Source organism: Macrotis lagotis, chromosome 1 (assembly GCF_037893015.1).
Source record: "Macrotis lagotis isolate mMagLag1 chromosome 1, bilby.v1.9.chrom.fasta, whole genome shotgun sequence".
NCBI lineage: Eukaryota > Metazoa > Chordata > Mammalia > Peramelemorphia > Peramelidae > Macrotis > Macrotis lagotis.
The window spans coordinates 536,353,074-536,497,252 of record NC_133658.1 but is presented as its reverse complement, the minus strand read 5'-3'; the positions used below and the strand labels follow the sequence as shown (position 1 = coordinate 536,497,252).

General features: G+C 34.8%; 1 protein-coding gene across 7 annotated transcripts; it reads left to right on the top strand.

Annotated features, from left to right (window-relative positions):
* Nucleotides 1-68,235: 68,235 nt before the first annotated feature.
* On the top strand, nucleotides 68,236-137,015 carry ZFX (zinc finger protein X-linked). 7 transcript variants are annotated; one of them, XM_074214234.1, is made up of 10 exons: nucleotides 68,849-68,954; nucleotides 76,090-76,237; nucleotides 78,176-78,258; nucleotides 86,456-86,544; nucleotides 97,342-97,911; nucleotides 127,852-128,001; nucleotides 128,192-128,335; nucleotides 129,146-129,280; nucleotides 129,848-129,988; nucleotides 130,924-137,015. In XM_074214234.1, exons 4-10 carry the CDS (start codon nucleotides 86,484-86,486, stop codon nucleotides 132,105-132,107), a joined length of 2,385 nt encoding a protein of 794 aa, XP_074070335.1. In that variant the 5' UTR covers nucleotides 68,849-68,954; nucleotides 76,090-76,237; nucleotides 78,176-78,258; nucleotides 86,456-86,483; the 3' UTR covers nucleotides 132,108-137,015. The 7 variants fall into 7 exon arrangements, with proteins under 7 accessions (XP_074070334.1, XP_074070335.1, XP_074070331.1 ...); XM_074214232.1 differs by lacking the exon at nucleotides 78,176-78,258 and adding an exon at nucleotides 71,762-71,829 and having other exon boundaries at nucleotides 68,862-68,954; XM_074214233.1 differs by lacking the exons at nucleotides 68,849-68,954; nucleotides 78,176-78,258 and adding an exon at nucleotides 68,236-68,310.
* Nucleotides 137,016-144,179: the final 7,164 nt, after the last annotated feature.

Genomic DNA, 144,179 nt, shown 5'->3' with positions numbered 1-144,179 from the left:
TATAGTATTTGTATTATTGTTATAGTTCTCTTTCATATGTTATTCATCAATTCTGATTTTCTATGAATAATTCTACATAGGTTATACAGGGCAAGGAACCTGACTAACAAATCTAATATATTGCTCTCACCATGATTTTGATCATAACCTCCTGAACTTTCATTTCCTTAACCTTGAACCTTGAATAGCTATTCTGAGGACTCCCATCTCTGGAAAAATTCCCAAGTATTAGGACAGGGATTATATTAAAGAACACAGTGCATACCCTTTGACCCAGCAATACCACTACTGGGTCTATATCCTGAAGAGATGAAGAAAAAGGGTAAAAACATTACTTGTACAAAAATATTTATAGCAGCCCTGTTTGTGGTGGCAAAGAACTGGAAATCAAGTAAATGTCCTTCAATTGGGGAATGGCTTAGCAAACTGTGGCATATGTATGTGATGGAACACTATTATTCTATTAGAAACCAGGAGGGACGGGATTTCAGGGAAGCCTGGAGGGATTTGCATGAACTGATGCCGAATGAGATGAGCAGAACCAGAATAAACACTTTATACCCTAACAGCAACATGGGAGTGATGATCCACCTTGAAGGACTCACTCATTCCATCAGTGCAACAAATGGAAACAATTTGGGGCTGTCTGCAAAGGAGAGTGCCATCTGTATCCAGATAAGCAGCTGTGGAGTTTGAACAAAGTTCAAGGACTATTCCCTTTAATTTAGGAAAAAAACAGATATCTTATTGTCTGATCTTGTTACCTCTTGGAATTCTTGTCTCTTCTCTGAAGATATGATTTCTCTCTCATCACACCCAATTTGGATCAAGGTACAACATGGAAACAGAGTAAAGACTGACAGATTGCTTTCCGTGGGGAGGTGGGGGTGGGGGAGGGAAGTAAGATTGGGGGGAAATTGTAAAACTCAAATAATATCTTTAATAAAAATTAATTTAAAAAAGAACACAAATGTTGGGGAAATTTGTTTAATAACGAGGGAGGTTAGTAGATAAGTGAATGTAAGTGAATAAATGAATGAATGATGTAATTACTATGTGTGAACACTAAGCTAGGTATTGGAGGTACAAATACAAAAATGACAATCTCTACCCTCACAGAGTTGAAATTCTGATAGAGGGATTCAATACATATAGATGAGTGCAGGCAAAGGAAAGTTATTTTGGTCTAGAAAGTGATAGATATAGGAGAACAAGGAAGAGGTAGAGAACAGTACAAGGAAAAGGAGGTCATGTGAGTGGTTTCACAGAATAGTTGAAAATGACTGTGTGAAGAAATATGTTCTAAGAAGCTAGAACTAAATAGAGTAGATGACAATACAAATGTGAACTGCTCCTGGCCTAATTTCTCAGGGGAATGAAAAAAGAGAGCAACCAGAACATCAGAAGCTTTATCAATGATGCTAAACTGTTCTGGAGAGCCAGGTTTCCATGAAGTCAAGTAGATGGAAAGAATATGAAATGAAGACATCAATAATGCAAGCAAATTTGTTAATAATTGATCAGGTTATGATAGGGAGGGCAGCTAGGTGGAGCAGTAGTTAGAGTACTGGAGTCAGGAGGAACTGAGTTCAAATCCAACCTCAGACACTTAATGATTACCTAGCTGTGTGACCTTGGGCAAATCACTTAATCATATTGCCTTGCAAAAGAAAACAAAACTAAAAACTAAGAAGTAGTGGGAATGAATTAGATGGAGATGAGAGTATGGGGGGATGAAGCAGGAGAAGAAAACTAACTCTATGAATCACTGGAATTAGTGAAGCAGGAGATACAAATTTTGCAGTCACATGCTCCTTCTTATATGGATATTCTATTTCCTGAATGGGGTAGAAAAAAAAAGAATATTTGTGTAAAAAAAAGAAATAAATCAGTTTTTAGAAACATAAATATGTCTGAGAGAAGCTGAGTGAAAACAGGTCCTCTTTGATGTAAAAAGAACTCATTGATAGCTGCAATGAGTACATTGTTTTTCAGTAACCAATTTACATGTTAGTTTTTTAGGACTTGGAAGTGTATCCCTAAGAAAATCTATATCAAAACTCTTAGTGTTCCATGGGAGAATTGTATATTTACTGTGTCATAACTTATACAAATGTGAATTTTAGGTATCTAAGGGATGGTTCATTACCTATGAGGAGGCTGATTTCTGGCAATGAGACATTGAGAAGCCAGGGAATTAGAAAGTAGAAGCCAACAAGAGAAGCTATTCACAGAAGATAAGACATCCAAAGTCAGAACACAGAACACAGCAGCTGACAAAGCTGGGCAGCCAGCAGAAGCTTAGGTCAGATGAGACCAGATCACTAGGAACAGACAGGTTGATGTGAGTATCTGCTCTGATTTGAGGAAAGGTTTGATACTGGAAGGTGAAAGGAGAAAGTATAATCTTCTACTGTTTGAGGAACTTATTGGGGTAAGGCACTATTTTTTGTTCTTCAATCATTTCAGTTGTGTGTGATTTTTTTATGACCCTTTTTTGGGGTTTCTTGGTAAAGATACTGGAGTAGTTTTCCATTTCCTTTTCCAACTCATTTTACAGATGAGAAAACTGAGACAAAGGAGTTTAAGAGTCTTGCCCAGGGTACTGTCTGAGTAGTAAGTCTTCCTAACTCCAGACCCCAACATTCTGTCCACCTAGTTGTCCCAAAGCTCATGTGGATGCTCTAAAGCTGTAACATTTCTAGCAACATTTATATTTTGAGAGAGGGAAAACCCCTTAAAATTTTATCAAGTTGTTCTCTAAGGCTTAAGAGATAGAAAACTTCAGAATCTTGCCTAATCAAGATGGGAAAACTACTCATAGCCCAACAAAATTAAATAGCTATGCAGAGCCTAGGATTAAGGTAACTGATGGTATTCACTAAAAGAGTGAACCTTCAACACCCAGTCAAGGGAACAAACTTGAGAAACCCTGCAGATCCTAAACTCAAGACTGATTAGAAAGAAAAAAAAAGTAAGTTTAGGACCGAGAGAAATGATTTGAGGAGATACATATTTTATTTTTTTTCTTTTATGCTCATTTCAAGATCTCAGTCTCTGAAGATTGATGTAATCTTCTCTTCTATCTAGACTCCACTATTGTGCCCTACTCAGGTCTGGGTTGGAATAAATTCTTTGAATAGATTACTCAAAGTAATCTAAGAGATAACTTAGAACAAAATGACATAAAGTTTATTTGAAGAGGTTCAGCTCATCACTGTAATATTCATTCTCTCATTAATTGTTAACCAGTCAGAGTTGATTACCACCCTCAGGAATACCCCTCTTCAAATGGGCATATAAGTAAGCCATGAACCTATAACCATGATTGTCTTTGATCTAAGAACGAGACAGACAAATTACCATCATTTTATTAAAATGCTGGCATTATTAATAAAATGTTTAAAGTACCCAGAAATTATGTCTCTTGAAACTTTAAAATGTCACAATACTGATTTAATATCCTGAGAGTATCTAGGAAGTGATTTCACCTAGCCAGAAAGTAGAGAAACCCAGAAAAGAAATAATCCTTCCTAGAAAGTGATGCGTGGTGCAGACTGTTCTAAGGAAACATAGGACATCAAGTTGTTCAGTCAGCAGCTGTGAGTTGCTTCAGACAAAAAAATCATATGCCTCACTGCTCAGTTCCTGGAGATTTATGACCATTCTGCCTATGAATATTGGGCGCATTGGTGGGAGAATGTGATTTTGGTTTATGGATGGACTATTGTGTTATGATTATTATCACTTTGCCTTCTGTTAGTAAATGTTTCATGTTTAAAGAGTAGTCATAAATTAAAGAATAGTCATCAGTGGAGGCTTAGGAGTATGACTGGGTGCCACAGTTGATTGATCACTCTAGTCCAAGAAGAGAGCCTAGAAATAGAAGAAATTCCTGGTGATAGTTGCACTAGATGTACATACCAGTTGGTTGATGTGTCTACCTTTTAGGGTCCTGTGATGATGGAAGTGGTAGTGGTACAGCATTACCCCTTTAGAAACTGGGGAACTTATGTGAGTAGTGGCAGACACTCAGGGACTATACCGGACTAGACTAGGAACTCCCTCAGGACATCTGCTGAATAGTTCTTTTCAAGATGGGAGGAAGGAGAGTGATAGGTTGGGGAGAGGAGAGTTGTAGCATGTCCAAATGATATCTTATATAGAAGTCATGCACGTGGATCTTTGGGAGGCTTAGTATTCAAAACTCCCACTCTTTTGGCATTCAGGCTAGGGTATAAAGCCTCAAGTAGAATGGAACTTGGCCTTTCCCAGTCTTTCTGGCTCCAAGAAGAGTAAAAATGGAATTAACTGCTTTATGAAGAATTTATTTCTTCATTAGTGGACAATTTAAAGCAAAGGATGGATTATCATTTGCCAGGAGTGTTGACTTCTGGTGTAAGTTAGGCTAAATTGAGTGTGGGACATTGTATAAAATATCAATTTTTAAAATATAAAATATAATAAGCATGAATTAAGTTATCTAATTTTATTTAAATTAAGCTAATAAAGACAATCTTACTAACATGCTGTAGGATGCTTATCTTTCCTTCTTATTATGAATTTAATATTTGTTCTTCTCCCAAAGTGCAGAGGGCATTGGACTTTGAGTCAGGAAGATCTGTGTTAACATCTTACCTCAAACATTTAATAGTTATGCAATCCTAGAAAAAAAAATCACTTAACTTCTCTGTGCCTTAGTTTCTTCTCTAAGATCCCTTTCAGCTCAAAAACTGTGATCTTATGAAGGACCTTTGAAGTCATTTCAAAAGTATTTTATTACACCTACAACCCAAAAAGACTTGAACTCCTTTGTCTTCATCCAAACTGGCAATCCCCCAGATTCACATTCTTTTGATACTACAACTTTTACTCGATATTCTTTCTATAATCTATGTCTTATTCATTTTGTGAGACCCAGGATTAAGATTTTCAAACTTTGTGAAATTTCTGCGATGACACCAAAGTATTATTAATCTTTTTCTTCTCTAATGCTTTGCTTTTGCCAATTACTTTTGTTTTGTTCTAAACAATTGGCATCTTTTTTTGTAATGTTGTAGTCTCTAATGAACTTCCTGAGTTCAAGTCTTGCTTCAGACACTTACTAGTTGTGTAAGCCTAGGCAAGTCACTTAAGTCTGCTTGCCTCAGTTTCCTTATCTATAAAAATGAGCTGAAGAAGGAAATGACAAACCACTTCAGTATCTTTGCCAAGAAAACATCAAATGCAATCATGAAGAACCAGATGTAAATGAAAAATGACTGAACAATAACAAAGTCTCTCTCTAACAGTATATATTGTACAATTTAGTAGGGTTTTAAAAATATATATTCATATTTATGTGTATGTGCTTGCTGTCATTGGTTTTGGTCCAGACCTGTCATTTAATCTGCATACAGAATTCTTCTTCCAATAGGAATCATAAACTAACCTATTATTTTGAATCATAATGTTGCTAGCAGCAAATGAAATGTTAAATGACTTTTCTAGAATCACATAGCCACTATTATTAGACCTAGGACTTGAAACCAGATCTTTCCAATTACAAGTCCAACTACTCTTCCACATGACCATGTATGTGTTTATGCTTGATTGTATTCAGATATATATTGGGCATGTATATATCATCATATAACATATAACCCTCCTTATATATTTTCCTTTAATTCAACAATCTCATTTTAAATATGAGGAAACTGAGGCCTCAAAAAATGAAGTGACCTGATCAAAACCAATTGTATGTCTTCTCTTTGCAGTTATATTTTAAACTCTTTAGAGGTCAAGAATCTTATGTTTCTTTTGTATCTCTCATTCTCTAATACAACATTAAGCATTTGTTTCATTGGTCCTGATGTGAGTCTATCCCAAGACATTAAGCATTTGATTCAGGTCAAGTACAAATTTGGCGATATTTAATTTGGTAGCTCATTTTTCTGTATCTCTATTTCATCTAGATAAAATACTTTTTCTTACCTAGATAAGAGCATTAACTTTTTCTTGGATTTATAAAAGCTAAAAGAAAAAGAACTAAAAGCTAAGCAAAACACCTCTCAAATGCTAAAACCTTAAATTTTATGGTCCTATAACTTTTACCACCCACTTAGGACTCTGACCATTAATCTAGCTTCCCCTTTCCTGTTTTGTTAATGAATCTTTAGAGTTAAATATATATAAACTTTGGTGGTTCCCTCCCCCCCTTCCTACCCTTACCCTCTACACTTTCTTCTGCTAATGTTTGAATTCTAGTAAATCTACTTAATAGGGAAATTTAACTATTTACTTCCCCTTTTAGACTTTTTTTTTTTCTGCAAAGCAGTAGGGTTAGGTGATTTGCCCAAGGCCACACAGCTAGGTAATTATTAAGTGTGGTAGGCCAGATTTGAATTCAGGTCCTCCTAACTTCAGGGCCCTATTCTATCCACTGCCACCTAACTGCCCTTCCCTTTTAAACTTTCCAAGGACATTTCTAAATTGAGGTCCCTTCTAGTTAAATTTTGATTGTTTTTATTAATAGTTGCTGGTTTATCATTTTGGACTTTGGACTTTGGGTTCTTATTTTTTTTATCTTAATAGTATTTTTTCAATTACATAGTTTTCAATATTCATTTTTTTTGCAAGGCAATGGGGTTAGATGACTTGCCCAAGGTCACACACTTAGGTAATTTTTTTTAAGTGTCTGAGGCCAAATTTGAACTTAGGTCCTCCTGACTCCAGGGCTACTGTTCAATCCACTGAGCCACCTAAGCTGCCCCAACATTCATTTTTTGTAAAATTTTCTCCCTCCTTCTCTTCCCTCTCCTCCAAAAGAGCAAGAAATTTGATATAGGTTTTATAAATGTACAATCATGTTAAAAAATTTCCATATCAGTCATGATGTGGAAAAAATCAGGACAGAAGGGAAAAATAATCCAAAAGGGAAAAAACCCAAAAAACAAATTTTAAAAAGTGGAAATAGAATGCTTTGATCTGCATTCAGACTCCATGGTTCTTTCTCTGATTGTGGATAGTATTTTCCATCACAGGTGTTTTAGAATTGACTTTGCTGATAGATTGAATTTTGAATTATCTATTATAGATGATTATCACACAATGTTGTATAATATTCTCTTGGTTCTGTTCACTTCACTCAGCCTCAGTTCATTAAGTCTTTCCACATTTTTCTGAAATTCATTTAGGTCCTTATTCTTTTTAGGTCATTTGAAGATGATGTAACATTGTAGGTAACTTACTATGCCAAAAAAATACTTAAATAACAAATTAGAGTAGGTATATATGTATGTATGTATGTATGTATATATATATATATATATATATATATAAAATATAGATTCTTTGAAATTATCACATTTGTGACCACATTAAATACTATTAATAAGAGAAAGTGTGCCATAATGAATAAAGTACTGAATATGATGTCAGAAAGACTTGGGTTCAAATCTCACATCTGACACTTATGAGCTAGATAAGTGTTCATCTCTTGATGCCTCAGGTAATTCATCATATCTTATCTACTAAGTCTTAAAGGTTAATAACTTAAAAGTCATTAGGTTGTGATTTGGACAGATAGAGGGAGTTTGAAGTCTTAGGAAGGAAAGCATAGTTCTTTCCCTTGTTTCCATTTTAATAACTGTCATTTTCTCTCCTCAAAATATGTTTGCCAAAAAGCAGAAAATGAAAAATAAGCACTGGATTTTTTTCCTCCTTTGTTTTTTTCCTTCCTTCCACTCTTCCTGTCTTCCTTCCTTTTCTTTAAATTTTAATTGAGACATTGGAATCCCCAAACTATAGGTCTAGTTTTTACTTTTGTCCAGAACTCAGAGTCCAGGAGAAACTGTTTCATGTGTCTGGATCATGAATCCTCATAGAAAATTTTATTTCCTCTTTTACTTCTAGCCAAAGAGCAAGTGGAATTTTGAGAAGGTCTGGAATTTGCTCATGTTGGAATGTTGGAATCATGGCAGTTGAGAATGTGGGTTGTGACTTGACAGTTGAGTACAACTGTTTCAGGACAGGTCAGGTCCTTTTGGCTGATGAAAAGTTCAGGTCACAGGAACAACAAAGCAACTGATAATTTCATGAGGAGGAAAAACAAGTTTTGTGAGTTTTATTTTATTTTTCTTAAATTCTTTGGGAAATATAAGCAGGGAATAGATGAAAAAAATTTTAAAACCTCCATGAAAAATAAATGTTTCATGATTATACCTACTCACTGAAAAGGGAAAATAGTTTATTTATATAATAAGTTTAAAAAAAGAGTATGAAAATTGTAGTCAAGACCTAAGTTATTACTCTGTCCTGGCTGCTGAGTGACTGAGTAACCTTGGGGCAAAACAATTCACATCTCTGGGACTCAGTTTCTTCATCTATAAAATGAGAGGTTGGGACAAAGGTCTTTTCCATTTCTAACATTCTATGATTCTATGGTTCTATGACTTCCATTCAGGAGAACTTGTAATTGGGTTCTAGGAGGGTGGTGTTTCCTGTGACACTTTCAGACCATAGAGTGATGTGGTGATTCTTCTAAATTTTTAATGTTCATGAAGGAGATGACCAGAATTCATCATGATATAAGAAAGAAATGTTTACCTGTAAATGTGAATGAATTATGTCATGGAGAGACTTAACTGCTTTAGTTAAAAATTGAGTTGAAGAAGTGCCACCTTTAAGCACAGGAGGATTTGAGTTACAGCTTCCTGGTGCATGGTTGACTGATGTAATTAATTATTTAGAGACGGTTTTTCTGTATTAATTGAAAAATATCAGTATTTTATATAAGCACATTTAATATTATTGAAACTTGTCTAGTTTTATGTAAATGAAGATAACTTTACATATATGCCCTGGGTACTTATTTTTCCTTCTTATTATGAATTTAATATCTGTTCTGATCCTAAAGGTGAAGTTTATTTAAGTAATGTGTAGTATTCCACAATGCCTAATGCAGCTTTGTTCTTCATGAGAAAATTTGTTTACATATCTAAATTCTATTCCTTCAATAAGAATTCTTAGATCATAAAAAGAGACAAATATTCAGATAGTCTATGTTGCAGTTTAGAAAAATTTGAGTGATATCTCCCTTATCCCAAGGTTAGGAAAGTAACTTCACATCTCAGTGATCTTAATAACTCATCTTGCTCTCTCCATTCCCTGACACCCCCCCCCCCCCCAATAAACCATTATTCACAGATGAGGCAATTAGGGTTTTAAGGGTTTTTTTGCAAGGCAAATGGGGTTAAGTGGCTTGCCGAAGGCCACACAGCTAGGTAATTATTAAGTGTCTGAGACCGTATTTGAACCCAGGTACTCCTGACTCCAAGGCCGGTGCTTTATCCACTACGCCACCTAGCAGCCCCCAATTATGGGTTTTGCAGTAGAGAGAACACTGGACCTGGAATCAGGAGAACCTGAGTTGAAACATAGCCTTGGATTCTTCTTTTTTACATTTTTTCAAGGCATATGGGGTTAAGTGGCTTGTCCAAGGCCACACAGCTAAGTAATAAGTGTATGAGGCTGCGTTTGAACTCAGGTACTCCTGACTCCAGGGCCAGTGCTCTATCCACTGTGCCACCTAGCTGCCCCTAGCCTTGGATTCTTATTGGTTATGTGACCCTGGACAGATCATTTAATCTCCATAAGCCTCAGTTTCCTCAACTGTAAAAGGGAATAATATAGCACCTAATTCACATGATTGTTGTAAAAATAAAATAAGACTATTTGTAAAACACTTTGAAAATCATAAAATACCACATCAATACTAGCTCTTGTTATGGTATGGAGGTGGAAACCAATATAAGAGCCTGGGTTTGTAGAGAAGATAGAATAGAGCTATGAAAGAATGGAAGTGCCACATAAGTGATAAGAAGAGAAAAATTGGGAATAGTAGATAAATTAGAGGTTAAATGAAGGAGATGAACAAAGAATTAAGTTTTTGTATGATCAGTGAATTCTATTAAACTCAGTTCTCTCTTCTTTCCCTCCTCTCCAACTCCATCAGCATCCTAGCTTTCATCTTCCTCAAATTTTTTGGTAATAGTTGACATTGCTAATCAGCTCCTACTTCTAGACTCTCTCTTTCTCTTTTCCTAATAGATCACCATCTCCTCCTATCTGTCTTTCTGTCCACTCCTCTAGGGGTAGATATTCCCTAAGGTTTCGATTTTTTTCTCTGTAAAGATAATTTCCATATATGAATTCACAATATCTTTCCTGAATTCTAGCACCATATTTCCAAATGTGTGTATAACTTCTACATGACTGTTTTGCTGATTCTTCAAACTCAAGATGGTCAAAGTTGAAATCATCCTTCCCTCCAAACTTACTCTTCTCAGATTTTCTATTTCTCTCTTTTTTGTCTATTAATTTTGATAATACCATCATCCTCTCAATCATCCTGACTCAAAAATCTGAGTCTTTTTGATTCCCTACCCTTTACTTTCCTTAACCTTGTATTTGATCAGTTACCAAGTTCTGTCTGTTATACCTTGGTGATTTATCTATTCCCCTCTTTTTTTTTTAAGGCTTTTTGCAAGGCAAACAGGGTTAAGTGGCTTGCCCAAGGCTACACAGCTAGGTAATTATTAAGTGTCTGAAACCAAATTTGAACCCAGGTACTCCTGACTCCAGGGCTGGTGCTTTATCCACTGTGCCACCTAGCCACCCCTATCTATCCCCTCTTGCCATTCAACTGCCACCACCTTAGTTTAAAACTCCATTACTACTATTTTTAAAAATTATATTAGTCTCCTAATTGGTCTCCCTAGCTCCAAACTCTCCTCTTAAATGTGTTATTCACAAATCTCTCAAAATAATTCTCCCAGTGCATAAATCTTACCATGCAACTTTTCTAACTTTAAAAATTTTAGTGGCTTCCTATTTCCAGTAAGATAAAGCATCAACTTCCTTAGTTAGATATTTAAGATCTTTCATAAGATGTCTCTAGACTATCTTTGTTTTTCAGTCATTTCAGTTATATCTGACTCTTCATGATCCCATTTGGAGTTTTGTTGGAAAAGACACTGGAGTGGTTTGCCATTTTCTTCTCCAGTTCATACAGATAAGGAAACTGAGGCAAACAGGGTTAAGTGACTTTCCCATGTTCACACAGTTTGAAAGTATCTGAGGCCATATTTGAACTTAAATCCTCCTCACTTTGAATCTGACACTGTCCACTGTGCCTCTTAGTTACTTTTATCAGACTCCTAGAGATCTTAAATAACTATTCTCCTTCATATCCTTTGTAATATAAGGAAACTGATTTTTCAAGCTGTTTCTTAATTGTGAGCAATAGGGGACCACTAAACTTTTTGATCAGGGAGAAACATGTTTATGTTTGTGCATTTGTAAGATTATTTTGGCAATTTAATGATAGATGAGAGAAACCAGAGTCATTGAGGCTATTTAGGAGTTTAGTAAAATAACTTTGGCAAATGGTAGTGAGGGTTTATGATAGGGTAGTTAATTTTGAGTAGAAAAAAGAGGACAGGTGGGAAAGACTTTTCTAGTTAGAAAAGTTAGTTAGAAATGATAGGATGCAACAACTAATTGGTTATGGCTCAGGGTTAGGGAGTTGATGGGGTCTGAGAGGAGTGACATAATCTGACCTACACCTTAGGAAAATTACTTTAGTGGTTGTATAGAGGATGGACTAGGAGTGGGGAGAGACTTAAAGCAGGTAGACCCACCACCTTGCAATAATCAAAGCATGAGGTGATAGTATTGGAAAGATATTGCAGAGGTGAAAGTAGCAGGTCTTGGCAACCTTTTGGATATGAGATGAGAGAAAGCGAGGTATTCAGCATGATTCCTAGATTGTGAAACTGAGGGACTGAGAGGAAGGTATTAACATCCAGAGTAATAGGAAATATAGGGGGGAGAAATATAATTAGTTCTTTTTTTTTGTTTTTAGGTTTTTTTTGCAAGGCAATGGGGTTAAGTGGCTTACCCAAGGCCAACACAGCTAGGTAATTATTTAGGTTTTTTTTTTTGTTTTTTTTGTTTTTTTGTAAGGCAATGGGGTTAAGTGGTTTGCCCAAGGCCACACGGCTAGGTAATTATTAAGTGTCTGAGGCCGGATTTGAACTCAGGTACTCCTGACTCCAGGGCCGGTGCTCTATCCACTACACCACCTAGCCGCCCCATAGCTAGGTAATTATTAAGTGTCTGAGGCTGGATTTGAACTCAGGTACTCCTGACTCCAGGGCCGGTGTTCTATCCACTGCACCACCTAGCTGCCCCAAGATAATTAGTTCTGTTTTGGACACATTGAGTTTAAGATGTCTATCAGACACAGAGTTGAAGTGTCTAAAAAGCATCTCAAAGGCAAGTGGGATATCCAAGGACAACAGAAAGATTGGGATAGGTATCACCAGCACTGAGATGCTAATTAAATCCATGGGAGCTGATGTGATCACCAAGTGAAGTGATATAAAAGAGAAGAAAAGAGGACCCAGTACAGAACTTTGAGGGACACTTACAGTTAGAGAGAGTGAGGATTCAGCAGAGGAGAGAGAGAGAGAGAGAGAGAGAGAGAGAGAGAGAGAGAGCCAGAGAGAGAGCCAGAGAGAAAGACAGAAGGCCAGAGAGAGAGAGATAGAAAGCCAGAGAGAGATAGAGACAGAAAGCCAGAGAGAGAGAGAGAGAGAGAGAGAGAGAAGGAACAATCAGATAGGTAAAAGGAAAACCTAGAGAGAGCATCCTGAAAAAATCTAAAGAGTATCCAGGAGAAGAGAGTGATTAACTGTGACAAAAACTGCAGAGAAGTCAAGAAAAATGAGACCACTAGATTTGGCAACCAAGAATCAGTAACTCTAGAGAAAGCAGTTTTTGGTGGCTGTAAAAGGGTTATAAAAGGTTAAGAAACCTGTGATGAGAGAAAGTAGAGGCATCTACTTTACTTTCCAAGCAGTTTAGGTTCAAGGGACAGAAAAAGATATAGAATAATAGTTATCAGGGATGGAAGGATCAAGTGGGAGTTCTTTTCAGAATAGATTCAAATATGGGCATATTTAAGAGCAATAGAAAATGAGCAAATAGAGGGAAAGATAAAAAATTAAGTGAAAGAATGGATATAACAGAGGGTACAATCTATTGGAAGAGATGGAATGGAATATGATAATGTATACAAATTAAAAGATTAACCTTGGAAGGAGTAACGCCACATCATCACATGAAATGGTGAAAGGAAAAAGTAGAAGGCACCTGAATAATATGAGATGGGGAGAGGAGAGAAGAGAGGGTTCACTATGAATGACTAATAAGTCAAGATGGGCAGAAGAGGAGAGAGTGACTAGTGTAGGGGAGGTGGCTAGGGAGAGAATTGAGAGATCAAGGGATTGCAGGTCAAGATACAGGAGAAGAGTAGATTTACATAAAAAAAGTAGAAGGATAGGTGAAAAGTCAATAGATCATTATAAGGAGATTTCAGAATTCATAAACATGGAGGTGGTATATTTGTGGATGATGGTGAGATCAAGGGATTATCTTTGTGTATAAACATTAATGAGGTGGAAGGATAGTTCATGGGAGGTGAGTGGGTTGAAGAACTTTGTGGGTATTTGAGGAAAAATCTAGGTTGAAATTCTCTGAATATAAGGGCAGGAATAGGATAAGAGAGAAAAATTGTGAACCAGGTACCAAATTCATTTAGGAAGGAAGTGGAGTTACTTAGGGGTCTGTAGACAGTAGCTTTCAGGTTTTTGATCGGTAGTAGAGATCAATAGTATGAGCCTCAAAGGGAGAGAGTTTACAGGGTGACAGAGAAAGGCAGAATATCTAGAAATGGTAATGTGGAGCAAGGAGTATTCCAATTCCCCCACCTTGAGGAGAATGAGAGAAGATGCAACCAGAATTGAAAAGGGTGACCAGGGAGGCTTTATAATCAGGGGGTGAAATAGATTTCAGCAAGAGGTAATAGGTGGAAGGAGTGAAAGTGGAATAGATTCAAGATGAAAGAAGTCTATTGCCTATGAAAGAGAAATTCCAGAGGGCATAGTGGAAAGTAGAGTAGAATTAGGAAAAAATTTTGAGGTGGGAGAATTGAGAGGTTGGGAATGAGGAACTGGATGGAAGGAGATATGGAATGAAATTTGGACAATCATCTACAATAAATTAGAGAGATTGAAAGTAAGAGAGAACAACAGATGGGGAATGATAACATGAGAGTGTATGGGAACAAGGACACAATAGAAGATCTAGTCCCATCAAGGAGAAGAACTCTCATCTCTTTCTCAGAGTTTGGAACAATGGAGAATTATATGGCCTGTGATGTTGAGGGAGTCTGAAGAGTAATGAAGGACAAATGAGAAATTTCATGATAAATGGTGCCAATTATTTTTAGTAAAGTAGATCAGAAGATTAAAACTTCTTTTGATCAATACTGCCTTGTCTTTTTAGTATATTCATTGTAAATTTGGCCATCTAAATTGCAATTATGACAAAATGAGGATCCATTATTCAGATGTTTACCAGATAGAGATGTTCTTCTTTCAGACTTTTGTGCCCTCCATTCTCTTAATCCTCTCCCTCTCAATGAAGAATAGGATCATGCACTTATTCGTTTCTTCCCTGATTTTCTCTGGTTCCATGATTACAACTCAGCTCTGTTGTCCAGCTTTGCTCCTTATTAATTGTTCACCTGTTAAGTCTGAGTTCTGTAGGCTATACTGATTCTTGAAGTTTAGGAGGGCCAATTTCAACTTGGACAATATTGACAATGGTTTCTGGGTCTGCAAGGTTCTAATGATAACAAATGAAGGTCATATATCAAGCCCTGGAACAGTCTCCTATTTTCTTTTTTTTTGCAAGACAAATGGGGTTAAGTGGCTTGCCCAAGGTCACACAGCTAGGTAATTATTAAGTGTCTGAGGCCAGATTTGAACTCAAGTACTCCTGACTCCAGGGCCAGTGCTCTATCCACTGCGCCACCTAGCTGCCACCTAGCTGCCCCCTCAAGTCTCCTATTTTCTGTATCAGCCTCTATACCTATTGTTCCTCTAAAAAGGAACTGAATAGATTTTTCTCTTTTCATAGTAATAGAAACAAAATTGGCATAGGTCTTCTGATCTTCCCCTTCAAATACCTCAGCTAAAGCTCTTATACAACCATGTTACAAGTAGCTTTGTCTCTATGTTAACCACTGCCACTGAAGCTATTTCCCTCAAGCTATTTGTCCTTCTTATTACTTTGTCTGATTCAGTTGCCTTTCAGTGTCCCAAGTACACTCTTGTCTGCTCAACTCAAATCTTCCAAGATTCTTCTTTTGAGGAAAATGGTTCCTATCAAGAGAAAAATGGGGATTTGTGGTATTTGTCTACCACAGGGCCTGTGGCCCCATCTTTATTCATGGAGAAGTGAAATTCCAGGATTTCATGGGGACATTTATTTTTTCTATAGAAATTCTGTAGAATTATATAGAAATGCCTCCTCTGATTAGAAGGGCAATGTAAGTAATTCCTCATCCTCAGAGAAATTCCCAGGAATAATTCCTTACTAGCAATTCCTCAGTTATATTTCTGTGGTCAAAATTCTCATGCATGACTAGGAAAACTTCCTGAGTTGTCTAACCTGCCTTTTAATATCAGTGGCCTCAATTTTATACTCTCTCAATCTTTTCACTTTTTGGCCCAATATCTTTTTTTCCCAATTGATATTTTATTTTCCCAGTTACATGTTATAAATGTTTTTCAACATTCATCCACATGCATATACATATTTATAAGTTACATAATTTCCTTCTACTCTTCCTTCCCACTCCCCTCAGCTCAGCAGTGAACAGTCTGGTGAACACTGCACATATATATTTGTGTTTAATATGTTTACAGATTAGTCTTTTTTCTGTATTGAGGAATTAAGACTAAGAGAAAAGAAAGAAAAACCATGAGCTAGGAAGGAGAAACATAAGAAGAATTTTTTGAAAAGTGAATGTGGGGGCAGCGAGGTGGAGCCATGGAGTCAGGAGTACCTGAGTTCAAATCTGGTCTCAGACCTTGCCAAATCCTAAAAAAACAAACAAAAAAACCAAAAGCGAATGTGGTGCTGATTCAGATTCTGTGGGGTTTTTGTTTTGTTTTGTTTAGTTTTGTTTTTCTTCATCTGAATGTGGAGAGCATTGACCATGACAGGTCTCCAGCAGGGTTGTCCTAGCTTTCTGAACTGCTAAGAATAGCTGCATCCATCAAAACTGATCAATTTACAATACTGTTTGTTAATATGTACAATGTTCTCTTGGTTTTGCTCCCTTCACTCAGCATCAGTTCCTGTAATTTGTTCCATGCTTCTCTAGAGTATGACGATTCATTGTTTCTTATAGAACCAATAGTACTCCATTGCTCAGTTGATGGGCATCCCCTCAATTCCCAATTATTTGTCACTACAAAAAGTGCTGCTATGCACTTTGGAACATATGGGATGCTTTCTTCTGAATATAGGCCTAATATTGATATTGCTGGGTTTTATTTGCTTTTTTGGGCATAGTTCCATATTGCTTTCCAGAATAGTTGGATCAGTTCACAACTGTGCATTAATGTCCCAATCTTCCCACAACCTCTCCAACTTTGATCATTTCCCCTTTTTATCATCTTAGCCAATCTGATAATTGTGAAGTAGTACCTCATTGTAGGTATAATTTGCATTTCTCTAAACAGTAACAATTTGGAGTATTTTCTGATTATATATAGCTTTAATTTCTTTGTTTGAAACTTCCTGTTCATATCCTTGTTTATATCAATTGGGGAATGACCTTTAACCTTATAAATTTGATTCAATTCTCTATATAATTTATAAGAACCTCTAGCTGTGAAAATTGTTTCCCAGCTTTCCGGGCAGCATTGGTTTTTATTGGTGCAAAACATTTAAAATTTAATTGTCAAAATCATCCATTTTGCAATTTATAATATATTATATTTCTTGTTTGGTTATAAATTTCTCCCTTTTCCATAGATCTGACAGAGTATTTCTTGATCTATTAAGTGGTCTATGGTATATCCCTTTATTGTTTAAATTCTATATCCATTTTGACCTTATTTTAGTATAGGGTATGAGATATTCTGCCCAATATCTTAAGACATCTTTATTCTTTAGGTTAGGGTCTACTCCTATTGGCTTTTCAATTTGCAAAAACAAGAAAGTTCCCATCTTTTCTAGAGATTGCTTTACATGTACCTCTATTAATACACAACTATTAATGCAATGAATAAGTATACAATATTTTATCAATGATCTATTGGATAATATATAGTATTTAAACAAAGCAATAGTACAACAAAAGACATGAATTCAAATGATAAAAAAATTGCCAATGATTTTTTCATGAATCAACATATAGCAATTAATTATTTCCTTAATATTTTGAAAAGGTTAAGGACTAAGGGGTAGCTAGGTGGCATAGTGGATAGAGCATCAACCCTGGAGTCAGGAGTACCTGAGTTCAAATCTGACCTCAGACACTTAGCTGTGTGGTCTTGGGCAAGCCACTTAACCCCATTGCCTTGAAAAAACTAAAAAAAAAGTTAAGGACTCATCTTTTTTTTTTTGTTTAAAGTTATGAACAGATGACAAGGCCAAATCCTCATTTACATTATCATTTAGAGTATGGAATCTCAGACTGAAAAGCCACAGGAGGAGCTAAGTTATTGCAACAAGTTTCACAAAGAAGGATTTGCCCTGGTTATAGAGATTTTGCTATGCAAGGAAGAAGCAGCTTGGGACCACTATAGCAGCCTCCAGACCAAAACCCAAGGGCAAAGAACTACTAAAAAATCCTTAGTTCCAATTGGTTTCACTTGAGAATAGCGTAAGTAGCCAAGTGTATGAAGGCATACTGCTGCTAGGTTCAGAATCAAATGGGAAGATTTCTTTTATGGGAAGTTGAGTCAAGAGAGTTCAACCTTAGCCTTCCCGAGGTCATCATCTCAACCTTTTCCCCAGAGGCATATATTTACTGGCTGTAGGTCACAGACCTCAGTCCCACTGAACTGCTGGAATTTTTCCCAAAATGGTGAAATATTGACTAAGGGACACAATAAACATGAAAATGAAGCTTAAAAAGAAAATTCATAATACAAAAGGTTTCACCTCAGACAACAAAATCTCACTAATCATAGTCTTAGTTGGAACTGTGATGAATGAAATCCCCTTAAGAGAGAGTTTCTGAATAATTAATAAGCAATTTATTGATTAGGCTAGCTAATGATAAGTTGATGATCAGTGTTTTTTCTCAAAAACCTAGGGATTTTCTGAGATGCCTTAAATATCTTCTGAAAGAGAATTCCCCTGACATGTGAAAATCAATGCTTATTGGTGGACATTTAGTGAAGAGGTGGACTAAAAGTCTTTAATCCTCCTGCTGAGAACCTAACTTGATCATGTCAAGACTCAGTAGCTTCTAGTAATCAGGGCAAGGGCAGTCATTTCCATCTAGACATCTCTGGTTGAATTCCTCCTTTACCAATTGGGTCATCCTAATCTCTAATTGAGAGGACAAATGAGAGAAGTTCCTATTTCCAGAATAAGGGCTCATTTGAGACTATACTCTAAACAGAAATTAGGTCTCTTAGTTGGATGGGTTCCTACTCAAAATTGACAAGCATGTTGTTTTAAGGGCTAGGAACAATTTTATCAATCAATCATGCCTTTCAGAAAATGACTGACCCTAAAGTGTTGGGTCTTTACTTAAAGAAAAAAAGAAGGAAAAAGTATGGGTCCTGATTAATGATTAGTTATTAATATAACAGATCCATGCATTTTTAAAAACATTTTGCCTTAAAGCCATTAACTGACTTATTAAAAACATCATCTTAGAAGAGACATATTTCTTTTTCTTTTTTTTTTTTTTTTTTTTTTTTTTTTTAGATTTTTGCAAGGCAAGGGGGTTAAGTGGCTTGCCCAAGGCCACACAGCTAGGTAATTATTAAGTGTCGGAGGCCACATTTGGACTCCTGATTCCAGGGTTGGTGCTCTATCCATTGCACCACCTAGCCGCCCCAGAAGAGACATATTTCACTTGAAATGAGACCAGAAGGGGTGGCTAGGTGGTGTAGTGGATAAAGCACTGGCCCTGGAGTCAAAAGTACTTGGGTTCAAATCCAGTCTCAGACACATAATAATTACCTAGCTGTGTGGCCTTGGGCAAGCACTTAACTCCATTTGCCTAAAACTTAAAAAAAAGAAATGAGACCAGAATAAATTCAGTTATACTTGGATCCATTTTTTTCCAAATGGTATCACAAAGGTTTTGAAGTTATAATATCAATTATTATATATATGTATATATATATATATATATATATATATATATATATACATATACTGCACAAACTTTTCTCTATTTACTTTCAAATCAAGTTGCAGGGGAAGTAGGTGGCACAGTGGAGAGAGCACCAGCCTTGGAGTCAGGAGGACCTGAGTTCAAATTTGACCACAGACACTTAATAATTGCTTAGCTGTGTGATCTTGGGCAAGTCACTTAACCCCATTGCCTTGCAACCCCCCCCATAGTTATTACTGCAGTTTCCATAATTTCACATAACTTTCCCATTTAAAACCAAAATTTTTCTCAAACCTCTATTTCAATATCTTTTCTTATATATGCATCTCTCCTATGCTCTCAAAACCCACATCTTTCTTATTTATTATATTTCAGACTATAGTTTTTTCATTTTGACTATAATATTTTATTTAGTTTTTAGAAAGATTTTATTTATTTTGAGTTTTACAATTTTTTCCCCTATTCTTGCTCCCCCCCCCCCCCCCCCGCCACAGAAGGCAATCTGTGAGTCTTTACATTGTTTCCATGGTGTACACTGATCTAAGTTGAATGTGATGAGAGAGAAATCATATCCTTAAGGAAGAAAAATAAAGTATAAGAGATAGCAAAATTACATACTAAGATAACATTTTTTTTCCCTAAAATGAAGGTAGTAGTCTTTGGTCTTTGTTCAGACTCCACAGATTATTGTTCCCCAATCCTTATTGTATTCTTATATTGTTGTTTGACAAAACTAATGATTTATTAAAGACTTTTACTTTACTTAGAATTTAATCAGTTACATCAGTCATTCCTTGAGACAGAAGCACTAAAAATTCTTAAAAAAATTTTTTTTGCAAGGGAATTGTCCAAGGTCAAACAGCTTGGTAATTATTAATTGTCTGATTCTGATTTGAACTCAGGTCCTCCTGATGTCAGGGCCAGTGCTCTATCCTCTGTGGCTCCTAGCTGCCCCTGCACTAAAAATTCTTAAAGAGGTTCTTATCAATTAAAAAAAAAAGCTTTAACAGCTTACAGAAACTTGGTTTATTCAAATAACAATTTAATTCCATTATATTATTCAGAGAATAATAAAAGGCAATTATCCAATTAAAAAAATAAAGTTATATGCTCAAAGTTTTTATTTGGTCTTTCTTTAAATAAGGTAAGCATTTAGAAATGTAAAATTTCCCCTAAAATTACTTTATCTATTTCTCATATTTTCATATATATCCATATATATTTCATGTAAAAATAAAGTTTTCTTTCATTTTTCATTTCTATCTAAGGACTTTTATCAGGAGCTAACCAATCATTTCTTTCAATTTTCACTTTGTTCTCTGGTTCTAAGTATTCTGAGCAGTTTTCTTCAATAATTTCTTGAAATATGATAGGTATTTATTTTAGTCATGATTTTAGATGACTGATAAATCATAAGGATTATTTCTGTTTAATCCATTTTCTAGATCAACTTCTACATTATATTTCTTATATTTATATTTCTTCTTTTTTAATTTTGCAATTTTGGGGGGGAATTTTTCATTAGTCCATTATAATTTTCAGGAAATTCAGCTCTTGGATGAGGTTTTTCATCATCTGATCTAAGTTCTTGATTTGTGAACTTTGAAAAGTCAGGAATGGGAGTCTGGAAATCTAGGATTCCAGGATTTTGTAAGTCAAATTCATTCAGGGTTTTGTAGCTACTCCAGCATTAGAGTTCTTTAGTATTCAAGCCCAATTCCAATACAGTCTTCAACTCTACTTATTCCATGCTGAACAAATTTATGTGAGCCTATCTCAATTTACATGTATTGATGAGAGAAAGTGGTATAATATATTTATAATGGTAATACTATAAATCTAGAATTCACTTCACTACACTATATCTTATGTATACTAGAGTTTGTGTATAGGAAGAAGACAACTTATGGTGAGTGATTACCCCCCCCATCTTAAACAGAGATATTTGACTTAGAATTATATCTTTATATTACATATGAGATATTTGCAGGTAAGGCCATGATTTGGGGGGGGGGATGGAGGAGTGAAGGTTTCAGGATAAAAGTCACTTTCCTTGGAAACTGAGAGGTTGACCAGGAAGGGAAGAACAATTCTAACCCTGGAGAATAATGACTAAATTTTGATGACTTAACAACTTCTTCCTTCCTTATGTTGATCAGAGCAAGTAACAGTAATCAAGGAAACTACATAGATTAGATTAGGCAATAGATACACAAGAATAAAGGATATTCAATGACCTGGGAGTAATATTAAATCTCAGTTCAGAGATTACATTCTCACCCAAGAAGTCTACCCTTACTCCTAGAGTTCAATACTAGGAGTCATGGTTATGGTAGAATTCTAGTTCTTCCCCACAATAGCTTTCGTTTTCAGGGCCTCACCATTCAGTCTTTACATTGTCTCTTCTCAATCTATCTCACTCCTTTCTTTCTGCTTCTCTCTCAGAAGTCTTACAATCAGAATCCATATCTCTTGTATATAAACAGTGTCTTAAAACTGTCCATCAGGGGACTGTCAAACCCATCTGGGAGTAGGGCTTCATATGGTTAGAATAATTTTTACAATAATACTTCCAACTAAATGACAAAATGGATAGTTTCAGGGGATGTATGGATACAGTAATCCAATCAGTTCTAATTGAACAATTTATAGATTGGTAATAGCATTAAAAAGAAAATATCTTTAAAAGATTTTAGATCTCTGATCAATACAAATTCAAAGGACTGAAGATTAATATGCTATTCACTTCTTGCTAGAAAGGTAATGACTTAAAAATACAGGATGAGACATTTCTTTGGGGTGTGCCCATTGTCATAATTTGTTTTACTGGATTATGAATATTTGTTATTTGGTATGTCTTTTTTTTTCAATTGGGGAGGCAGTGGGAGGGAGAGATAAATGCTTATAAAAATAACTCAAACACATTACTTATCATTGTTATCATTTATTACTTAAAGTTCTTCATCAACTGTTCCAGCCTGCTTTTCCAGACATCAAATTATGCCCTTTCACAAAGATACAGTAAGGCATATGGATAAAGACTCATTTTAGAGATGAGGAAACTAAGGCCCACCTAGATTAAGTGACCTGCTAATGGTCACAGAGTTAGTCAATGTCATAGGTAGTATTTGAATCTAGCTCTTCCTTACTCTACATTGTACCATTAGTGCATAAGAGAAAATTCTTAGAAGGATAATCCTGAAATTAAGATAACTTGAAGTTAGAAATTAATTTGTAGAAAAACCTCAGGAAAATCAAAAGCTCTTAGTAGGAATATTGCATCCTGGTAGACAGCTGGATTGATTGACCTTTACTTTTAAGTCAAGAAGAAATAGGGGCAGCTAGGTAGTGCAGTGGATAGAGCACTGGCCCTGAAGTCAGGAGTACCTGAGTTCAAATCTGGACTCAGACACTTAATAATTACTTAGCTGTGTGGCCTTGGGCAAGCCACTTTAACCCCATTGCCTTGAAAATACTAAAAGAAATATATTTTTTACCATTAAGCTATATTAAGGATGGCATCATAATACAAGTTTTAAAAAGATGGCGTGGAGTCCATACTTGGGTCAAGATTTCAAAGATCTGTGACTTTTATATATTCTCTCACAACTGATGACTATGGTGTAGATGTTCCTCACGAGTGGATTATAGTCAAAAAATTCTTATCATCTGTTGATCAAACTTCTCATAATAAGTCTTTCCAAACTTGGTCTGGCATTTGGATAACATATAGGTAACTATCACTGGATTTAGACATGAAGACTTTCTAGCTCAGTGTAGGGCCTAGGAGAACCTTCAGAATCTAGGTAATTTCCCTTCTTGAGGTTTTCAAGACATGGAACAAATGTTGACATAATAAAGAATATAAATGTTATTAAGTCAATAAGTGAGTATTTATATATCTACTATGGGTCAGGCACAATATTAAGTGCTAGCTCCCTAACACAAAGAAAGGCCAAAAAAAAATTCCTGGTTTCTTTCTGTTCTTGAGGAGCTCAAAGTCTAACGAAGGAGACAACTTTCAAACAACTATATATGAACAAGATAGAGGATAAATTAGATATAGTCTCGGGGGAAGATGTAAAGATTCAAGGGACTAGAAAAAAGCTTTTTGAAGAAGCTGAAACTTGAACTGAGAGTTGAAGGAAAATAAGGAAGCAAGAAGGTGGAGATGAAAAAAAAAGAGCCTCCCAGGAATGGGGGTGAGCTAGGGAAAATGCAGTCAGAAGAAAGAGAGGTTGAATGATGAGAAGAATAGTAGGAAAGACTTTGTCACTGGAACGAAGTACTCATAGGGGAGTGACATGTAAGAAAGGTAATAAGGGACTACATGATATAGGGCCTTAAAAATGAAACAGGCTGGTGATTTTATTATTTTAAAAATAATGTATTTTTAAAAGAGTTGCTTGGGGTAGCTAGGTAGCTCAGTGAATAGAGCACTGTCCCTGTAGTCAGGAGGACCTGAGTTCAAATGTGACCTCAGACACTTAATAATTGCCTAGTTGTATGACCTTGGGCAAGTCACTTAACCCCATTGCCTTAAATAAAATTTAAAAAAAAGAGCTGCTCTTTTTTTAAACATATCATCATAGTAAAGACACATTTGTGATTTATCAAATAAAATTTGTTGGGTCACTATAGGGACCACTTGAGACTCTTTAACAATAATATTTCTCTAAAAGATGAAAGGTCCTAGGTAAAAACCTGAATTTCACCAGTTATATCATAAGATATAGATATTTCAAATAATCTTATAAAAGAAGACGTCTCAGAATAATGGATAGTTCTTAGCAGTTCAACCACCCTTTATCAATTATACTCCAGTGTTACAATAGCAGCTTCAACATTGCTAATTTTAATGTTCTTGACCATGCAAGGGATCAATGATGAATATATATTCATTCTGAGACAAGACCTAGGGCCATGCTCAACCAGTATTCCCCTTCATCCCCCCAACGTATTCATTGAAATAGCATGATGTAATACAGTGGTGTCAAATTCAAATAGAAATTGGAACTACTAAATCATATATAAGGATCATTAAGGGCTGTACATTGACTTAGAAAAACATATATGTTTATTTCTTTTAAAATTATCAACATATTACATTCAGATAGGAAATACAATTTAATCTGGTTCAGGTAGCCCTCAGACATAGTAAGAGTATTGTGAACCTGGTGCTATAGGCTATATATTACTATCTTTACATACAGCTTTCAAGCTGTATGTAAAAATGTCCATGACCATAACCAGGATTATTCCTCTCAAGGATTGTATTGTTTTTCCTTTCAACTTAAATCTCTATCATTCAAAACTGTCCAACTTGTCTGTGCTTCATTTTGGCTTTCCATCTTTTCTTTGTACTTAAAAGAAATAAAAGATGACTATAACTTTGAAAAAATTTTTTTCTCTTTTTTAAATTTGTTAATATGCCCCCCCTTCCTTTTCCACTGATCCTCCCCATTGAAAAAAATGAAGAAGAAAAATCAAGCCATTGTAACAAGTATGTGTAGACAAACAAAACAAATTCTCTATGGCTATGTCATAAAATGTCATTATTCACTTTGAATACATCAAATGTCTCTGTCAGGAGAAAGGTAGCATAATTTGATTATTAGACCTCTAGAATGCCATAATTTGCTATGGCATTAAACCATTTTCAAGTCTTTCAGAGTTGCTTGTACTAGTCTTAATGAATGTTCCTGCTCCCAATGTATACTCCTCATGAATCCATTCCTCACAGTTGCTAAAATATACTCTCCAAAAGCTATTAACCAAACTATTCCTCTCTTCAAAAACCTTAATAGATTTTCCCAATTGTTTCTAAAATAAAATACAAATTCCTCAGTTTGGAATTTAAGATACTCCATAATTTGATCCAGAACTGAAAATGAAGAAGTAAACAGGCTGGATTACATTTGCAAAATGATGTACTGTGCAATTGATGGACAGGGGTTGGTACTGGACTTCTGATGTCATTATTATCAGAAACCCCTCTACCAGTGCAAGTCAGGACCATATCTGTGACTTCTGATCTATGATGCACTGAGTAATTAAAGAGTAACATAACCAGTAGGGATCAGAAGTACGATTGGAGCCCAACCAAGCGTTTCTGATCACTACTCCATGACAACTGCTTTTAACTAACCTAAAGTTTTTCTTGAAACAATAATCATTTTTTAACAACATTTTTCTGATGGTGATTTATTATTGAGACTATTTCAAATAAAACAGTTTCTGAAAAACTAAAGTTTCAGGTCAACTGAAGGAAGGTAGAGAGACACAAAGTGGGAATAAATAAAAAGAATCATGTTATTAATGATGAAGTAGTATAAAAAAATGATGAAGTGGACCAAGGTGTGCTTATATACTCCAGTATCTGTAATGTCAGAAGAATCTTTTTTTTTAAAGAGAGATTTTATTTATTTATTTATTTTATTAATTTATTTATTTTATTCATTTTGAGTTTTACAATTTTCCTCCTATTCTTGCCAAGAAGGCACTCTGTTAGTCTTTACATTGTTTCCATGGTATGCATTGATCTAAGTTGAATGTGATGAGATAGAATTCATATCCCTAAGGAAGAAAAATAAAGTATAAGAGATAGCAAAATTACATAATAAGATAATGTTTTTTTCCCTAAATTGAAGGTAATAGTCTTTGATCTTTGTTCAAACTCCACAGTTCTTTCTCTGGCTATAGATGGTATTCTTCAATTGCAGATAGACCCAAATTGTCCCTGATTGTTGCACTGATGGAATGAGCAAGTCCATCAAGGTTGATCATCACCCCCATGTTGCTGTTAGGGTGCACAATGTTCTTCTGGTTCTGCTCATCTTGCTCAGCATCGGTTCACACAAATCCTTCCAGGCTTCCCTGAATTCCCATCCCTCCTGGTTTCTAATAGAACAATAGTGTTCCATCACATACATATATCACAGTTGGTTTAGCCATTCCCCAAATGAAGGACATTCACTTAATTTCCAATTCTTTGCCACCACAAACAGGGCTGCTACGCATATTTTTGTACAAGTGATATTTTTACCCTTTTTCATCATGGCTTCAGGGTATAGACCCAGTAGTGGCAATCCTGCAAAGAGTATGCACATTTTTGTTACCCTTTGGGCATAATTGCAAATTGCTCTCCAGAAAGGTTGGATGAGTTCACAGTTCCACCAACAAAGTAATAGTGTCCCAGATTTCCCATATCCCTTCCAACACTGATCATTGTCCTTTCTGGTCATATTGGCCAGTCTGAGAGGTATGAGGTGGTACCTCAGAGAAGCTTTAATTTGCATTTCTCTAATAAGTAATGATTTAGAGCAATTTTTCATATGACTATGGACCGCTTTGATTTCCTCATCTGTAAATTGCCTTTGCATATCCTTTGACCATTTGTTAATTGGGGAATGGCTTGTAACGGAGCCTTTTTAAAATAAAATAGGCTGCCTTTTGAGAGGGGATGATGTCTCCCTTGTCCTTTAACCAAAGGTATTCCTATTTGAATGAGTTTAGAATAGATGACTTCTGAGGTCCCTTGCAGCTCTCAAATTCTGTGATTCCTTGTTTAATAAATGTTTTTGGGGGCAGTTAGGTGGCGCAGTGAATAGAGCACTGGAATCAGGAGTACCTGAGTTCAAATTCGACCTCAGACAATAATTACCTAGCTGTATGGCCTTGGGCAAGCCACTTAACCCCATTTGCCTTGCAAAAACTAAAAAACAAAACAAAATAACCCATTAAAAAATAAATGTTTGTTAATTGATTATCATAAATTCTCCACAATAGGTTACCCAGGGTCAAATGCCTACTAGTTATAATCACTGTGCTAAGTGCTGAGGATAAAAAACAAAAGAAAAGACAATTGCTTTCCTCAAGGATATTATAATCTAATGAGAGAGATAGCGTGCAAGCAAACATATACAAAACAAGTCAAATAAAATATAAATAAGAACAATTAAAAGAAAGCACTAGAATTAAGAAGGGTTGGGAAAGGCTTACTCTAAAAAAAATAACATTTTTAGTTGGGACTTTAGAGATGAGGGAAGCCATAGGTGGAGTTGAACCTTCTAGGCAGAGAGGACCACTAAAGAACATATCCAGAGATAAGAGATGGAGCTTCTTGTTCCTGGAGCAGTCAGGAGGCCATTACCAAGTCTAAGAGACACAGGAGTAGGATATAAGGTTGGAAAGGTTGGAAGGGCCAGATAATGAAGGATTTGGAATGCCAAAAACAGCAATATGCATTTGCTCCTGGAAGCAATTGGGAGCCACTGGCATTTATTGAGTAGATGACACGATTGGACCTGAGCTTTATAGTTTTATAACTTTGATAGCTGAATGGAAGAGGAAGGATTGGAATGGGGAGAGACTTAAGGCAGGCAGACTCACCAGTAAGCTGTTGTAAAATGCTAGATGTGTTGTGATAAGGGCCTACTCTAGAGGGGTATCAATGGCAGAGAAGAGAAAATGGTGTATTGTAGAGATATTGCAGAGGTGAGATCAATAGGCTTTGACAACAAATTAGATGGGGGTGGGGAGAGATGTAGAAGAGATAGGAGTTGAGAATAATTAATTACAAATTTGCCATCCTGGAAAGACTAGGAGGGTGTTGTTGCTCTCTATAATAATAGGGAAGGGGAGGGGGGAAAGTTTAGGAGAAAAGATAATGAGTTCTATTTTAGATATGTTTGGTTTCAGGTATCTTAGACATCCAGTTTGAAATGTCTGAAAGGATCTGGAAATGTCAGTAAGAGAGATTAAGAGCAAGATAGATGGGTTGTATTTTAGCTTACATTGAAATTAGCCTTTTTAATATATCACAGATCTGTCAAAGCCTTGAAACAATTCAAACACCTGTGATTTAATTGGTGCGGACATCCCTTCCATTGTTGCAGCTTCGGTGTATAATCATTCAGTTACTGCACCTAAAAAAAGAAAATTAACATCTGGTGGCCAGACTCATGGCAATGAATTTTTTAAATTTTAGCTTAGGGTCATATTCAGACAAAAGACATATGTTTCATCCATGGGGCATCAAAGTTCTTCCAATCTGATAGAACTTGTATTCCATTGCTAGCCTTTGAGACCATAGGGTTACCTTTATGCTAAGATGAATCATCAAAGGTAGATTTTAATGAAGAATATAATATTAATAATAATTCTTTAGATACAATTATCACTATAATTTTCTAAAAGCTTTTTCTGTATAGTTTTCCTAAATGTTTTGTCTGGCTTTCTTAATTTGTAACGTCATTAACTTTACAACCACCAACAAAGAAAAAAATATTCAAATATATAAGACCAGAAAGATTTTACATTAAACAATGTGATTCTATTATTTAGTTTCCATTTCAAAAAAGTATATTAACTTTAATAAGGCAGAAACAAAATTATTCTGTTTCTTTACCATTTCATATATTTTCTAAATCTTGTTATTATTTGTACAATTACAGTCAATGTGTATATTATTCCTTCAGTTCTACTTTTTTTACTGCTTTTTTCAAGTCTTCTATGTCTTTTTTTTTTTTTTTTTTTTAGTTTTTACAAGGCAATAAGGTTAAGTGGTTTGCCCAAGGCCACACAGCTAGGTAATTATTAAGTATCTGAGGTCAGATTTGAACTCAGGTACTCCTGACTCCAGGGCTGGTGCTCTATCCACTGTACTACCTAGCCACCCATGCTATGTCATTTTTTTAATAGCACAAAAATATTTCATTATATTCATATACTTAAAGTTCATCTACCATATTTGACACCATTATTTAGTGTTTTTTTTTTGTTGTTACAAAGTTACATAGAATAATTTTGTATAGATAGATCTTGTTTCTATGTCAGTTATATTTTTAGTGAATTGTCCTGGTACTAGGGCCCTTGGGTGAGAAGGAATAAAGAGTTTTGTAGCTTTTATTTTCCAATTTTATATTTTCCAAAAATAATAATTATTATTTACGAATAGGAAGCACAGTAAAAAGACACTAAACTCTGAGTCAGGAAGACAATAGTCTTCCTGGATTCTAATTTGGTCTTAGACTTTACTGGCTGTATGATTGTGATCAAGTCATTAAACCCTATTTGGCTCCTTTTTTCTCATCTGTAAAATAAGCTGAAGAAGGGAATGATCAACCACTCCAGTATCTCCGCCAAGAAAACCCCAAATGAGGTAAAGAAGAGCTGGGCATGACAATTATTTTAATGTTTGCAAATTGTTATACATGTTTTCCCACCAGGTGGCACTAATGGCCACTAGCTGGCAGTCCCATGCTTTGTTGGAGTGGAATTACTGAGTAACACTCTTGCTTTCTAAGTGACCAGATATTCAGAGTTCTTCAATCTTCCAGCACCATCTTCATGAGTTGATGGTACTTATTGTCTAGGGATATGTGGATTGTGGATCTACCAATTGGGTCGTGCCCAATTCCTTTTGAGTGGTTTTATTTAACATAACCATAGTATGGTAGAGTTGATTCCCCATAGAAGGCAAAATATATGTTAGATTGCAGCATATATTTGGCAATGCAATTTGCCTTAAGCTCTTACTCGGTACCTACATATATATGTATGTTTATAGGAAGCACATTTCTGTACTAGCCCTGAACTCTCCCCCACCCCTCGAAAAAAAAAAAGATAAGTAAAAGAAAGAACTAGGGGAAAAAAATGCTTCAATCTGTACTTTTTTTTTTTTTTTTTGCAAGGCAAATGGGGTTAAGTAGCTTGCCCAAGGCCACACAGCTAGGCAATTATTAAATATCCGAAATCAGATTTGAACCCAGGTACTCCTGACTCCAGGGCCGGTGCTTTATCCACTGCACCACCTAGCCACCCCTTAATCTATACTCTTGAATCCATCACTTCTCCCTCTGGAGATGGGAAGCTTGTTTCATCATGAGTCCTTTGGAATTGTGATAGGTCATTATGTTTAACAGAGTTATTAAGTCTTTCAAAGTTGATTATTTTATAAAATGGAGTTAATAATTTCTCTTTTGTTTTTTAAAAATCATTTTTATACAATTACATCAAGACAATTTTTAGCATTCATTTTTACAAGATTTTGAGTTGTAAATTTCTCTTTCTCTCACTCTCTGTCTCTTTCCCTCTCTCCCTCCCTTCCTCTTCTAAAATGGTAGGCAATTTGATATAGGTTTTGCATGTGCTAACATATAAAACATATTTCAATGTCACAGTTGCAAAAGAACAAACATCAAAAGAAAAAATTACAAAAAGAATAAATTGAAAAAAGTATGCTTTGATCTGCTCTCAGAGTCCCTCACTTATTTATCTGGATATGGACATTTTGGATATTGTGTGCCTGAGAAGAAAGAGATTAAGTTATCATAGTTGATCATCACACAATGTTGCTGATACTAGAAACAATATTTTCCTGGTTCTGCTCATTTCACTTTGCATCAATTTTACAAGTCTTTCCAGGTTTCTTTGAAATCTGCTGTCCATTATTTCTTTTCTTTTCTTTTTTTTTTTGGCAAGGCAATGGGGTTAAGTGGCTTGCCCAAGGCCACACAGCTAGGTAATTATTAAGTGTCTGAGACCAGATTTGAACCCAGGTACTCCTGACTTCAGGTCTGGTGCTTTATCCACTGTGCCACCTAGCCACCCCTATGTCCATTATTTCTTATTGCAAAATAGTTTTCCCTTTACATTTATATAATACAGCTTGTTTAGATTCCTCAGTTGATGGCCATTCTCAATTGCCATTATTTTGCCACCACAAAAAAGGGCTGCTATAAATATTTTTGCACATGTATCAAAGGGTGTGCATAGTTTTATAGTCCTTTGGGCATAGTTTCAAGTTGCTCTCCAGAATGGTTGGATCAGTTCACAACTCCCCTAACATTGGTGCTCTAATATTCAAAATTTCCCACATCCTCTCCAACATTTATCATTTTTCTTTTCTGTCATATTAACCAATCTGATAGATGTGAGGTGCTACTTCAACATTGTTTTAATTTTTTCATTATTCTCATCAATAGTGATGTAGAACATTTTTAAAAAAATATATAGATAATTTAAACTTCTTTATTTGAAAAAATGCCTGTTCATATCCCTTGATCATTTATCAATTGGGGAATGACTTGTATTTTTATAAATTTGACTCAGTTTTCTATATGTTTTAGGAATGAGACCTTTATCAGAAACATTGGTTATAAAATTTATTTTCCTACTTTCTGCTTTCCTTCTAATCTTGGTTGCTTCGTTTTTTTCTCTGTAAAAACTTTTTGCTGTAATCAAGATCATCTATTTTGTATTTTATAATGTTCTCTATCTCCTGTGATCATAAGTTTTTCCCATCTGCAAAATCTCACAGATCAACTTTCCTTACTCTACTATTTGACTTATGGTATTACTTTTTGTTTTGTTTTGTTTTGCAAGGCAATGGGGTTAAATGGCTTGCCCAAGGCCACACAGCTAGGTAATTATTAAATGTCTGGGGCGGAATTTGAACTCAGGTGTTCCTGACTGCAGGGCCAGTGCTCTATCCATTGTACCACCTAGCCACCCCCCAATTCTACTTTTTAAAGAGTTGTTTTCTTTAGTGGATTTTTTGTATTTCCTTTTCCATCTGGCCAATTCTATTTGTTTTCTTTTTCCAAGATGTTGACTTTTTTATCATAATTTTCTTACTTCACTCTCATTTGTTTTCTCAGTTTTTCTTCTACTTCTTTCATATATGATTTTAAAACTCCAGATTTCCCATATCCCTTCCAACACTGATCATGGGTTCTTTCTGGTCATATTGGCCAGTCTGAGAGGTATGAGGTGGTACCTCAGAGAAGCTTTAATTTGCATTTCTCTAATAAGTAATGATTTAGAGCAATTTTTCATATGACTATGGACCGCTTTGATTTCCTCATCTGTAAATTGCCTTTGCATATCCTTTGACCATTTGTTAATTGGGGAATGGCTTGTAACGGAGCCTTTTTAAAATAAAATAGGCTGCCTTTTGAGAGGGGATGATGTCTCCCTTGTCCTTTAACCAAAGGTATTCCTATTTGAATGAGTTTAGAATAGATGACTTCTGAGGTCCCTTGCAGCTCTCAAATTCTGTGATTCCTTGTTTAATAAATGTTTTTGGGGGCAGTTAGGTGGCGCAGTGAATAGAGCACTGGAATCAGGAGTACCTGAGTTCAAATTCGACCTCAGACAATAATTACCTAGCTGTATGGCCTTGGGCAAGCCACTTAACCCCATTTGCCTTGCAAAAACTAAAAAACAAAACAAAATAACCCATTAAAAAATAAATGTTTGTTAATTGATTATCATAAATTCTCCACAATAGGTTACCCAGGGTCAAATGCCTACTAGTTATAATCACTGTGCTAAGTGCTGAGGATAAAAAACAAAAGAAAAGACAATTGCTTTCCTCAAGGATATTATAATCTAATGAGAGAGATAGCGTGCAAGCAAACATATACAAAACAAGTCAAATAAAATATAAATAAGAACAATTAAAAGAAAGCACTAGAATTAAGAAGGGTTGGGAAAGGCTTACTCTAAAAAAATAACATTTTTAGTTGGGACTTTAGAGATGAGGGAAGCCATAGGTGGAGTTGAACCTTCTAGGCAGAGAGGACCACTAAAGAACATATCCAGAGATAAGAGATGGAGCTTCTTGTTCCTGGAGCAGTCAGGAGGCCATTACCAAGTCTAAGAGACACAGGAGTAGGATATAAGGTTGGAAAGGTTGGAAGGGCCAGATAATGAAGGATTTGGAATGCCAAAAACAGCAATATGCATTTGCTCCTGGAAGCAATTGGGAGCCACTGGCATTTATTGAGTAGATGACACGATTGGACCTGAGCTTTATAGTTTTATAACTTTGATAGCTGAATGGAAGAGGAAGGATTGGAATGGGGAGAGACTTAAGGCAGGCAGACTCACCAGTAAGCTGTTGTAAAATGCTAGATGTGTTGTGATAAGGGCCTACTCTAGAGGGGTATCAATGGCAGAGAAGAGAAAATGGTGTATTGTAGAGATATTGCAGAGGTGAGATCAATAGGCTTTGACAACAAATTAGATGGGGGTGGGGAGAGATGTGGAAGAGATAGGAGTTGAGAATAATTAATTACGAATTTGCCATCCTGGAAAGACTAGGAGGGTGTTGTTGCTCTCTATAATAATAGGGAAGGGGAGGGGGGAAAGTTTAGGAGAAAAGATAATGAGTTCTATTTTAGATATGTTTGGTTTCAGGTATCTTAGACATCCAGTTTGAAATGTCTGAAAGGATCTGGAAATGTCAGTAAGAGAGATTAAGAGCAAGATAGATGGGTTGTATTTTAGCTTACATTGAAATTAGCCTTTTTAATATATCACAGATCTGTCAAAGCCTTGAAACAATTCAAACACCTGTGATTTAATTGGTGCGGACATCCCTTCCATTGTTGCAGCTTCGGTGTATAATCATTCAGTTACTGCACCTAAAAAAAGAAAATTAACATCTGGTGGCCAGACTCATGGCAATGAATTTTTTTAAATTTTATCTTAGGGTCATATTCAGACAAAAGACATATGTTTCATCCATGGGGCATCAAAGTTCTTCCAATCTGATAGAACTTGTATTCCATTGCTAGCCTTTGAGACCATAGGGTTACCTTTATGCTAAGATGAATCATCAAAGGTAGATTTTAATGAAGAATATAATATTAATAATAATTCTTTAGATACAATTATCACTATAATTTTCTAAAAGCTTTTTCTGTATAGTTTTCCTAAATGTTTTGTCTGGCTTTCTTAATTTGTAACGTCATTAACTTTACAACCACCAACAAAGAAAAAAAATATTCAAATATATAAGACCAGAAAGATTTTACATTAAACAATGTGATTCTATTATTTAGTTTCCATTTCAAAAAAGTATATTAACTTTAATAAGGCAGAAACAAAATTATTCTGTTTCTTTACCATTTCATATATTTTCTAAATCTTGTTATTATTTGTACAATTACAGTCAATGTGTATATTATTCCTTCAGTTCTACTTTTTTTACTGCTTTTTTCAAGTCTTCTATGTCTTTTTTTTTTTTTTTTTTTTAGTTTTTACAAGGCAATAAGGTTAAGTGGTTTGCCCAAGGCCACACAGCTAGGTAATTATTAAGTATCTGAGGTCAGATTTGAACTCAGGTACTCCTGACTCCAGGGCTGGTGCTCTATCCACTGTACTACCTAGCCACCCCATGCTATGTCATTTTTTTAATAGCACAAAAATATTTCATTATATTCATATACTTAAAGTTCATCTACCATATTTGACACCATTATTTAGTGTTTTTTTTTGTTGTTACAAAGTTACATAGAATAATTTTGTATAGATAGATCTTGTTTCTATGTCAGTTATATTTTTAGTGAATTGTCCTGGTACTAGGGCCCTTGGGTGAGAAGGAATAAAGAGTTTTGTAGCTTTTATTTTCCAATTTTATATTTTCCAAAAATAATAATTATTATTTACGAATAGGAAGCACAGTAAAAAGACACTAAACTCTGAGTCAGGAAGACAATAGTCTTCCTGGATTCTAATTTGGTCTTAGACTTTACTGGCTGTATGATTGTGATCAAGTCATTAAACCCTATTTGGCTCCTTTTTTCTCATCTGTAAAATAAGCTGAAGAAGGGAATGATCAACCACTCCAGTATCTCCGCCAAGAAAACCCCAAATGAGGTAAAGAAGAGCTGGGCATGACAATTATTTTAATGTTTGCAAATTGTTATACATGTTTTCCCCACCAGGTGGCACTAATGGCCACTAGCTGGCAGTCCCATGCTTTGTTGGAGTGGAATTACTGAGTAACACTCTTGCTTTCTAAGTGACCAGATATTCAGAGTTCTTCAATCTTCCAGCACCATCTTCATGAGTTGATGGTACTTATTGTCTAGGGATATGTGGATTGTGGATCTACCAATTGGGTCGTGCCCAATTCCTTTTGAGTGGTTTTATTTAACATAACCATAGTATGGTAGAGTTGATTCCCCATAGAAGGCAAAATATATGTTAGATTGCAGCATATATTTGGCAATGCAATTTGCCTTAAGCTCTTACTCGGTACCTACATATATATGTATGTTTATAGGAAGCACATTTCTGTACTAGCCCTGAACTCTCCCCCACCCCTTGAAAAAAAAAAAAGATAAGTAAAAGAAAGAACTAGGGAAAAAAATGCTTCAATCTGTACTTTTTTTTTTTTGCAAGGCAAATGGGGTTAAGTAGCTTGCCCAAGGCCACACAGCTAGGCAATTATTAAATATCCGAAATCAGATTTGAACCCAGGTACTCCTGACTCCAGGGCCGGTGCTTTATCCACTGCACCACCTAGCCACCCCTTAATCTATACTCTTGAATCCATCACTTCTCCCTCTGGAGAGGGGAAGCTTGTTTCATCATGAGTCCTTTGGAATTGTGATAGGTCATTATGTTTAACAGAGTTATTAAGTCTTTCAAAGTTGATTATTTTATAAAATGGAGTTAATAATTTCTCTTTTGTTTTTTAAAAATCATTTTTATACAATTACATCAAGACAATTTTTAGCATTCATTTTTACAAGATTTTGAGTTGTAAATTTCTCTTTCTCTCACTCTCTGTCTCTTTCCCTCTCTCCCTCCCTTCCTCTTCTAAAATGGTAGGCAATTTGATATAGGTTTTGCATGTGCTAACATATAAAACATATTTCAATGTCACAGTTGCAAAAGAACAAACATCAAAAGAAAAAATTACAAAAAGAATAAATTGAAAAAAGTATGCTTTGATCTGCTCTCAGAGTCCCTCACTTATTTATCTGGATATGGACATTTTGGATATTGTGTGCCTGAGAAGAAAGAGATTAAGTTATCATAGTTGATCATCACACAATGTTGCTGATACTAGAAACAATATTTTCCTGGTTCTGCTCATTTCACTTTGCATCAATTTTACAAGTCTTTCCAGGTTTCTTTGAAATCTGCTGTCCATTATTTCTTTTCTTTTCTTTTTTTTTTTGGCAAGGCAATGGGGTTAAGTGGCTTGCCCAAGGCCACACAGCTAGGTAATTATTAAGTGTCTGAGACCAGATTTGAACCCAGGTACTCCTGACTTCAGGTCTGGTGCTTTATCCACTGTGCCACCTAGCCACCCCTATGTCCATTATTTCTTATTGCAAAATAGTTTTCCCTTTACATTTATATAATACAGCTTGTTTAGATTCCTCAGTTGATGGCCATTCTCAATTGCCATTATTTTGCCACCACAAAAAAGGGCTGCTATAAATATTTTTGCACATGTATCAAAGGGTGTGCATAGTTTTATAGTCCTTTGGGCATAGTTTCAAGTTGCTCTCCAGAATGGTTGGATCAGTTCACAACTCCCCTAACATTGGTGCTCTAATATTCAAAATTTCCCACATCCTCTCCAACATTTATCATTTTTCTTTTCTGTCATATTAACCAATCTGATAGATGTGAGGTGCTACTTCAACATTGTTTTAATTTTTTCATTATTCTCATCAATAGTGATGTAGAACATTTTTAAAAAAATATATAGATAATTTAAACTTCTTTATTTGAAAAATGCCTGTTCATATCCCTTGATCATTTATCAATTGGGGAATGACTTGTATTTTTATAAATTTGACTCAGTTTTCTATATGTTTTAGGAATGAGACCTTTATCAGAAACATTGGTTATAAAATTTATTTTCCTACTTTCTGCTTTCTTTCTAATCTTGGTTGCTTCGTTTTTTTCTCTGTAAAAACTTTTTGCTGTAATCAAGATCATCTATTTTGTATTTTATAATGTTCTCTATCTCCTGTGATCATAAGTTTTTCCCATCTGCAAAATCTCACAGATCAACTTTCCTTACTCTACTATTTGACTTATGGTATTACTTTTTGTTTTGTTTTGTTTTGCAAGGCAATGGGGTTAAATGGCTTGCCCAAGGCCACACAGCTAGGTAATTATTAAATGTCTGGGGCGGAATTTGAACTCAGGTGTTCCTGACTCCAGGGCCAGTGCTCTATCCATTGTACCACCTAGCCACCCCCCAATTCTACTTTTTAAAGAGTTGTTTTCTTTAGTGGATTTTTTGTATTTCCTTTTCCATCTGGCCAATTCTATTTGTTTTCTTTTTCCAAGATGTTGACTTTTTTATCATAATTTTCTTACTTCACTCTCATTTGTTTTCTCAGTTTTTCTTCTACTTCTTTCATATGATTTTAAAACTCCATTTAAAACTTTCATGGGTTCTTTCTGGTCTTGAGACTGATTCCTATTTTTCTTTGAGGCTTTGCCCAAAGGTATTTCAACCTTGTTATCTTTTTCTGAGTGTGTCTTGATCTTCCCTGTCCCCATAAAAACTTTTTATGATCATACTTTTTTATTGTTGTTTTTTGTTCATATTTTTGGGGTCTTTTTCCTTTCTTTTAAATTTGAGCTCTACTCCCAGGTTGGAAGGCTTTTGTGCTAGGGGCTGTGGACCCTGGTGTTTCTCTTGGTGTTGCCCTGATGTTGTTTTAAGGTCTATGAGGATTCTTGGGTCTGGTGTTACACTGAGGGGATGTGGTGGAGGGTGGCTGGAGCTGTTGGAGGCTGGAGGAGTCAGTCAATTTAGCTGGTGCTGAGTCAGGGTTCTAGTGTTAGTGTTTGGCATGTGACCAGTGGGGAGTTTCTGTGCCCCAGGGCTACCTTGAAGCAAGAGATCAGGTCTAGGAGGCTGCCTATTTATCCAGGACTATGCTGCAGCAAAGTGGTGGTTCTCAGAGCAAGAATTTGCTCATTGCCATGGCTATGCTGAGGAGGGCTCCAGGTTGTGAGTCTGTTCACTGCTTTGGGGCATTCATTTATTCCCACTGGTTTCCTGAGGTACAGTTTCCTGGGATACTTCCTGTTCTGCTCTGTGCTCCTTTTTTACACTAGTGAGACAGAGTTTTCTTGCCAATCTTGAGTTCAAAGATTGTTTCATCCTATCTTTTTGCTGGTTCTGCTGTTCCAAGATTTATTTGGGGGCATTATTTTATGGTTCTTGAGAACCATTTGCTGCTTACTACACTGTCTTCTGGAGTTAATTTCTGAAGCACTAACCTCATAGGAAATGTTCTGAGGATCAAATAAGATGATTTGTGTAAGGTGTCTTGAAAAGCTTAAAGCATTATATAAATATCAGTTATGATTGCTATTGGTATTTTTTATCCTTATTTTATAATTACTGGTACACAGTAGCGATTTAATAAATGCTTCTTAATTTTCTTGAATAACTATGAGCAAATTGAGATTCAGAGAAGTGAATTGTTCATGATCACTGAGAGACTTCAGCTCTTTCTACTCAAGCATAATGCCTCTTCAGAGATTGCAGTAATTTGCACTTCCACCATCAGTGTACTTTTCCTTAAGTATATCAACATTGAATTTTATGATTTTTAAGAATTAAAAGATAGGGCGGCTAGGTGGCACAGTGGATAAAGCACTGGCCCTGGAGTCAGGAGTACCGGGGTTCAAATCTGATCTCAGACAATAATTACCTAGCTGTGTGGCCTTCGGCAAGCCACTTAACCCCATTTGCCTTGCAAAAACCTAAACAAAAAAAAAAAAAGAATTAATAGACATGTGGTAGTAGTATCTAAGAATTTGCCTTTTTTCCAAGTTTTTGAGATTTTAAAATACTTTTTCATATCTTTGTTGACTGTTTGGATTTCTTGTTTCTCAATAATATGAATCAGAAAGTTTTCATAGTTATTGCTTTATTATATAACTTGACCTCTCACAATAAAAGTCCTTTTCCCTCTCCCTCTTGTGTCTTTTTCTTTAAAAATAATCTTGCAAAGTATTATATGTGTGCTTTATTATTTTAATTTCATAACAACTTTATAAGGTAGTCAGGAGATTCAGATGATATTCTTAGATTATAAACTCTTTAAACCTAGGGGGACTGCTTTATTTGCTTGTATTTGTGCCCTAGCATAGTACTAGTCATATGCTAAGTGCTTAATAAATGTTACATTTATTATTACTGTTTTCTTGTTTGTCTAGCCATCTATCTCTCTAACCTATATCTATCACCCATATCTATTTAGTTCAATCTATTTCACATGACTTACAATACCAGCCAAGGTACAGATTCATTCTCATAGTCTTGAATCTCTTTTATGCTGTGCTGATACTTCCTCTTTGTATTTTCATCGAGCAATAATTCCTCATATCTCTTTTTTTAAAAATTGGTTATTTTTTGCCTTCTCATTCCTCTTTGGTCTATTTCTCAAGTACCAGGTCTTCTCCAAAGGAGTCACTCAGTAGTGCTGGCCTCATGTTTCTTTCTCTGACTCAATGGAAATGTATTTTATAGTCTTGTTCTAGTTCCTTTGTGCATATGACTGTTCTGAGGATGTAATAGTTAAGTAGGGCTCTTTCCAGGGAACCAAATCCATGTGTGTCCCCCTTCTCTAAAGTTGACCTTTCTCTTAAAAACCAAGCCCATACAGCAAAAATGTATAGGCATATAATAGAAACGTGTAAAACTTCCCATTCCCCCAATAAATACATAGTCAAATGACATAAGCAAAAAGTTCGCAAAAGATGAATTTAAAAATTAAAAATATATAAAAGAATGCCCCAAATAAGTATATTAACACTTACAAGTAAAGAAATTCAAATCAAAATAACCCTCAAGTTTCAGGTCCCATCCAGAAAACTGGCAAAAATTACAAATGATAAGAATAGTAAATGTTGAAGGAAAACTGTTAATAGCATTGGTGAAGTTGTAGTTTAGTTCAACCATTCTGGAAAGCAATTGGAAATTGTACAAATAAAGTGGCAAAAATGTCCATATCCTTTGATTGAGAGATTCCACTGCTTAGGTGTATTCTCCAAGGAGGTCATTAATAAAAAAAAGTTCCATATACACCAAAATATTTAAAGGAAATTTTGTTTGTGGTATAAAAGAACTGGAAACAAAGTAAATGCTCATTGATTTGGAAATGACTAAGTAAATTATGATACTTGAATGTAATGGAATGTTATTGTGCTATAACAAATGACAAATATAGTGAATTCTGAGGAACATGGAAAAAGTTCCATGAAATAATACAAAGTGAATTAAGCAGTCAAGAAAACAATATTAACAATGACTGTAACAATATAAATGAAAAGGACAATAACTACAAAACAATTGAAAAAGAATATGAAAAATTACAAAGAATAAGCTTGACACCCCCCTCCCCCCAAAGAGTTATACAGTCCCTTTCCTCTACTTTTTTTCAAAGATGGAAAGCCCATGGTTATGGGACACTGAGAATGAGTCTTTCTTCAGTGTACAGTATTGATTGAGTTTGCTGGTGCTTTTTTCTCTCCTTTTTTTCTATTTAATTTTTGTCATAAGGCATGACTCTCTGGGAGAAGCAAAGGTAGGGACATAGTGGAAAATTTATACAGTATAAAACATAAAATATTAATAAATTGATTTTAAAAAATCCCAAGCCCATGGAGTCTATTCATTGATGTATATTGGTGGTGTATTTATGAAACTGACAACTTGAGTCAATGCCAGAACAAATAGGCAATAAAGGTGCTATATTATGAAAAAGTTTGCATATAACTTCCACATATTAATAGCCACATTTTTCCCAATTGATATTTTAATTTATTTTTCCAATTACATGTTATGAAAAGCTTTTCAACATTCATCCACATGCATATGCATATTTATAAGTTACATAATTTCCTTCCACCTTCTGTTCCCACCCCCTACCCCTCAGCAGCAAACAGTCTGGTAAATATTGTACATATATATTTGTGTTTAACATGTTTACCGATTAGTCATTTTTCCCTATAAGGAATTAGAACTAAGGAAAAAGAAAAAAACCATGAGACATGAAAGAAAAACATAAGAGAATTTTAAAAAAGTGAATGTAGTGTTTATTCAGAATCTGTAGGGGGTTTTTTGGTTTTATTTTTCTTCCTCTGGATGTGGATAGAATTTTCCTAGCTTTCTAAACTACTGAGAATAACTGTATCCATCAAGGTTGATCAACTTATAATGTTGTTTTAGTGTGTACATTGTTCTCTTGGTTCTGCTCCCTTTATTCAGCATCATATCCTGTAATTTGATCCAATGCTTCTCTAGAATCCCGCCATTAGTGATATCTTTTTTTCCTATTAGTGATTTCTTATAGAACGATAGTACTCTATAACATTCAAATACTATAACTTGTTCAGCCATTTCCCAATTGATGGACATTCCCTCAATTTCCAGTTCTACTATAACTATTTTGATACATAGGAGACTTTTCCCATTCTTTTTATGATTTCATGTGTATGTAGACCTAGTATTGGTATTTCTGGATCAAAGGGTATGAACAGTTTTATTGTTCTTTGGGTATAATTCCATATTGCTCTCCAGAATTGTTGAATTAGTTCACAACTCTTAACAACAATGCATTAATATTCCATTCCTCCTACATCCTCCACAACATTGCTCATTTTCCCTTTTTTGTCATCTTAGTCAACTGGATAGATGTGAAGTGGTATTCATAATTGTTTTAATTTGCATTTCTCTAGACAGTAATGATTTGGAGCATTTTTTATATGATTATATATAACTTTAATTTCTTTGAAAACTGCCTGTTGGTATCCTTTGATCATTTATCAATTGGGGAATGACTTGTAACTTTACACATTTGATTCAATTCTCTAGATATTTTAGAAATGAGACCTTTATCAAAACACCTAGCCTTGAAAATCATTTCCCAGCTTTCTATTTTCCTTCTAATCTTGCCAGCATTGATTTTATCCGTGAAAAACCTTAATTTAATTTAGTCAAAATTGTCCATTTTACAATTTATAATGTACCCTATTTCTTGTTTGGTCATAAATTTCTCCCCTTTCCATAGATCTGACATTATTTCTTGATCTATTAATTGGTCTATGGTATTACCCTTTTTGTCTAAATCCTGTGCCCATTTTGACCTTATTTTGGTATAGGGTGTGAGATGTGGATCTATGTCTAGTTTTTGTCATACTAATTTCCAGTTTTTCCAACAATTTTTGTCAAATAGTGAGTTCTCTGGATTTGTCAAATCGTATTTTGAACCTATCCTAATCCACTGGTCCATTACTCTATTTCTTAAGCAGTATCAGGAAGTTTTGATGACTGCTGCTTTATAGTATAGTTTTAGATCTGGTAGAGCAAGGCACCTTCCTATACATTTTTTTCAACAGTTCTCTTAATATTTTTGACCTCTTGCTGTTCCAGATGAATTTTATTATTATTTTTTCTAGCCCAGTAAAATAGTTACTTGGTAGTTTCATTGGTATGGCACTGAGTAATTTAATTTGGGTGGAATTGTAATTTTTATTATATTAGTTTGACCTAATCACAAGCAATTGACATTTTTTCAGTTGTTTAGATCTGACTTTATTCGTGAGAAAATTTGTAATTTTGTTCATCCAGTTTCTGGGTTTGTCTTGGGATATAGATTCTCAAGTATATGGTGCTGTCAGCAGTTACTTTAAATATAATTTCTCTTCCTACCTCTTGTTCTTGGGCTTTGTTGTTCATATATAGAAATGCTGATAATTTACATGGGTTGTTTATTTTATATCCTGCTATTTTGCTGAATTTGTTAATTCTTTCAAGTAGTTTTTTTAGATGATTTTCTTGGGTTCTCTAAGTATACCATCTTTTCATCTGCAAACAGTGAAAGTTTTGCTTCATCTTTGCCAATTCTAATTCCTTCAATTTCTTTTTCTTCTTTCATTGCTAAAGTAGCATTTCTAATATTATATCGAATAATAATGGTGATAATGGCATCCTTGTTTTGCACTGATCTTATTAGAAATGTTCCTAATTTATCCCCATTAGATACAATATTTGTTGATGGTCTTAGATACTGCTTATTTTAAGGAAAACTCCATTTAGTCCTATATTCACTAGGATTTTTAATTGGAATGGATGTTGTATTTTGTCAAAGGCTTTTTTCAGCATCTATTGAGATTATATGATTTCTCTTGGTTTTGTTATTGATATGTTCAATTATGTTGAGTGTTTTCCTAATATTGATCCATTCCTGTTTACCTGGTATAAATCCTATCTGATCATGTAATAATATTATAATAATAACTTGCTGTAATATCTTAGCTAAAATTTTAATAAAGATTTTTACATCAATGTTCATTAAGAAGATTGGTCTATAATTTTCTGTCTGTTTTGGATAGTTCATTTTTTCAACCAATGAGAGATCTTAGATTTTCAGTGAACAACTTGCTCAAGGTCTGATAGTAAATGAGAAGCCTAGCTCCTTACTCCTTACTCCTTTTAGATATTATGTACTAATACTGTTTATAGATGGGAATTTGTTTGCTAAATATGTTGAATTTTTGTTTCACTTTTGAAGAAATGTTATGGGTAATAAATCTCTTACATAATTTGTCTCTTCAATATAATTTTAGCAGGTCAAATCTTTGTTTCTTTGTAATATGGGAAAAATACCCTCAAAGGGTCATAAGCCTCTAGAAAAAAATTATAGATCATAAGGTCATATTGTCTATCAATTTGCTTTCCAATTCAATTATAATATTTCAGAGATATTTTCAATTCAATTTAATTTTTAAAAAATTATTTAAATATCAAGTTAAGGATTTTCCAGATTTCTAAAATTCTGAGGTTCTCCCATTAATCTATCTATGTAAAGGAGTGCCTGAACAAAAAGGTGACTGTAAAGAGCAATAGATTGTCTTTCTTTTGGAGAGGCATTAAAGACAAATCCATTCTCTCCGTGTACCTTTTCATGCAAACGAACCATTCTACCTTTTTTTTGTTGTTTACTCCAGTCCATCATGACCCCATTTGAGCTTTTCTTGGCTAAGATACTGGAGTGGTTTGCCAGTTCCTTCTCTAACTCTCTTTATAGATGAGGAAACTGAGGCAAACAGGGTTAAATGACTCAGATTTTCTTGACTACAGGGTTTGTCATTCTCTCCAGTGCACCACCTAGCTGCCTGCCCCTCTCAACCTTTAGAGGATGTCAAATCAATCTCACCCTGAGGAGGGACTTATCTCTACAAAGTGTGCATTTGAACGGGCTCTCACATCTGATTGTCTCTGTAATTTGCCCACCACTTGTTCACTGGAAGAATTTTTAAGAGGGAGAATACTTATACACACACACACACACACACACACACACACACACACACAACAGAGAGAGAGAGAGAGAGAGAGAGAAGAGAGAGAGAGAGAGAGAGAGAGAGAGAGAGAGAGACATAGTCACACACACTCATCCACACACCACCCCACTCCCAGCAAAACCAACAAAAAATTAATACAGGCAAATATTATTCTTGTAGTGGAAGGTTTCAAGCAAAAACAGCATGATAAAAGGCAAAAATGGTAGGAATGTAACAGAAGCAGGAGAGATTGAATAGAGGTAGCTAGAATAAATAAAAGAACTATACCAAAAAATTCTTAACATCACATATAACCAGAATGGTATAGTTACTGATCTAGAGCCAGATATTGTGGAGAATGAAGTCAAATGGGCCTTAGGAAACATTACTAACAATAAAGCTAGTGGAGGTGATGGAATTCCAGCTGAGTTATTTAAAACCCTAAAAGATGATATTGTTAAAGTGATGCATTCAAGGTGCCAGCAAATTTGGAAAATATAACAATAGTTATTGGTTTGGAAAAGACTAGTTTATGTCCCAATCCTAAAGAAGGGCAATGCCAAAGAATGTTCAAGTTACCAAACAATTGTACTAATTATAATTCACTCACCAGCCTTATGCTTAAGATTATGCAAGCAAGATTTCAATGACATGTGAACTAAGAATTACCAGAAGAGCAGGCTGATTTTCAAAGAGTCAGAGGAAACTAGAGACTAGTTCCAAATTGTTCTCCAGAATGGTTGAATTAGTTCACAGCTCCACCAACAATGCATTAGTGTCTTTATTTACCCCAAATTCCCTCTAGGATTTGTCATTTTCTTTTTCTGATGTCTTAGTAAATCTGATAGGTGTGAAGGAGTACCTTAGAGATACTTTAATTTGCATTTCTCTAATTATTACCAATTTGGAACATTTTTTTCTATGAATATTGATAACTTTGATTTCTTCCTCTAAAAATTGCCTATTTTTTTATCCTTATACCAATTTTCAATTGAGGAATAACTCCTATTTTTACAAATTTGGCTCTAGTTCATATATATGTATATATATACATATATATACATATATATGTGAATGAAAACTTCATTAAAAATTGCTGCAAAAATTTCCATTTCTTCCTACTTTTGTTTTAATTTTGGCTGCATTGGTTTTATTTGTGCAAAGCCCTTTTATTTTATGTATTCAAAATTGTTCATTTTTACTTAATAGTTTTGTGTACCTCTTTTATTGTTCTTATTTGAATATTAAATGCATAAAATATTAAAGTACCTTTTGGGATATCTTTTTGTATATTTAAAATGATCATTAGGGCAGAGAACCAGTTGTTAATTTATTTGAATCCCACCACTGGAGATAGACCATTTTCCCCAGATACTGCTTTGGCTGAATCCCACAAATTTTAGTAATTATCATGCTGTGGTCATTTAATTTGATGAAATTATTGATTCTGTTTTCTTATTTTGACAAAACAGTAATTTGAAAGTATATATTTTCAAATTGTTTCCCAATTTACTATATTTCTTTTGATCTTGGTTACAGTGGTTTTGCTTGTGCAAAAGCGTTTTAATTTAATGTAATCAACATTATCTAGTTTGTTTTAAATGATGTTTTCTGTCTCTTTCTTGGTTATAAACTGCTTCCCTTTCCATAAATCTGAGAGGCAAACTATTCCTTGATTACCTACTTTGCTTACAATATTGTCTTTTATGTCTAAATCTTGTACCTATTTTGATCTTATCTTGGTATAGGGTGTGAGATGTTGGTCTAATTCAAGTTTCCCAACAGTTTTTATCAGAGAGTTTTTATCCCCAAAGCTGGAAAAAGTAATTTGACAGTAATTAAAATCATTTTGTATCTCATTATAGTCCAAATGGAAAACATTTAATACTTCTTTTCTGTTTCTTTTTGTAAGGTTTTGGTGCCCTAATATACATACTCAGTTTTTGTGAAGGTTCCATGCACAACTGAGAGATAGGTATGTCATTGCTGTTCCCATTCAATATTTTTTTTATCATATATTCATGATATCATATATTTATGATATATGGTATCATATATATCATAAAACATTTATCATATTTACTTTTACAAAATTTCATCACTTCCATAACTTCTTTTTAGTTCATTTTATGATTACATTTACTACCTATGACTGAGCATATCAAATTGATGTCACTTCCTGGTATGGTTTTACTGTCTATTTCCTCTTATAAAGCATATTTATCTTTTCCTTCAAGAATTTTGATGATTTGTCATTTGGTGCATAAATGTTCATTACTGATATTAATCCATTACTTATGGTGCCTTTAATAAAATTTAGTTTACTGATTATCTCTTTTAATTTAATTTAATTTTTAATCCCCCCCAATTACATGCAAAAGCAAGTTTTTAACATTTTCTTTCAAAAACCTTGAGTTTCAAATTCTCTCCCTCCCTTCTTCTCACCTTCTTCCTGCCAATTGAGGAAACAATTTACTTGATATAGGCTAAAAATATGTAGCCATGACAAAACAATACTTTAATAGTCATGTTGTAAAAGTAAACATAACCCCCCTCCCCACCAGGACCAAGAAAGAGACATCTCAAGAAAAATAAAGTGAGAAAAAAAAATATGTGCCAGTCTATATTCAAATACCATCAGTTCTGTCTTTGGGATGTTTAGCATTCTTTATCAAAAGTCCATGAGATAAATTGCTTCAACACCCCCCCATCCCACCTAGTTACTATTGTTAGCTGTATTTCCCTCAATTCTATTCCTCCACCCTTATTTATTCTTTTCTCTCTCTCTCCTTTTACCCTGTCCCTCAAAAGTGTGTTGCATATGACTATCCTCTCACATGATCTTTCCTCTTCTCTATCACCTATACCATACTTTTCCTCTCCTATTTTCCTCTAAGGTAAGATAGAAATCTGTACCCAATTGAGTGTGTATGTTATTCTCTCTTTGAGCCACTTTTAATGAGAGTAAGACTCATCTCTCCCCACCATCTTCCCCCTCTTCCCCTCCACTGCAAAAGCTTTTTCTTGACTCTTTTATATTAAAAAAAAACCCTATTCTACCTCTCTTTTCCCTTTCTCCCAATACATTCCTCCCCCCCATTAACTCCCATCGTTTTAATATCAAATCCAACTCCCATATGCTCCTAACTGCCCCAATAAATAAGAAGGTTCATATAAGTATCATCTTCCTATGCAGGAATACAAGGAGTTCAAAATCATTCAATCCCTCATGATTTGCCCTTCCCACCCACCCTCTCTGTGCTTCACCTGAGTTCTGTATGATATCAGGGCAGTTTTCCTGGAGAATAACTTGAAAATTTCTTGAAGTCTAGGCTTTTTTTTTTTGGTCATGATTTTCAGGTCACTTTCTATTTTCTAGATCAATTATTTTTCCAATGAGATATTTCACATTTTCTTCTAATTTTTTTCCTTTTGGTTTTGTTTTATTGTTTTCTCAATTTCTTATGAAGTTATCAGCTTCCCTTGGCTCCATTCTAAATTTTAAGGAATTATTTTCTTCAGAGAGCTTTTGTATCTCCTTTTCCATCTCACCAATTCTGCTTTTTAAGGCATTCTTCTCCTCATTGGCCTTTAGGATTCCTTTTTCCATTTGACTCAAACTGTTTTTTTTTTAGGATTTTGCAAGGCAAATGGGGTTAAGTGGCTTGCCCAAGGCCACACAGGTAATTATTAAGTGTCTGAGCCTGGATTTGAACCCAGGTACTACTGACTCCAGGGCCAGTGCTTTATCCACTATGCCACCTAGCTGCCCCTCAAACTGGTTTTTAACTTTTTTTTAACTTTTTTGTATCTCTTTCACCAAGCTGGGGACTTAGTTTTCATGATTTTCCTGTATCTCTCTCATTTTTCTTCCCAATTTTTCCTCTACCTCCCTTACTTGATTTTTCTAAATCTTTTTTTGAGCTCTTCCATGACCTCTTCCCATATTTTTCTTGGAGACTTTGAATTCAGATGCTTTGACTTTGTTATGTTCTGAGTGTGTATTTTGATCTTCCATGGACCAAAGTAATTGTTTATGATGTGATTTTTTTTCTTCTGTTGTTTGCTCATTTCCCAATTCCATAACTTGATTTTAACTCTTTGTTAAGGTGAAGTAATGCTTCCAGAGTGGAGGATGCACTGCCTGAAGTTTCTAAGAGTTTTTGCAGCTGTTTTCAGGAGTATCTACCCAGGGACCTGCAAGTTCTCAATTCCTCCAAGGAGAGTCTCTGACTGCTCTCCTGGCCTGTGCTCTGGTCTATGGATGACCACAAGCACTCTTTTCTGTCCTGAAACTGTGAGGAGGGTCAAACTCTGTGGAAAGTTTAGTTGAGCTTCTGCTCTTTTTCCTGAGACTGGGGCCCCAGATGGCACCCTGGATCTGAGTATGGCACCCTGGATCTGAGTATGGACAAAGCAACAGAGTCCTGCATCTGGGACAGCAAAGAGACCTCTGCAATCTTCCCTGACCCCCTCACTATCTGAAGGTTGGACACTCTGGAAGCAGCTGTCAAGTGGCTCCCTACTGCGTGACTTTCCAGGCCTGTACCTGGGCCCCTGGGAGTCAGGTCTGCACTGAGACCTGGGCTCTCCTCTCATCTTGGTGCAGCAGAGTTTTCCTGCTGACCTTACAAGTTGTCCTTGGCACTCACTGGGCTAAGAGGTGTGGAAATCACCCTCACTTCCATGGACCCATTTGGAGTGGGTTTGCTCCTGTATGTCTGGGCTGTGCTGTGGGGCCTTTTTAACCCTGGTGCAACAAACCCTTCCTGTGGTTCTTCCATGTTGTCTTGGACTGGAAAATTGTTTCACTTAGTCTGATTTGGGGGAGAGCTCAGGAAAGTCCCTGTCTTTACTCTGCCAATCTTGACTCTGATAGACTGATTATCTCTTTTAATTAGACATATTCCTTTTTTTCTTTTAGGTTTTTGCAAGGCAATGGGGGTTAAGTGGCTTACCCAAGGCCACACAGCTAGGTAATTATTAAGTGTCTGAGACCGGATTTGAACCCAGGTACTCCTGACTCCTGGGCTGGTGCTTTATCCACTGTGCCACCTAGCTGCCCCCCTAACTAGACCTATTCTTTGCTTAATAATTATTACTCCTGTCTTTTTTTGCTGCAGTTAAAACAGAATGGGTTCTGCTCTGGACTCAATTTAATAAGTCTGTGTGTGTCTATTTCAAGTATATTTCTACTATCAACCTATTGTTGAATTCGGGTTTCTAACATCTTCTACTTAGCTCATCAAATTTATGAGTTCACTCATCTTCATTCACTCTCACAGTTATTGTTGCTAGATTCCATCTTCTATTTATTCTTCTCTCTTTTCTTTCCCTTGTCACCTCCTCAAAGTCTGTTATTCTTCTGACCACTGTTTATCTCTCTCATATTACTCCTCCCCTTTTCTCTTTGTCCCTTTCCTTTCTATTTCCCTCTTGAGTAACATTATATATATATCTCTATCTATATATCTCTATCTCTATCTATCTATCTATCTATCTATCTATCTATCTATCTATCTATCTATCTATCTATATTTAGGATTTTGCAAGGCAAATGGGGTTAAGTGGCTTGCCCAAGGCCACACAGCTAGGTAATTATTAAGTGTCTGAGCCCGGATTTGAATGCAGGTACTCCTGACTCCAGGGCTGGTGCTTTATCCACTGCACCACCTAGCTGCCCCCAGAGTAACATATATTTTTATACACAACTGTGTATGTATTTATATTCTTCCCACTTTGAACCAGTTTGGATGAGATTGAAGTTCAAGCATCACCTACTCTCCCCCACCTCACTGTTTTCACCTCCTTTGTAAAACTCTTCCTTGCTTGCCGCTTTCATGTGAGATTATTTGTCAATCTTCTTCTCTCTTTTTCTGACTCTCAGTGCATCTTTCTCATCTTTTCATTTTTCTTCTGATAGCATCCCAATAAAATATACACATATGCCCTTTGTCTTAAGTAGACTCCTTCTACCTCACTAATGATGATTAAATATCTTTTTATAGGGGAATATATATACTATTTAACTTTATTAAGTCCCTTATAGTTGCTCAACCATGTTTACTTTTTTGTGTTTCTTCTGATGTTGATGTTTGAATGTCATATTTTCTCTTTAGCTTTGATCTTTTCAACAGGAATAACTGAAAGCCCTCTTTTTCATTAAATTTCCATTTTTTCCCTCTGTAGATTGTCCAAGTAGGTAATTCTTGTTTGTAATCCTAGCTCTTTTGTCTTCTGGAATATCATATTCAAACTCTTTGCTCTGTTCTTTTATAATGGTGACTGCTGAATCTTATGTGATCCTAACTATGATTCCAAGGTACACACACACACACACACACACACACATCTATATATACAAGCAATTTTCTTTTAAAATTTCTTAAAATATGGGGCAGCTTGGTAGTGAGTGGATAGAGCACTGGTCTTAGGGTCAGGAGGACCTGAGTTCAAATCTGACCTTAGACAAGTACTTAATAATTACCTAACTCCCCTCCAAAAACATCCAAAAAATAAAATTTCTTGATATATGATGCTTAAGTTATTTTTTATTATTATTATGGCTTTCATGTAGTCCAATAACTTAAATTATCTTTCGTTAATCTATTTTATAGTCAGTGGGTTTTCCTGTGAGATATTTCACATTTTCTTCTTTTTCAGTCTTTGACTTTTTTCTCTTGTTTAGAATGGAATCATTAGCTTCCCCTTGACCAATTCTAATTTTTAAGAAGTTATTTTCTTCAGTGAAATTTTATACCTCTTTTACCATTTGCCCAATTCTGATTTTTAAGGAGTTATTTTCCTTAGTGTTTTTTCTTTTTACTACTTTTAGCATTTGATCATTTTTAATGATTGTTAAGAAATTATTTTCTTTAGTATTTTTTGCCTCTTTTCCCAAACTGTTCTTTTTATTATTTTTGTATTGCTCCTATTTCCCTCACCCATCTATTTTTTCTTTAAACACTCAAATTTGATTTTTAAAGTTTTTTTAACTTTTATGGGAATTCTTATTAGGCTTGTATGCAATATGTATTTTGTTTTTGAAGCTTTGCTTATAGATGTTTTCAAGTCATAGTCTTCTTCCAAGTTTGTATTTTGAACTTTCTTGTCACCAATAGTAACTTTTTATATTCAGGGTTTTTTTTTTGTTTGTTTGCTTTTTTGCTAATTTTCTCAGCTTATTTCTTGACTTTGGACTTCATGTTAGAGTTGACTCTGTTTACTCCTGGAGGGATGATTAGCTTGAGGTTCAGATTTTTATGTCCTGTTATTTTCATACCTATGTCTGGAACCTTGGAAGATTTTGTTGATGCTTGCAAAGTGTTATGACTTGGGTGGGGGGGTTTAGCCATTTCCTTTCTGGCCTACCGTCCGATCCTACTTAGGCAGGGTCCCTGTTCTCTTGAGATTGCTCCTCTCCACCCTGGAACTGCTATGAGAAATTGGATACTATGTGATAGAGATATCAAATGGGATCTGATCCTTCTATCAATTAATACAATGGAATCTCTGATCAGGTTTTCTGTCTCCTTACTACCCCTAAGTATTGCATATTCCCAGTTCTTCTGTGCTACTGCCTTGCTACTTCCAAAGCCCTTAGTTGGTAGCTGTTCTGTTGGGTTGTGCTCTAGTTCCTGCCCTAGTGTCTATGAAGCATTTTTTTTTCTGTCCTCCTAAGCTGCCCTTTGTTGGAAAAATGATTCATTATGACTTTTTTGTTGGTGTTCCACTATGAATTTGATTTGATAATGCATTTTTAAAGGTAAGATTTCTTGAAGTACATTTTTTATTACTATATTGTTTTTACATCACCATATTTTCTTTTTATTTTTAAACATTTTATTTATTTTGAGTTTTACAATTTTTCTCCTCATCTTACTTCCCACCCCCACATAGAAGGCAATTTGCCAGTCATTACACTGTTTCCATGTTATACACTTGATCCAAATTGAATGTGATGAGAGAGAAATCATATCCTTAAGGAAGAAACAAACTATAAGAGATAGCAAGATCAGACAATAAGATATCAGTTTTTTTCCTAAATTAAAGGTAATAGTCCTTGGTCTTTGTTCAAACTCCACAGTTCTTTCTCTGGATACAGATGGTATTCTCCATTGCAGACAGCTCCAAATTGTCCCTTATTGTTGCACTGATGGAATGAGTGAGTCCATCAAAGTTGATCATTGCCCCCATATTGCTGTTAGGGTGTACAGTGTTTTTCTGGTTCTGCTCATCTCACTCAGCATCAGTTCATGCATTCCCTCCAGGCTTCTCTGAATTCCCATCCCTCCTTGTTTCTAATAGAACAATAGTTCCATGACATGCATATGCCATGGTTTGTTGAGTCATTCCCCAATTGAAGGACATTTACTTGATTTCCAATTCTTTGCTACCACAAACAGGGCTGCTATGAATATTTTTGTACAAGTGATGTTTTTACCCTTTTTCATCATCTCTTCAGGGTGTAGACCCAGTAGTGGTATTGCTGGATCAAAGGGTATGCACAGTTTTGTTGCACTTTGGGTATAGTTCCAAATTTCTCTCCAAAAAAGTTGGATGAGTTCACAGCTCCACCAACAATGTAATAGTGTCCCAGATTTCCCACAACCCTTCCAACAATGATCATAATCCTTTCTTATCATATTGGCCAGTCTGAGAGGTGTGAGGTGGCACCTCAGAGAATATTTAATTTGCATTTTTCTAATAAGTAATGATTTAGAGCAATTTTTTCATATGTCTATGGATTGCTTTGATCTCATCATCTGGAAATTACCTTTGCATATCCTTTGACCATTTGTCAATTGGGGAATGACTTTTTTTAAAATTTGACTCAGTTCTCTGTTTATTTTAGAAATGAGTCCTTTATCAGAAACATTAGTTGTAAAGATTGTTTCCTAGTTTACTACATTTCTCTTGATCTTAGTTACAGTGGTTTTATCTGTGCAAAAGCTTTTTAATTTAATGTAATCAAAATCATCTTGTTTGTTTTTAGTGATGTTCTCCATCTCTTCCTTAGTCATAAACTGTTTTCCTTTCCATAGATCTGACAGGTAAACTAGTCCTTGGTCTTCTAGTTTGCTTATAGTACTGTTTTTTGTGTTTAAATCCTGTATCCATTTGAATCTTATCTTGGTATATGGTATGAAGTGTTGGTCTAATCTAAGTTTCTTCCATACTAACTTCCAATTTTCTCAGCTGTTTTTATGGAATAGAGAGTTTTTATCCCAATAGCTGGATTCTTTGCTGGACTCTTTGGGTTTATCAAACAGCATATTACTATAATTGTTTCCTGCTATTGCACCTAGTCTGTTCCACTGTTCCATCACTCTATTTCTTAGCCAATATCAGACAGTTTTGATGACTGATGTTTTATAATATAATTTTAGATAAGGTAGGGCTAAGCCACCTTTTTTTGCACTTTTTTTCATTACATCCCTGGAAATGATAATGCATTTTTAAAAGTATTTAGAGATGTAGGTTGGGAGTTCAGAAAAGTTGCTGATCTCACTCTATCATCTTGACTCTTCTCCTATCAATCTGTTTCTAGTTTGTGTTTTTTTTTCCCTATAACTAAAGGTGTTGCTTTGAATATTTTGTCATCTATAGAAGTTTCCTGGTTTTGATTTCAGTAATCAATTCACTGGGTCAAAGGGTAGAAACTATTTAGTAACTTTTCTTGTCTAATTTCAAAATGAATAGTTTGAGTATTTTACATATACTGTAGTATATGATGCTGATCTTAACATATTTCATGTGATAATACATTACATTTTCCCAGTATTTTTGGTCAATCAGGCCATCTTCCTTCAGGAATTTTCTCAATTTGTCAAGTACTGGGATTTGTAGTGTTTCTTTACTTCGAAGTCTTGTTTATCTAGTCTGCTTCATTGATCTATTTTCTTTTATAATCAATAATTAATAATTTGATAGATAATTGGCAGATAATTACTGCTTTATACTAGGAATCCTATGTGCTTAATTACTACTTTTTTGTGTCAATTGGAGTTAAGTGACTTGCCCAGGGTCACTCAACTTATCTTGTGTTTAATTACTACTTTAAAAAAAACATAAATTCATTGAGATTGTAGAACCTTTGTCCTTCCAACTGAATTTTTTTTTTCATTTTTTCAATTCTGTACGTAATCTGTAAGAGCATTCCCTGTGGGGTTTTTTGTTTTGTTTTGTTTTGATTTTTGTACTTTGCAGATTTGTGTTTTCACAAATTGAAGATTTGTGGCAACTATATGTCAGAAAAGTATGTAGGCATAAATTTTCCAACAGCATATGCTCACATTTTGGTACTTCTCACAGTATTTCAAACATTTTCATTTTTTAATATCTATTATGGTAATTTGTGAACAGTGAGAGATCTTTGATGTTACAATTTTGATTATTTTTGGGAACCACTAAACTTGCCCATATAAGATGGCAATCAATAAATGTGTGTTCTGCTCCACCCCATTGAGTACTCCTGCCTCTTATCTTCTCCTCTTCCTATTCCCAGAAAATATGGTAATATTGAAGTTAGGCCAATCCTACAATGGCCTCTAAGTGTTCAACTGAAAAGAAGAGTCAATTGATGTGGAAAACTTTATCACTGTCTTATTTTAAGAAATTGACATAGCCACACTAAGCATGAATAATCACTACCCTGATCAGTCAGCATCAATCAACATCGAGGTAAGACCCTGTAGCAGCAAAAAGGTTATAATGAAATTCATCTGAAGAATCAGATAATGGTTAGCAATTTATAGCAATAAGAAATATTTTAATTAAGGTATCTATATATACATACATATATATATATATATATATATATATATATATATAGTTTTTTAAAGACATAATATTATTGCACACTTAATGGACCACTTTTATATAGTGTTAACATAAATTTTGTACACTGAAAAACCAAAAAAATTGTGTGACTCCCTTAATTGTGGCGGTCTGAAACTGAACCTGTAATATCTCTGAGGTATACCAGTACTGTAATCTATAAATTTATTTAGAATGTATTGTTATTTTCTTTATATTTTTATATCCCTAACTATATGAAGAATGACTATCTCTCCAGTGAGTTTTTTTTTTTTGGTCAAACCTTTATTGTTTTAAAGAATATTTTGTAGTTGCATGTATATAATTCCTCTGTTTATATTTCTGGGTTCACCTCCAGATTTTCCTCAGTTTATCTTGAATGTATTTTTTCTTTCTACTATTTGTTTCTGCATTTTGCTAAATTTTGCAAGTTTCTGCTTTACTGAAACTATTAATCCTATCAGTTTCTTTATTATTTCTCTGAATTAATAAAGTAAACCACATAATTTTTACAAAGATAATTTTGTCTACTCATTCCTGATATTTTATTATCCTTTGTCTTATTTCTATTGCTTTTATTTCCACAGCTAATTAAAACATTGAGAAGGATTATTCTTCTTTTCCTTTTCCTTATGAGTTTCAAGGCTTTGTCCATTGCAAATAATGCTTGCTTGCTTTTGGATTTTGCCATATACTTTTGATTCTATTAAAGAAGGGTCTTTCAAGGCTTTTGCTTTTCTGAAGTTTTTTTTTTTTAGCATGAATGTTGGTTTCTTGTTAAAGGTATTTTTTGTATTTATTACTTTTGCTGTTTTTTTATTACTTATGTAAATAAGACTGTTTGTTTTCTTAAAGTTGGTCCATAGGGATATCCTTTCTTTAAATCCAATTTCAGAGTTTTTTTTGGATATACTGTTGTAGTCTCTCTTTGTTAAGATTTTTTTTTATAAATTTTCATTAGTAAAATTGGTATACAGTTCTTTCTCTGCTTTATCCCTCTTTATTATTGGTATCGGGACTATGCATCATAAAGGAGTTTGGTAGAGCATCTTCTCTCTCAGTTTTTGATTATGATTTTTAAAACACAGGTATGAATCCATTTAGATCAGAATTTTCATGTCTATTTCTTCCCTGACCTTATTCATTTTTTAAAATTTATTTTTATTAAAGATATTATTTGAGTTTTACAATTTTCCCCCCAATCTTGCTTCCCCTCCCCCACGGAAAGCACTCTGCCCTGACCTTATTCATTACAATTGAATATTTGATATAATTTTCTGAAACTAAGTTTTCCTAAGATTTCCATTATTTTCACTTTTCTGTGCTTTGTTAATTTTAACTTTTTTTCTATTTTCATCAGTAATTTATTAGAATAGTTTCTGCTAACTGTAGAGGGAGAGGGGAGTTGGTTCCATTATTAGAATGTGAGCTCTGTTACAGTACTTTGCTTTTGAATTTGAAGACCTAGAACCTTGCATAGAATAAGGGATTAACAAATTTTCTCCTCATTGATACATTATTTTTTGTTTCTTATCTCATATTTTGATTTTAGTAATATTATTTTCCTCTAGTAGTAGTTGGTGGTATTAATTTGGATTAATTAACATAAATCTCTTAGTTCATCATTTCTAAAATCTTTTACTTTTATCACTTTCATTTTTAATTAGGAAGATTTCTTTTTTGTTTTTTGTTGTTTAAGGTTTTTGGTTTTCTAATTTTTCTCAGTTCTATGTTTAGTTTGTTAATATCTCTCTTGAATATTTTGTTCACATGTTATCAGAGCTAAATTATTTTTTCAAAAGCAATGGTTTTTAATCTAAGATCCATAAACTTGTTTTATATCTATTTATAACCTTCTTTCAATAAAACTGTTTCTTTTGTAGTCCATGGATTTTATCTTATACATAAAAAATTCTGAGAAAGTTTATGATGCAAAGAGGTTAACAACTTTTGCTCTAAGAATTACTTTAGCTGAATCCCATAAATTTTAGTATATTATTTCATTTAACCATTTTCTTTAACATACCAATCTATTTTTTAATGATTTACTTTTTTGACTGGTCAGTTACAAAGGATGCTGCTACTTAGTTTCCATTTAGTTCTGTGTTTTTGTTTATATTGCTTAGATTTATTTATATTTTATTGTATTATTGTCTGTAATGAATGTTTAACATTTTCATATTTCTACAATTATTTATACTTTCTTTGCATCATAGCACACGATCAGTACTTGTAAAAGTTCTTTCCATCCTGAAAAATTTATATTACTTTGATATTCCTATTCAGAATTTGCCATGACAATAAAAATCTAATTTTTATTTTTAATTTATTTTATTATGAACTTGACAATAATAAACAAACATGAATATTTCCATAAGGAAATGCATAAAAAGGATCTCATGAAACTATGAACTTTTGTGTAACTTGTTTTTCAAGTATATTTATCATATTTAAGATGAAAGTACTAACAACCATTTTGTTTATTTATGTACTCTTACAAACTTCTTTCTACTCTTCCTTGTTTATTTTAAAATTTTTCATTAATATTCTTTTTTTCCCATTACAGTACTACCATGTACCTTACAAATATTTCACACCATTCCCTCACTAAATAAAAGTCCTTCTTTGTAACATGTAAGAATAATCAAACTACACAAACTTGTATTATACTGTTCATATCTAATTTTGAAGCAACAGTTCACCTCTCCAATAAGAGATGAAAGGTAATGTCTCATCACAAGACACATCAAGTCAAAATTGTACATTGCATTAGTCAGAGTTTTAATTTTGTGGTCATTGTATAAGTTTTTCAACTAGTTCTCTCTGCATGAATGTGTATTATAGGCAAAATTTTCAAAATCTGTTCCCTAGGGGCAGCTAGGTGGGGCATTGAATAGAACATGACCTTTGTAGTCAGGAGGATCTGAGTTCAAATCCAACCTCAGACACTTAATTACCTAGTTGCCTGACCTTGGGCAAATCACTTAACCCCACTCCCCTGCCAAAACAAAACAAAAACAAAGTCTGTTCCTTCATAATTTATTTTTTTTCCTTTTCTTTTTTTTTTAGATTTTTCAAGGCAATGGGGTTAAGTGGCTTGCCCAAGGTCACACGGCTAGGCAATTATTAAGTGTCTGAGATCCAAGGCAGGTGCTCTATTCACTGCACCATCTAGCCGCACCCCCTTCATAATTTCTTTCAGCACAATAAATACTTCATTAAATTTATAAACCATGAATTGTTCTGTATTTACCCAGTTGAAAGGCTTCCACTTTATTTCTCTTTATTTAAATAAAAGATGCTGCTATAAATATTTTTGTATATATGTGTACTTTTCCTCTTTTAAAAAATTCTTTGAGATATATTTGCCTAGTAGTACTTGCATTTAATTATTTTCCTAATAGTTACATTTAATGAACAATCTATGTTCTCACTTGACAAGATTTGACAAATGACTGTATATGTGGGATAAAGGAGAGTTAAGAACTCCCCTTTCTGTACTCCATGATCCAGACAAATTGACCTTCTCTCCCATTTCTATGCTTTGTAGTCACCCATGTTCATGCTTGGGAACTCACTCCATCCTCACCTCCTCCTTTTAGATTCTCTCTCTCTCTCTCTCTCTCTCTCTCTCTCTCTCTCTCTCTCTCTTTAAGATTGGGCTCAAACACTGTCTTCCAAATGAAGCTTTTTCTGATTCTTCTCCCAACCCCAATTATTAATGTCCTCTCTCCAACTCCCTTCAATCAATAAGTATTTAATAAGTACCTACTATGTGCTGGACATTGTGCTAGTCATGGAATACAAATATACAAAATGAAGTAATCCTCCCTCAAAATGAGCTTCCATTCTAATGGAGGAGAGAGCAACTACATATCAAAAATTATGTAAATACAAAGTTAAAATATATTGTGTAAATATAAAGTCAGCACACATAATATATATGTATTTATAGACAAAGTAGAATAAATACTTGGTCAAGAAAGACTTCATTCAGAAGATGGTACTGAAAGAAAAAGATGACCTCCAAAAGGAAGTGCATGCCAGGCCTGAAATCTTTGTCAATGCTAAGAAACCAAGATATAGTTATGTATGTGGAAAAGAGAGGCCAGTTTGACTAGATCAAAGAAGAGAGAAGAGAGAATAATTTCCAAAGAGGTTAGAAAGATGGGTTTTCACCACTTTATACAGGTGGTGAAATGGTCATCCATATATTTAAGGAAAATGACTGAAATGTAGAAGGAAGAGTCAAGGACACCAATTTAGAAACTTGCAATCATCTAGGCTAGAAATAATGAGGATCTCAGCTAAGGTGGTACCTGTGTGAGTGGAGAGAAGGGAGCAGGTGATACAATATAGATACAGTAAAATTTGGAAACTGATTAGTTATATAAGGTGAAAATCTTAAAGACATTGCTAAGATTACAAACCTGAGAAGATTACTAGTACCTTCAGAAATCGGAAAATTCAAAAGGGGAGAAGATTTACAGGAAAGATGATATGCTCAGTTTTAGATATATTAAGTTTAAAAATCTTTGGGACATTTTGTTTGAAATATATGAAAGGCAATTACTGATAATGTACTGAATCTCAAGGAAGAGAATGGGGGCTGGATAGGCATATCTGGAAGTCATCTACATAAAGTTGAGTTTGACACCATGAATTTCCATATTGTTGAGGTTACAAAAAGAAAAAAAAGAGGGCCTAGAATTCCCCAGAAAATTTGGGGAATATCCACAATTAAAGGGACATGATGTAGAAGAAGAGGCAGCAAAGAAGACTGTTAGAATACACACACACACACACACACACACACACACACACACACCTTTTTTTATTAAAGATTTTATTTGAGTTTTACAATTTTTCCCCAATCGTACTTCCCCGCCCCCCATGGAAAGCAATCTATCAGTCTTCACTTTGTTTGCATGTTGTACATCGATCCAAATTGGGTGTGATGAGAGAGAAATCATAGCCTTATGGAAGAGACAAAAAGTCTAAGAGATAACAAGATCAGACAATAAGATCTGGTTTTTTCCCTAAATTAAAGGGAATAGTCCTTGAACTTTGTTCAAACTCCACAGCTCTTTATCTGGATACAGACAGTATTCTCCATTGCAGACAGCCCCAAATTGTCCCTGGTTGTTGCATTAATGGAACGAGCAAGTCCATCAAGGTTGAACATCACCCCCATGTTGCTGTTAGGGTGTACAGTGTTTTTCTGGTTCTGCTCATCTCACTCAGCATCAGTTCTATATATATATTCCTTGACAGAATTTGTTTCATTCTTTGTATTTTTATTCCAGCAGTTTGCTGGGTGCTTGACAAATAGAAGGTACTTAATAAATGTTTGATGATCAGCTCCCATGTTTTCAGAGTTTCAACTTACCTTTAGGATTTTCATCAAGAGTACTCCTCTATTCTAATATAATTTTTTTCATATGAATTATACTAAAATTTGCAGATTAAGTTATTCTTGGTTGTAATCCTTTATTTGTTTTCCGGAATATCATTCCAGAATTGTCTCTCTTTCAAAGTAGTTTTTGCAAAGTGCAGTTTAGTCTGAATTTGATTCTTTGGTACTTGAACACTTTGCCTATTTAGAATATCTTTTTCTGTGATTTGGAAGTCCTGGATTTTGTCTACGACATTTCTGTGTGCTTTCAATTTGGAGTTTCTAATTCTAGTAGATCTTGACAGTTTTCTTTTATAATTTCTTGAAATATGCATTCTTTTTTTTTGGTCTTTGTTTTCAGGAGGTCTTTAATAACTGAATTATCTCCCCTCAACCAATTTTCCAGCTCAGATTTCTTGTTGTTTTTATTTAATATATAGATATATTATATTTTCTTATATTTTTAAAACTTTTGACATTGATCTAATATTTCTTATTTTATCTTTGCATTTCCCCATTCTGTTTTTAGAAGAAGTCAGCTATTAAGAGTAAGGATTTCTACTTTTTTGTTCTAAGCTATTTGTTCTCCTTTCAACTTTTCTCCTACCAAACTCTGCATTGTTGATTTCTTTTTTTTTTCCTCTCTAGCTTAATTTCTTTCAGCCACTTTTGTAGTTGTTGTGGACAATCCATTTCCCCCTTTTCTCTTCTTTTTTTTTTTTTGCAAGGCAATGGGGTTGTGACTTGCCCAAGGTCACACAGCTATGTAAATCATTAAGTGTCTGAGGTGGGATTTGAACTCAAGGTCCTCCTGACTCCGTGGCTGGTGTTCTATACAATGCGCCACCTGGCTTTTCTTCTTATAGTTGTGTGGGTTACTCTCTTTCTCTGGGTTTATCTCTTGAATTTCTTGTGACCTATATTATTTGTTCATTATTTTCTTTTTTTTTCTTTGTTTATTCATATTTTCAGTCTCAAATCTTAGAAGCTGGGATTCTGGGCTTGAATCAGTACCCTCTTGAACCTTTTGCTTGAGTGAGTAGGCCTTGTTCGATTCTCCACCCTCTCTTGTCTAGATGTTGCTGCTATCACTAATTTGAATTGTGACTGGTATTAGGTCCTGTCCTCTGTCTCAGATTCTTACTGTTGTCTCAATTTTCTGCTGGTTCATTGCAAATTCTGGCCTCATATGTTCTCTGTTGCCTTCTCCTAATCTGATCTCCAACCAGGAATTGCTTCAATCTCTTGCTGTGACCCTGATAGGATATTTACATTCATCTAGGCTAGAAATAATGAGGATCTGAGCTAAGGTGATAGCTGTGTGAATGGAGAGAAGGGTCAGGAGAGGGAAACTATGAAAACTCTATTCAAACTGTGTTTTAGGGTCCTGGTACTGAATTTGCCTATTGATTTCCATTTCTCTATGGAGAATACAATCCCTGACTCCCTAGGCAGTAACCTATGGTTGTTGGTTCTTCCCTCAGTTTCCATTTAAGTTAAGCAGAGTCTGGGATTTGATTTCAAGATACTAGGATACTAGTTCTCACATGACTGATGTATGACCCCAAATGATAGTGTTGGCTGACTTTGAGTCTGTTTAGGGAACTTGTGACAACTTCAGTGTCATGGCTCTTGTCCTTGTTTCTGCTGGATTAATATATATTAATATAGTATACTATTATATATAATTATATGTTTTATTATATAATTATATAATATATTATATGTTGTATTCCTCAGGGAACCTCCTTCTACCCAGGCTATTGTGTATACTTATGGACTAGATGGAGGAGCTCACTTCTATTTCCTTTCTATTTTCTTTATTACTGGTCTTTCTAACATACCTTTTCAGATATATATTGAAATTTATGTGGAATAACTAAGTATCATAGTGGATAGAGCACTGACCCTTTAATCAAAAAGTTGTTGTTCAGTCATTTTTTCAGTCATGTCAAATGCTTTGTGACCCCATTTGAGGTTTTCTTGGCAAAGATATTAGAATGGTTTGCCATATCCTTTTTTTTTTTTTGCTCATTTTACAGTTGAGGAAGCTAGGACCAAGAAGATTAAGTGATTTGCCCAGGATCACACAGCTGGTAAAGTTAAATATGAACTCAGGTCATCCTGACTCTAGACCTAACACTCTTATCTGCTGTGGCACCTAGCTGTCCAGTCAGGAAGACCTGAGTTCAAATGTGATCTCAGATACTAGCTGTGATCATGGGCAAGTTACTTTACTTCTATTTGCCTTAATTTCCTCAACTTAAAGTGAGAATAACAATAGCACCTTCAATGTTTAGCACACATTTAGAAAAGCTATATAAATGTTAGGTATTATTTTAACTGGGTGGTTCTGTGCCCCTTTATATTATCTTCATAACCAAAAACCTTAAATCTAATTATCCCAACAATTTACTCAGGTATTTAACTTTTGGGGAGATCTTTCTATTTAGAATGTTTCAACTCTGAAAGAGCCACACTAAAGTCTCTCAGTTGTGTTATTCTCAATATCTTTTTGCAGTTTGATTAGTTTTTAATTCAAGGAATCAAGGTGCTATTCCATTTGGTAGTTTTTGAGGGTGGAATGGAATGGGGGTAAATCCAAACCTGTGATTTCATTTACATAGGGAACTTGTAGTATGGAAACTCCATCACTGCAAAGTGTCAATTCTTCCTCAATTTATCCTCTTAGAGAGTTGACTGATTACGTGACTGATAGATTTTTCAGTGTCAATAGGGGGGGAATTTGAATACAGATAATCCTAATTCTGAGATCAGCTTTATACTATATGGTATTGTTTCTATTGTGAATATAGACTGAGTAATATTATTGTTTCGTTGTCCATGGTATCTTTAAGGATAATGTAAATTTTCTATTCATCTCTATTAATACTATGACTTTTTTGTTGTTTCATTATCTAAAGTCATGATTGTAATTCCTCCTTCTTTGAAATTGCCAAAGTAAATCTTATCCCATGCCCTAATCTTCACTCTGTTATTTTATATTTTAAATGTAGTTTGAGAATGTGGTATGGAGTTGGCTGTTGCTTTCCAGTCAGTTTATCCATTCTCTTCTGTTAGTTTTCATTAATTTGGCCCCTTTTAGTTTTCCTTATGACTTGATACAAGTATTATCTGCCTTTTGTGAGGCTGTCTAGCTAATATAGCCAATATATCTGGACTTATCAATACATTTTCAGTTCTTTTGTTAATTTATTAACTGCACTTACACACCTACTAGTCAGCAAACAGTCCTTGAAACAGGGATCAAAATTTGATTTTTGACCCCAATTTCAAGCAATTTGTGCACTCAAAAGGAAGTCATCCCAGGCTACTCCTACTCTTTAGAACTAGCACTATGCTAATTAACTTGAATTTCTTTCCCCCCCCCCTTTTTTTTTGGCAAGGCAATGGGGTTAAATGACTTGCCCAAGGTCATGCATCTGTTAAGTCTCAAGTGTCTGAGGTCAAATTTGAATATCCACTGCCCCCCCCTCCATTTGAATTTTTTTTAAAGTCTTGAAGAAATTGCTTGGTGGAAAGAACTCTGGATTTTGAATTAGTTTATTAGGATTTAACCTTTATTATTTGCTATCTGCGTGACCTTTGACAGATCATTGAACTTCTCTGGGCCTCAGTTTCCTCATCTGTGATAATTTCTAATATTTTTTTTACGATTTAAAGATCTATGATCCCTTTAAGGGAGGGCTGAGTGAAGGAGCTTTGCCCTATAGCTCCCAGTGTGGGGCCCATGTTCCTACTCCATCATAAATGTAATAATCATTAATTTAATGACAAAATCTGTAATTGCAGAGTTGCTTGATCATAGAGAATAACTTGCAAGATATGATAAACTTAAAATAATACTGTACTTTTCCTTTACAAAACATATAAATAAACTTACTGGTCATTGTGAGCTTCTACATATGTATTTGGGGGTGGGGGGCACCTAATTACTTTGAAATAAGACAGTACAAGTCTTCTAGATAACTGACGAAAAGAAAAACCCATCTCCATTCAAAAAAATGTGCTTGAGAATTCCTTTGAAATGGGTAAGAAGTAGAGTACTTGTTCTTTGGTGTCTGATGCCTATTGACTGAATTTTGTGTCCTATGGATTAGAACTGATGAAGCAGAATATGGCTACTAGTAACTTTAAACAGTATTCATTGATTTGTTAAAGCTGTAAGAAAATAATTTTCATTGACTCAAGATTGTTAACTTACTTTTGGGTTTATTGAAGTCCTAAGTTAACATTTCTTAAAATACTACAATATAATAGCTACACTGGGAATATGGAACTTGTCTACAGTACAGTGTGAGAGGCAAATAAGTTTATTTTATAAGACACATTTAGTTCAATAAATTACTCTAGGCTTTCTGGGAAAAGGTAATTATTTTATAACCTTTGGGATATAAAATAATCACAATTTTACCTGGGAAAGTCAATATTTTCACATAAGCCAAAATTTTTTCCTTTGCAATCTTGCTTTTTGTCAATCTATTTACTAGGAAAATTGAACAATTTCTAGTCTAAGTTTAAAAAAAATCACAGGATACTATATTGTTATTTGCTGAAAGATCTATAAATATGTCAAGGATTTTTTAAAGTGTTTAGTTTTTAAAAAGCTGTCAAGAATGTCATAAGAAGCTTGTAACTATCTGATGCACATTTTACAGTTTTGAAGGAATAAATATATATTTAGTACATAAATTCTTTCAATTGCTGTGAAACTAGCTATTTTTGTATTGTATATGCTTGTATTGTATATATATATATATATATATATATTTTTAGTTGTATATTATTTATGTTCTAGCATCTTTATGTGGTTTTTTTTGTAGAGAAAATGATGGCACTTTAGAATTACTATATTCTAGTGTCTTTAGTTTTATTATACATGTATTTCCTTAAGGGCAAGTACCACACCTTTGTTACTATGTATAGTGGCTAGAACTCTTTAGGGATTTATTAACTTTAACAATGATTCAACAAGTAGCATTTAGCCCAATTGAGTATGTCCCAGCATGAGACAATCAAGAATCAGCAAATATCTGAGTATAGATATCAGTTTAACTGTCTGTCTTAGAATAAGTTATTACCTTCACAAAATGCACTGTTATATTATTGTAATAAACCATTGAGTTGTGATGGCTATAATTTTACTTAAAATGATTTTCTTTGAATTTCCATTAATCAATAATATCATTATGAAGTTCATTTTATAAAATACATTAAAATGCATTTTTATTGAAGTGATGTTAGTGTACTTTGCTTTAAAGCATTCTAAATGACTTTCCCCCCCCTTCTATTCCATAGACAAAAGAAAACATAATTACCTGCAGAAACAGACCAGATGATATTAACTGTTTTCATATTAGGTTACATTACTACCTAAAAAGTTGCATTGTATTCATCCCTGATGTTTCTGTTGCCCTTCCTAACAGACCTGTTTCACATCCTCACTTATATAATAAAACCATTGGCATCCCAAATTGATTATGTCTAAACCAAACTTGTCTTTCTTCTTAAATACACCCCTTCTTTCAACTTTGCTGTTTCTATTAAGAGTACTGCTATCTTTCCAGTCATCCAAGTTCATGATCTTAGTCACTTTGATGAACTCTTTCCTCTCCTTTATTCATCATATCCAATCATATGCAAGATTCTGCCATTTCTTTCTACTTATATTTGTCCCTGAGCTGCCACCATCTGTTGAAAACTCTTCACTCCATCACTTCTTGCCTTGTTTGGCTGTCTTCTAGTTGGTCTTAATGTTTCCAATACTTCTTCCAATATTTTTTCTGAGGAACCAGTTAGTTCATTACATTCCCATATTAAAAAAAAAAAACTTTTAGAGACTTATGTCCCCTTTTGGATAAAATTCAAACCCTGCTTGGAAGACCCTCCTCAACCTGGTTCTAAACTTTTGTTTTCATCTGTGCAGTGTCAGCAGTTTGCAGTTTCGCTTACAAAATAGATATTTAATACATTTGTTGACTTGAATTATTTAATATAGAATCACAACCATTCCTCGTGGCATTTCCTTAGTTTTATGAAGATAAAGACCCAAATAAGAAATTTGCGTTTAAGAGTAACCACATTCAACCAAGCTTCTGACTTTCTAAATAAGGTTGACAGTAGGTACAATGTCTTCCCTGTTTTATACAGTTAATAAAAGTTGTAGTATTCATAGAGAAATGGTAATAACAGTAATAATATTGTTAGTATTTGAGCAAAGGAAAATTTTTTGGTTGAAGTTTTCTGAATTTGCTTTTATGGCTTCTCAATCCTAACTAGTTATAAGGCTACCCAAGAGTGTTATAATATTTATTATTCCTGAACTCCCAAGACTTTTGAGTTTGAGGTCTTTGAACTCTTGAAAATGGACCTTTAGAAAATTAAAAAATTTAGTACTTCGAAACTATTTAAGTTTTCATCTGAAAAGTGGTATTTGGTATTATTTGTATTTTCCTTGAAACAGATTTATAGCTTTAGGAATAATAAATATTGGGAAAATTATATACCTTTAAATATAGCACTGAAATCTTACTGAAATAAGTAGACATATTACCATTTAACATTTTTTTTAAATTTAGAGATTAACTTTAAAGATAATGCTTTTCCATAAACTTCTTAAGGTTGTACATTAGTGCATATGGAGGACTTTGAGGCAAAAAAGAAAAAGAACAATGTTGAGACAGTCAAATCAGCCTGTGGAATACAATATTAGGTTGTATGAATTATTTGTTTTATAATTTTGCTTGATCACACACTTAAAAGTTAGATTGGCTACAATCTCATGTGCTCTTTCAATTAGAATTTTAGCAAAATAAGTGCTCAATTTTTGACATTTATATGGTTTGACTCAGGTATTTAGAATGGAAAATATGATGGACTTCTAAAAGTAAATAAAGGCAACATTATTTTTGTTAATGTTGCTTTATGTTACAGTATCAATTTATCTTAACGTACATACACACCTTAGTACCGCAACTAAGTAAGTTTATTATATTCTAAACATTTGGGAAAAAATTTTTTGAAACACTCGGGGTAAAGGACTTAAGTTCAAATTCTTGGTTCTACAACTTAGTATCTAGGTGACCTTGGACAAGTTACCTTTCTGGTTCTCAGTTTTTTTCATCTGTACAATGAGGGGGGGATGGACTTTAAGATCTTTCTGAGCTCCTAAAACTACATGTCTAAGACTTGGGCAGTTTCAGGCTACCGTCACCACAATATAGGAAAAAAAATAATATAAACGTAGAAAATAAACAATTTAAAAATCTTTATTAGATGTATTTCTGCACATGTGCAAAGCCATTTTTAAAATGTAGTCATTTCCTTCCCCCCCTTTTCTTTCTTTTTTTTTTTGCAAAATAACAGAAGCAGTTGGGTCTTATGGATCAATGAACAATTTAAAATATTTAACTTAATTTGTTTTGCAGTTGCACTAGGCTGACCTTCCTCCCTTCCCTTTCTCCTCCCCCCTCCCCCCTCCCTTTACACTGGTAAGTTGGTTTTCATTTTAAAATCAGAGCAATACTATTTTTAAAAAAGGAAATTAATGTATCGGGAGGGGGGAGATGCAAAATTTATCCTCTCGTGCCACGGAGGCTGAATAAATCCGCTCGGTGGGGGGGGGTGTTGAGGCCTTCAACAAATGGAGTTGAAGCCTCCATCCCGACGCGGAGCCGGGCTGCTGGTGAGTCGTACGTGAAGGGACGGGGTGCAGGGGCTACTCCGGGGTCTCCTTTTTGGCGGGGAGGAGGGGGGGCGCCGAGGGCAGCCTCCCGGCGGAGTCTCCCCGGGTCTCAGCGGGTGGGAGATGAGCGAGTCGCAGCCCCGAGCGGGTTTTTACGGCCGAGCTAGGGCGGCGGCGGCGGCGGCGGCGGCGGCGGCAGTGGCGGTGCGTGTGTGTCGGGCGGGCGGGAGAAGGAGGAGGAGGAGGAGGAGGCGGCGGCGGCGGTGCTGGAAAGAAGCGGGGCGGGGGGGGCGCGTTGTCACGGAGACTCCGGTGCCGCCGGGGACCCCGCAGCAGCGAGGGCGGTGGGAGCCCCGGGCGCAGGGGCGCGGGCTGCGGCGGGGCCGGGGCCACGGAGGGCGCCGGAGGGGAGTGAGAGACCATCGCCCCTTCCGCATTTTCCTGGGTCTCTCTCCCGGGCGGTGACGTGACGTGCTGACGGCGGGCCCGTGCCGGGGATCTGGGCCGCTTTTTGTCAGCTCCGAGCTCGGCCCCTCCTCCCTCCCTCCGCCCGCCCCAACCAGCCGGAGCCCGGCCCAGTGCTCCACAGAGAGCCCGGCCTGCAGCACCCGCGACCGCCGCCGACATCCCTCCACGCCTGCACGGTGAGTCCCCGGCGCGGTGGCGGCCGCCCGGCCTAGTGCGCGGGAGGGCGGCCTGGTCGTGGCCTGGCCGGCCGCAAGGCCCCCCTCCCGCGCACTAGGCCGGGCGGCATGGCGCGCGGCGCGGTGCAGGCCCCGAGGAGGCCGCAGCTAGGCCCGGGGAGGAGCCCGTGTGCCCAGAGCGGCGGCGGCGGCGGCGGGGCCGGCGGAGGCGCGCTCCGTAAGCGGGAGGGGGTGGGGGGGAGGCGGGGTGGGGGGGGGCCCGGGGTCGGTGCGGCCCCGGGGCCGGGGGGCGCCGTGCGCGGGGCCGGGCCGGGGCCGAGGCGGAGGCCGCAGGGCCGGGGGAAGGCCGCAGGCGGGCTGGGGGGGGGGGAAGACGGAGAGTTTTCGCTATGTAAATATCCGCGAGGGGGGGGGGGCTGGGGGACAAGATGGCGGCGGCTCGCCGCCTGCTGCAGGAGGGCGGTTGGGGGGGGGCGGCGAAGCGGGGCGCCGCCATCTTGAATTAGTCGTCGGGATTGAAAATTCCGCTACAGACCGTGAGAGGGAGTGGGGGGAGGGCAGGCGAGGGCCGCCCCCGCCCGGAGCTCGGGCGCCGCGGAGCTGAGGAGTCTGCGCGAACGGGGGGCGTGTCCTCCGCTCTCGGGGCCCGCCGGAGCCGGGGCCGCCATCCTTCCCACTTTGCCTCCAATTTCTTGGCGCTAGCGCCACCTTCCTGCGCTTCCTCCGGCGCCCGGGACTGCAGCTTCCGCGGAATTTTAGCCGTGCAGCCTCCGGCCGCCGCCGCCGCCGCCGCCGCCGCTCTCCAGCGCTCGCGCCTCCCACGGACTGCCCCCGGCTCCTCCTCCCCCCGAGAAGCCGGCGCCCTGATGTGGACCCGGGATTTGTGTGGAGCGGCCGGGGGCGGGGGCCCCTCACGGGCCCCCCGCGGTTCTGCCGCGGTTCTGCCGCGGTTCTCCCGCGAGCCGCCCCGAGGCTCAGGCCCCGAGCGCCCGGGGCTGACCGGACCCTGCAGACATAGTGAGAAACAAAGCTCCCCCCGGACCGCAGAGAGAGTATTACCGGGAAATGGTAGCTGCATTCTGCCGGCGTGTTCGCGCGGGTCCGTGCCCTTGACTGGGTTATGCCAGATACATTGTTGCTTTGGGCTCCTGCAGCATCAGAAACAAAACCCGCTAGGAAACAAGTTAGACACATTGTCGTTTTGGTCATAGGAAAAAAAAGTACAAAGCACACAGACGATAAACATCGCAAGACTTAAAGTATCCGCTTAATAAAATTCTTGTCTTAAAAATAAAAATCTGGATTAGTAACTTCTTCTAGATCATTTTTTTCCGTGGTGGTGCATTTTTCAAATGTATAGAAAACAGATGAAACTTTTTGGAGGGTTTCTGATTGAATGAAAACAGTGATGTAATGCAGAATTGGTTACCTAAGTACATATATATTTGTATATGTGCACATACATAAACACATGTTTCTTTCTCTTAAATGTTTATATGACGTTTTTGAGGATGCTTTTTTTTATGAATCATTATTTTAAAAATCTTAGCATTAATTTTTAAAAACTTAAAATGTTGACAGCTTTCAAAGTTTAAGACAGCCTGGAAACAATAGTTGGTTTGAACTGTTGTCAACCAGAAAGCCTTTTCAGAATTTTGAATCAGTCGTTGGACAGCAGAGTGATGTTAAGAGTCACCAAATTAGAAGACCAGGCCAAAGTTGCACTTCTTGAATATCTTTGATAGATTATTTCCCCTGTTGTTTTTTTTCCATTTGAGCTTTTTTTTTGGTCACCCCAAATAACCTTTGCACAGAAGCTGTTACCTCTCACGAACTGGAAGGAATGATGATGCTTCGGGTCACATTCACTAGATGGGTTAATCAGTCCTATGTAAATCCTTATTTGCTGCCTTTTTTTGTAGTGTAGAAAAGTTCTTTTATTAAAAAAATAAGGTTACTGACTTAAGAGACTGTCTGATGCAATCGATATATTTCAACTTGATTATGGAAGAATTAATCATTCTATTGTTGGAAAGGATAATTCAGTTTGTTCATCCAGCCCTTTGGCTAATGTTTATATAATGAATGTTTGAATATCCTAAAAATTAGGGGATGAATAAAATCAATGGATTCTAGAATTTTGGACCTAAATCTATGTGACATTGTAGAAGATAATTCCAAACACAAAACTGTAGCAGTTTTGTTATAAACTGATCAACAATGGTATATCAACTTTCAGTAAAGGATGATATCTCCTAGAGATTTCTGCTCTTCTGAGTTTGCCTGTTTTTTAAAAAACAGATGGTACCTCACTCTTTATGATGTAGATATGTTTTTGAAAGATTGAATGAATCATGTTTTTGTAAATTGAATCATTTTAAGTACTTTGGAAATGCATAAAACCAATCTATGGTAACTTTTATAAGATGAATAAGAGAATCCAAACTAGGAATAACAAATTGGTGAGCGATTAAAGTTGTCACAATTAACTTTTCATTGGTGTAAGTGTATTTTCTTTTTAAAATAAAAAATTTGTATGAAATGTTTGGGGGGAAATGATAGCTGCTCTGTGGGCAAACTATGGGGCAATTGTGATGTTCCATATATATATTATATATGCATGTTATATGTATAAATTATATATATGCATATTTTATATATATATATAAATTATATATATACATATGAATAATCTGGAGAGTTAAAACTAAACACTGTATTTGTTAGACTCCCATTCAGCTTTATTAATGTGCTTGAAATTGACTGTATTAAACATATCTTAAATGTGGTTTTCTGATTTCCAACAGATTAGAGGCACCGAACTAGGAGAGATGAGAGCAGCCTATGTTATGTTAATGAGAAAGTCACCAGAGAGGTGTGTAAGTTAGAGCAAGACACAATTATGACAAAACTGACATCCTGACCTGTAGAGAGGAAGGCAGAACAGCTAAAAATACAGATGATGGGCTAACTCTTAGAGTAATTCATGTTGATAATGATGAAATCATACAAGGGATTAAACTATACTGTTTAGAAAAGCAGAAAATTTTCTGCATCTGTATGTGTGTGGGGAACAACGGGTATGGAACTCTACATATATAATGTTGGACTTAGTCAATTATGTTGTTGAATTTCACTGAACTGTTTCCCACCATACTCCCATTCCCTTTTAAGAAATGACTCCAGACTAGAGAAGGTTATTTTAGTTGATGTTAAAATATCTCAGTAAGAATGTAAAGAAAACATTTATTGATGCAAAAGTTTAATAAGAAATGCTCAATAATACTACCATATATTTCTATTGTGCTCTATATATTCAGAACCCTTTCATATAAATGATCTTACTTGATATTCAAAACAACCCTGTGAGATTCAGAAACGCTTTGACTTGTGTAAAGATATACCGCTAAAATAGTGGGACCTAGTCTAGAACCTCCATCCTCTTACTTCTAATCCAATGTTCTTTTGGAGCTGGAAAGGATAAGCTTCAGTTAACTGGAGAATTCTGAGAATTACTGAAAGCTATGCCATCTGATAGAGAGCCTATAACTTCCCTCTTCTCACCTTAAAAAAATATCTGCCTTCACTCATCTTATTTTTTCAAGGTTGAACCCTATACCTCTTTTTTGATTTCTCTTTTATCAGTTATCTCCTCTTTTTATCTTCCAGTTCCTCTGTAATCTCTCCCCCTACCTTTTTAGAAAATATGCTGTTAGATCTTCTCTTTTCAAAAAACAAATAGTTCAAACCCCCTTTATCCCTAATAACTCCCTCTTTTCTTTTTTTTTTTTTTTGGGCAAGACAATTGGGCTTAAGTGGCTTGCCCAAGGCTACACGGCTAGGTAGTTATTAAGTGTCTGAGACCAGATTTGAACTCAGGTACTTCTGACTGCAGGGCTGGTGCTCTATCCACTGCGCCACCTAGCCACCCTTATCCCTAATACTCTTAAAGCTGTTACTCTAGTTTTATCACCAAAATTCTTAAAAGAAAAAATATGTGCCATTTTCCTTCTTCAGTTTATTTTACAAATGAGGAAACTGAGGTGAACAAGGTTGAGTGACTTGTCCAGGGTCCCATAGCTAAGTGTCTGAGACCATATTTGTCTTACTGATTGGAGGCCTAGCACTCTTATCAACTGAGCCATCTAACTGCATGTTAGATGATGAATGTTTGCTCATCTTTGGTCCATTCCCCTCTTTTATTGCCCATAGCTGATCAATTGCCAAATTCTCTGTCTAATATCTCTAGTCTTTTTCTTTCATTACCACTGCTGTCATCTTTAAGATCCTTATTATTTTTCATTTGACCTCACTATTTCCCATTAGGTTTCACTACTTGCATTTAATGTCCTCCCCTAAAATCCCCCTTCCTATAGTCATGTTTTATCAGTTTTGTTTTTCTGTTTTGTTTTTTTTTTTGTCCTTCAGAGCACCCTCAGATTCTTCTTTCTCATTGAACTCTTCAGTGATGTACTATAATGCTTTATCTTTCTTAAAATATTGGTTACAATGCTAGTATTGACCTCGTTTACATGTCACCTTTTCTACTATAGTTTAGACGTCTTATGATCATGGGTTGGATCTTACAGGTTCATATTTAGAGATGGAAGGGATCTCAAAGGTTTATAAGCCCATAAGGCCTTGTAGATATTGGATGTTCCTTAATATTTGTTGAGTGAATACATTTTGAAGTGGTCTAACATGGGGATAGGGGGAGAGGTACATTTTGCAACTCCATGAGAAAATTGATGGGGTTATTTTATTTTCCAAAGCTAATTAGAATAGTTGTTTTGGAAGTCTTTGGGAAGGAGCTGCCTTCTGTTCAGTAGATTAAGTGTGCTTTTAGGGCATGTTTTCTCCCATGTTTCTAGGTAGGACAACCACCTTCACTTTATTTAAGTGAAACATGTTTTTAAAAGAAGGGGAATTGGTGTAATACAAAGAATGGGTTCACAGTCAAGAGTACTTGGGTTCATATCTCTCTCTTTTTTTTTTAGTTTTTTTTTTTTTGCAAGGCAATGGGGTTAAGTGGCTTGCCCAAGGCCACACGACTAGGTAATTAAGTGTCTGGGGTTGGATTTGAATTTAGTTATTCCTGACTCCAAGGCCAGTATTCTATCCACTGGGCCAGGTTCAGATCTCTTTCCAATATTTTATTAGCCATGTGATCTTGGGCAAGTCATGGAACCCTGATGTGATACAAATAACTATTACTTACTAAATTACTTACTAAGCCATAGATGAGTTTTCATCTACCTATTTGTGGAAGTAATTCTTAGACTGTTTCCTGTGCTTCCCAAATCAGATTCTTCCCATATTTGGGAAAAATCTCCTAAATTAGTGCTATTTTTCTTCCACAAAAGTATAAAAACTAAAGTACATGAGTTTTAATGATTTCTCTTTTGAATTTTTAAATATTATATTTAGGTAAAATGGGTTTCTTGGGGTGAAAAAAGTTCAGGTGAATATGAGCAAGCTTAGCATATGTCAGTGTGTAGGTAGATCTTTGATTTTTCTCATTATTGTTGGTAACTCCACTAACAGTGCAGATCACAAAGTTTTTATCTTTGGAAAACTCTTGTCCATGTCATTCTGAAAATGATCCCAAGGTGGGAACTTGGTGGTGGGGAAGGGGAGGAAAAGAGGGAATGTTGACAACTACTTGGTACTCTGGGTCTACCTTTTAGCTTGTTTGATATTATCTGGATACCAGTGGAAAATCTAGGCTGTCCAGTTTGCTTTCTTTGGGATTTTAAATTTAAAAAAAAAATTAAGATAGACCTTTTTTTCAGAGAGAAACTTTAGGATGTTGAAAGCACTTACATCTATCAAATGCAATTCAGCCTGCTCTTTTCCTTCTATTTATTCTGAGACCAAATTCATTGTTTATTTTCTATCAAGAAATAAACAGAGATAGAACAATATGTGTGTGTGTATATATATAAATATTTATACATTTATTTGTAAACAAAACATACACCTATACATTTATTTGTCAACAAAATACATAAATACCTTGATATTTATATTTATCACATAAATATGGACTAGCTTCGATGGGTCTCTATCCATAGTATGGACAGTACTTTCATCCACTTTTTGTTTACATTTGACTTGTTGGGCCGATTTCTAGTAAGTAATCATAAATTTCCCTTACGGGCTCTGAAGAGTTTCATGGCTAGATGAAATATCATTTGTGAATGGTTGCTTGTTACCTACTGATATCTTCATCAAAGAACTGAATGTCTAGATTCTATAGAGTCAAGAAGGAAGGCATTTGGGTCTGTAGTTGATATCCATTTGTTTAATGTCTTTCAGGTTCACCCTTAAATGTTCTAGGAATTATCTCATTTAATTGAACCTCCCACCAGTTTTTTAAAAGCTTGTTTTTTGTCTTAACCTGCTTATTGCTTTTTTTTTTTTTTGCAAGGCAAGTGGGGTTAAGTGGCTTGCCCAAGGCCACAACAGCTAGCTAATTATTAATTATTTGAACCCAGGTACTCCTCACTCCAGGGCCATGCTCTATCCACTGTGCCACCTAGCTGCCCCTACTTACTGCTTTTTTTTTTAAAAAAAATATGTTCATCATCTTCCGTCATCATCTTCTTTATGTTAAACTAGTATTATCCTTGCTTGCCATTTTACTCTCCCTTTCAAGGAGATTTTATCTTTGTTGCTTTTTTTGTCCTTTTGTACATTTTAAGGAATTCATATTTTATACACTTTCTTAGCAAATGAGCATATTATGTGTTATCTTTTTCATTCATTTCCCAATTATTGACTTCAGTGACTTGTTTGGATAGGTCAGGTTGGAAACTAGTCTAATTTAATATGCTGTCTCCCTTGTTTTCTAATTTGATATTTTGATCTTTGCTCTTATCATTTGATAGTCTTAATATATAGGCAGCAGATTTGGAAATGACTCTTAAAAATTTAGTTATGGAACTGACTCCATCTTTGTTTAGTTTATTTGTAGACGAGAAAAACAAAAAACTTACTTTGTAAGTTCCTAAATGGGTTTTTTTGGGTATACAATAAATTAGTATAAAGAAGAAAATATTTTTTACATACTATTAAAAAAAGTTAGAACTGAAAGGGATATTAGATAATCTTACTCTCAATCCTGCTTTTACAGATGTGCAAACTGAAGCCCAGAGAGGTGAAGTGACTTGTTGACCACCACATGGTGTGGCTGAGCTGAAAATTGGATCCAGGCATTAGTACGCATTCAGTGCTTTCTTCATCAGACCCTGTTGCCTCTTCATTGGCAGAAAAAGCTTTTTGTAAGTTGGATTCTACTTCAGTAGACTATATTGTAAGATCTTTGAAGACTCACTTTGTTTTACTCAACTTTTTGTCCCCTTTGCATGTAAATAGGAACTTAAATAATAATTGTTGAATTGAAAAGCCTTCCTTGACTTCAGGTACTACTCAGGTAAAAATTCTGTAGTCGTTTCTTTTTTAAAAACATTCCAAAGAATAACTTTTAACCTTCAAATTTACAATACAGTAGAGCAGTAGTCTGAGGACTTGGTTTTAAATCCTGTCTCTTCCATTTCATATTTGTGCAACTTAACTTCTAGAGACCTGTTTCCTTATTTGTAAAATGAAGGAATTGGACTAAATTAGTTCCTGAGGTCACTTCCAATTCTAGATCCTATGGTCTTATAATCCTAAGAATAATTGTTGAATGTTTTCATCATTAGCCAAACCTATTTTATTTTCTTCCTAAATTATGACTAAAGTTATATTGTTTTTAATCTTAAAATGTTTTTCTGATTTCAACATTTTAACTATCGGTCTATTCTGTGATGTGAATAGAAGCCTAGGGTCTTGAGTATATGTATTTCCTGAAGGGCATAGGATTTGTGAATTTTAAATGAAAGCGGGAAATAGCTTATTGAATAAATTTATGCCATTTTTTGGGGGGGGTCAATTAAATCTAAACTCCATATTGTAGAGACTTTTATATATCAAAATCTGAATTTGCAAAGGGGTGTATATTAAGGTATTTTAATAATTCATATTACAAAACAAGGCATTTGGTCATTATATGTATGAGCTTAATGACTATAACCCTCCTAGAATGGTGCTTTTGTAAGGTGTAGGTTCTTAATTAATATTTATCAAATGAATCTTTAAATCCATGAATGGCTCCCTGGTGAGAAGAGAAACTTAAAAAACTTCAACTGTTTGGAACGAAGTGCCAAGCAATTAAAGATAAATAAGAAATGAAGAAAAAAAGTTCAGATAGTATATGTAAATGGGAAATGAGATCTTCTCTGTTAAAAATTCAACTTATACTTCATTTGCCTCAGGAGAATAGAAGAAATTTTATATGCTAAATAGGATAGATATAGTTCAATGATGATGGGTTAAGTGGAGAAAGTGATTTCTGACCTGGGTTATTTTGGATTGATTAAAGACTTTTTTATATACATAAATTTAAAATATATTTTGTGAGCTTAGGCAGAACACAACTTGCCGTGCAAACTTTATGTTGGTTTTGATCTCACTTGGTTTAAATCATTTAATTCAAGTGTGTTTTATGGATTTTATTACTAATTCATTCAGAATAAGGGCCAACATTTGCTCTTTATTCATAAAAAAAATTTCAATTTTTAATTCGATTTTACTTTTTATGTCCATTTCCTCATGGTTCTGTGTATTACATAAAAATGAGGGTTTTTTTGGAATATCTTTGAAAGGTGCTTCTAGTAAATGCTTTTTAAAAAAAATTTTAATCCTCAGAAGGTAAGGTTAGATTCAAAACCAGTTTTAACTAGTTGAATATTGGAATTAAGGAAAACTTAATACTAAAATTGGTTACTGTCAAAAATAGTTTTGAGCTCATGAGTTACACCATTATGCCAGTACATAATTATGAAGAATAATTTGAGAAGGATGTTGAGAATTTGAGGGAAGATGTTTGTGTTGACTTTTTTTAAAAGCCTAGGACCTAAATATTAATGCACAAAAGTAATCCTAATGAATTACAAAAATATCAGGTGTTATTTTTGTAAAATGAACTTTGATTTCACATCTGCTCATTTGCAATTCATGTTGGAACTTGTGTTTCTTTCTCCGTGTTTGTGTAGTAGAAATTTTTTGCAGTGATTCTTACTTTCAACTTGTATTATTTTTCATTGAGCACGTCTTATTGCACATTTTGGCTTTACTTTTAAAGCCCTTCATAACCTGGTCCCTTCCTATCTTTCCAGTATTTTTTCTTCTCCATGTACCCTGTGATCCAATGACACTGGCCTCCTTGCTGTTCATGTACAAGACACTCCAGCTCCTGACTGTGGGTATTTTCGCTGGCTGTCTTACCTGGAATGTTTCTGCCTCATCTCCACCTCCTGGCTTCCTTCAAGTCTCATTAAAGCCCCATCTTCTGCAATAAGCCTCTTTTTTTCCCCAATCTTCCTTAATGTTAGTGCCTTCCCTCTGAGACTGTCCTCCAATTTTTCCGTATCAGTATTGTTTATACATAGTTGTTTGCGTATTGTCTCCATTAGACTATTAGCTCTTTTAGATCAGGGATTGTTTTGCCCTTTCTTTGTTTCTCCAGCTCTTAGCACAATACTTGAGAGATTTATAGTTGGTACTTAATAAAATGACAAATAATATTTGACTAACTACTTGCAGTCATTTTAACTCTCCTATTGTTAATGTTTTATTATTGTATAATAATCTTATCCAAAAGTAAATTTTGTGGATGAATCTGAAAGTTGTTACTTTCAGATTAATGCAAGTATTCAACTTAATTGCTCTTGTTACATGATTTACTATATATTAGCATGGTTATTCAGTTCATTTTAACAAATATTAAGTGTTAGGTGCAAGATAGACAGTGACAGACTGTTGTAAGTTCTTGTTTTATAATGTAATGTGATAAAAGTCATGCTTTGAAGGTTAGTCTGATAATATACTTTATCAAAAGCTTTGCTAAAATTGGGATAAACTTCATTTACAGTTTTCTTTTATGAACTGAACTAGTAGGAGAGTCAGGAGAGCTTAGTTCAACTTCAGTTTCTGCCACTAATTAGTTGTATGACCTCCATCTTTAAAATTAGAGTTAGGTTAAGACTAGATGACCTCCTAGTTCTAACAACGTATGATTGAAGATAGTGAAATGAGGTAGATGTGAGATGATGTGGATGGTATCAATGGATAGAAAGGAAAAATTCTGAAAGAAGTAGGAAAAGAACATTTCTTGGCATATTGATAATAGTGAAGCACAACCTGGATTTTAATGACAGGGAAAATACTGGTGCTTTTGAACAAAATGGAAAAATTCAGGTGGGAGGTTGAATTAAGAGAGAAGTCATTCCAAGGCTTTATTTTTTGGATTTGTTGAATTTAAGTGGAAATATTATTCAGGAAACTATAGCTGTAAATGATTGGTCATCATTATAATGCAATTGAGAATGACAAGAAGAAAGTAAAGTAATATGGAAATACATGAAGTAGTGCAAAGTAAAGAATGGAATATCAGAAGATGAATTAGTTGATGAGTTATATCTGTTAGCAGCCTAACAGCCTGCTTGAAGTCAGTAGAGGCAGTTTCAAAGCTAGGGAGACTTGGTCTGAAACCTTACTGACTGTTTGATCTGAGTAAGTCATTTAGCCCCTCAGTGCCCCAGACAATTCTCTTAAAATGAGAAGCTGCCCATCTTCATGGGTAGAGGCTACTTAGTGGGCCTCTTCTTACACAGATGAATTCAGGTCTAGACTGCTTCTCTTACCCACCCTCCCCTTCAATAACTCAGCTATATAATAAGTACATTATGTATATTTTTATATACACAAATACAATGGCAACTAATAGGCAAAGAAGTTTAGAAGAGGAAATAGAATAATTAAGATGATATGAATAATTTGCATATAGGTAGCATTTTTAAAATGTTTTATGCATAAGAAGGTAATAATTGGGGCCTGGATGGGTTAGGACCAGCCAAGAGAGAGGATGCCCTGAGGGAGCAGGTGAGAGATGGGAGAGAAGTGAAGATGGAAAGTAAAACAATGAATTGGAAAAGGAGGAAAAAAAGGAAGAGGAGGAAAGGTTGAACAAGGGAAAAATATAAAAGAGGTTAGGATAAAAGAAGAAAGGGGGAGGAAGATGGAAGCAAAGAGGGGAGTTAGGGGAGGGGAGTGGAGTGGAGGAGAGAAGGAAGAGGAAACATGCTACAGTGGAAGAACTAGGGATTTGCAGAGGTGGAGGGGAAGAAAAAGTACATTGCTGGCATGGAGGAAAGACTTTAGAAAGGTGCAGAGCAAGGGCATGTGAAGCAACAGCTAGTGTGACTTGGGATCAGGAGAGGAAGCAAGGCTAGAATGGTAGGTTCCAGCCAGATGGTGCAGAGCCTTCAATGTCATCTTGAGAAGTTTAAAAATTTGATGTTGGAGCCAAGAGGGTGAGCAGGCAGAAAGGAAAGAACAGAATTGATGGTCATATGGGATGTGAAACATGTTCCCATGCATGGTCTGGAGCTGGATAGATAGAGTGAAACAGTATCTCCAGGGCTGCAGTGCCAAAGACATGTTTATTCAAATCACCCAGGACATGTGATCGAGAGCCCATTATCCAGAGGGAACAGACAGCCACAGTCCTCTTGTTAGGAAGGTGAGTGACTGGGACTACAATCCGACAGAGCATTTATTGAGTGCCTGTTGTGTGCCAGGCACTGTGCTATGTTCTGGAGATACAAAAAGAGGCAAAAGACTTAAAGGGGTTCACTGTCTGAGGGGGAGACAGCAAATAGCAAACATATAAACAAACTACATACAGTACAAATAAAGTCATGCAGGGGAAGACCGAGAGGGAAAGTTAAGAGTTGAGGATAACTTCCAGGTTGTAAACTGGGGGTGACTGATAAGGTGAGGGCACCTCTGTCATACTTCTTCTGCCTCCATTGTAGATCCTGAAAAAAAGCTTCTCTCTTGGCATTTGGGGAAAACATTAGTGTTGGTGACTTTTTTTAATAGTAGGATGCCGCTCATCCATGTTCATCTTCATTTGTTGTTGCTTATTGATCTATAGTTATTCAGTCCTTGCGACCCTTGCGACATGTGATCCCATGATCCATACCACTCCAGGCTCTTCTCTCCTTCACTATACCCTGAAGTCTTTCCAAACTCATGTTCTTTGCTTCTATGACACTATCTATCCATTTCATCCTGTGCCATCCTCTTCTCTTTTTACCTTCAGTTTTTACTGATATCATCTTCATTTAGCTGCCTCTGTATCTATGAACCAGTGTCTCTGAATCAGTTGGTTTTGTTACAACTTAAAAGTGAATAATTTTTTTTTTTTTTTGGTCCCTGTGAACAAACTTCCCTCAATGGATGGCAGTTAACAACTGCTCTATATTTTATAGTTTTAGAGAAAAGCCTACTGGCTCCTAGAGGTAAAATGACTTTTCTAGTGTCATACTGTCAGTGTGTGTGTATCAGAGGCAGGATTTGCACCCAGATCTTCTTGACTCCAAGACTTGCTTTCCATGTAGGTTGTTTTTTTAGGTTTTTACAAAGCTAATGGGGTTAAGTGACTTGCCCAAGGCCACACAGCTAGGTAATTATTAAGTGTCCGAGGCCAGATTTGAACTCAGGTCCTCCTGACTCCAGGGCTGGTGCTCTATCCACTGTGCCACTTAGCTGCCCTCCATGCAGTTTTCATAAATAAATCTAGAGAAAATTGTGATGTTAGACTAAATGGTTCAGAAAAAGAAAATTGAAATAGTAATGAGATATGGGAACTTTTTTAATCCAGGAAGGATCACTTTAGACTCTAAATTAAGGTCTTTTCTCTTTATTCAACCATGTAAATCAAAGGTACTTTGTGGGCAGTATGAGGTCTGTGCAATCATGTAGCCAAGGTGCAACTGCAGGTAGGACTCAAAAACTGCAGGCAGGACTCAAAATTCAATAAATCTAGGGGATGGCTGAGTCAGGAGGACCTGAGTTCAAATTCGGCCTCGGACACTTAATAATTATCTAACTGTGTGGCCTTGGGCAAGCTATTTAACCCCATTGCCTTGCAAAACAAAACAAAACAAAAAAAAAACCCTAAAAAAATAAATCTAGGACCTTTTTAGGAATGAATTAACTATTTGATCAAATATAGCAAGCAAATTTTTTAAGTTTTGTCCCTTGGCAGAAAAAAGATTCCCCACTTGCAATATAAATGCTATGCATAAAATTCACTACAAATTTTGTTCTGACCCACTCTGTTGCTGTGTGTAAGACTACTGCTGTGGTCATTTACACTTGTTTACACATAGGGAAACTGAGACCTAGAATGGTAGTTAGATGCGTATAGGGCCTCTGATTGCAAATTCAGTGTTTTTTCTTCTGTGCTATCCTTGGAACTCATTTTTAACTAGTCAATCTGTATATGTGGAAGGAGCAATTCTCACATTATGGGACCCTGTAATAGTCTATTAATATAGGGTTAGTTATGAAGATAATTTATTTTCTCCCCAATACTTGGGAAGAAGAGAACTGATCTCATTAATTTCTCATTTTGTTACTATAAATTATAATCTATAATTATATATTATATGTACATACATATATATTATCACATAATTAAGAGTTATTTAGATTAAAGTGATAGATAGTAGCCATAGGGATCTGACCTGTGATTTCAGGGGTAAAAGGAATTCTCCTTTTTTTAAAAAATTTATTTTTATTTTAAGGCAGTGGGGTTGTGACATGCCCAAGATCACACAGCTAGGCAATTATTAAGTGTCTGAGACCGTATTTGAACTCAGGTACTCCTGACTCCCAGGGCCTCTATCTATCTTGCTACGTAGCTGCCCCCAGGAATACTCCTTGAGGAAACTTCCACTAGCATATACAGTCTGGCTACAAGGTGGCACTTTCTATGAAACTAATTTTATTATTAAAGCACTCAGAGGTTAAATGACTTGTTGGGTGGATACTATCATTTATGTATCTGAGACAATATGATACTTGAAGCCTAGGTTTTCCTGGCTTTAAGCCTGGCTCCCTGTCTACTCCACTGCCTCAAAACAAAATAAAACATGTTCAGAAACCATACTCTTGCATAGATATACATATATAGCCACTTATTTTAAACATAAAACAAATGAATTAAAGCCTTTTCCCTGTAGGGAAGAGGTCAAAGAATATGAATGAACAATTCTTAAATGAAGAATGGCAAGCTATTAGTCCTACAAAAGAGTTCCCTAAATCATTAATAAGAGAGATGTAAATCCAAACAACCCTGAAGTTTCATCTTATGCCCTGCAAATTGCAAAGATGAAGAAAAGATGGAAAACTAAGGAAAACAAGCACACCATTGAGTGCATTGTTGATGAATATAAGTGCAATTATTTTGGAAACAATCTGACATTTTTGCAAATAAAGTGACTAAAATATTCATTACTCTTTAAACCCAGTGATTCTTCTACTAAGAATATTACCCCAGGGACGGCTAGGTGGCATACTGGATAAAGCACGCCTTGGAGTCAGGAGTACCTGGGTTCAAGTCCGGTCTCAGACACTTAATAATTACCTAGCTGTGTGGCCTTGGGCAAGCCACTTAACCCCATTTGCCTTGCAAAAATCTAAAAAAAAAAGAAAGAAAAAAAGAACATTACCCCGATGAGGTCACTACTAACAAGAAAGTCCTGATAGATACCAAAATATATGTAGGCACTCTTTTTTTTTTGTAGTAACAAAGAACTGGAAAAAAGTAAAATTTCCATTGATTGAGGAAGCACATTAAATTCAATTTTACTCTTCTGTAAGAAATAACAAATGATTACAGAGAAGCAAGAAAAACAAGTATTTTCAGAATTTACAATGCACTGATTGGTTTTTCTGATGTTATTTTTTTAAATATTCTTTTGTTTTGTAGAATGATTTTTCTGGGCAGATGGGGAGGTATTCAGGGAAGTTTTATAATAACAAAAGACATTAAGAATTTTTAAAAAAATGTGACACAGGGCCTTGAGCAAAAAATTTCTGAAGATAGACATTTTGGGAATCTTTGCAAGATGAAGTGATAGCAGTATATTAGAAAGGATCAAATCTCTGAGAGGGAATGTAAAGAAAATAAATCCTTTGGGTGAAACAAACCCATATTTAGGAAGTGATAGGAAACAAATGAATGGGAGGAAGGATGTAAGTGGGAGCAGTCAGAGAGGTAGAATTGTAACCAAGTTTTGATATTGCCACAAAACCCAAGTATGAAGAGGTTTTCAATAAGGAGGAAAGGACCAAGTAAAGAACTTTTTTTGTGTAGGAATACCTAATTGTTGCTGCTCAGTGCAGTGGAAAGACAATTGGATTTAAGTCAGAGAACCTGGGTTCAAATTTTTACTCCTTGTGTGACTTTGATAAAGTAATTTAACCTCTCTCTCTCTCTCTCTCTCTCTCTCTCTCAGTTTCCTTATCTACTAAATGAGGGGGTTGAACTGAATGACTTGAAGTCCTTCTGGTCCTAATTTTTTTTTAATCACATGTGCTTTATATTAAATTTCCAGATAAAACTTTAATTCCTCCCTTCCACATTAATTATTTCCTGTTAGAAAGTTTTTAAGAAATAAAAGTCGGGTCAGCAAAACTAGTGAACACACAACATTTGACAGTACAACCAGTGTTACACATTGCCTCAGGGATTAGTCCCCACATCTTCCATGAAGGGGTTTTTGATTCTGTGATTGAGTTCAACTACTTTGTTTGAAAGAAGAGGAATCATGGGGCGGCTAGGTGGCATAGTGGATAAAGCACCGGCCCTGGAGTCAGGAGTACCTGGGTTCAAATCTGGTTTCAGACACTTAATAATTACCTAGCTGTGTGGCCTTGGGCAAGCCACTTAACTCCATTTGCCTTGCAAAAAAAAAAAAAAAAAGAAGAGGAATCCGACCTGAAGACTTTAATGAACTTATCCAAACAAGGACACCCACCACTTAATAGCAGAATTCTAGGGTGGTTTTTTTTTTTGGCTATTGTCTTAAGCTGTCATTTTCAATAAAAATAATAGTAATAAATGGTTTGAAATGTGTCCTTATATTACTCATGAAATCGACAATGCACTTTTAGTGTAGCATAGATCTTAGAGTTAAAGCCAGTATTATTTAACCAAATGTCATATCTCAGTTTCCTTAAAAGATGATTATTCAACTTTTGACTGAATAGTTCCTTTTTTGAGTGAAAATCTTTGTGTATTATTGTATGCTGTGTGTGTGTGTGTGTGTGTGTGTGTGTGTGTGTGTGTATGCATGCAAATATGTTCTGTCTTTAGGATGATTTGAGTTGTATCTAGACCGAGGTGTCCTGTTTAAATGTAAGTAGCATTGGATAATATTGCTTTTTCAGCAATTGTCATCATATTGTAGCTTGCTTATAATCACAAAAAAAGGAACTAATTTGAGTTGTGTATAATTGAGGTATATGTATGAGATTGTGATATTATATCAGGGAAATCAAGAGTAAAGTTATATGAGTGTTTTCATTTGTGAAATACAATTTCAGGAGTTTGTTTACTTAAGGAACTTAAGGAACAATGTTCTATGTCAGAAAATTTATCCTCTTTATGGAATATCAGTTTATTTGATAATTTTTTTTCATTAAACAGAAGTAACATTGTTAAATTTGAATTCTTCATTTGATTTGCATGTGTTCAGTATAAGTTTGATACTTTTTTCCCTGGATAACAGTATTTTCACTTCGCATTTTTCATTATATCAGTATCTTAAGATGACAGTCCTTTTTTTTTTTTTAAGGTCACACTAAATGTAATTATTTTCAGTAGGACTAGCTTACCACCTTTTTACTTAATGCTTTTCTTCAGAACATTTAAAATTTTACAACATGCCCTGCATTTACATTTAGAGTTGTTAAATTTATGATCATAAGCTTTTCTTGTCCCCAGTAGAAGTAAACTAAAGTAACTAGCTTCTGCTTTTATGCTATTGTTACTATACTGATTATTTTAGGATTTTTATCTTGAGGATTTGTTGTAGTAACATTGCAAAGTATATTAGGTTATATTAGGTTTAGGCTTGCAGTTTGGAAGTTTTGGGTTAGAATGTTAAGTACTTTCCAAGAAGGGATTGTTTCATTGTATATATTCCTAGCACCTTGCACAATTTTTGTGGATCGAAGTTGCTGCTTAATAAGTACTGATTGGTTGATTGATTGTGGAAATTCTCAACTTAAAGAATGGGTTAAAATTAAATTTATAAAAGGAAATAAAGGTTAGAGTTAGATCCTTGGACTGGGAATATTTAATTTGAGTTACTCATTGGTCTATCTGGTTTTTCTATGTTATTTTTCTAACATACCTATTTTTAAGGCTACAGGCATATTTATGTTTAATTTGGACTGACAAGTTTTTGAACACAACGTATAAAAGAAAAAGAAAATGCTCATTCTGAGGCAAGGAAAATTACTTCATGATTTAGAAACCTACAACTTTGACTTATTGTGGAAAGATTAATATGGGATTTGGTTTTTTCCTGGCTCAGGATCAGTGACTGATGAGAATTAAAGGCCATGGATGAAGATGGACTTGAATTGCAGCCACAAGAGCCAAACTCGTTTTTTGATGCAACAGGTATCACAACAACTTCTTGGGTTGTTTTAACTTAATCTTTGAAAGATGTTAAGGTGATTATAAGGAGGATAAATTATTAATGAGTGATGCTGTTGATTATACATTTGGATGTTTGTACTGTTATTATCTTAGAGTCAATATGCATACAAAAACCTAGACAGGTATTAATTGGGCCTCAATTTCTTCATTTATAAAACAAGGGAGCTTGAAATCTAAGGCCCCTTCCAGCCTTAAATTATGTAATCTCTTCCTAAATTACCTTTCCCACCCAACTTCCCTATTTTTTAAGTCTTAGAGCCAATTTTTACTATTGATTTTATGATTTTTTTCTAGTCACTAAACCGTACCAAATTCTTCCTTTGAGTTGTTAATCAGATTCATCTACTTTTCCTGTTCTTTTCCTTCCTCCTGCCTCATTATAACCACCTCTTTTTTAAAGTATTCTATTTATTTATTTGTTTATTTATTTATTTTTCCAACTACATATAATGGTAGTTCATATTATTAATATTGTGAAAGAAGAATCACATCCAAGTAAAAGACAAAGATTAGAAAAGTTGACATAATTCATAAGACAACTTGTTTTAAAAATTGAAGATAGTAAACTTTGGTCTACATTTAAACCCCACAATTCTTTCTCTGGATATGGATGATATTCTCCATCACAAATCTTTTAGTATTGTATTTGATAATTTTACTGTAGAAATGATCAAATCCATCATGGTTGATCATCATCCTTTGTTGATATTTGTGTACAATGTTCTTTTGGTTCTGCTTATTTCACTTAGTATCAGTTCATGCAAGACTTTCCAGGCTTTTCTGAAATCACTTCCCTCATGGTTTTTTTATAGAACACTAATGTTCCATCTTTTACATAGACCATAATTTGTTCAACCATTTCCTAATTGATAGGCATTCCAAGCTGCTATGATTAACAAATTATTTTATTTTATTTTTTTAGGGTTTTTTTTTTTGGTTTTTGGTTTTTTTTTGCAAGGCAATGGGGTTAAGTGGCTTGCCCAAGGCCACACGGCTAGGTAATTATTAAGTGTCTGAGACTGGATTTGAACCCAGGTACTCCTGACTCCACGGCCGGTGCTTTATCCACTGCGCCACCTAGCCGTCCCTATATAATAACCTCTTAATTATTTTCCTTGTTTCTGGTTTCTCCTCCCTCCAAAAGTTTTATTGATTGATCATCTTAAAACTGCTTTTATCATTCCAGTCTTGTTCTTTGGCTTTCAATTACTCCCTGTTGCCTCCAGTCCAGCAGTCTTAGCCCTCTGCAATCTAATCTTTTGCTTTCTGTACGTAGTCTCGATAAGAATATGTTCTACCAGGCAACTATCCACCTTTTACTTAACAAGCATCAGTAATTCTTTTTATTTACTTCAAATGTCTTCTGTTTAAATTTTTTATTCTTCAAATTGAAAAGTAATACATAAATATAATCTATTAATAGTTAAAACCCAATCTTCCATGAAGCCCATATGTCTTTTTTTGAATTCTTGGCCTAAGTTTTGAGAGGATAGCATTTATTAGTTCATATGGGTTTGAGTCTTATCTTTCCAACTAAAATGAATGCCTTAAGGGAAGAAACTGTTTTATAATTCTTTTGTTTCTTCACAGCTAAAAAACACTCCCCAAACAATATACATCTTCAATAAATACTTGTTAAATGAATGAATTTAGGAGGAATAAGTTTGTAATTTATTCATAGGACATTATGGATTTGGAAATACAATCACTATGTCCAGAGTCAAGTAGCAAAGACTTAAGTTTCTGTCCAAGCCACCAGAATTATAAAGAGGCACATTTTAAAAAAAGTAGATTCAATTTTGTAGGCTTTTTAGAGTTAAATTTTACATTATTAAAATGAAATTATAAAAATACAAAGTTATATAACCAAGAAATTTGACAGCTCTCCTAAGTTGCTTTTAAAGAAGTTAGAATATCATAGATGCAGTGTAGTATAGACAGGGAGTTGTGGACTTGGGAGTTTTAAGTCCTATGCTCAAACTCTGACTCTGTTTACTTGTGTTAATATGACCTGGGACATGTCAATAAAACTTTGTAAAATGTAGTTTGGTTTTTTTTTTTAAATCAAAGGACTGGGCTACATGATCTCCATGGTTCCTTCAGTTATAAATCTTCTGATCTTCTAGAATAGTGGAGTTGGGAGGGACTTTAGAAGGATTTTTTGATTAATCACTTGCTTAAGTGGTAAATTTCTTTTATATTAAGCCTGACAAATAGCAATCCAGTCACTTTCTAAATAGGAAAACTGCCAACTTCTTGAAATAATTCATTCTACTTTCAGATAGCTCTAATTTCTAGGATATTTCTCATATTGATAAGATTAAGACCTGCTTCCTTCAAATTTTTACCCTTTGGCCCTTGTTATTTCCTTTGGAGACAAGGAGAATAAAGTCTGACGATTCCTCATCTGTAAGATATCTCTACAAATTTGGAAGACAGTTACATTGACTGCCATATGCGTCCAGGTGCTAACCATTCCTAGTACTTCAAATAATGCTTACATAATTTGCATTTCAGTCCCTCTTTTCTTTCTTATCCTTACTATGGTTTATCTGTATGTTTTCTATGTTTGCCCTTGAAGATCCACTTTGTTCATTAGTTCATTGAATGTATTTTTAATATCTAGTATTACATTTGGAGTTTTTACATTTCTTCCTTGCCCCCCCCCTCCATTTTTGGTATATATTTGGTCATTTTTGGTCATACATGTTCTATATTATGTCTTTTGTGCTATTTTTTGGAACTTATGTAGAACTAGAAGAGTGGATCTTAGGTGATTTAACTTTTTGGCCATTAAAAATTTGTGAAATGGGAGAAAATAAAGTTGTTTTCAGTTTAGGTTGATATAAATTCATTAATATTCTTTGGATATAGTTTTTCAGTGAGTGCTTAATACTTAATTTTGTGATTCAGAGACCACCCTGTTCATAGTGATAGTCCTTCCTGAAATCTTGTTATACTGTGTTTATACTGCTATGGCCTGCCTACTGTTAAAAAAAGAAAAATGGGTTTAATCTGACATCACTTAATTTTTGTGACTTCTTGTAGTTTATTTTTTAGATTTTTCAAGGCAATGGGGTTAAGTGGCTTGCCCAAGGCCACACGGCTAGGTAATTATTAAGTGTCTGAGGCCCGATTTGAACCCAGGTACTCCTGACTCCAAGGCCGGTGCTCTATTCAGTGCGCCACCTAGCCGTCCCTTTCTTGTAGTTTCTAATGGTCACCAATATCCTTTACAAATACTAACATTTTGTAATTTATTCTAGAATTTTGTGATTGTGAACAATATATTGTGAACAATATTGTGAACAAACAATTGTGAACAATAACTATAGTCAAACACATTTAAATTCTCTAGTTTTCTGAAAATTGAAACATTCGTTAAAGTCATTAGTTCTGGCACCTCTTCTGTATTCTATGGTTCCTCAAAGATAAACAATGATTTAACTGTCATCTATTTAAGCAATCTAGGAATTCTTCAATTCCACGTGACTTTAATTCATTTAATTAGAGCCACTAGGTGGTCTTTTCCTCTCTTATCTTGGATTTTAATTTTATCTTAATCATTTTTACTTTACCTTTTACTCTGAAATAAATTTCCTTAGTATAAAAAAAATGCAAAAATATTTGGATAGTTTGATTTTTCTCTGTGTCATATTAACTTGATTCCAAGTGTGGAGTCTTCTTTATTCCTACTTTTTCCTCCATTGTAACTAAATGTGTGTTTTTATAGTCATTAGAATTTTTCACAAACTTAAGCTTATTTAGGGCTTTAGTCTTCACACCATTGAGTTTGTCATTCATAGATTTATTTTTATTCTTTCCTGGTTAAATATTCCTAATGCCATATTTGGAACATAGATTTTAATATTTCAGTGGATCTGAGATCTTAATCAATATGGATATTCTTTCCATCAGATTCTTGGCTGTATTTTTTTATATATATCTCCTTAGGATTTACCCGAATTCCTGGGAGCCTTTCAATCTTTTTATATAATGTGAGTCCCAGTAGAGTTTTTGGACTGTCCTTTTATTATTTATTGCTCTCAACATATAACTGTGCATCACTTGCTTTTCTAAATCATTAATTTCATGATGTATCTTATGCCGTTTCCTATTTGTGCTCACTATGTGTTTCTGATACCCTTTGGGTCACCTACAAATTTGATTCCTAAGAAATTGTGTTATTGAAATATTTGCAACCAAGCAGCATTGTTAGAAGAACATTTGTGTTTAAATGATGGTTGGTTATACCAGGATGAAGATTAAAGTCATTATTTTAAGCACTAGAACATTTCATAGTGTCCTAAAATAAATTGATGAAAATTCAAAAGAATTTTAAATCATTTACACAAGAAAAAGTAGATGAAGAATGCCTATTGTTTAGCTAAGGTAGGTAAATTGTAACCTGAATAACTTGGTCTACTTTTGTTTGACTTGTGAGCTAAAAAATGGTTTTTATGTTTTAAAATACAGCACAACTTTATTTTAAAGTATAAAGACCATTCTTTCCTGACAGGAGTCAGAGGTCTAGACTATATGTTCCTGAATGGACAACCTTTAACCTTTGTCCACTGGTAAATATCTTAGATAGACATTGCAAATGGCTAATGAGTTGTGTTCATACTTAAACAGGAGACAAATTTTGGGTTGTCTTTGGGAAATTGCAAAATTCTTTTAATGGCCCCAAACTTCTGGAAAAAGGGCTCATTTTTATACTATTAGTTGTTTTGGTGAAATTATATGGTTGTGAGTTAATGAGATAATATCGACTCCAAACTGAAGTTAAAGGCAAGAGGCACATGGTAGGTTTGCACCATATTATAAATGAATAATCACAAAGAAATGGTTTTTAAAGCTCATGTTGTCAGGAGAATTTGTAGAAGATTATTACTATATGGGTGAACCTATGATGACCTGGAAAAGACTCAGAGAGGATAGACCAGGATGGAAGTTTTGTCATCAGTCTTATTGGAAAGAACACTGATATCAGTGATATCAGATTTCAGTTGAACTATCAAAGTAATTTAGCTTGTTAACTTTTTTTTCCCACTTTTTTAAAAAAATTAATTCTCTTTTATTCTGGTGTGATTTTCACTAATATAACTAATAGAGATTTCATTGTGTAGAATTTCTTTTTTTTTTTTTTGCAAGGCAAATGGGGTTAAGTGGCTTGCCCAAGGCCACGCAGCTAGGTAATTATTAAGTGTCTGAGACCGGATTTGAACCCAGGTACTCCTGGACTCCAGGGCCGGCGCTTTATCACTGCGCCACCTAGCCGCCCCTTTTTTTTCCACTTTGAAACCCAACTAATTACTTATCTAATAGTGCCAGTTCTAGGATTGTGTGCATGCGTGTTTGTGTGTGTACTTATGAGTATACACATATATGTATATGAGATAATTAGATGGTGCCGTGGATAGAGCTCTGGGTTTATAATCAGGAAGATCTGAGTACAAATTGTGACCCCAGGCAAGTCACATAACTTTTTGACTCAGTTTACTCATATAAAATGAGTATAATAATAGCACTTACAGGATTTTTCTAAGAGTCAAATGAGATCATTGTCAAGTACTGAGTTCAGAACCTAGGATGTTGTAAGTGCTGTTTAAATATCATCATCATCTTCATCTTCATCATCATGTGTATCTATAGTCTCAAGTATATATATATATATATATATATATATATATAAGTAAATGCATACACATGTATAATCATACATATACATCACACATGCAGTATACAATATACAGTTTATCATGGTTCTCTAGCTAGCCCCATGTTATAATCTTGACAAAAGGTATTTTTTCATTTAGCATTTCTCTATAGGTTATTAACCTGATCTCTTTTGATCTCTTTTTTGATTATGAATCTATTTGAGTAGACTTTATAATATTCAAATTCTTGATGAAATTAGCTCATCATCAACCATAAAAGAAAAACATTTGGAAAAAAATCTCACTCTTTCATTTAGAACTGGCATACTGGTTGATTGAGCCCCTTTGATGTGCCTATATTTCTTGGTTCTATGCTTTACTTGGTGTTAATCACAAGGCTTTTGAACAGTTATCGCCGTATTTGTACTTATTAAGAATTATGTTTGAACATATTTGAGAGACTTTCTGAGAAGAGACTTTTTTTTGTTTTTTTCAAGTATAATTTACTTACTTTTCCAACTGCGTGTTAGCATAGTTTTCAATATTCATCTTCCTGAAAGATCTTGAACCCCGCATTCTTCTATTTCTTCCCCTTCACTCCCTCTTCCCCTGAGAATAACCCTTTTAAGGCTTTACTAAATGCCATTTTTATAATCAGTAAAGACAAAGCATGTTATCTTACTAATCTCTTTACCTTGGTTTGCTCTAGAAGATATTTAGCAAAAGTCTTGCTTTTTCCCCTCATATTTTCCTCAAGGATACCCTGGAAGTATCAATTTGCATAAGATTTTATAAAGTTGAGAAAGTGATGACAAATGGGAGGGTAGTTATTGATATTCCTCATTTGCCTATGGGGGGGGGAGTAGTTATTTAATTGTGTCTGATTTTTTTTTTCCCTTTGAACTTTTTCCATTGCTTACATTGAATCGCCTCATGAATTCTAAGATGTGTTTGATTTGGTTTATATGTTCTTTATGACTTCATCTTCTCACATGCCATTTTCTAATTTGTATTACATTGGCTATAGGTGTTAAGAGTCCAAATGGGGGCAGCTAGGTGGCGTAGTGGATAAAGCACTGGCCTTGGAGTCAGGAGTACCTGGGTTCAAATCTGGTCTCAGACACTTAATAATTACCTAGCTGTGTGGCCTTGGACAAGCCACTTAACCCCATTTGCCTTGCAAAAACCTAAAAAAAAAAAGTCCAAATGTAGTGGTTCCTTTATTGATGGTGAAAATAGTTTGTTATAAAGATATTAATAAATTTGTTCCATTTTTACATCAATTTGCTCTTTGGGTTCCTCTGGTTCACATTTGAGAATTGCCTCTGATTTGCTTTTATTTCCATTGATTTTTTTGCTCTTTTATGATGTAATCTTCTGTTATCCTCCATTGCTTTACAAATGGATTTATAGTCTTAAATTGGTGTGACTCTTGGCTTTTAACTCTTGCAAAAAGATAAAGTGTATACTTGTTATTGCAATTCCTGAGCTCTTTTCCCTTTGTCCTTTTGTCGATTGTTTTATACTAGTTAGATATTTACAAAAAATAATTATAATCGAGGCCATTATTTGTCTTTTTCCAGTTCCAATTTTTCATCAGTGATGGATAATTTGAATAGGTAAGGTTGAAGTTGTTATAACTGTTGAGGATTTCTCATCTTTAATAATCTTAATCACAGACTTTGGTCTTTGCTTTATCTGATCAGTGATCCATTTGCCCACACAAAACTGATTCAGAAGAAGATATTAATGACAAACAGGTATGAGTCTAAAAAGCCTTTTGCCTCTTTCATTTCCAAAGACTGAACCATATTTTGCTACTTATCTTTTTTAAAATCTATACTCATCAGAACATTTTATATAGTAAAATGTTTTAGGTCCCTCTTTTGCATTGATTTTTCTTTTGGGCAGTCCAATGTTTAAGAATCTTTTCCTCCTTCTTGATCATAGCATCCTAGATCTAGAGCTGGAGGGGACTTGAGAAGTCACCTAATCCAACTCCTTTTTTTTTGTCAGGTAATGAAATTGAGGTCCAGAGAAGTTAAGTGAGATGCCTAGCATCAAACAGGTGGCATGAGACAGGATTTAAAAAAAAAATTTCCCTTACATGTAAAGAACAATTTTAGCATTCATTTAAAAAATTCTGAGTTCTAAATTCTCTCCTTCCCATCTTTCCACTCTTCTCCCTGAGATAATATGCAGTTTAATATAGGTTATACATGTTACAGTCATGTAAAAGTATTTCCATCTTTGTTGTGTCATGACTGAAAATAGAGACAAAAAAAAAATACCCCAAAATTGAAAAATTGTATGCTTCCATTTTTCCATCATAAGGCTTTTGGAATTGTCTTGTATCATTGTATTAGTTGAAAATAGCTAAGTCATTCACAATTAATCATTGTATAGTATGGTTGTCATTGAATACAGTGTTCTCTTGGTTCTGCTCACTTCATTTTGCATCAGTTTATGTAAGTTTTTCCCAACCTTTCTGAAATCATCCTGCTCGTCATTTTTTATTGCACTATAGTATTCTTCCATTACAATTGTTTACTACAATTTGTTCAGTCATTCCCAGTTGATAGGCATCCCGAAAGGCAGAATTTGAATGGATTTCAGAACCAGTGCTCTATCAACTGTTCTACATAGCCTTTAGTTTTAGATTTACTATCCAACGATTATAACCTATTTATTCTTCTAAATTCTACGGTACACAATAAATTATACCAGCATTCTTCCACTGGACTCTAAAACCATGATCATTTTCTTGCAAGGTTATTCTTTTACTTTAGTAGTCCTTCCCTATTATTCAGAAGTGGGTTTTGAATGGCATTTTCCCTGGATGCTTTTTATGCCTTCTGAAATAGGAAATTATAGTAAAACAAGTCAGGAATTTATAAGACGTATGGCCCTTAGTAGATCGAGTCCTTTAGCAGATGTCCAAACATTTAAAGTTTCTCATCATAGATAGATCTTGCTTCCTTGCCAGTTTTGTAATTTGACAAGTTTTTATTGTAAATGCCTTTTTTAAAATCCAATTTAAGAATATTGTTAAATAGGATTGAACTGCTTACTTGCCTATTTTATTACCATATGTAAGGGATAAATTTATTTTTAAATCACAATAATTTCTTAGGAGAAATTAATTTAATAGGAATAGTACATACAGTTCAGAGAATGGAAGAGACATCAGGAGATTTCAAATTTCTGAATAGTAAACATATTTGTCTCCCTTTGAGTAAATTACTAAATATGGGAATATATAAATTTCAGTGTGTAAAATAATTTAATTATAATATAGAATAACAATATCTTTTTATAGTTGCATAGGACTTTTAATATGTCATTTGATAGACATCATGGCATAATAAGTAGAGAATTAGCTTCAGACCTCTGACACATACTAGTTGCATGACCCTTAGCCAGTCTTTTAATCCCTTAGTGCTCTAGGCAACTTTTTTTAAGACCAAGTTGCAGAGAAGGTGTAGAGCTGCATTTCTAGAGTTTCCTCATCTGGTAGTATCATATGGCAATGAAATCACAGATCTAACCCTATCTCTCTCCTTTTCTCATTTGATACCTTAAACCTTGTGAGCTAGGTTCTATTTCACAAATGAAGAAACAGAATGAGTGAGGTTATATAACTGTCAAGTTTGATGGCAGAGTCTAGGACTAAAACTCGTTTCCAGATATTAATCATTAATTTTTGGTACCTCAGCATGCAAATTAATATATTTAAAACTAGAATCATGGTATTGATTTAATAAGAAAATCATAAATAAATATAAAACATGGATATAAAATATTAATATTTTGCAAAAGAAATTCTAGAGAACTTTAAATTGCCTTCTAAACTGCAGTTACTATTTTAGCTCACTTAAAAATTTTTTGACATTTAAGATTTGTCTTTTTGAACTTGTTCTTTGAAATGAATAGTGTATTGAAGAAATATGCCCAAATGTTTGTCCCTATGTATTGTGTAGTGAGGTAGTGATTAATTTTATATACCTGCAAAGTCCCTGGTACTAAGATAGTTAAAGAATGGTCTTTCAGTTAACAAACTAAAGTTACTCTTGTAGTGACAAGATCTATGGGTCTGAGAGTCAAAAGACCTGGCTTCTATTTTTAGGTCATCTGCTTAATTTGGCTGTGTTATTGACATTGGTTTAGTCACTTTTATGTTTTGGGTTAAGAATGGGTGTTGAAATAGATGAGTCCATACTTTACTGTTTTTTTGAATCTTAAAATTTTAACACTTCGTCTTTTATCCTAATCCTTAACTATCAAAGAATTGTCCCTTTTACTTCATGAACCTTGTTTCTCCCAAAGCATCCCATTTCTTTTCAAAAGGCCTTACTGATGATCATTTCTCTCACTTCTCTCTTATGTTAAACTTACATTATACTATAATTTAATATGTCTCTTTTTTTCATCTTAAATACATAATATGTATGGTCATACATAGTATGGAAAAATCAGAAGAGGGTAGAAGTTTTCTGAGGTAAAAAGGGGAAAATGAATTATGGTGAAGGGGGAAGAAATTGTGTTTTGCAAATAGAATTTTCTGGTACATATTTTAATTTTAATTTTTTAACTTTATAAGTCAACCTATACATACCTGGATGGCATTACTAGTATTAATACTGTTATAACTTTTTATTCTTGTGTTTCCAGAAGTATTTTTATATGAATATATTCTTTGTCTCCAGTCATTAATTTCTCTAGAATATTTTTTCAAATATTATTCGAATGTTTTGCATGACTTCATATGTATAATGGGTATCCTACATTCTTCCTTTTCAATCCATGGTGGAAAGGAAAGAAAGAATTTGAAACTGAAAATTAAAAAAAAATTAATTTAAAAAATTTTGACTTTTGATTGTTCAGTGATCAATGTATTATAAGTTTGTATTCCCCCATCCTCCTCCCAGAAGTAGAAATAAATCCCACATTTATTGCTTTAGTGTAATTCAATATAAGAAAAAATCTTGAAGTCAGTAATATTATTCCCTGTTGAAATTTTAAAAAAGTAACTGATCATTTTGAAATAAGGCTTATATGCCTGCAAGTTGTTCACTTTTTTTTTTTTTTTTTTTTTAAGGAGCTGATGCTACACACATGGATGGTGATCAAATTGTTGTGGAAGTACAAGAAACTGTTTTTGTTTCAGATGTGGTGGATTCAGACATAACTGTGCATAACTTTGTCCCTGATGATCCAGACTCTGTAGTAATCCAAGATGTTATTGAGGACGTTGTTATAGAGGATGTTCAGTGCCCAGATATCATGGAAGAAGCAGATGTTTCTGAAACAGTCATTATTCCTGAGCAAGTGCTGGACACAGATGTAACTGAAGAAGTCTCATTAGCACATTGCACTGTCCCTGATGATGTTTTAGCCTCTGACATAACTACAGCGACTATGTCTATACCAGAACACGTATTGACAAGTGACTCTATGCATGTACCCGATGTTGGACATGTGGAACATGTTGTTCATGACAATGTTGTAGAAGCAGAAATTGTCACAGATCCTCTGACAACTGATGTAGTTTCAGAAGAAGTATTGGTAGCAGACTGTGCCTCAGAAGCTGTTATAGATGCCAATGGAATTCCTGTGGAACAACAAGATGATGATAAAAGCAACTGTGAGGATTACCTTATGATTTCCTGTAAGTTTTGGGGTAAAGCTCTATTGTCAAAGATATATATTTTGAAAGATGTCTTCTCTAAATGATATCAGGGATGATATTTACTTTACTTGAAACTTTTATAAAATTAAAGTAAATCTCATAAACCTACCTGTATTTGTGTTTTAGTTGGATCCAATTAAGTTAGAACCTTAAGAAAATGAAAGTACTTAAAGGACTGCTGATAGGTGTTGTTGCTGTATGAAGATAGACTAAAAAGATGAGCACTTTTCAGTTCAAAAAGATAGACATTGAAAAGGAATTTAATTGATTCCTTAAATTATGAAGAGTAGTTGAAGCTGGGACCACTTAATCTTGAAAACTAGAAGTAGGGGTTAATGCCTGAAATTTCAAATGGAATAATTTAGGAGGAACTGTACCTTACAACAGATAAGAGGTGAGTACAGAAAAAAAGTATAAGCATCTTCAAAAGGATTTGGAAAAATTGGTGACTGAATAAAACTAGGATATTTTGTTACTTTCCTATCTTTTCAGTTTGACAGGCAGCTATGCCCTTGAACAAAATATTTCTTGGTCCTGTTGTCATACAACAGAATATAAGATTGGATGTATCACAATTCTAATCATTATATGAAAATTTTAATGGTTTAGCATGAATTTCCATAGAAAATGATTACAAACAATTTGCTTCTCTAAAGTCTTATGTGACTATTTTTAACACAGCATTGTTGAATAATATAATGTATAGGAAACCCATAACATTTAAGGGATATACATACACACACTCTCTCTCTCTCTCACAGACACTGTCACACACTCACACACTGACACACACACGTGTGTGTGTTCAATGTAATTTTGCAAATGTTTATTGTCTTTATTCTGTGCAGAGTATTAGATGCTAAGGAGCATGAAAAGATGGAGAAAGTATGGTCCCCAACCTTTTAGAACTTTCAAAGGAGAGGAAACAGAGAAATAATGATGCTTACCCTTCTTCCCTACCTCCCCATATACTTAGTTTATTAAAGGTTTGGGGACAGTGAAAAGCACAAAGACATATCCAAAGGATAAGAAAAATTTTGTGGAGGAAGGAGAGGTCCTTCAAGTAGGGATAGAATTTCAATAGGCAAAGAAATAGAAGTTAGAAATTCTAAGGAGGGTGTGGTGTGAGCAAAAGGAATGGAAACAGAAAAGTGACAGACATGTTCAGGCAATTGATTACTCCAGGTTAGTTGAATGTAGAGTAAATAAAGGAGAGAAATGGGGAATAAGACAAGAAAGATGATTTGGAACCAGGATTTCAAATGACTAAAATGACCAGAGGTTGTATTTTTTTTCAATTAAAGAATCTTGGAAGGATTTTGAGCATTATAGTACCGTGAACAGATCTGCATTTGGGAGATTAAATTGGCACTAGTATATAAAATGGATTCACTAGAGAGAGGGAAAATGGGAGATCAGTGGGCCCCAGGAATAAAGAGTAACAGGGATATGATGATTTGTGGGAACTAAGTTGGGAACTTCTGATGTTCTTAGCCAATTCTGGATGCCTTTTCTTCTTTATTTCAAAGAAAAAAAATAAAACCCCAAATCTAGTTTTCCTGGGAGTACAATATTTGGAATCAGCATTTTAGCATAAAACCTCTTAACACCAACCACACCTTTCACATCTTTTCAAGGGGCTAATGAAAAATAAACAGTTCCTATTTGGTGAGGGTCTGTTACAGTCAATCTTTTTTGTTTTGTATTTTATTATTGTGTAGTTCATTCTTTTTTATTAACATTTTTACTTAGCTTTCTTTAGGCCCTTAGTCTACTTTAAAGTAGTCTTTTTCTTTTTTCTGAATAGATAAATTTTTCTTTTTTTTTTTTGCAAGGCAATGGGATTAAGTGGCTTGCCCAAGGCCACACAGCTAGGTAATTATTAAGTGTCTGAGACTGGATTTGAACCCAGCTACTCCTGACTCCAGGGCCGGTGCTTTATCCACTGCGCCACCTAGCTGACCCTGAGTAGATAAATATTAAAGAAGGAATGGCTCTTTTTAGCTTTAAAAAAAAACTGTATTACGCTTAAAAACCTTCAAAATAAAAGTTTCTATAACCTAGCTATTAAGTTTTGCAAATATTTTGCACATATATCTTCTTTTGAACCTCAGAATAATCTGATGAGGTACATGCTATTATCCCCATTTTATAGATAAAGAATTGAAAGAAGTTACATTATTTCCTAGGGTTTCATATGCCCAAGTCTTCCTGATTCTCAGTCCATTCTCTTATCTTCTATACCACACTGCCTCCCTTCCATATTTTAATGTCAGCAATTTGAAAAGTAAAATGACTTCCTTTGTAATTTGAACTGAAATTCCAACAAATTCTGGGGACTTACTCTCCTATAAGAGTTTGTTCTGGAGTCTAAGATGACTAAGGCATTCATTGTCCTCTAAGTAAGTAAAACATACACCAACATTAAAGGAGAGACACTTGTTTTTTACCCTTCAATTCCACATTTGATAGACATTAAAAAAAAACCTTTGAGATAGTTACATTAATTTTTTTTTTAAACTATGATTCTTTGTTGGTGGTTTTTGGCTTCCAGATTTGTTTTATTTTTTTTTTTAGTCAAATATTTATTAAGTACTTGTTAATGCCAGGTTCTGGGGCTAATAAGACAAAAAACAGCCTTGTCTTCAAGGAGCTTACAATCTATTAGTGATTTGGGTGACTTTGGAATTGTTAGCAATGTCTGGTTACAAATTAAGCATAGTACCTAAGAAAAACTCTAATGGGTTAAGTGTCCATAAAGGACTCAAGACAGTTGGAAAAGTAACTAAGGTAGCAGAAGTGCCAGTTACCAACGTTTTCATGGTTTTGTTTTCTCTATCTTTTGCAATTCTTTCATTTTCTTTCCTGCCAATTAATTGTTCCATGAATGTATTTTTTTTTTTAGGTTTTTTTGTAAGGCAAATGGGGTCAAGTGGCTTGCCCAAGGCCACACAGCTAGGTAATTATTAAGTATCTGAGACTGGATTTGAACCCAGGTACTCCTGACTCCAGGGCCAGTGCTATCCACTGCGCCACCTAGCCGCCCCCTCCATGAATGTATTCTCTCTGAATAGTCAGTTGTGATACCATAGCTGATGAAATAGTTAGCAGACTCTTAATTTTCCCAGTTAAAGATTGAAAATGATTAGAACTTTGTTGCCATGTGGAAAACTTGGAAAAACTTCCACAGGACATGACTACTTTTCTGGTCTTGTTTCTTTGTTATTCATACTTTACGTATGGTACCACTACCTTATATATGGTACCACTTAAGTAGTGTTGGTAATGATAAACACTTTTTGTATTTGTAGATAGGATTTTCCTGATCTGGTATCTGTTTTTTGGGTTTATTTTCAGTTATATCAATACTAAACCGACTTTACAGAGCTGTCCATAATCCCCATATATGCTTGAAAATTGCAATCTTCTGAAAACAGCAGCTCTAGGATTTGTAAATTATTCTCATAAACTGCACTGTTCAAAGCATTTCCATGTTCTAATCTTAATTCTAATCATTGAACATGCCTGAAAAATTTAGCTAAAACTGGATATATGTTTAATTATAAAAATAACCAGAAATGTCAAAAAACAGTTATGTAAAGTAGGAAGCAAATTTGCCCAACTCTGTATTCTAATCTCAGTGTTTATTTAAACATAGTATTATAAGTTTGGCCTCAAGATGTTAGAATAATTTCATTCTGAGTTCTCCTTTGTTTTCTTATTACTTATTGTTGGCTTTTCCCAGATATTTTTTTGGGGGAGAGGGGTTGGGGGACAATGTGATTAAGTGACTTGACCACACAGCTAGTAATTATCAAGTGTATCTTGTTTTTGGTTTCACTGGTTTACTTTATTTTTTGGAAGAATAGTTTTCTTGATACTCCTTTTAACACTTGCATATGTGTATATGCATTAAGGATCTAGTTCTTTATTAGTGTAAAGCCCTTCCTACAATTTAATGTAGTCTTCTGGAATTGTATCCTGAGAAATTTCTCCACCTTGTAAGAAATATGTGGATGAACTTTTCTAAACTTGTTTGTCCTTGGATGATAGAACAACCTTCCATTCCCATGACCAATATTAAAGACTTTTCAGCTGGGTAGTAAGTACTTGCCCAGAGAGTTGCTAATGCGTAAGGACCTTTATTTTGTTCAGTCATTTCAGTCATGTCTGATTCTTTGTGACTCCATTTGTAGTTTTCTTGGCAAAGATTCTGGAGTGATTTACCATTTTCTTCACTCATTTTATAGATGAGAAAACTAAGGCAATGGGGTTAAGTGACTTGCCCAGAATCACACAACTAGTAAGTGTCTGAGGCTCCATTTGAACTTAGGTCTGGTACCCTATCCAGTGCCATTAAAGGAAGGAGGAATCAGAATACTATGCTTGTGGAAAGTTTGTGTACATGTATACACATGTACTTTTGATTTTCCTGAAAAATTGTTTAAATAAAATTAGTTTTATTTTGCTTTTACTTCATGATGGGGAATGAGTATCATTACCATTATGACTGTCAGTAGCATCATGGAATGGACATAGGATTTTAATGTATTTCTTCAGTCATTTGGACTTGCTTAATCCCCGGCTTACCAGTTCATTTAAAAAATAGTTGTCCTGAACCTTTTTTGTGCTAAAGGCTATGATAGGTGCTATTTATGGTTATTAAAAAAACAGAAAATGTTGATTATAAACAAATTGCAACTTTAAATGTGATCCTAGCTAGTACTTTTAAGTTTTAACAATGTGCCTTAACTAAGATATGTTATTTAATTTGATTCTCATTAAATCTTTGAGGCAGGTATGGAGGCTGTTATTTTTATTTTACCAAAAAGAAACTTGAAAATGTTAGAGATACATGAATATTGGGATTCAAACTTAGGTTTTCGGACAAGTCCAATAGGCTTTCTTTTTCTTTATAAATTTAATAATTTGCAACCAACATTTTAAACCAACAAACACAGAAACAGTGCCCCTACCCCTTTTACAAAGTACATTTCTTGAAATAGTTAAGGAGAATTATCTAATATCAGGGTTATGACTAATGTTTATTGGTTGTTGATTGTATTGTTAACATAAAGGAAAAAATGTTGTGCCTTAACATTACCAGCATTATGCCCACGTGTCCATTGTATTTCACCCAAGGTTTGGCTGCTTCTTATTGTTCATTTGACTTACATTATTGCAGTTACATATATTGTTATTTTGGCTCTGTTTTCTTCATGTTACATTGATTCATAAAATTTAACGTTCCGTGACATTTTATTGCATGGAACTATACCACTATATTAGATCTTTCTAATTCATCATGTTGTTAATGTGTTTATTATATAGTCCTATAATCTGTCTCAACAAAATTATTTTCCTTTAAGTGATCAATTTAGGATTAGTATTGCTTTGTATTTGGTATAGGAGCCCATTAAAACTGTTAACAAGAATCTTAGAAGTGATAGACAATAGTGAAATGATATGGTATTTAAAGCAGACCACATATTACCAATGCCCAGGAGCTTCATAACGTTCCCATATATTTAAAACATTTTTTATTGTGCCACGTTGACTGATTCTTTTCACCATGAAATTTTATCTGTGCTTAGGATGCACTCTTTTTCAATGCCTTGATTTCATGTCTGTCCTGTACTTGTCCTTAGTTCTTTTTTTTTTTTTTTGCAAGGCAAATGGGGTTAAGTGGCTTGCCCAAGGCCACACAGCTAGGTAATTATTAAGTGTCTGAGACTGGATTTGAACCCAGGTACTCCTGACTCCAGGGCCGGTGCTTTATCCACTGCGCCACCTAGCCGCCCCTTGTTCTTAGTTCTTGAAGAAGACCATGACATCAGGGAGGTGATAACCATGACAAGCACTTGTATTGGATTTGAGTGAGGGGATGCTGTGCTAAGTCACCAGTCTCATTTTCTTCTCTAGAGCCATGTGAGTCCAGTGGCCAGATAGGATTCAGGATAACTGGAGATGACCTTGAATTCGAGGCAGTCAGAGTTAAGTGACCTGCCCAAGGTCACACAGTGTCAAGTGTGTGAGACCAGTTTTGAGCTCGGGGCCTCTTGACTCCAAGGTCAGCGCTTTATCCTCTGCACCACCAATCTGCCCTACCGTGATAGTGTATGTGTGTATATATATATATATGTATATATATGCACACATATACATACACTGTAAGGCATTATATATGAATCTTTTATTTGAGGGCACATAAATAAATTAGTATCTTTTTTGTCTTTGTGTTGTCAATATGAGCTTCATAACTTGAATAATGAATTGTAAGTTAAGGGAAGAGGTTGTCTTTAAATTCTTATGATTGTATTTTTAACTGAAAACTTAGATCTGAACAGAAAAGAAGATTGTATATGAAGCTGAATGTTTATTATGTAGTTCTTTTAAACAATAGCAAAAAAACCCCAGCCCAATTTGTAACTTTCAGAACTTCCCTCTGTTCACTTCTGTATGTTTTTTAAAGATTTCTTCGATTTATCTCTTATTTTTTTCAGGCTTTCATAGTGTTTAGTACATGATATGTGCTCATTAAATATTTGTTGAATAAATCTCATCCTTGAATTTCTGCAGAAATTGATCTTGTTTCTGGAACAAAATGTTAAAAGGGATTGACAGATAACATTTCTCTCTTTTCTGCAACTAATGCCTCAAGGGTCTTGTCAAAAAACAAGAAAGCTCCACTGGTGCTATTTCATAGTTCCTATGCTTATGTTTCACTGAAGTTATCCGATTAGCAAATATAGTCTTATGCACAATGTATTTGCCACCTTATGACAATTGTATTATGGAAAAGTTAGGAGCAGATCAGATGATACTCAGTTTATTCACTTGTTCCTTTACACAGCTATAGGAATTTAAACATTTTTAGGTTGTCTGTTGATGATTTGGGGTTTGTTTTATAACCATTGCTTCATTTTATTGCATGGAAATATAAGATTAGAACTTGAAGGAACCTTAGAGGTATTCTAATTCATCCCCCTGATAAAGGAATCACTGAATAGTGGTGTGTGTGTGGGGGGGCGGGAATCTACATTTGTAGAACCTTTTGGAGTGGTCAAACCAGGAAGGGCAGCTTGGTAGGGCAGTGGAGAGAGCACTGACCTTGGAGTCAAGAGGATGGAAGTTCTAATCCAGTCTCAGACATTTACTATCAGCGTGACCTTGGGCAAGTCACTAAACTTTGCCTCATATCCAGAGTTATCTCTAGTCTTTCTGAATCATATCTGGCCCTTGGACCCAGATGACCCTGGAGGAGAAAGTAGGGCTGGTGAGTTAGCACATAGCATCCCTTCACTCAAAATCCAATTCATGTGTTTGTCATGGCATCACCTCCTTGATGTCATGGTCTTTGAGAATGCAGGACAATCGTTATAGAACCAAGATTTGAATCCAAGCCCTCTTTCCACCATACCACATTGTGCATCGAATGCTTAATTTTATTTTAGTCTTTCAGTCCTTGAAGTTTTGGATATTTATCTTTATAGTCATTATCATTGCCACAAGTGTCAAAATGGTACTTTTTCCCAAATGGCTTTTGCATGGTTTTGAAAAGAATTTCTTAGACTTCTAATTTTCTCTTATGTTGATTTGACTGTCAGACTCTTAATTTAACAATCAGAAGGATTTAAATTCATTCAGGAAATGTTTAAGTGCCTTCTGTACTCAACATACTTTAAAAATAGACAATTTTCATCTCTGTGTGTGTGGGTTAAAAACCCCCCAATATTATTGAAATGTTTTGCTTATTGAAATCTTAATTCCCAACTCTATCACTCCCTCTGCCATACCTTATAGAGCCATCTCTAGTAGGAAAGCGAAAATTCATGCAACAATGTCTGATGATATATGCAATACTAAATACCCATAGCTCCCTACCTCTGCAAAGAAGGGAAGGAGGTACGTTTTTTTCTGCTCTTCTCTGGGGGCTTGGCTTTGTCAGTGTAATTACATAGCTTTTCCTCTTTTCCTTTTTATTGATCTTTATATACATATACATATATATATATATATAATGTATATATTGTTTTGCAGTCTCCTCTGTTTCATTTAAATCTTCTATGCTTCTCTTAATTCTTTAGAATCATTGTTTCTTAAGGTTCCATGATGTTTCACAGTATTTATGTTTGCTTAGTGATTCCCCAGCTGAAATTCATCTATGTTTGGTTGATTTCTACTTCAACTTATTTTAGTAAGAGAACAGTAGGAGTTATTAAAAATGAAAATAAACATTTTAAAATAAAATTTACTATTTATCTAACCAGTACCATAAAGACTTTGTTTATTGCTCTTCTCATTTCCCTTTTCATTATTCTTTGTCCTTTTCATTCTTCTCTTCCCTCATGCTGTCTTAATTTTTTTTGTGCACTTATTTTCATATCTGATTGAATAGAGTAGCAGAGATTTTATACAGAGGCACAAAATATCCTTCCAAGTCCCTTTGTGTAATAAACAGTAGCTGGTCCCTGACTGCTTCTTGTCCTTGATGCTTTCCCTGCCCCAGTTTCTATGGAAACAACTGAGCAGAGGAGTGACAAGTGGAGGTTTTCTGAATAGGTGAGTAGGTTTTCCATTCTGCTTCCTAGTGGCAATGGTATCACTTCTCATCATGAGTCAGCTGTTTTCCAAGCTATCTAGGGAAGGATGTCATGATTAATTAGCTAATTAACAAAATATTCTGGGATTATGAAAATTCTTTTTCATGTCTACCATTTTATTCTAATTTTGAATTTTTTTAGGAATCCAAATTTTTCTTTTTTTTGTCATTTTCATCTTTATTTCCAACCCAGTTTCTTTTAATAATAGAAATTATTAGCTTTAGTTTCAAATTAGGAAGTTATAGATTGTTGAGTAACAAGAGGCAGGTGCTTACCTTTTTTTGGGGGGGGGCAATGGGGTTAAGTGACTTGCCCAAGGTCACACAGTTAGAGAATTATTAAGTGTTAGGGTGGATTTGAACTCAGGTCCTCCTGACTTCAGGGCCTGTGTTCTATCCACTGTGCCACCTAGCTGCCCCAGGTGCTTACTTTTTTTTTGTCTCATTTTTAACTGTCCTAATTTTTTATATTTGTTGCTAAAGTACACTTATATGATTACCCTTAAGCCTCAAAAAGTATTATGGATTTGGAAAAAATCTTAAATGGTTGAGATAAAGGGTTTACTATTTGAATAACATAAAAGAATAAAATTTTAGTCTGGATAAAGGCTAAGCAGAGTTATGATTTGAACTTTTATAAAATCATTTATGGTACTGCTGAGATCAGCAAATGTTTATTCATGAAATCCAGTAATAAAAGTAGAATGAAGGCTGGCCCTTTGAAGCTCAAACAGTCATTCAATAAACCTTTATTAAGTACCTTCTGTGTGCCAGGCACTGAGTTGTAAGTGTCAAGGGTAGAAAAAGAGACAAAATACAGTCTCAGTTCTCTAGAGCTTACTGCTCTCTAATGAAGCTCATTAAAGAAGTTGTATGGACTTTTTTTTTTAATTTAAAAGCAGTTTTAGACAAATAAATGAATGCTTATTGAATACTTGAAAAAATCCATATGTAATAAGGGTTTTTCTTCACCTTTAAAGATGATGGTAAGGAAAATAGGTATGTTTCTTCTACTGCAAAGAGACAGAACATTGAACTTGGATAGATCTTGGGGCTTAATTAACCTAGTGTTTTTTTTTCCTCCTCTAGGCTATTGATACCCCATCCTAAAGTAAGATAAAGCCAAATATGTTTTTTAAGTAATTGGCAGTCTTAAAATGAACAAATTTTTTTTTTTTTGAGTTTCACTCTCATGACCATTTTAAATAATGTTAGTCCTGGGAATCCTGGTGTTTGTATTAAAACTTTTTGGTTGGTATAGGCTAGTTACAGTCTATGATAAGGCTAAAACTATAAGATGATATCCCAAGACTATAATAACTAGTTTCCAAATAATGTATATACTGACTATATAGATGAGTTGAATAGTAGCCACAACACTAAATTGGTTTGGTTTTAAATTTTGACCCAAGTTAGTGTTTGTCATTTTGTGAACCAATTAAATTAATATACTTAAGGGAGATTTTAGGCAATGTTGGATTCTTTGATTCATTCAATTCAACTGAAGTTTATCCCATTTTGATTGTTCAGCATTTCTATAAAAAATGCTTTTTCTAATGTTGTCAAGGTCCTTTTGAGGAAAAAGTTCAGGATATATCTTGTGCTTTATTTTCTAAAAACATGTCTGTATGAGAAGTTTTACTTAAAAAAAAAATATTTTAACCATCAAACTGTTCCTTTAAGTTGAGTTTGTGATGGAAGTCATAAAGATAGGTTTAAAAACTGAAGACATTTTTAAATATGATGTGCCAAAAGGCTTACTGCAGGTTCAAATTATTAGAGCTTGAAACTGCACTGAGATTTTTGGTACACAGCATAGAAATAATACTTTTCCAAAAACAAAGAAAGAATGCATTTGCAATAGACTTTAGGCCAAAGAATGAGGAGAAATTGAATTAAATCCTGAAGTTTCATATATCAAATTTAGGGAAAAAAGCTGTTTACAATATCTAAATTAAGCCACTTCATTCCCATGGTTCCATGACTTTTCCATCTTTCTGAGTCACATAGAGTTACAGATTTGGAAGAGACTTTAGGTTTTTTAATTTCTGTTCAAGGCTTCCATCGCTGGGTAATGTCTAAATTTTTAAGAATTAATAGGAAGGGAAGCTAGGTGGCGCAGTGGATAGAGTACCGGCCTTGGAGTCAGGAGCACCTGAGTTCAGATTTGATCTCAGACACATAAATGCTTAGCTGTTGTGCCTTGTAAAAACTTAAAAAAAAAATTAACAGGAAGTTTTTTGAAAATTTTAGTTTAAATAATTTTCATTGTTTTTTAATTGTAATAGAAATTGTCCCAAGTAGCCTTTCTTGGCCTTTTCAGTCTTTTTTTTTTTTTTGGTGATTTCATCCATAAAATGTAAAATTTTCTAAAATATTCCTGTGCCATATAATTAGGAGGGGGAAATTTGCCACCCATTATTTATTGTAGCATATGCAAATGTTTGTTGCCTTGGGTGACATTCATATTTAATTAAATAAATGTGCCACTTGTTCAACAATAATTTTACTCTTCTCAGACCCCTCCCATTTCTCTAGCAACTGGAGATTTCAGGTCCTCTTAGAAAATAGAAAGTGACCTGGAAAAAGGATTTTAGGTAGTAGAAACGGAATTGGGAATTAGGAGTAAATGCCTACTTTAGATGGAGCTCTAATCCTCTATTGTCCATCTTGATGACTTCTTGTTTATGTGGTACCTTTAGAGAAAACTTTTTGATTATTCTTCCTTACCATTACAGTCAACAATATGCATTGTTGATTAATAATTTCTACTACCCACCAAATTAGAAAATACCTTAAATAGAAAACTGTACAGTGGCATATTTTCCCTAAATAGAACTACAAACTCTTTATATATAGTTAAAAGGTCATTGCTCTTAAATCTTTTATTTAAGGGTAAAGTTCAATTCTATATAGAAGTCACTCAAATATTTTTTTTGAATTATATTTTATTTATTTTGAGTTTTACAATTTTTCCCCACTCTTACTTCCTCCCCTACCCCCGCAGAAGGCAGTTTGCCAGTCTTTACATTTTTTCCATGGTATACATTGATCCAAATTGAATGTGATGAGAGAAATCATATCTATAAGGAAGAAACATTAAGTAAAAGAGATAGCAAGATCAGACAACAATAAGATATCATTTTTTTTCTAAATTAAAGGTAATAGTCCTTGGTCTTTGTTCAAACTCCACAGTTCTTTTTCTGAATACAGATGGTATTCTCCATTGCAGAGAGCCCCAAATTGTCCCTGATTGTTGCACTGGTGGAATGAGCAAGTCCATCAAGGTTGATCATTGCCCCTATGCTGCTTTTAGGGTATACAATGTTTTTCTGGTTCTGCTCATCTCGCTCAGCATCAGTTCATGAAAATCCCTCCAGGCTTTCCTGAATTCCCATCCCTCCTGGTTTCTAATAGAACAATAGTGTTCCATGACATACATCTTCCACAGTTTGCTAGGCCATTCCCTAATTGAAGGACATTTACTTGATTTCCAATTCTTTGCCACCACAAACTGGGCCGCTATGAATATTTTTGTACAAGTGATGTTTTTACCCTTTTTTTCATCATCTCTTCAGGGTATAGACCCAGTAGTGGTATGGCTGGATCAAGGGATATGCACATTTTTGTTGCCCTTTGAGTAAGTATAATTCCAAATTACTCTCCAGAAAGGTTGGGTGAGTTCACAGCTCCACCAACACAACGTATTAGTGTCCCAGATTTCCCACAACCCTTCCAACAATGATCATTATCCTTTCTGGTCATATTGGCCAGTCTGAGTCATTCAAATATTTTTGATTGATTAAGGTTTATATTGATATGTTATTGTGAAACTCTAGCAAAAATATATCATTATTGAGCAATAAATAGTGTTTGCATATATATAAATTTAATAAATTATTCCTATGATAATTGCTAATTTGTTCATACCTCTTAACAGTATATTGTTTTTAAAAATTTGAAACTTTATCAAAGCAGTTTTAGGAGGATAAATTATAATGCTTTCCCCAGACTGCATGCATATATATATATATATATATATATATATATATATATATATATATATATATATTAATTATGTTAAGATTTGCTCTCTATCCTTAAATTAAGTTTTTTTTTAAAAAATATTTCTAGAGAAGAGACTAAAATTGAGGTTAAACAATAGGGGGCAGCTTGTTATTGCAGTGACTAGAGCACCAGTCCTGGAGTCAGAAGACCTGAGTTCAGATCCAGTTTCAAGCACTTAAATAAATAAATTAAATATAAAAAAAAGAGATTAAACAATAAAAAATTGCCTTAGGCTTAGGGTACATCAAGTTTAGTGGTTTATCTCTTGGTTTGTTAAACCAAAGTATAATTTGTGGAAAGACCTGTTTTATTCTTTCTGGCCTCATTACTGAAAGGTTAGTGATAGACTACTAAAACTTTATAATCAATTATGGATCTGTTTTCCATGAACCTGACTGGACAGCTTTTGAAACTATTTTCACATTGAGCCTGTTTCACAGCTTGACAACTAGATCTTGTGCTTTATACACCTTGTGAGAAATAATGCCTTTTATTATGTTAGAGTCATTTAACAAATATTTGTTAATTATTTATTTGTTAATTATTTTACAGAGCAAGGGGAAATAACAGTTTAGTTATGACTTGATTTCTACCCTCCAAGGAGTTTGTGGGATAGTAGAGAAAGAGAAATATACAAATTATGTGAACTACAAAACAAGATTATGTATTCTGTGTACTAGCATAGTAACAAAGAAATGCAATGTGAGAATCTGAATTTTATTGGAGAGAAAGGTTGTCACTGGCAGGAAGAATCAAGTAAGGTTTCATTGAGGAGATGCTGGTTGAGTTGGGATTTAAAGTTTGGGTAGGAATTCAACATGCAAAGGTCTTTGGGGGGTGGTGGTAAAGAAAGAGGTATTCTAGCCATAGGAAAGAGCCTAAGCAAAAGAAAGATTTAGACTTTGCTGAGATTGATCAGTGGGCAGACGGTCCATTGTGACTAGCATTGATACGACATTGAATAGACATCAGAATTAGCATCACAAAATCCTCGTGGCCAGCCTCATCATGACTTTCATAGCCTTTGAATTTTTTCATTTTTAGGAAAGTCTTTTTAAGGAAAAGACTTTTTCCCCCTCATCTGTAAAATGAGGGAGCTGAACTAGATGGACATCAAAAATTCTTTTCCAGCTCCAAGTCTATAATTCTGAAACTACTTGCATTTTTATAATTTACACATTTCAACAAATGTTAACATTTACAAAGTGTTTTTTTCTAAAATAGCTCTGTGATGGAGATAGTACAAATATTTACATATTACAGATTATATATTGAGAGATGCTGAGTGACTTGATCACAATCAAACAGCTAGAAAGTGTCAAGAGTCAGAATTCCACACCCTCAAATCTCCTGATTCTTGAGTCAGCTGATAGACCTACTATTCCAGGGATTAGAATTCATTCTGTGAGCCACTGGGAACCACTGAAGACTTTTCTTAGTATGTGAGTGATGTGATGGTGAACTCTACATGATCATTAATATGGCAATAAAGGATTGGAAGGGGGGGAGCTGACAAGGAATTTTAGACTATTAGTGGTAATCAGAGTTGGTAATAAGGTGGTGGCAATGAGGATGGAGAGGAGACAGATGGAAAATTTATTGCAGAGGTATAATTGGCAGGACTTGGGAACTGGTTTTATAGGAGTAGTGGTGAAGATGGATGAGTTCCAAGGGTTTAAATATGGACACATGGATAAAAATAATAGTGTTGCAGACAGAAATAGTAAAGTTATCATTTCCATGAAGACTTCTAGATTTCCCCAATTGTTGGTACTCTCTTTCCTCAGTTTTCTTTGTATTTTATTAGTTTGCATACAAGATATTTTTCAAATTTCTAGTAGAATGTAAAGCTTCTTGATAATAAATTATTTTAGTTTTTGTATCCCCTAATATCTAGCACAGTGCTTTAGGAGTGTCAAAAATGATTGCTTAATCAAAGTTCAAAAAAGGAGAGTGATTATGGCTACTGTTAATGGTGCCAGTAGGATAGTTAAACAGAGATGTCATATAAGCTGTTGGCAGTATTGGTCTGACAACTCGAAAGAAATGTTAGTACTTCAGAGAGAATTGGGAGTTTCTTTTCAGAGAGGGTAAGTGGTTGAAGTTATGATAGTGAATTTAATTTCAAATAAGAAAGAGAGAGTTAAAAGAGCAAAAGTTAAGAGACCCGCTTTTTTACTGCTTTGGATTGACTTGTAAAAACTAGATGAAGTGTCTCCTAGTTCCTGGAAACTGGAATTTGACAAACAATTGAATCCATTTTTACCATATTAATTATGGCTATTGTTTTTAAAGCATGTAAAGGTTTATAAACTGCTTTATATAGCTTATTTAATTCTCAAAGTAATTATGCTATTATTACCTTCATTTTATAGATGAATAAACACATGGGACCAAACATTTAGTGATGTTTCAGGAAGGATTTGAGCTCGAACTTTTCTTACTCTAAATCCATGGCTCTATTCTATCATTCAGCTGTTTTGATTATATTAGTAAATAACATTCATGATTTTTTTGCCTCCAGTAATAATCCAGGCCAATTTTATCTTTCCAGCATAAAGAATCCTAATTTTTTACCTGTTCTTCAATGACAACTTCCCTTTCCTTAAACTGTTTTTCACCATTTCATTTTTCCATCTTGTACCATATCATGTATCAAATCAAGCCTTTGAAATTCTATATTTTGAGAAATGGTAATGTAGCTCGTTATGAATTTGAACAAAATGTTGCAAAATGTTATTTGTTTTGTATCTAGTATCTTTCCCAATGATGTCTATAATTTTGTTGATGTTTAAAAACCTGTAGTAGCATATTAGGTTGAGACAAAATGTTTCTATTAGGCAGATGTTGTTTCTTTGAAATATCATCCCTGGGTTATAGTGGATAACTAAAAGCCTATCATTCCTAAAGAATGTCCTACAGACTTGGCCTGTTCACAGGGTACTCTGTCTCTCAGATTATTTATAAAAATTGTTAACCCAAACTAGGTTTGACACTAATCCTTAGGAGATCTAACTTATTAACATTTCTCCTTCCAAAGACATGTCCATTTAACTTTGGTTTTTCTGTCTGTAAACCAGTTCCATGTTAAGTGACAGAACAAAACAATATCTGGTATCCCCCCCCCCCCCAAGTCTTTGGTGTGAAACTATGTCAAAAATATACTGTAAAGATCTAAATAACTTACTGAGGGGCTGTTATTTTACTATTAAGGTTACTGGGGCCCATGAAAGTCAAATAATCTATCACACAAGTGGGAAATTGTCAGAGCGGAGATTTGAACCCATATCCTTTTATGCCCAAGTCAATACTTTTTTGCTATACTGCTTCCCTTTTTATCTTAATTTATCTCTTTCAAGAATGCTTATTGACATAATTTCCCAAATAGCATCCATGTAGATTATTAATCTTCTTTTATTTTTATGTAAAAATTTATAACTTTTTTCCTATTTTGTTGTTATGTCTTAGTGCATGTGTGTCCTCATCACATTTGTTTTTGTGCTTGTTGGTAGTTTAGGTTGCACTGTTTTCATGAATGTGTAAATTTGTGTATGTCCCTTTAGGGTTTTTGTTGGGCATGTGGCCCAAAAGAGCTAAAGGGTTAGAAACCCCAGCCTTAAAAGGAAACTTAAAGATGAAGGTTAAGGGACTTTCCCCATAATCTTACATATAGTAGCAGTAGTAAGTGGGGAGATAGGTGGTAGAGTGGATGGATGACAAGTTTAGAGTCATGAATATTTATCTTCCTGATTCAACTGTGACTTCAAGACTTTTTAGCTGTTTGGTCCTGGGTAACTCACTTCACCATGTTAGCCTCAGTTCCTTTAACTGTAAAATGATCTGAAGAAGGGAATAACTAACCACTCCAGTGTCTTTGCCAAGAAAAACCCAAATGGGGTCACGAAGTCAGATACTTCTGACAAAAACGACTGAATAACAAAAAAGTAATAATAAGTCACAGAAGTAGGATTTGAGCTACATTATCCAATTTCAACTTTCTAGCCTTCCACTAAAATAATCCTCCCATGCTCATCTTGGGTTCTCAAAGGCTATGCTAGGGTAATGTAAACTCTTACCCTCCCTAAAAGATTATAAAGTCTTATAGTCCCTCACCATGCCCACACTTATATTTTTTCTTATGGGAACAGCTTTGATAAGTTTAGAGAGACATGTCACCATGTCAGTCAATGGGCAGTGAATTTTTTTGACCATAGCAACTTTGAGATGACATTTATGGAAGAGTGATTGAAGGAATACCCACAACCACAAATTAATGGATTCTTGAAGTATTAAACAGGCATTGGTAACTGTACTGTCAATTTATATTTATTCACTCTAGCAATTTAAATCCTCAGTTATCCAATTTATTAGAGTTGTGTTTTGTAAAGATATTTTCATTTATAGTTAAGCTAAAAAAATTTCTTCAGTTATCCAACCATATCTCTTTATATTTTGCTGATTTTATTTTCTAATTGTTATAACTCCTTTTTGTTAGTTGATAACACTTGTCTTTTTTCTGGTAATCTTCTTTAATTGCTATTTTTATTATAGACTAATCTCATATTATACTTTGAAATTTTGGAATGTACCCCTTAGGTGCAAGTGTAGCCATATCTCTGAAAAGCATCATTCCACTGGCAATCATTATGTCTGTCAGCTGTTAAATTAGAATAGGTTTCTTGGAACAGATTAGTTTCCTAGGAGATTGAATCAGTGTGAATATTCAGAATTTATTTTTTCAGGCTTTTCTTCTTGGTTTTCTTTTAATTTCCATGGAAAAATTAACCTGATGAGTTAAATGAGTTTTTTTTTTTTGACTGAAAGTCTGACCTTGACTAATTATCTTTTAACAGTTTGTATTAACAAGGAGCCAGATTTGTTTTCTTAGCTGCCTGTACTATTCATCTGTTCATTTAATTTGCTGATAATAAGGTAGAGCTAGTAGGAAGGACATGACTGCTATTCAGGTAATTCCTTCCCATTTTTGTCAGAGGTGAATTAATGCTATGAAATATCCTTATCAGAGGCTAAGGCCTCCTATTTTATCTCTTGCATTAGAAACAGATTCCTAAGCCTGGATAAAAACATAATGTCATCAAATGTTGAGGCTTATATCCTAGTAAGGCTTTCATGCTATGAGCCCTTGCACTGGAGAGTGACCACTTCCATCTCTTCTAAACCCCGGCATGTTCCAAAGACATTAGTTCTCTCTTCCTTCATCTCATGCTCCAAAATTAATACTCAAACTGTTAGGATATTAGCACTCAGCTAACTACCCTGAAAGCCATTCTTAACTATGGAATAGAATTACTCACAGGGATATCCTCAGCTAGCAGTCTCTTCCAACATTTGGGAGTGTACTTCTAGCATACTCCAGCCTGAATAGACATTGCTTTATCATCTTAATCCTTCCTCCAACAGACACAACTACTCACACACCCCTATAAAGTGGACTTGATTTATCTCATTCCTAACCTTACTAGTAGTACATCTGCATTAAGGAAGATTTTAGCTATTTATGTTATGGCCTACTTGAGGATGTTATGTTCTAGGAACAAGATCATAGAAAAGATTTGAGCCACCATTTCACAGTGACTGCTTGACTATAGATCAGAAAGCTTCCAAGGTTAATTAGATTTGGGCTGGAGGTTATTATTAATTGCTAGGAAGTATATTGTTAATTTCTAAACTAATATTAACATATTTAGCAAAAGTACTGTCCTGTTTTCTGTCATTGTAAAAATGTTGGATTTTGTCAAAAAGAAAAAGAGCAGTTGATCAAAAATAGTTCTTCCAAATCTGAATCACGTGTTTCATTTTCTGCCTGAATGGTTCTCTTGTTTCAGACTTCATTCTTGGTGGTGGGTATAGTCTTGATGGTAGATATATAACTATCATTATACGTGGCCATTATTATTTTTAAATGTAATGACTTCTAAATTTTATCCGATCTTGTTAAAATAATACTTTAAAATTTTTTTAAAAATTTTTTTTTTTTTTAGGTGTTTGCAAGGCAAACGGGGTTAAGTGGATTGCCCAAGACCACACAGCTAGGTAATTATTAAGTGTCTGAGCCCGGATTTGAACTCAGGTACTCCTGACTCCTGGGCTGGTGCTCTATACACTGCGCCACCTAGCCGTCCCTCAGATAATACTTTAAAGATTTTTTTTATGGTTTCCTAATAGATAGTACTTCATCTTTAGGGGAAACTTATTAACCTGTTTCTTCTTTCCATGTGGTATAAAATAGCTTCTATTTTAGATATACACAATAACTATTGTATTCATTTAATAGTTAATTCTTTTTTTGAAAATTTATTTTTTTTCTAGGCCTTGATTATTATTGCTTAGGTTTCACAAATAAATGTAGAAGATGAGTTGCTGCATTTCCATTTAAATATGTTCTGAGGGGCGGCTAGGTGGCGCAGTGGATAGAGCACCAGTCCAGGAGTCAGGAGTTACCTGAGTTCAGATCCTGCCTTAGACACTTAATAATTACCTAGTTGTGTGGCTTTGGGCAAGCCACTTAACCCCGTTTGCCTTGCAAAAACCTGAAAAAAACCCCCAAAACTAAATATGTTCTGCCATTCTTAGAAGTATACATATTTTGGACATGCACCACTGTTGTATTTAGTACATTTATTCTTAAAATCCTGCCTTTTTTAAATTTGCTCTTCACTAAAACATTCACATAATCATTAATAACCATATTCTCTGGGAAAGAAGTATCATTCTAAAGCAAAAATAACTTCACATGTTATTGTAAATGTGCCTCTGGCTTTTTTATATAAATGTTTGCTGTTTTATTTTTAATCTAGTTATTCTTTTAATCTCTGTCCTCTCATCCCAATGAACCCTTCCTTTCTTCTAACATAGAGCATCCTATGTAGCAACTGGATGTGACAATCTACCTCTCTATGGAAAGGAGGAAAATGATATTTTTGAATCAGTTTTCTAGGATTCTTTATTAGAATTCACTTAAGTTTAACTTTTTTAATATTATAATTAATATTATTTTAATATTATTTAATATTCTCTTGGTCCTCTTTTCTTTAGTCTGTTTGACTTTAAGTTTTACCATGTTTCTTTGAATTTCTCCTGATATTACCACATAATTAAATGCCATTTTTTTAGCCATTTTTTTTTAAAGAACCAGTAAATAGTGTTCAGTAGGCCAGAAGTCAGTTATTTCAAATATTTCTAAATTGCTTTCTAGAATGGTTGGATCAGTTCACATCTACCAGCTATATGTTAGTGTCCCTATTTTCCTATAGCTCCTTTAACATCCACTATTCCTGGGCTTTATTATCTTGGCCATTTTTTTGATGGGTATGAAGTTAAAAACTCAGTTGTTTTTGTGTTACTGTTTTTTGTGATTGTGATTAATATTTCATATGGTTGTTGACTATTTGCAATTCTTCATTTGAAACTGTTCATAATCACTGGTTACATCTATTGAAGAATGCACTTGATGTTGCATATTTGTGTCAATTCTCTCTATATATCTTTTTGTCTCATTCCTAATAGGACTTTTCACAGATATCTAATGCAAAGATTTTTTTGTCCATTCAACATTCTCTTCTAGCTACATTGATTTTGTTAATGCAAAAATAAGCTTTCAAGTTTTATTTAATCTAAATTGTCTTATTTTTTCACCATTATGATCACTTCTGTCCTTTGTTCAGTTAAGAATATTACCATAGCTATTCCCATTTCTTTACTATGTAACTTTTTATGTTTAGGACATATATTCATTTGGAGCATCTTGTCATTGATCGGGTAAGATGCTATGTTCTCTAATTTCTGCCAAACTAGTGCATTGCTTTCTTCTCCCAAAATTGTCACTTCAAGAAAAATATGAAGACAACTTGATGAATTGGATAGAGCACTGGATTTAGAGTTAAGAAGACCTGAATTTGAATCCCATACCTGATATCTTACTAGGTATGTGCCTCTGGTCAAATTACAAATCACTCCCACCCAGTTTCCTTATCTTTCAAATGGGAGTGATAATAATAATGCCTACTTCACAGGGTTTTTGTAAAGATCAAATAAGATAAATATGTAAAGAGCTTGGAGCATCTTAAAAGCTATATAATGTTAGCTATGAAAATGGAGAGATAATAATTGTTTCCAAAAATGTATTTGTAAATTTAAAGATGCCAAATGGAAGGTGCTTATTTAAGAAATACTGGTATGCATCTTTTAATAAAAAGCCATGATATTCTAGTTTATATTTTGCAAAATCAAGTTTTTATATATTTCATTTATTCAAAGAGGGGTCCAGGGAGGGGGAAAGCTTTATCTCTAAATGAAAACACTTTTTATGACTATGTCACTTTTATCAAAGGATATCTGCTTTCTCTTTTAGTGATATCACAAAACAGACTTAGGCATATTCTAAAACATTTGCCAATTACGTGTTAAAAAGAATTATAGGTAGTAGTAAAAAAAAAGGTTTGTGATAAATCTCATTCCATTATCAGGGCTATTAGAGAGAAAGAAATCTTGAGAATTACAGTAACAAAATATCTTTCTTTATAGGCTACCTGGAAAATCATATGTCATTTAAATCTCATTTACCTACTTTTTTACTTCAGAACTGCTTTAAGTTCACCTCTGATCAATCTTTAATTCTCATTAGTTCCTGACACTTCAGGCTTGTTTCTCTGTCAGTTTTTATATTTAATACATCTATACTCTTTTATCTGTTGGGGTGATAATAGTCAAGTGAATTGTTTCATATAGCCTGAAGTAGATTTGTAAGAATTATTAGGCAATATTTAGGTAAGGGATTCCTTAACTTTTGAACCTTCAATATGAAAAGAAAGACATTTTAGAGTTTAAAATGCAAAAGAAAAAATAACAATTATTTTTTCATAAATAAACTATATTTGCTACATAGAGGTTTACAAAGTTATATCAAAACACAAGCAAATAAAATCTTAAGACCTTTGATTCATTTATTATGAATCAATAGTTTTATTCCAGAAATAGTTTTTGAAAGGGATTATCTACATGCCATTTATGTTTAGTCTCCCATTTTTTTCTTTCTTTGGATTTGATTGAGAACAGGAATAAAAATATTTGCTCATGAAGGAAAGCTCCTATTAAGTATTAAGAAACTCAGAACTTTTAAAATACTTATAAGCATATTTAGTAAGAAATAGAATGTGTTGGGGCGGCTAGGTGGCACAGTGGCTAGAGCACCAGCCCTGGAGTCAGGAATACCTGAGTTCAAATTCGGCCTCAGACACTTAATAATTACCTTAGTTGTGTGGACTTGGGCAAGCCACTTACCCCACTGCCATGCAAAAAAAAACCAAACCAAAAACTAAAAAAAAAAAAAAATTAAAACAAAAAAGAATAGAACATGTTTCTAGGAGGATATCCCCCAAATTCTGTAACTTCATTATTTGGAAGTTACTTCAGAGTTTTTCAAATTAGCTTCTTTGACTTTTCTGTAACTACCCATCTATCTCCACTATCCCCAATTTTTTTTTTCCTAGAACAAGTAAGTATAGAGAAGCAAAAAGAAATCAGTAAGCTTACTGGATTAGAAAAATGTCTCAACACCTCTGGTAAGAATATCACTATTATGCCTTTCAAGTTAGAACCTCTCTTAAAATTGCCTTCATTTCTCCCTTTTGTTATCTTTACCACTTTCTGAGGAGTGAGGTGAAACTAGGACTTTGTTTTTAGGAATATTGAGTTTTATGCTAAATTTCTTACATTAAAAAAACCACCTAAGCTTTCTTGATCAATTTGTGTGAATTTGTCTTAATAATACTTTCTAGGGTAAGTTGATAACTACAAGTTATATAGAACTTTTCTTTATTTTCCATTCATTTTAGTTTCCCAGAATTTATGGGTTTTTATTTTTTAAAAATATTTTTATTAATAACTTTTTTGTATATTTTATGAAGCTTTTATTAACTTCATCTGGCAATGCAAATAACTATTCTTTTAGGCTAACATCTATGATCCTATGAATTGTTTGAGAAAACTGCTTCCTGATATCTTCTCTGAAGATGTATATTTTTCTAATTGTGATTAGAGTTCATATGTGGTAGCTTATGACATTCACAAATACTTAGAATTCACACCTAATCAACAAAAGTAATGCCATGTTTATGGTTTGATGCCAGGTAAGGAAGTTAAGATAGGACATTATTGTATTAATAATATAGAAATAACAATATTTTAATAATGCTAAGAAGTCCAAGGATAGTAAAAGTGATAATGCATTCAGTCCTTTGTCTCACACCATCTAAAACAAGATTCCTGTCTGTAGCTATTAGTATATTAACAAATGATACCTGTCCAAAATGATAAGATTCTAAGTCTGCCAAAAAAGAAGAAAAATTATTAAAATTATCCTGTATCCTAAGGCAGATTAGAATACTTTAGAAAAATTTCCATCAAAAACCATTATAATTAAGAGATTTAGGTTAATTAAAATATTTAATAATGTTCAGTTTTCTGGTTGTCTCATTTATACAGAACATCCCAGCTCTACTTTCAGGAAAATGAGGTATTATTTTACTAAGAAATGAATTGCTTAGTTCTCTACTTATCCTAAAAAATCTATAAACAGTACAGTCAAAGTTCTGAAGATATTTTCTTCCCTTGTTAACTAATTAAATGCATTTGCTGGGAGCTATATAGATTTAAAAAAACAAACAAAAAAGCCTACTTTTAAAGAGTAGTAGTAACCTGAGAGAACTAGATATGATGGTTGAGCTACCCATTGCATGATCTTTGGTTATGTTCCCATTTTTTCCTCCCTCCAGCAAATGAGTCTGTAAATGATAAGCTGATAAATGTAACTGTGGTTCCTGACAAAAATTTAAGCATTATCAAACTAAAAAAGGAAGTAATGACCAAAAAGAACATCATAATTTCATCTAGGATCATGCCAAATTAATCTCATTTCCTTTTTAGAAGTTTATGAGAAATTCTCTGGGTTATTTTAGCTAAGTTTTAGGAAGGCATTTGACAGTCTGCTGATTTCCTTGGGGTCAAAATAGAGGGGCTTAATGTACAATTAGGTGGTTCCAAAGCTAGTTGTATGACTGTTACTCAAAGGATAGTCAGTCATGAATTGAATGGATTGATACTGACATGGAGGGAGCTGTCGAGGGGTATGAAACCTGCAATAGCCTCTTAATTATTTTCCCAGTCTCTCTCTTCATTTATCGTCCCCCAGTCTTCACAAAAAGTTTGACCTCATCAATTTTGTGCTTCAGAGTTATCAAACAGCCTCTAGGGTCAAATTCAAATTCTAACATTGTCTAAAATTCCATTCTTTTCCAATTTACAGCATAAAAAGGTGAAACCCCAGGTTGTTTGGTTTTTTTATTATTTTTAGTGAGTTTAGTTATTCTTTTATATGGTTGTTAAATGATTTACAGTTCTTATTTTGAAAATAATACATCCTTTAACCACTTAACTATTGAGGAATGACTTTTGGTTTTGTGTGTGTGTATGTGTGTATTTAGGTATATAGGTGTTTCATATAAAGTTTTCTTTCCTAATTTCTTCTATCTTGTTAAGAATACATCTTCTACCTATAACTGTAAAGACAGATAATCTTTTCTTCATGGTATATTTTTAAATATTAATGTCCTGTGACCATTTGTAATTTATGTAATATAGCTTAAGGTGTTGGTCCAAGCCTAATTTCTGCTAGAATACCTCCAGTTTCTCCAGGAATTTTTTTTTATCAAGTTGATTGTTCTTTCTTGAATAATTTATACATTTTCCAGTTTATCAAACATTGAATTCCATTGTTTCTGATTCTCCTTTGGATTGTTTTTTTGGTCTATTTTTTCATTCGGTTCATGATTTTTTGATGCCTACTGCTTTATAATATAGTTTCAGGTCTGGAAGTGCTGTTCCTTGTTTCATTCCTATTTCATTTCATTATTGCACTTTTTTTTTGTGGTTTATCCTCTATTTTCTTTTAATGTTATTTTATTTTTTCAATTGCATGCAAAAGATAGTTTTCAACATTCATCTTTTGTAAACTTTTGAGTTCAACATTTTTCCACCTCCCTTCATTCCCTTCCCCATGACAGTGAGTACTCTGATATAGGTTATACATGAGTAGTCATATTTAACATATTTCTGTATTAGTCTAAGTTGTGAGAGAAGAAAATCAAATTAAGGAGGGGGGAAACAGGAGAAAAAATAAGAAAATAGGTTATAAAAAGAGTGAAAATGATATGCTTTGATGTGAATTCTAACTCCCTAATTTTTTAGAATTGTTCTTGATCACTGAACTGCTGAGAGGGGCTAAGTCCATTATAGTTGGTCATCTCACAGTGTTGCTATTCATGTGTACATTGTTCTCTTGGTTCTGTTCACTTCACTCAGCATTGGTTTATGTAAGTCTTTCCGGTCTTTTTTGAAGTCAGCCTGCTTATGATTTCTTTCAGAATAATAGTGCTCCATCACTTTTGGGTGGCTGGATGGCACAGAGGATAGAGCCATGGCCTTGGAGTCAGGAGGATGACTCCCATCACATTCATATACCACAGTTTGTTCAATCATTCCCCAGTTGATTGACCTTCCCTCAATTTTCAAATCTTTTGGCTCTATGAAAAGAACTGCTATAAATATTTTTGAACACATGGACCTTTTCCCTTTTTTTATGACCTCTTTAGGAAATCAGAGCTAGAATTGGTATAGTTGGATCAAATTATACAGAGCTTTATTGCCTTTTGGGCATAGTTCTAGATTGTTCTTCAGAGAGCTTGGATCAGTTCACAACTCAATCAACAGTGTTTTAAGTGTTGCAGTTTTCTTCCATCTCCTCCAACATTTATCATTTTCCTTTTTTGTCATTTTAGTCAGTATGATGGGTATCAAGTGTTTTTTTTTTAAATTTTATTTATTTAAGGCAATGGAGTTAAAGAGTTACTTGCCCAAGGTCACACAGCTTAGGCAATTATTATTAAGTGCCTGAGGCTGGATTTGAACTCAGATCTCCTGGACTTCAGGGCCAGTCTCTATCCACTGTGCCACCTAGTTGCCCCCCTCAGCATTGTTTTAATTTGCATTTCTTTAATAATGATTTAGAATATTTTTTCATATGCCTATAGAGAGCTTTCATTTCTTCATCTGAAAATTACCTGTCCATATGATTGACCATTTGTCAATTAGGGAATGACTTGTATTAAAAAATTTGACTCAGTTTTCTATATATTTTACAAATGAGCCATTTATCAGACATACTAGCTGTGAAAATTGTTTTCCAGCTATCTTCATTCCTTCTGATATTGCGTTTTATTTGTGCAAAATGTTTTTCTTTAATCAAAATTATCCTTTTTGCATTTTTTAATGTTCTCCATCTCTTGTTTTATCATAAACTGCATTATTTCCCTTTTGATATTCCAGGATTTGTTTTTTGAAATGAAATTTCTTATTTTATTGAGTTCTGTAAAGCATCCCTTTAGTAACTTGATATAACGCTAAAGCTGAAATGACTTTTATAGTATTACCATTTTTTTGTGTGTGTGAGGCAGTGGAGTTAAGTGATTTGTTTAAGGTTACATAGCTAGTAAGTATCAAGTAATTGAGGCCAAATTTGAACTCAAGTTCCTCCTGACTTCAGGGTTGGTGCTCCATCCACTATGCCACCTAGCTACCCCTCTCTGTTTAACTTCTAAAGTCCTTAACAATACCAGTCTACTTTTCCAACCTTATTAGTTCATATTTACCTTCCTTAAAACTATTTACCTTCCTTCCATCACTGTGTTCTAGCTATATTGGCTTTCTTACTGTTTTTAAAATTCAACATTCCTTCTCCTATCTCCATGCCTTTGTGTGTAGACTATTCTCTCCTCCTCCCCCCCCCCCCCCCCCATTCCTGGAATGCATTCCCTTCTTAACTTTAATTCACTCTGAAGAATCCTTAGCTTCCTTTTAAGCTCAAGTACTTACTTTCTTTGGGGTGTGAAGGACAACAAAAACTATTTAGACATTGATAGAAAATATGGTTTTTGGATTAATTCTTGAGACCTGAATTAGTTTTCTCAGTGTATCCTGAATAATTTTTTTCAAGAAAAATTATAGTTGACTGTATCTGGATTTAAGAGACACTAAATGTAATTTGAAAAATGAAAATGACTGTGTATCTCAAAAGAAAGGGTATGACAGATTACCGACATGCTGGTCATTTCAGAATCAACTGGACAGTATTCTGCTGAATCATCAGTTGGTGAGAGAAGAGATAAAAGTTATAATAAACCAGATGCAAGAAGAAAGGAACATGAAATTTTAAGAATTTTGACTTTAAGTAAGCTGTTGAATCTGAAAAATGGGAGATGGAGTAAAATAAAGACAATAACTTTGATTATCTGTATTCTTGGAGAAACTCGATTTATATAAAATAGTTGCCATAAGAAGGCCAGGAGAGCTTAGAAACTGCCTCAGTCAGTCAAATAATTTGATATCTTAATACAAAACAATTAGGATAGTGATACTAGACATTGGACTAGTTATTTAAACTCTCTAAGTCTCATTTTTTCATGTAAAATGTTCAACTCCCTGTCATCCTGTAGGATCAGTGGATCAATAGAAATGGGAGATTTTAAATGTCTTTACCTCAAAAAAGATTGGAAAGTGGCAGAGGTGAAAATGAGCCTACCAAAAGCTTGATGTGAGCTATAACTAAGTCATATCATCATCACCAAAACATTTATAAAATAAAACAAGAGGGAGAATAGGGAGTTGATTTGAAATGAACCAGATTGATCATCACTGTACAAAATAGGTTGGTTGATAATTCTTAGCACATTTGGACCTTTGACACCTCATTAATGAGACTTTAAAGTGAAGCCGCAGCCTAACCAAATAACACATATGATTATTCTATGAAGGCTATATCTTCATAGGCTCTCACAACTGACAGAAGATTGCATTATTTCTCAGATTTCATAGAATTCCAGAGTTGGGGCCTAAGAGGTCATCTAGTCTCTCTTGAACACTTCCAGTGCTTGGGAGGCACACCAATTTTTGTTTTATTTTAAAAATATAATTCCAGTTGTTATAATTAATTCTTATATTAATCTGAAATCTGCCTCTATAACTTTCTTTTACTGACTTTTAGTTCTGCTGCAAGTTGGAAGCCTTTTCAATGTTTTCCCCACTGTTTTGGGTTTTTTTGCTTTTTTGTTTGCAAGGCAGTGGAGTTAAGTGACTTGCCCAAGGTCACATAGCTAGGTAATTATTAAGTATCTGAGGTTGGATTTGAACTCAGGTCCTCCTAACTCCAGACCAGTGCCCTATCCACTCTGTCACCTAGCTACCCCCATGCTTTCCCTACTCTGGGTCTTTGTTTACATCATTCCTCATTCCTAAAATATTTTTTTCTTCATACATTTCTAACTTCCCTTTGATTGCTCTTCCATAGGACCTCCTTAAATATATTGTTAAAACCTTTGTTCACATCATTCCCTATTTCTCAAATCACTCTTTTTTCTATATTATATCTGTCTAGGTTCCAATTTATTTTAAAACAGTGAACATAAATCACTCAACTACCAATCTTGTGTAGTTAGTTGATATTCATATGATTGCCTGTGTTTGTGGAATTGTGGGATTTTTCTCAGACAGCATATAATTTTGGTGATCACATTGACCATAACAATGTATTTGTTCATACATGTTTGTGCACAAACATCATAAAAAAACCCAAAAGATTAATATTAATAATGGATCATTTAACTCTAGAGCAAAATCCAACCTTAAATGCTCTCTTAAGTTTTAGATGGGAGACATATTCACTAGAGACATTCTTATTCATGTCCTTGTAGAGACCAAAGAGAAGAGAGAGTTTCTATTCGTATTGAAATCTTCTGGTTACTTTTGGTAGGAGATAATTTTATTATGCTGATCAATCAAGCCACAGAATAATATGGACCCTATAGACAAATAAAACATGAGAGAAAAATATTCTTATTCATCACCCTGGTATAGAGGTAACTCATCTATCAATCTCAAAGGAGGTACGATTGAATCATATTCTAGAAAGGCTTAAAGTATAGATGAGAGATTGAGAGTCTGTACTCTGAAGAACATTCAACAAAATTCATAAATGCTGTTCACCTGAAGGTTGATCACCAGGAGATAATTTTTCTTTCAGGCTTATAGGAATTCATAAGGAACATGTGCTTTTACTCAAGTATGAAGGCTTCTATGATCTCTCTTGTTGGAGGAAGTACCCGTATCAATGAAATCAATGACTCTTTGGAACAACCATTTAAGCAAATATATTACTTAATAGTTATCTAGTTAGTTTTATATATATGCCAGAGGGAAAATTTGTTGAATTTTTTTTTTAATTAATTACTTTAGAGTAGGGGTGTCCAATTCACAGTCCATGGGCCACATGCAACTCTCATAATCAAAATTTATTGCATTATTATATTTTATTATACCTATTGGAAATATGGGTTGCATTGTAGTCATAAATCAATATTAAATTATATTATGCCCCCTTTACTTTTTTGCCCAAGCAAGTCTATCTATATTTATGGGGGAGGGGTATTTTGTTTACTTGTAAACGGATATATTTTATTAATGTAAAGAAAAACATTTGTACAAAATGAGAATAAACCTCTTTTGCCTCATCAAAAAAAAATTATATTATGTAACCATTGACAAACTTTTGGGTGATACAGCCCAGAAGAGCTAAAAAGTTGGATGCCCATGAGTTAGATATTGAACACAAACACCATCAGTCTTTATTTATTTGCTTTATCCTTAAGTTCACCAAGAATATTACCTAAATAAATGTGTTTTTGTCATGGTTTTTTGTTAGGAGTCTTTAAAGAGTTTTGGTAATACATTAGAAGGTGATAATAATATTACTTTTAATTCTTTCTGAATAAATTGAATTTTGTTTAGCTGTTTAATATTATAAACAATCAAACTTTTTCACAAAGGTTTTATTTAGGACCTGTTAATATTCAAAAGCAAATTTAACCAAATGGTTATGAGTAAGACAGAGAAAATAGTTTTGTTTTTTCTGACCTCATTACTGCATTCAGGTTGTGATTGGTCAGAATTTTAGTGTTAAGTATTATAAAATAATTTTTGTTACATTAGGGGGAGGGACTAGATATTTTTTCCCCACTTTTAGTTTTCTAGAAAACCACATCTTTTCCATTTGTGGTTCTGTTATTATCAGCTTCATTGAAATCTAGTTTTACTTGCCCTGTTTTACAATTTTACTTTTGTAGTGGATGATGCTGGGAAGATAGAACATGATGTCTCTTCTGAAATCACCATGGATGCTGAATCTGAAATTGACCCATGTAAAGTAGATGGCACTTGTCCTGAAGTCATCAAAGTTTATATTTTTAAGGCTGATCCTGGAGAAGATGATTTAGGTAAGATGAAATTTTACCCTATAGTATATATACCTTAACCCAATTTCTTAAATCTTGTCTCTTTATTTTTTTATGAAATAATGTTTCAATGAAAGAACAGTGCTTTGAACAAAATATTCTAATGTGATACTATAGCTAAATAAATATAAATTTGAAAATAAGTATTTTATTTTCTAATTATTCCCATTAGGTGGTACAGTGGATATTGTGGAGAGTGAACCTGAAAATGATCATGGAGTTGGACTACTTGATCAGAGTAGCAGTATTCGTGTTCCAAGGGAAAAGATGGTTTACATGACTGTAAATGACTCTCAGCAAGAAGATGAAGATTTAAGTAAGTAGGTGGCCTTTTTGTGGGAGAAAGTTTTTTATAATTTTTAGGACTTTTAAAATTTTGTTGATATTTGACAGTAATAGTAGCAACACCAATTGTAGATAAGTTTATGTGCCTTCAAAAGCTAGGAAATAAAAATGCTCTATGAAGCTTTTCTTTATTTGCCTAAAATTTTATAGAGGGTGGCAGACTTTTAATATAAAAAGACCAGGTCATAATTGTAATTTGAGCTTCATTTTTTTCTTTGTTAATATAAAGCTATATTAAAATGAAAAATGTTAATATATAAGATTTTGATTCATAGACTGTTAGAAAAGGAAAGAGATGGGGGCAGCTAGGTGGTACAGTGGATAGAGCACTGGCCTTGGAGTCCAGAGTACCTGAGTTCAAATCTGGCCTCAGACACTTAATAATAATTACCTAGCTGTTTGGCCTTGGGCAAGACGCTTAACCCCATTGCCTTGCAAAAAACTAAAAAAAAAAAAAAAAAAAAAAAAAAAAAAAGGAAAGAGACATAAGTGACATAAGTTATATATGTACCTCATACATTATTAATACTAAAAGAAGGGTCTAATTGATTAGCTAATCCAGTTCCTTGATTTTATAGATGAGAAAACTGAGGTCTTAGAAAAGCAAAATCACTCCCTTTCAGGTACAGAATGAGTCCTTGGGAGGGTAATTGTATAGAATCTGTGCCTTCAGATTTTCATTTCAGTGCTTATTACTATTCCATATTTTACCTGTCTTCCTACAGATCTTTAGAGATCTGCTTATGGTAAATTTTTTTAATCCTTAGTCTTTATTTTTTAGATGTTGCAGAAATTGCTGATGAAGTTTATATGGAAGTAATTGTTGGTGAGGAAGATGCAGCAGTGGCACATGAACAACAAATTGATGATACGGAAATAAAAACTTTCATGCCAATAGCTTGGGCAGCAGCCTATGGTAAGTCACATGAAAACTCTTCAAGACCTGGTAATTTAAAAAGCTGGTGATTTTTCTATAAAGATGTGTGCACATTCAGAGAATCCTCTTTGTGGTGTAAGTCCCAGAAAGCTAAAATATCAGTGCCTATAAAGGTTATTTAATTTCAGCAAGGATAGAGGAAGATTATAAAGTCTACTTTTTGTCTCTATTTTTAACAGGAATTTCCTTCATGTCTATATTACGTAGAAGGAAGTACTGCAAGAAGTACACAGACTTCCAAGCTGAAAATTTCCATCTTGATAATATCTGCCCTGTGGCTTTACAATTTTGGGAGACAACAAGGGATTCCATGGGGCAAAATGCTGTAATGTGTTTTTTTAAATGACAACTAGGAGTTTCCTAGACCCCCCCCCATCACCCCCCCCACCAGAAATTCTAAAAACTCATTATTTAGGATGGGGAAATTTCTGTCATTCATGAGGCTCATGGCTGTTTTAATGAATTTTGATTAATAAAGAATCCATAATACAAATAGTCTTCAAAGTGATAATACTGTATAATTTTGTTTTTAATGCGCATTGTTAGGTAATAATACTGATGGAATTGAAAACCGGAATGGCACTGCAAGTGCCCTCTTGCACATAGATGAGTCTGCTGGACTTGGCAGACTGGCAAAACAAAAACCAAAGAAGAGGAGAAGACCTGATTCCAGGCAGTACCAAACAGGTGAGGAGTTGGTAACATGATTAATGCAGTGTTCATTCTCTGGGGATTTGATAGTGATTCCTTAGGTAAAAGGAAGAGTGTGACCTTGGGTGGAATACCAGAAAACATAGGTTTGTATGTTAAATTTGAAAATGCAAGGTAACTCCAGGATGAAGAGAGAAAGAAGAATTATTAACTCAACTGATTCTAATGTAGATGAAAAATTTCCCTCCATCTCCATCATTTTTTAGAAATTTATTGTTTTTACATCATGTTTATTTCTGAATATATCCCTCCCTGGTCACATAAGGGTCTTATAACAAAGTTTCTTTTTTTTTTTAAATGGAAAACAGTATGGCAAGGCTAATCTTAAATGCCAGCATATGAATATGCTACACTTATGGACCCACAGTTCTATAAAGAAATGTGGGAGGTACATTTCTTCAGCTCTTCTAGGCCTGACTTATAACATAGCCTATATAAAAAAGAAGAAATAAGAAATCATGTTATGACGGTCTAAGTATGAAAGTGACATTCAATGTAATGTTTTTTGCAGGAATATTTAAAGTCTTTTAATTCATGGCTTTTTAATAAGTTTATTTTTAGCTCTGCTAAATCTAATTTAAATGACAGTTTGGAAAGAATGCAACAGAAATGTGGATAAGTAATATATAATTATCTTTTTTGGGGATCTGATTTGGTAGATCTCAACATTGGGATAAGTTTCAATTGATATTTTGAGCTACTGTCATTTTACCTATTGGAAGGTTATGGGGCAATACCTAGGGAAAATGGAAGAAAAAGCTGTGTCCATGTGTCTTGAGTTTTGAAGAATTGTAGAGAAAATATCTTAAATGTAATTTGCATTTGACTAGTAATCTGTAGAACATATAATTTAAATACTTTTAAAGAAATATTTTAATGTTCATAATTTTTTCTCTTTTCTTTCTCCTTAGCAATAATTATTGGCCCCGATGGTCATCCATTGACTGTCTATCCTTGCATGATTTGTGGGAAGAAGTTTAAATCTAGAGGATTCTTGAAGAGGCATATGAAAAACCATCCAGAGCACCTTACCAAGAAAAAATATCGATGCACAGACTGTGATTACACTACTAATAAGAAAATTAGTTTACACAACCACCTGGAGAGCCACAAGCTGACCAACAAAACTGAAAAGGCAATTGAATGCGATGAATGTGGGAAACATTTTTCTCATGCTGGAGCATTGTTTACTCATAAAATGGTGCATAAGGAAAAAGGAGCCAACAAAATGCACAAGTGTAAATTTTGCGATTATGAGACAGCGGAACAAGGTTTATTGAACCGTCACCTTCTGGCTGTCCACAGCAAGAACTTTCCTCATATTTGTGTGGAATGTGGCAAAGGTTTCCGTCACCCGTCGGAGCTCAAGAAACACATGCGTATTCATACTGGAGAGAAACCATACCAATGCCAGTACTGCGAATATAGGTCTGCTGACTCTTCTAACTTGAAAACTCACGTTAAGACTAAACATAGTAAAGAGATGCCATTCAAGTGTGAGATTTGTCTTCTGACTTTCTCAGATACCAAAGAGGTGCAGCAGCATGCCCTTATCCACCAAGAAAGCAAAACACATCAGTGTTTGCATTGTGACCACAAGAGCTCGAACTCAAGCGATTTAAAACGACACATAATTTCAGTTCACACAAAGGACTACCCCCACAAGTGTGACATGTGTGACAAAGGCTTCCACCGGCCTTCTGAACTCAAGAAACATGTGGCTGCCCACAAGGGTAAAAAAATGCACCAGTGTAGACATTGTGACTTTAAGATTGCAGATCCATTTGTTCTGAGTCGCCACATTCTCTCTGTTCACACAAAGGATCTTCCATTTAGGTGTAAGAGATGTAGGAAAGGGTTCAGGCAGCAAAACGAGCTCAAAAAACATATGAAGACGCATAGTGGCAGGAAGGTTTACCAGTGTGAGTACTGTGAGTATAGCACTACAGATGCCTCGGGCTTTAAGCGGCATGTCATTTCCATTCATACAAAAGACTATCCTCATCGGTGTGAGTACTGCAAGAAAGGGTTTCGGAGACCCTCAGAAAAGAACCAGCACATCATGCGGCATCATAAAGATGTTGGACTACCATAAAAATTATTTCACTGACTTATGTGGAGTGGAATTGTAAAGGATATTGGCCTTGAGACAGTCAATTCATTTTAAAGCCAATCAGTTGTGATTACAAAAAAAAATACTGTGCATTGATTTATGCTGTATACAAATAGGATTATTGCTTCTAGTTGGTTTTTTTTTTTTTTTTTTTACATTTTGTTCAATAGCGTGTTCTGGATTCTATTCAGTTTGTTTAATAAATGAGGAAAAGATGGCAACAATAAAGTTGCATTTAATAAAGTAATCCCTGCCTCTATACTGAATCTTTCAATCCTAGTAGTTTTTATATTTATTTAAATATTTACCTTGCTTACCTTGTTGGTACTCACCTAATACCATTTAACTAAAGGTAATTTAAGATTGGTAACTCGCAAAGTGTTCATGTTGACTCATTTGTGTCACAAATTTTAAAGGTAATTTGCATTTGCTCATGATGAAATTGTCATAGACACATCTAATATATATATATATACATATATAAATATATATGGGAGATTTTATTGTCAGATCTAGCTGTCATAATATGGAACTCATTTAATTGTCTTGTTTAATATCTTAAGATCACGTGACAACAGAACTTTACATTTAAGCTTTTAAGTCTGTAACATTGCTGAATGAAAAAGCTGTGGTTGTTTTTAAATTTTTAATTTTTAGCAGAAAAAAATTGGGGCTTTTTTTGGAGTATTTACATCTTTTGTCAGCACAACAAACTTTTAAAATGTCATCCTGAAGATTTTTGCTCATAACTACTCTGTTGCTATTCCATCTGTGCTTTTTTTGTCTTGGAATGGTTGTATACTACAAATGAAATAATACTGACTGAATTTTGGAATTTGAGAGATCATTCCTATGGCTCATAGAATAGTTTGTAACTTTGTATGTAAGTGTACCCCAAATTTTATGTATACATATATCTGTGTGTATTATTTATTTTACACGTTTATACACACACCCTAAGACAATGGCTGAGTTAAAAATTTCAAACTAAAAATACTTAAATTTACTTTAAATTTTTGAAAAATCCAGGGATATACATGATAGATCATTTTGTAAAACATGCTATTTAGAGAAGAGACCTCAGGTAAAGAAGTAGAAAGAAAATACATACAATAGTATTTTTAAAAGAATAAAGGTATTTTCAATAAAATATCTTTAATAATCGCAAAATAGAAATGATACATATCTAAATAGAATGTTTTCCATGATATTTCAGCTTCATATAATTCCAGAAAAGTAATTATTATCCTTATACAACTAAATTCAGTTTTGTGATATAAGCAGCTTGAGAGAACACATGTATCTATCTCACCAAGCTGAGAGTATCAAGAAGGAGCTTTAGATCTCTACAATAGATAATGGGTACTGATTACTATATAACCGTAGCAAGTTCAAGTTATTATACCTTAAACAACTGCAGTGGGTGAAAATGTAATTGGTTCAACACCATAGTCAACACTGATTTGAAGATTACAGCTTTATTAAGTATACAGAAAGAAGAGCTAAGGTCTTTATGATTAATCTTTGATTGTTTTGTCTTTCATTGCAATGGAAATTTTCAAACCAGTCTAAAGCAAGGATGTAATAAATAGTAGATTCCAGACATTCTTAACCTAAATTTGCTTGAAATTAATGTGGATTTTGAGATGGGGGAGGGAAATACAGATATGTACCCAGAAATGGCTACTGCCAGTTAATCCAGTTCCCTTCTATTTGTGGCATTTTCTTGAAAATTTCAGATAATCTCTTCCATTGCCTTGCTTGAAATTTGATACCAGTGCTGCCTGTTAACTATTATGCTGCTCTGTCCTACCTTTGCTTTCTGATTTTCATCTTTCATCATCTATCTTTACTTTTAGCCCCAGCATTTGGATTCAGAATTGTGTAGAATACTACATTTTTCAAAATAGTTGATAAATCCCCAAGATGTTAGGTTGATTTAGTTGTAAGTGTAACTTCAGGCTGCTATGAAGTTGGACTGGTGGTAATCAAAACTAAGATGTTTTCTGGTACTTTAATGTCCTTCGTAACACATTGCTCCACATAACACATTTCATTGGTCATATATGGTTGTGTAATCCATTGATGTCTAGTATTGTCCTTGAAAACTAAATGTTAATATTTTCATCACAATCTTTTTTAAGTCTCCCCTGTTAATCTTGATTTTCTTTTAAACAGTGTAAAAGAACTGAAAGAACATGCTGTAAAAATGAAATTAGTATAAAAGTAGCCATTTTAACTATATTTTTTTAAATAAACTGAAAGATAAAGAACACAACACTTTACACACTTTGTATTTCTCTTACATAGTCTGGAATCATACACAATTTTTTTTTAAAGCACAATATTGAAACCTTTAAAAGGTAATTAAGGGTTTGGTCAAGTGGATTTTGTAAAATGTATTCGTCTGTATAAAGAGAAAATGAAATTGTAGTTATTGTTATGTACTGACATTAGTTACAGGATAGTTTTAATTCTTAAAACAATTTGCTTAGCAAATGCTATAAAATGGATGTTTCAGTTAAATGTTTTAAAGAGGTACAGATTTTTACAAGGACATAATATAAGTTATTGTTCTGTAGAAATATCCTATTAAATATTGTATGTCCCTCCCTCTCTGTACACTTTGTAAAAAAGTAAAATACATAAAAAGAAAATCATATAGGGAAGTGTGACATTATTGTAATTGTGTACTTGAGAATAACGTGCAAAAATAAAAATCAGAATATTTTCCTGTTAATGAATGTTTAGTCTATTTGATACCAGTACTAAGTTAATGCTTTTTCTTAAGAAAAATGTACAGTTTTTTGTAAACCTAATAAACAAAATACAGTGGATTATTTTCATTTCCCCATTTCTTAACTCATTTTGTGCAGTACTGGGATGCAAAATGTCATGCTTTGAATTTTTGACACAAATGCAAATATTGAGAATCCTTTTAGTTCTGTGATTTTTTCCAAGTAATATTTTATAAAATTTGAGGTAATTGGTGAGATCTCTAATGAGTATGTCCTTGAAATTCATTTGTTGATTTTTATTTCAATTAGGATTTTGTTTCTTTAGCAGCCATTGAGGGTAAAAGATAAAGAGAAGAAAAATTTTGTCCAGACTAGTGCCACAATGTCCATAAAACTGTTTGTGAGTTTGTTTAGATTTTTTTTTTTGCTCAAGTCTACAACTCATTGAATCAGTGTTTTAATTTCATGGGTCGTCTTCATTATGTCCAAAACATGAAACATTCCACAGTACATGTTTCACTCTTTCAAATGACTATTCTAATAGAGGACTGACAGATCATAGTCAAGTTTGAAGCAAGAAGTTAGCAAAAAGTCCAAATAGTAACCCTAACAAGATAAGAATAAGGTGACAAAATTACTAACATTCAGTGACTTGTTTAGTAAATAAATGTAGTCATTTCTGAATATAAGGTGGTAATTGAGCCTTGCTTATCTGATGCATAAAATATCTGATTGTAGAGAAAATAATTCAAGGAAGAAATCTAATTGAAACTACCATCTGAAACAGTTAAAATGGAACAAAATATGGTAATAACAATTTGAAGTGAATGAAATGTCTTAAAACCATAGCAATCCAGGGTTGAGTTAACTCATTTTAATGACAGTTAATAAATAGATCTATCCATCTCTTGAGTCTGTAAATTGTCTATTTCTCTTTTTCCTTTTGAGAATCATTAACAGCTGTTATTCTCTCCCCCAATGCTCCAACACCCCTTAATTTTTGAAAGGAAAAGCAACATTAGAGCAGTGGCAGAAAACTGGTAACACTAGTTTGACATTTCATAGTATGGGACATAAAAGGAAGTATTAGAAAACAGAATGAAAAAGAGTTCAAAGATAGCTTGCAAAATCTGAACATCAGGCTTACCTTGTATGATTTGGATGATAAGTTTTGATGTCCATCAAAGGGTTACTATCTCTTCCATTTCATAAATTTTAGCCTCTGATAATGTTACATTCCTTAAAGGGTATAGACGGTCAGCTAAGTAAAAGGTAGAGATAAAGCTTGTTTTATTTTTTACTACCATAGGGGTACATAAAATTCTTATATAAAAAAATAAAACATACTTTCCACCTCTTGCAATTGTTTAGGTAAGGTCAAGGTAAAGTTTGTCCTTTTGGTTTATGTTACTTTATGTTCCATCATGTATATATTGTTTGTTTTGTTTATAAAGTAATTCTTGAATTTGTTACATATTGCATATTGTTCCTTGTTCTTTTGACAGCTTTGCTATTGTTTGTAAATAAATTCCTATTTTGTTTTAAGCTATTCTAGTAGAGTGTTGGCTATAGATAAGTCATATTTGTGTGTGAGAAAACAAGGTGAGGTGATTTGTTTTTAGCTCCCAAATTTGAGAGAGCTGAGAGGGGTAAGATTATTGTTCCACTCCTAACTTGGTATAAATATACTTTTGTCATTTTAATAATATTATGTTATATTAAAATAGCTTATGTACTTTGTATAAACAACATAGAATTTAATTTTCACAACATCCCCTTGAAGTGTAGGTGCATAGCAAATGATTTCTTTAGATTGAGTGCAGGTTTCCAATATTGTTATCTCAGTGAGTTTTCCTTTCTGTATAGACTCTTAATTTTTTCTATGTATCAAGTAGAACAGTTGAGATGAATGAGAGATTGTGATGACCAGAGTAACAAATTGGAAGAGTTCTCATCATGAGTGGAGTATCTGGAGACTAGCTTAAACATTCCAAATGACATTCAGGTGTGTAATTGGTACATCCATGGTTCTAGTAATGAATGCTATCCAAGGAGGTCTCACCTAATTTCAAAGAAGACATCATCAGGTTGATACACTTGGTGATGAATTTTTCAACCATTGTAAGTAACCCTAGAAAGTTACAGAGGAGATTTTTTTTTTTTTTTTTTTTTTTTTAGGCAAGGCAATGGGGTTAAATGACTTGCGGAAGACCACCAACTAAGTATTTGTTATGTGTCTGAGGCTGGATTTGAACTCTGGGTCCTCCTGACTCCAGGGTTGGCGCTTTATCCACTGTGCCACCTAGCTGTCCCAAGATGTGAGATTTGTATAAGTGCAGTGATTACTCATGTTGGAATTACTGATCCTTGAAGTTTTGAAGTCCTACATTCAATATTTGCAGATTTTTTCATTTTAATATTACCTTAAGTTTTATTCTTTTAGACATTACTAATTAAGATTTCATTTCTCATTGCTATCTCTGCAAAGATCCCAGCTTTCTCCTCCATGTTTTTGTTCAAAGTGTAGTCTGCTTTCCATATTTTCATTTGCTTGTCCTGAAAAAATTAATACTATTGGCTTTTCTATTCACTCCAAATCTTTTAGTGCAGGTATATTAATAAAAGACATTCTCAAGAAGACCTGAAGCTTAGAAAAATTTTAGGATGATTGATTCCTACTGTAAGTGCATATAAATGACCATCAGTATGAAAATCTTACTGAGTTCTTTTTGTCCCATCTCAGCTTCACTTTTCTCCTCCCACTATATTAGTATGAATTCAGTTAGCATTTAAATACATGAAGAGGGAATATAGTTTAAGAGACAGAGCTTGGGGTAAGGAATATCTGGATGCAAATCCTATCTTTGAAATACTAGCACCAAATGCAAATTGCCTAAGTCAGTGATCTCTGGAGTCCCAAGACAAATTACAGAGCCACATTAGTGGGGAAAGTTTCTACACCAGGACTCCCACACAAGTAGAAACACAGGTTAAAACCAAAAATAAATACTTCAGCCCAGGGAATTTCACAGTGAGGGGAAGGAAGAAATTAAAGGAAAGGGACTGTGAACACAGCATATTCCCAAATAAGTACAAGACCAAAAAAAAAAGCCCAACAAAAGAAAAACCCAAATAAACTGAGGGAAGGAGATTACTAACAGTTGGGGGTTTAAAGGTTTTCGTGCAATAGGTGGCTACAACCTTGAAGGAAGACAAAAACTGTAAAATGTGTAGATGAATGAGGTGAAAATACTTAATAGGCAGGTGGAGATAAAAAGATAGCTTAGACAGAAGTTGAGGTCAAGGGATAGCTAGAACAGTTTTTCTGGAATATTGGGTTTGTGAAGGAGGATCACATAAAATGAACCTGGTAAGGAGTTTGTTATTTAATCTAAAGGTATGGCAAACTGCTGAACATTTTTTGGGGAAGATTGCCAGTAGTGAGAAGATTCTTTTGTTATTTATAGAGACTTAGAAGTATTTAGCCCATAACAATACTTAAAGCAGTATTCTCAAATTTTTTTGACCTGTACTTTCGCTGATACAGGGGACTGTTGGGATAAATCTTCAGCAAAGATAGGCAATTGTAACTTTTTTTTTAGTTGTAAAGATTGTTTCACAATTTACTACATTTCTTTTTTTTATTTTTTTCACTTTTAAATTTATTTTTTATTCTCATTTTATACAAATGTTTTTTTACATTAATAAAATATTCTTGTTTACAAGTAAACAAAATACCCCTCCCCCCATGAATATAGATAGACTTGCTTGGGTGAAAAAAGTAAAGGGGAGAGAAAAAATATTAAAGTTAATAATTGTAGGTATGGCCAGGTGGCGCAATGGATGAAGCACCAGCCCTGGAGCCATGAGCACCCGAGCCCACATCCAGCCCCTTAGACCCAACAATCACCCAGCCGTGTGACATGCAAGCCACCCGATCACCACTGCTCTGCAAAAACCAAAAGGAAGGGGGAAAAAAAAAAAGACCCAAAATAAAATAAAATAGTAATAATAGTAGGGGTGGCTGGGTGGCAGACTGAGCATTGGCCCTTGAGCCAGGAGCACCCGGGTCCAAATCCGGCCCCAGACACCCAAAGATCACCCTGCTATGTGGCCCCAGGCAGGCCACTCAGCCCCACTTGCCCTGCACCTCCCCCAAAATAATAATAATAATAATAATAATAATAATAAATAATAATAATAATAAATAATAATAATAATAATAAATGTGCTTCAGTCTTTGTTCCAACACCACCAACTCTGTCATGGGTGGATCTCATTCTTTATGATAAGTTCATCACAAAAGTTACTTCAATATTTTTCCAACATTGCCATTGCTTATCACAACTCCCTCCTTTCTTATTTCTCCACTACCTTGTACTATATTTTCTCTCTCCTTTCACTCTGATTCTGCTGTAGGGTCACTGAATGGCACAGCAGACAGATCCCTGGTCCTCGGGCCAAGAAGCCCTGAGCCTCCATACCACCCCTTAGGCCCAGAATCCACCTGGCCCTATGGTCCTGAGCAGGCCTTCCAATCCCAGCCCCTTGCAAGAAGTTAAAAAGAAAATGTGTTATATCTGGCCACTCTCCCCCACCATGGTCCATCCTCTCCTCCTTTATTCACATCCCCACCCCTTCCCCCTGCTCCCCCCTCCTTCTTACTCCAGTTGTCTATACCCCATTGAGTATATTTGCTGTTTCCTCTCCTAGCCATCTCTGATGAGAGCAAAGGTTCCCACATTCCCCCTTGCCTCATTGCAATAGCTCATTGTAATAAAAAAAATCTTATTATGTGAAATATCTTGGACTATTCCCCCTCTCCTTTTTCTTTCTCCCATTCCATTTCCCTTTTTTTCTATTGACTCCATTTTTACACCATATTTTATCTTCGAATTCAGCTTTCTCCTGTGCTTCAACTATAAAAGCTCTCTCTACCTGCTCTATTAACTGAGAAGGTTCATATGAGTATTGTCAGTGTCATTTTTCTATGCAGGAATACATGCAGTTCATCATCATTAAGTCCCTCATATTTCCCCCCTCTCCTCCAATCTCCATGCTTCACCTGAGTCCTGTATCTGAAGATCAAACCTTCTGTTCAGCTCTGGCCATTCCAAAAGGAACCTTTGAAATTCCCCTGGTTCATTGAAAGTTCATCTTTTTCCCTGGAAGAGGACATTCAGCCTTGCTGGGTAGTTCATTCTTGGCTGCATTCTAAGCTCTCTTGCCTTCCAGTATATTGTATTCCAAGCCCTACGAGCTTCCAATGTAGCTGCTGCTAAGTCCTGTGTGATCCTGACTGCAGCTCCACGATATTTGAACTGTATCCTGGCTGCTTGTAATATTTTCTCCTTGACTTGGGAGTTCTGGAACTTGGCTATAATATTCCTAGGGGTTGGTTTTTTTGGGATCTCTTTCTCCGGCGGGGGGGGGGGATCGGTGGATTCTCTCCATTTCTATTTTTCCCTCTGCTTCTAGAATATCAGGGCAATTTTCCTGTATTAATTCTTTGAAAATGATGTCAAGGCTCTTTCCCTGATCATGACTTTCAGGGATTCCAATAATTTTTAAATTATCTTTCCTAAGTCTGTTTTCCATATCAGTTGTTTTTTCAATGAGATATTTCACATTTTCTTCTAATTTTTCATTTTTTTTGGTTTTGAAGTATTGATTCCTGATTTCTGGTAAATTCATCTATCTCCCTGAATTCTATTCTTTGTCTGAAGGATTTGTTCTCCTCAGAGAGTTTTCTTATCTCTTTTTCCATCTGGCCAATTTTGCTTTTTAAAGCATTCTTCTCAATAACTTTTTGAACTGTTCTATCCATTTGACCTAAGCTGGTTTTTAGCATGCTATTTTCTTCAGCATTTTTTTGGATTTCCTTGACTAAGCTGCTGACTTCATTTTCATATTTTTCTTGTATCTCTCTCCTTTCTTTTCCCAGTTTTTCTTCCAACTCCCTCATTTGATTTTCAAAGTCTTTTTTGAGCTCTGTCATAGCCTGAGCCCAATTTCTGTTTTTCTTGGAGTCTTTAGATGCAGGCGCTGGTGCTTCTTCATCTTCAGACTGAGTATTTTGGTCCTTCTTGGGCTCATTTGCAAAATATTTCTCAATAGTCTTCCTTTTGTTTCTCTGCTTGCTCATTTTCCCAGCCTGGGCCTGGTTTGGGGGTGCTTCCTGAGCTTTTGGCACACTCCCACAAGGGTCTCAGTGTGTGAGGCTCTGTCCTCCCTCCTGGTCTGTGAATGACCATAAGCACCCCCCTCTGCCATGGGGCTGAGGTGGGGGGGCCCCTGCTGTTCTATGGGGGGGGCCTAGACTGTGATCAGGATCTGAATGCGGTCAGAGCCCCAGTCCTGTTCCAGAGGCAGAGGACAGAGCTCTGCAGTCTCTCTTCACTCCCCTCCCTCAGCTCAATGGGCTCATGCCCTGGAGGCTTCTGCTTAATGGCTCCGCCTGCTTCTGTTTCCCCGATCTGGCCTGCAGAAAGACAGTGTGTGCCCTGAGGGCTGGGCTCCATGTGCTGGCCCTGGCAGAGGTCCCCCGCTGTTCCCCCACTTTGTGCCCGGTGCTCCTCGGGTTGCAGCTCAGGAGACTCCCCTGCTGTTGTGAGCCGCAGCTCCCAGCACCGTGGGGCTGCCTCTGGGAGGCTGAGGTTCTTTGGCTTTGGCGGGCCATCCCTGTGGCGGGCCGCCCCTCCAACCCCAGGGAGCAGAGCCTTTCTGCTCTTTTCCAGGTTACCCTGAGTAGGAGAACTGCCTCACTGGGTCCCTTTGTGGGTTCTGTCTCTCAAAAGTTTAGTTTGAGTCCTTATGAGTTTTATCAGAGAACTCCTAAGACTGGATCTCTTCTTGTTGCCATCTTGGCTCCGCCCCTCCATTTCTTTTTTTTAAATTTATTTTTATTAAAGATATTATTTGAGTTTTACAATTCCCCCCATCTTACTTTCCTCCCTGCACCCCCCAACGGAAAGCAAATCTGTCAGTCTTTACTTTGTTTCCATGCTGTACCTTTATCCAAATTGAGTGTGATGAGAGAGAAATCATATCCTTAAAGAAGAGACAAGAATTCTAAGAGGTAACAAGATCAGACAATAAGATATCTGTATTTTTCTAAATTAAAGGCAATAGTCCTTGGTCTGTGTTCAAACTCCACAGCTTCTTATCTGGATTCAGATGGCACTCTCCTTTGCAAAAAGCCCAAAATTGTTCCCAATTGTTGCACTGATGGAATGAGTGAGTCCTTCAAGGTTGATCATCACCCCATGATGCTGTTAGGGTATACAGTGTTTTTCTGGTTCTGCTCATCTCATACTCAGCATCAGTTCATGCAAATCCCTCCAGGCTTCCCTGAAATCCCATCCCTCCTGGTTTCTAATAGAACAATAGTGTTCCATCACATACATATACCACAGTTTGCTAAGCCATTCCCCAATTGAAGGACATTTACTTGATTTCCAATTCCTTGCCACCACGAACGGGGCTGCTATAAATATTTTTGTACAGGTGCTTTTCATCATCTCTTCAGGATATAGACCCAGTAGTGGTATTGCTGGGTCAAAGGGTATACACATTTCTGTTGCCCTTTGGACGTAGCTCCAAATTTCTCTCCAGAAAGGTTGGATGAGTTCACAGCTCCACCAACAGTGTAAGTGTCCCAGATTTCCAATTGTAACTTAAGAGTTTTTTTTAAGGTTTTTGCAAGGGAAATGGGGTTAAGTGGCTTGCCCAAGGCCACACAGCTAGGTAATTATTACGTGTCTGAGGCTGGATTTGAACCCAGGTACTCTTGACCAGGGCCGGTGCTTTATCCACTGCACCACCTAGCTGCCTGTGTAACTTAAAAGTCTTAAGAGAGTTGGGAATAGGAGTTGAAAACTGAGATATTAAGTCCTTCCCCCCCCCCAGGGCCACAGAATGACTTGAACTCAAGTCTTCCTGACTATGACTGACTCAATCTACATTGCCAGATAGACTATATATGTTTGACTTTATGTTCTAAAAATAATCATAAAAAGGCCACTTATATAACAGGTTGAGATTATCAAATATTTCCTAAAATATAGGAACATAAATATTAGTGTTAACATATGTACAATATCTCATAGGTAGAATCCAATGGAATTGTTTCTTTTGAGTCATGTATTTTTTTCTAGTTGCTTTAGAGATTTTTCCCTCCTTACTCAGATTTTGTGCACTTTTCTTTCACCTTTATAATTGAAACACTGGCTGAATGGAATGAGGCTGAAAGGAATGAGAGCACCATTTTCACTTAACTAATTACCTGGTTGTTTCTAATAACTTTCAGCATATATATACAACCAAATAACACAAATGTAGCAATAGTTATTACTGTGATGCTGATAATGATAAAACCATTTCACTTTAAGAATGTTTATCTACCAATGTATAGTTCAATAACTCTAGAGAAGGGGAAAGAAAAGAGAATAAATAGATAGGCTTACTATGTTCCAGGTATTATGCAAAGAGGTTTTTTAAAAAAATTCTTTGACCCTAGGAAGTAGGTAGTATTATTATCCCTATTTTAAAGATAAAGGGAACTGATGATTTTACAGATAAAGGGAAGTGATGTTAATGGACTTGCCTATGACTACTTAGCTAGGAAGTGTCTTAGGTTAGATTTGAACTCAGAACTTCCTGACTCAAGGCCCAGAACTATCCACTGCACTATTAGCTGTCTCTAAAATGTTCATGATATATTAGACTGCTTCTAAAGTGACTGTAGCCAAAAAATTCCATCTGAAAACAAGACTGATGAGCCTTTCCTTATTTAGTGAGTTTGAGTACTGGCATATAGTACATCACTGACCCAAATTAAAACCTTTTTCATCTTGGGAGGACTTGGCAGAGTTCATACTCTACTAGGATCATCCTAAAAAGCACAGAATCATTGCACTTAGTCTTAGGGGAAGTACATTATAGCATTTGAAAGTTTATGAAGTGTTTTTTGTACTTATTTGAGTTGAAGTGGGTGGTACAACCCCTATTTTATCTGCTTGGAACACTAGCTTGTGTCAGAAAGCAACAAATGAGTCATTCCTTTTATCCTACACCCATCATCTTATTATGGAGATAGCATACATTTATTTGCCTGAGATCCAAGGATCAAATGCAAAAGAAAACATCTGAAAAGTGAGATATTTTTTCAGTAGTTAAAAAAAATAAATATTACTGGGGGAAAAAAAGACATGAATACCAATAGAATTCACTTCTTACATTTTATTTTCAAAGTATCATTTTTACTTTTTCCTCCTTCCCAAGTGGTATATACTATGCTTATAGATCATATTGTTGT

Bases quoted from the DNA above. Each gene is read 5' to 3' on its own strand.
- ZFX (XM_074214233.1), top strand. From the start codon at position 86,484: ATGGATGAAGATGGACTTGAATTGCAGCCACAAGAGCCAAACTCGTTT. The intron at 128,002-128,191 runs GTAAGATGAAAT...TATTCCCATTAG, and splicing joins TCCTGGAGAAGATGATTTAG to GTGGTACAGTGGATATTGTG. The intron at 128,336-129,145 runs GTAAGTAGGTGG...TTTATTTTTTAG, and splicing joins GCAAGAAGATGAAGATTTAA to ATGTTGCAGAAATTGCTGAT.